This window comes from Papio anubis, chromosome 20 (assembly GCF_008728515.1).
Source record: "Papio anubis isolate 15944 chromosome 20, Panubis1.0, whole genome shotgun sequence".
NCBI classification, from domain to species: Eukaryota; Metazoa; Chordata; class Mammalia; order Primates; family Cercopithecidae; genus Papio; species Papio anubis.
The window spans coordinates 42,571,141-42,714,971 of NC_044995.1; the positions used below are offsets into that span (position 1 = coordinate 42,571,141).

At 44.8% G+C, this 143,831-nt stretch overlaps 6 protein-coding genes and 2 pseudogenes across 8 annotated transcripts; all 8 read right to left on the reverse strand.

Annotated features, from left to right (window-relative positions):
• The window catches only part of LOC108583236, a 3,639-nt pseudogene extending 2,395 nt beyond the window's left edge, over nt 1-1,244 (reverse strand).
• An 11,770-nt stretch (nt 1,245-13,014) lies between these two features.
• On the reverse strand, nt 13,015-14,744 carry LOC101005243 (olfactory receptor 7E24-like). The gene has a single exon (XM_009193408.4). The coding sequence runs from the start codon at nt 14,040-14,042 to the stop codon at nt 13,032-13,034; it is 1,011 nt and encodes a 336-aa protein (XP_009191672.4). The 5' UTR covers nt 14,043-14,744; the 3' UTR covers nt 13,015-13,031.
• A 9,594-nt stretch (nt 14,745-24,338) lies between these two features.
• On the reverse strand, nt 24,339-25,674 carry LOC101004889 (olfactory receptor 7E24-like). The gene has a single exon (XM_021930642.2). The coding sequence runs from the start codon at nt 25,466-25,468 to the stop codon at nt 24,413-24,415; it is 1,056 nt and encodes a 351-aa protein (XP_021786334.2). The 5' UTR covers nt 25,469-25,674; the 3' UTR covers nt 24,339-24,412.
• Nucleotides 25,675-33,353: 7,679 nt separating this feature from the next.
• LOC101004540 (olfactory receptor 18-like) lies at nt 33,354-35,981 on the reverse strand. Its single transcript, XM_017952168.3, has one exon. The coding sequence runs from the start codon at nt 35,253-35,255 to the stop codon at nt 34,425-34,427; it is 831 nt and encodes a 276-aa protein (XP_017807657.2). The 5' UTR covers nt 35,256-35,981; the 3' UTR covers nt 33,354-34,424.
• A 5,052-nt stretch (nt 35,982-41,033) lies between these two features.
• On the reverse strand, nt 41,034-41,860 carry LOC101004189 (annotated as a pseudogene).
• Nucleotides 41,861-45,283: 3,423 nt separating this feature from the next.
• Nucleotides 45,284-48,267, reverse strand: LOC101003838 (olfactory receptor 7D2). 2 transcript variants are annotated; one of them, XM_003914828.5, is made up of 2 exons: nt 47,863-48,267; nt 45,284-46,340 (listed from the first exon to the last, which is right to left on the reverse strand). In XM_003914828.5, exons 1-2 carry the CDS (start codon nt 48,003-48,005, stop codon nt 45,389-45,391), a joined length of 1,095 nt encoding a protein of 364 aa, XP_003914877.4. In that variant the 5' UTR covers nt 48,006-48,267; the 3' UTR covers nt 45,284-45,388. The 2 variants fall into 2 exon arrangements, with proteins under 2 accessions (XP_003914877.4, XP_031515841.1); XM_031659981.1 differs by lacking the exon at nt 47,863-48,267 and having other exon boundaries at nt 45,284-46,509.
• A 21,627-nt stretch (nt 48,268-69,894) lies between these two features.
• On the reverse strand, nt 69,895-94,346 carry ZNF317 (zinc finger protein 317). 2 transcript variants are annotated; one of them, XM_003914822.5, is made up of 7 exons: nt 94,128-94,346; nt 77,607-77,723; nt 76,900-77,036; nt 76,252-76,378; nt 75,569-75,664; nt 74,712-74,794; nt 69,895-73,200 (listed from the first exon to the last, which is right to left on the reverse strand). In XM_003914822.5, the coding sequence occupies exons 2-7, from the start codon at nt 77,629-77,631 to the stop codon at nt 71,881-71,883; spliced, it is 1,788 nt and encodes a 595-aa protein (XP_003914871.1). In that variant the 5' UTR covers nt 77,632-77,723; nt 94,128-94,346; the 3' UTR covers nt 69,895-71,880. The 2 variants fall into 2 exon arrangements, with proteins under 2 accessions (XP_003914871.1, XP_003914872.1); XM_003914823.5 differs by lacking the exon at nt 75,569-75,664.
• A 9,986-nt stretch (nt 94,347-104,332) lies between these two features.
• Nucleotides 104,333-105,916, reverse strand: LOC101000480 (olfactory receptor 1M1). The gene has a single exon (XM_003914821.4). The coding sequence runs from the start codon at nt 105,693-105,695 to the stop codon at nt 104,754-104,756; it is 942 nt and encodes a 313-aa protein (XP_003914870.2). The 5' UTR covers nt 105,696-105,916; the 3' UTR covers nt 104,333-104,753.
• Nucleotides 105,917-143,831: the final 37,915 nt, after the last annotated feature.

The following is a 143,831-nucleotide window of genomic DNA, read 5'->3' on the forward strand; positions in this document are numbered from 1 at the left end:
ACAATTTTATAGTAAAAGAAAAGGATCCCTGAGAGAGGAAGAAAACCAAATATGGTACCAATAAAATATACGACTATGTTATGTGTCAGAGCAGGCTAGGATTGAGAAGTTGAGAAGGGTCACAGAAAAATTTAGAGATTTCCACATCATTGAAGCAGGTAAGTTGTAACACAATCAAATTGTGTAGCTGGGAATCCAACAGGCTAAGAAGAAAAGACACCAAAACTAAAAAGCCACAAAGGCGTGGGTTCATGATGACTGGGTAGTGTAGGGGGTGACAGATGGCCACAAACCGGTCATAGGCCATCACAGCCAGGAGCAGACTTTCCATACATGCGAAAAGGATCGAAAAAGACATCTGAATCAGGCAGCCCACATAACAGATGAGTCTGCTGTGAGCCTGGATGTTCATCAGCATCTTGGGGACTGTAATGGAGGCAAAACCGATGTCAGCCAAAGACAGGTTGGAGAGGAAGAAGTACATGGGGGTGTGGAGGTGGGAGTCAGCCGACGGCCAGGATGATGAGCAGGTTTCCCAGCACCGTGACCAGGTACATGGACAGGAACAGCTCAGCGAGGATGGGCTGCAATTCTAGATCATCCGGGAGTCCCAGAAGCAGGAATTCTAAGACACCTGTTAGATTCTCTGGCTCTGTGTATCTTGGACACAATTGAGAAGAAAAGAATTGGAAGGAAGGAAAGAACAAAATCAGCACCCAGCACTGGGTCTATATTTTGGATACAAGAAATTTACAATTAATGTTTTCACATTTGAGGATCATATACCCTTAGCCATATTTCTCAGTTTTGAAAACCCTAATTTTCTTTTTCTATTTTTAGACTCACAGAATACATATGCAGGTTTGCTACATGAGTAAATAGTGCGTTGGTAAAGGCTTGGTGCAGCGATGATCCCAACACTAAGGTAGTGGGCTTAGTACTGGAAAGATAGCTTTCCACCCCATGCACCTCCACCCTCCCCCATCAAGCAGTCCCCACTGTCTGTTTTTTCCCATCTTTGTGTTCATAAAACCTAATTTTCTACAAATCCTTTTAGGATTGATCGGTGTGTTAGTCACCTGATTCTGTAGGCCCTTACCTTAGAGACGCTCAACTGAACAAAGTGAGAAGAGCAAGAACATTTGAGAAAATTCATGATCACATTAAAATGCAGCATACTCTTTTCAATAAAAATACAAAATGAAGAAATATTGACCAGGCATAGTGGCTCATGCCTGTCATTCCAGCACTCTGGGAAGCCAAGGAGGTTGGATCACTTAAGCTCAGGAGTTTGAGACCAGCCTGGACAACATGGCAAAACCCTGTCTCTACTAAAAATACAACACTTAGCCAGGCATGGTGGCGTGCACCTGTGATCTCAACTACTTGGGAGGCTGAGGTAGGAGGATCACTTCAGCCCAGAGGTGGAGGTTACAGTGAGCCAAGTTCCCACCATTGCACTCCAGCCTGAATGAGAGTGAAACTGTCTTACACACACACACAAAAAGTAAAGAAATATCTTTCCTCATTTAAGGAAAGAAATCTTTGTAATTAAAAGAAACCAAGAGACATTCAAATATACCTTATTTCATCCTAGTTCAACGCTACAAATTCCTTTGATTTACAATATTTAGAAATATTCTGTAATACCTAGGACCACGTTACTTCAAAGGTAAATTAAAGTTGACAGTTCATAAGCAGACAACATTTTCACATGCCTGTTCTGTTCTAGTATTTTCATTGTCCTCGTGTTCTCTGACTTCGCTTTCCTACGGAAGTAAAGGCTCCCTCAAATATGTGGGTTTTCTTTTGAAATTCATTTAATATTCAACTCCTGTCCTTGCTTAGGTAGACTCACAGTTTTGATAAGTAAAGTTCAGTTAAATGCTCATAATCAAAGCCATCAGTGACTACAAGTTGTCTGTAGTGAGCAAAGCACCTGTGGATGTTTGAGCATTAATAATTTTTTTTTTTTCTTGAGATGGAGTCTTGTTCTGTCACCCAGGCCGGAGTGCAGTGGCATAATCTTGGCTCACTGCAACCTCCGCCTCCCAGGTTCAAGAGATTCTCCTGCCTCAGCCTCCTGAGTAGTTCGGACTACAGGCACATGCCACCATGCCCAGCTAATTTCTGTGATTTTAGTAGAGATGGGGTTTCATGTTGGTCAGGCTGATCTCGAACTCCTGACCTCGTGGATCTGCCTGCCTCGGCCTCCCAAAGTGCTGGGATTACAGGCATGAATGAAATTTTAAGAACACTTTTGCATTACTTTCTGTGAAGCTAGAAATACGTGAAAGTCTAAAATGTGTTTATGTCTAAGCAATAATGTTTACCTTCCCCTCTTCTTTCCGTCTTTCTCTTTTTTTTCAATATTTAACAAAAATCTGTGCCATGGCTTTTGAATAACTGAATGTTTGTAGAGGCTATTATTCAGTTGGTGCAAAAGTAATTGCGGTTTTTGCAAAAAAAAAAAAAAAAAAAAAAGGTGAAAACCGCAATTACTTTTGCACCAACATAATACATGGAATTCTAGGGCCCATGTGTTCATGACACAGACAAAATAGTGCTATTTTAGGTTGTCTGTTTCCATGCCATGGCATGTTCCTGAAAGGGATGAACAAACGGACAGGAAATCATGTGCGTTGAAGCCTCACTGATCAGAGCCATTTTTTTTTTTTTTTTTTTTTGGTGAACCAAGGAAGAATCTGTTCAGTATTTACAGAGATTTTTGGCTTTATTTATTTTATTCTGTGTATATAACTTTGTGTGAAACGCTCTAAGAAATCAAAGGAATGTACATAACATATATGTACTTTTAAAATAAAAGAATGATAATGAAATACCCAAGTACCGATCCCACAATTTAACAAATGGAATAAAACCAATCTTTGGCCCGGGCGCGGTGGCTCATGCCTGTAATCCAAGCACTTTGGGAGGCCGAGGCGGCAGGATCACTTGAGGTCAGGAGTTTGAGTCCAGACTGACAAACATGGTGATACCCCGTCTCTAATACAAAAACTAGCCTGGTGCAGTAGTGCCTGCCTGTAATCCCAGCTACCTGGGAGGCTGAGGCAAGAGAATCGGGAGGTGGAGGCTGCGGTGAGCCAAGATTGCGCCTCTGAACTCCAGCCTGGATGACAGAGCAAGACTCCATCTCAAAGAACCCAGAAAAACAAAAACCAGTATTTAAGCCAGGCTTGGTGGCTCATACCTGTAATCCCAGCATTTTGGGAGACCGAGGTAGGCTCATCACTTGAGGTCAGGAGCTCGAGACCAGCCTGGCCAACATGGTGAAACCCCACCTCTACTAAAAAACAAAGATTAGCTGGGCATGGTGGCACACACCTGTAATCTCAGCTACTCGGGAGGATGAGGCACGAGAATCATTTGAACTCAGGAGGCGGGGGTTGCAGTGAGCCAAGATTGCACACTGCACTTCTGGGTGACAGAGCAAGACTCAGTCTCAAAAAACAAACAAAACCAAAACAAACAAGAAAAAAAACCACAATCTTTGAAGCCGTGCATCCTTTATGGTTCCAGGCACCCCAATCCTACTGCACAGGTAACCTCCAATGTGAAATTTGAGTTAATCTCTTCTTTATACTCTACTCATATACGTATCCTTAAGTAATGAATCATTTAATTTTGCCTTCCTTTCTTAAATTTTATGTCAATGAAAGTATAGAGCAGGTAATGCTCTGTAACTTGCTTTTTCATTCAGCATTATATATATAATTATACATCATTTTCTTTTTAAAAAATATAGGTACATAACAGGTATATATATTTATGAAGGACATGAGCTATTTTGACACAGGCTTACAAGGCACAATAATCACACCAGGATAAATGAGGTATCCTTCACTTCACGCATTTATCCCTTCCTTGTACCAAACAATCCAATTACTGTTAGCTTTTCAATGTTCAATAAATTATTCTTCATTAGTCACCTAATATTGGATCTCATTGTCTCTAACTATACTTTTATGTTGCTTAACCATCCCCACTTCCCCCCCCACCCCCGCTCCCCAGCCTCTGGTGATCATCCTTCTACTCTCTATCTGCATGATTTCCATTGTTTTAATTTTTAGATCCCACAAATAAGTGAGAACATGTGAAGTTTATCTTTCTGTGCCTGGCCTATTTCATTTAAATTGATGGCCTCCAGTTCCATCCAAGTTGTTGCAAACAGGATCTCTTCCTTTTTTATGGCTGCATAATACTCTATTGTGCATATGTACACAATTTCTTTCATTCATCTGTTGAATGGATGGTGAATGCTTAGCTGCTTCCAAATCATGGCTATTGTGACTAGTGCTGTATTAAACATGGGAGTACAGGTATCTCTTCAATATACTCATTTCCTTATCCGGGGGGGGGGGGGGGGATATACTTAGCAATGGAATTGCTGTATCTTTTTTTTGAGACAGAGTCTTGCTCTGTTGTCCAGGCTGGAGTGCAGTGGTGCAATCTCAGCTCACTGCAAGCTCTGCCTCCTGGGTTCAAGCAATTCTTCTGCCTCAGCCTCCTGAGTAGCTGGTACTACAGGCACCCACCACCATGCCCGGCTAATTTTTTGTATTTTTAGTAGCGATGGGGTTTCACCATGTTAGCCAGGCTGGTCTCGATCTCCTGACCTCATGATCCACTCGCCTCGGCCTCCCAAAGTGCTGGGAATACAGGCATGAGCTACCATGCCCGGCCCGGAATTGCTGTATCTTATGGTAGCTCCATTTGTAGTATTTTGAGGTAACTCCAACTTGTTCTCCATAGTGTTTGTACTAACTTGCACTCCCACCAACAGTGTACAATTGTTCCCCTTTCTCCACATCCCTGCATTTGTTATTGCCTTTTTGATAAAAGCCATTCTAAATGGGGTGAGATGATATCTCCTTGTAGTTTCGATTTGCTTTTTTTTTGAGACAGAGCCTTGCTCTATTTTCAAGGCTGGAATGCAGTGGGGCGATCTCAGTTCACTGCAACCTCTGCCTCCCAGGTTCAAGTGATTCCCCTGCCTTGGCCTCCTGAATAGCTGGGATTACAGGTGCCTGCCACCATGCCCGGTTACTTTTGTATTTTTAGTAGAGATGGAGTTTCACCATATTGGCCAGGCTAGTCTCAAACTCCTGACCTCAAGTGATCCACCTGCCTCAGCCTCCCAAATTGCTGGGATTACAGGTGTGAGCCACCACGCCTGGCCTGCATTTCTCTTAAAAGACTTATTTTTGATGCCTCCTGTGTGTCAAGCAGGATAGAGACTCTAGGGAATTAGAAATGAAAGTGACTCAGTAGTTCCTGCCACAATAATCACTACTTATTTATATAAGGACAAAAATAAAATATCCTGTGGCAAGTAGAGACACGGTAACTTCAGGTCACGAAATATTTCGGTTGTATGATACAAAGATTAATCTTAAAATATTAACAATTTCTAGAATACACGTTGCCTTTATGCATCCATCCCATATAGATCCTGCAGAAGCCCCCATGATCTGATTAATCAATACTGAATGTATCTGTGTCAACTAGAAATCAACCCAGGTGGCAATGTTGAGTCTCAAAACACTAACATCTTGCCCCCACACAGATAAGTGGAATGAACAGGTCTTTAAAAAAAATTATAGGTTGATGCAAAAGCAACTGCGGTTTTTGCTGTTACTTTGCCACCAACCTAATAAATGATCAGTCTCTGAGTCTCAGACACGAACCTTTATGTTTCCCAGCTATCAGAAAGTTGTAAGCAGAGGTCAGAGGTCTTAACCACAGGCACATCGGAGGTGCGTTTTCAAACTGTTTCCAGCTTCCTGAGTAGGAATGAGGCCAAAACCCTGATTTTATTTCTCCTTTGAGGAGGTGGATTGCTGCAAGGAAAGCCAGGAACAGGGGCAAGGGACAGATGTGCACCCTGAGCGATCCTGTGCCAGCTCTTTCTGGGATCTTTGATGTGATCTCAGCTGCCCTTTCTATACTTGATACAGTGAACATAGCACCCACTGGTCTAGCTGTGGTCTACCAGGAACGCCCCCCAAAGAGAAGGGCACAGTGAGCAGGGGCATGGATCCAGAGTGACAGGGATTTGGGAGGGCAGGTTGGATGCAAGAAGAGGCCTGGCCAAATGCCACATGCAAGGATTTAGATGGCCTGATTCGAACATGGCTTTACTCCTCTCTACTTCATGAAATACTACAAGTTATATAAAAATGCATAGCTCCTTTCCTCGTGCAAAATAATAATGTGTACACTTATAGATTGCAGAAGGCTATGCAGCTAAAATGAAACAAACCACACAGAACTGCGAACCTGGCATTCAGGAAGCCCTCAGGAAAAGTTCATGATGTCATGGCGACTGTCCTCTTCTTCATCACCTTCATAATCCTTTTACAGTGTTTATGGAATGCCTTAGAGGGACCTATTTTTTTTCCTAGCTTCAGTGAGATGTTTATAGCAAGTAGAACCAGCGTAGGGAGAAAGAAAAACTTTGAGATTTCGGAGTCCCCACCACAACCCAGAACATAAACTCCACAGTCCTCTGAGCTGATATTTTGCACATTGGTGTCCTCCCCTCTACCACCCCACTGTTCTGTCTTGAGGATGAGGAAACAAGGCTCTTGACCGTCCCTCAGCACTCACTGAGATGCGCTTCCCCTCTGCTGGGCCATGACCCACGGAGAGCAGGTCCGCTGTCCTCCCTGCCTGGTGCACGATGGAGGCGCAGGCTCCGTCCTCAGGACTGGCAGGATGACAGGGTCAGACATGAGCCTTCTGATGCAGACAACAGGTTGGAGCCCACTGGACTGGAAGCTCACACTGCAGGGCTGGAGGCACAGGCTGAGTATTTACTATGCTATGGATGTGGGGGCTCAAGGCACAGAGCTCCTCATTAGCCAAATTCATTGAAGTTCCCCAGTCTCTTAAGGACTGCCTCATATTAATGCAGGATGAACTAGAAAAAAATGAGTGTCCATAGAAGCTTTTGGGCTCTTCCGCTAACCAGGAGAAAGCTTGTATTATTCGCTTTTTTCTCTACTACTACTCTAGATATTTGATATCAGTAGAATCATACCGTGTTTATCTTTTTTTTTTTTTTGAAACAGTCTTATTCTGTCACTCAGGCTGGAGTGCAGTGGCGCGATCTCGGCTCACTGCAACCTCCACCTCCCGGGTTCAAGCGATTCTCCTATCTGTCTCCCGAGCAGCTGGGATTACAGGTATGCGCTACCACACCTGGCTAATTTTTGTATTTTTAGTAGAGACGAGCTTTCGCCATGTTGGCCAGGCTGGTCTCAAACGCCTGACCTCGAATGATCTGCCTGCCTCGGCTTCCCAAAGTGCTGGGATTACAAGTGTGAACCACTGAGCCCAGTTGTATTTATCCTTCTGTGATTTATTTACTTCACTGATGAGAATGTCTTCAAGATATATACTTTTGTATAAAAACCAAAGAGTTGGCTGGGAGCGGTGGCTCATGCCTGTAACCCCAGCACTTTGAAATGCCAAGATGGACAGATCACGAGGTCAGCAGTTCAAGACCAGCCTGGCCAATATGGTGACACCCTGTCTCTACTAAAACTACAAGAATTAGCCAGTCGCGGTGGCACGCACCTGTAGTCCCAGCTACTCAGGAGGCTGAGGCAGGAGAATCGCTTGAACCTGGGAGGCAGAGGTTGCAGTGAGCCAAGATTGCGCCAGTGCACTCCAGCCTAGGTGACAGAGACTCCATCTCAACAAAAACAACAAAAAAGTTATGTTTGTGCAGTGGAATGAATCATTTTCTTTCAGCTTTTCCCAATTTCCCCTCATATGAGTCCCCTTAATGGAAACAAGAGAATACTATTTTCTGAGTTTTTTAAATGTGCAACTGAAAAACGTCTATCTATTAACCTTATTTGTAGAATCTTTCAAAATCTTTCCTTTCTTATGTGATTCTTTATCTGTAAATGCTGTTAAAGAAATCTAGATCCCATTCAACGGTTCTGATCAAACACTAACAAACCATATATTTTGTTTCCAAGGAGTTCTCTGTATAAGAGGAACAGGGCTTCAGTGAGGAAAGAAAATACGGCATGTGCAGATGTCAAATTGCCTTCACTCTCATATGTCAGTGAACAACTACTTTATTGTTATATAAAGGAGAGCTGTCCTGTGTAAGGTTTTGAGTATATTAATGATATCCATTCTCTGCCCTTGTGTAAACATAAAAAAGATGCAGTCCATCAGTCATCCAGGATAAAGCACAACAGTTCAAATAATTCACTTGAAATGTATCCATCTAAGGACAGATGATGACAATGATATCTACATTTACTAATTTCTTATTGGGTAAATACATTATCTGTTTAATTCTAGAGTTCCTCAAGCTGAACATCATAAAAAATGATGAATTAAGAGAATGTGGAGTTAATAAATATACTCCAGTCCAGTCAGCAAATGACTTAGATGAGCTAATGTTGAAAATCAAACTTTAATCCTTAAAACCCATATGTTGAACAATACACTAATCAATAATACACTGATTATGAGTTTGGCCATACTGTTCCATTATTACCTATTAAATAGTTATCTAATTAGAGATATATTTCATTACATATTCTCAGCCAGTCTCTCAGATCGTTATCACATTAAATAGTGTAATAGAAATGTTTTATATTGCATACAAGGTTACAGTTTGCAATAATAGTTTGCCTACGAATTCTGCAATAGCAGTTTGCTTATGAATTCTGGAAATTTTCATAAAATTGACTTCTTTTATGTAATAATATGGGCTACTATTTGATAGAAAACTACCTTTACTGGTTCATGATACTATCATGTATGATCATTGCATGATCTTGGAAGAAAAAAAAAATGATTGGACTTAATTTACTACTGAGGAATCTTGAGGTTCAGTCAAGACCTGTGAGCTGCCAAAGGTCCCAAATTCAAGAGCCAATATATGGTTGATGAAGTAGCTACAAATCTGCCATTTTTTCTATTATCTGTAATTTCCATCCAAATCAAAGATTGTCATACTAATTTTAGATGACTATTCTGAAGCATCCAAACTTCTGCCATGTAAGGTATTAGTTCATCATGGCACTCCTTCTAAATCTTGACATAAAGAGCAAATGACAGAGCATTACCTATGAGGAGCGTCTACAATGTGACTTTAACAGGCAATATTAATGTGCCACTTATGTTCGATGACTATTAGATGACAAATGAGCTCACTTTTGTTGGTGAACATACGTTTAATATCAGGATAAAGTTATAGAACATGACCAAATTAATTATGATGAAATTGGTGGCTCAATAATCCTCAGACATCAGTAGAGCCACATAGCAACTGGAAATAGAAAACCAGCATTTAAACCTCAGATGCCCTTCACAAAGATGTATGTTTTAAAACCAGCTTTATTTCTTGAGCACATTTTAAAATACTCCAATTGTAGAGAACTACAACAGATCTTTGTTCCCAAATCAAAGCTCAGGAATTGAAGTCAATGTAGTTATTTTAACGAAGAGAACTGAATATAGGGAGTGGGTTCAATCGTTACTGTAGTCCAAAGGCAAAAGGAAACAATGTAGTAACAGAAACAGTAACTGAAGCGTAGCCTCTAAACTCTGAGGCTTCCGGGAGGGAAGGTGTTAGTGAAGTACATTGAACTTTCAGTGTGATGAGCCTTAGTGACCAGGAGTGGAATTACGTAATAAAACTACATGGGCCAGGTGCGGTGACTCACGCCTGCAATACCAACACTTTGGGAGGCCAAGGTGGATGGTTGACTTGAGGTCAGGAGGTTGAGATCAGTCCGGTCAACATGGTTAAGCCCCGTTTCTACAAAAATACAAAAATTAGCTGGGCGTGGCAGCCTGTGCCTGTTATCCCAGCTACCCGAGAGGCTGAGGCAGAACAGCTTAAACTCAGGCGACAGAGGTTGCAGTGAGCTGAGATCATGCCACTGCACTCCAGCCTGGGCAATAGAGAGACTCCGTCTCAAAAAACAAAAACAAAAAACCTACGTGGGAAATAGAATAGGGTGTCGAGTACCAATCTGGCAAAAGATGAGTACAGAAGATCGATCAGAACAGAAATGCTATGAACACCAGCATGAGAAACAAGTCTTATCTCTCTACTATTTTGAAATATTCCATATTATTGTTAATTTTATCTGATGACTATTAAATACTCGAACTTAATTATTCTGCATGGACTTTTGGACCCATATACCAACTTCTCTTCAACCCCCTCCCCATTTTTACCATGCTCTGGTAGCCAATATTCTACTCTCTGCCTTCATGATATTAACGGTTCAGCTCCTACGTATGGATGAGAACACGCAGTATTTGCATTTTTGTGCCTTCCCTATTTCACTTAGCCCAATGACCTACAGTCCCATCAAAGTTGTTGCAAATGACAAGATGCCATTTGTTTTACAGCTGAATCATCTCATTGTAAATGCATACACATTTTGTTCACCAGAAAGTAAAAACACAATTTTTGAAGAACCAGGCTCTGAATGGGAAGTCTAGGAATATTGTTACCATATTATTTCCTATTTCTCTTTTTATGTATGCACAAGAAAATATGAAAATCTGTATGTATATAAATATACAGTTGCAGTAGATAAAATGAAAATTCTAAGTGGTGAAAATAACCCAACATAATGACAGTCGGTTCACTGTTGAAGGCAATGCATTTGAAATCACATTGCCTGGTGGTATAACTTACATTTTCGACCTTAATTCCTGCGGGAGCTTCACCAGCTGAACTCTATCTGATGCTTTTTAACATCCTCATACTCACACAGGTCTAAGTAAATCAGCATCTCTGGTAATGAGACCCAGGCCTCAGCATTTATAAGCTCTCTGGGTGATTTCAATCTAACTCACACTTAACCAGTGACATGCATCCTCACATATAATCTGCCTAAATAGACTTTATAGATGCGAAGCGTAAATAAATTACAAATGAACAGTGAAAAGAAACGTAAACGTGAAGTACAGTAAATTTCCATTTAAGGTCTCTAGTGATTTTGGAAACTGCAACAAGAAAAATAATGTATAATGAAACCAGATTGTTTTTCACAACGTTATAGCTAAACAATATTAAATGACATCATTTGAGGACCTCCTATAATTATTTTCTTAAAGTCAGTTTCCAATAACCTATCAACATTATGTGAGAACTTAACTGCATACAAGAGCAATGTGGCCAGGTGTGGTGGCTCACGCCCCTCAACCCAGCACTTTGGAAGGCCGAGGCGGGCAGACCACAAGGTCAGGAGTATCAAGACCCACCTAGCCAACACGGTGAAACCCCATCTCTACTAAAACTACATAAATTTAGCTGAGCACGATGGTGAGCACCTGCAGTCCCAGTACTCGGGAAGCCAACACAGGAGAATCCCCTGAACCATGGAAATGGAGGTTGCACTTATGCCCGAAGTTGATGGGTTCTTGGTCTCACTGACCTCAAGAATGAAGCTGCACACTCCAGCAGTGAGTGTTATTGAAAATGACGTGTCCAGAGTGTGTTCCTTCAGACGTTCAGGTGTGTCTGGAGCTTCTTCATTCTGGTGGGTTCGTGATCTCGCTGTCAGGAGTGAAGCTGCAGACCTTCACAACGAGTGTTACAGCTTTTAAAGATGGCACAGACCCAAAAATCGAGCAACAACAAGATTCATTGCAAACACGGAAAAACCACAGCCCTCACACTGCGACAAAAAAACCCAAGAAAGTTGCTACTAGCTGTGGCAGCCTGCTTTTATTCCCTTATCTGGCTCCACCCACATCCTGCTGATTGGTCCATTTTACAGAGCAGCTGATTTGTCCATTTTACAGAGAGCTGATTGGTCCGTTTTGACAGAGTGCTGATTGGTGCGTTTACAAACCTTGAGCTAGACACAGAGTGCTGATTGGTGCGTTTACAATCCTTCAGCTAGACACCAGTGCTAGACAGAAAAGTTCTCCAAGTCCCTATTAGGTCAGATACTAACTAATCAGAGTACTGATTGGTGTATTTACTAAACCCTGAGCTAGACATAGAGTGCTGATTGGTGTAGCTACAATCCCTCAGCCAGACATAAAAGCTCTCTGAGTCCCCACCACACTCAGGAGCCCAGCCGGCTTCACCCAGTAGACACCGCTCCGGGACACAGGCAGAGCTGCCCGCCAGTCCCGCACAGTGCATCTGCACTCCTCAGCCCCTGTGCGGTCGACGGGACCGAGCACCTCGGAGCAGGGGGCGGCGCTCGTCGGGGAGGCTGGGGCCACACGGGAGCCCACCGCGGGCCGGGGATGGGTTTGGCGATAGGCGGGCTGCAGATCCCGAGCCCTGCCCCGCGGGGAGGCAGCTTGAGTCCCTGCGAGAATTCGATCGCAGCGCCGGCGGGCCCGTACTGCTGGGGGACCCGGCGCACCCTCTGCAGCTGCTGGCCCGGGTGCTAAGCCCCTCACCGCCTGAGGCCAGCGGCGCCGGCCGGCCGCTCCGTGTGCGGGACCCGCCGCGCCCGCGCCAGCCGGAACTCGCGCTGGCCTGTGAGCGCCGCGCGCAGCCCGGGTTCCCGCCCGCGCCTCTCCCTCCACACCTCCCCACAAGCAGAGGGAGCTGGCTCCGGCCTCGGCCAGCCTAGAGAGGAGCTCCCACAGTGCGGTGGCGGGCTGAAGGGCTCCCCAAGCACGGCCAGAGTGGGCCCTGAGGCCGAGGAGGTGCCGAGAGCGAGGGCTGCTAGCATGTTGTCACCTCCCACAGTGAGCTGAGATCGCACCACTGCACTCCAGCCTGGACAAAAGAGCGAGAATCCTTAAAAAAAAAAGAAGAAGAGAGATGTAATTTCATCTGGATACCAGGGTCATTGCCCAGAAACTAAAAGAGTCTGTCTAGGTATATTGGATTCAATCCTGATGTTTATTAAGAACAAAGAATATCAGAATACTCAGCAATTCCAATTAGAGACATAATGAAGGAAGCAATATTCTTTGCAGGTCTAGATATTTGACCGTGCTGCCTTTTCCAACCCACGCTAAAGAATAGAACAGATAAGATAATGAGATTAGAGTATTCTGCCTCGCAGCTGCCGCAGGGCACTTTGAATGTCCCTGTTTCTCAGACTGTAGATGAAGGGGTTCAGCATGGGGGTGACAACCGTGTACATCACTGAGGCCACTGCACCCTTTCTGGGATAAGAGGACACGTCTGAACTGAGGTACCCTCCAACGCCTGTTCCATAAAATAAGCAAACAACTGACAGGTGAGAGCCACAGGTGGACAAGGCTTTATACCTCCCACCTGATGATGGAACCCGCAGAATGGAGGAAACAATTTTATAATAAGAGAAAAGGATCCCCAAGATGGGAAGAAAACCAAATATGGCAGCAAGGAAATACATGACTATGTTATTGGTGAAGGTGTCACAACAGGCAAGGTGGGGGAGTTGAGAGGGGTCACAGAAGAAATTGGGAATTTCCGCATCTTTGAAGCAGGTAATTTGTAAGGCAATGCAGTTGTGCAGCTGGGAGTCTAAAAGACTGAGAAAAAAAGACAACAAAACTAGGAAGCCACAAAAACATGGGTTCATGATGACTGGATAATACAGAGGGTAACAAATGGCCACAAACCGGTCATAAGCCATCACACTCAGGAGCATGTCTTCCATGCCTCCAAAAACGGCAAAAAGCGACATCTGAGTCAGGCAGCCCACATAGGAGATGACTCTGCTGTGAGTTTGGATGTCCACAATCACCTTGGGGACGGTGGTGGAGGTGAAACCGATGTCAGCCAAGGACAGGTTGGAGAGGAAGAAGTACATGGGGGTGTGGAGGTGGGAGTCAGAGCTGACGGCCAGGATGATGAGGAGGTTCCCCAGCACGGTGACCAGGTACATGGACAGGAACAGCCCAGCGAGGACAGGTTGCAGTTCTGGATCCTCTGAGAGTTCCAGGAGGAGGAATTCTGAGACATCTGTTAGATTCCGTGGATCTGCACGGTTTGGACAACTTTTGAGTAGAAAAGAGGGTTGAAAAAAAGGAAACAAGTAAACCAACACCCAGCACTGTGTCTGCATTTTGGATATAAACAATTCACAAGTAATGTTTCCAGATTTCAGAGCAAGGCACACTAAGCAGTATTTTGCAGTTGTGACAAACCCAATTTTCTTATAATTATTTCAGCATTGATTTTTGTGTTATTCACTTCTTGCTATACACACCTGCCCTAGAGACACTAGATTCAAGAATATTCCAAGAACCAGATCATTATATATAACAAATTCATAATTGCTAGAAAATACAGCTTATCTTTTCAGAAGAAAAATAGGTAATAAAAACATTGACTTCACTTTAAGCAAACGTTTATCCTAATTAAAGGAAATTAAGAACTCAAACATATTATTTTATTCTAATAGATTGCCACAAATTCCCTTGATTTAGAACATTTCTAAACACTGTATAACAGCTGAGACCATGTCATCTGGAAATGAAATTAAAGTTGATGGTTCATAATCAGAAGATATTTCCACATGCCAGTTATGTTCTAGTGATTTCATCATTATGTTTTCTGACTTTTCTCCTTCAAAAAAGTAATTGCTTACTGAAATAGGTGGACCTTGTTTTAAAATTCAAGATATAACTCCTGTTCTTGGCTTAGGTGGATTTAGAGTTTCCATAAGAAAGTTTGGCCGGACGCAGTGGCTCACGACTGTAATCCCAGCACTTTGGGAGGCCGAGGCAGGAGGTTCACGAGGTCAGGAGATCAAGACCATCCTGGCCAACATCATGAAACTCCGTCTCTATTAAAAATACAAAAAGTTAGCCCGGCATGGCAGGGCACCTGTTGTCCCAGCTACTCGGGAGGCTGAGGCAGGAGAATCGCTTGAACCCAGGAGGCAGAGGTTGCAGTGAGCCGAGATTGCATGACTGCACTCCAGCCCGGGCAACAGAGTAAGATGCTGTCTCAAAACAAAAAAAAATTTTTTTAGTTAAATGCAGTAACCATAGGCAGCACTGACCACACCAATGTCCATAGTGTGCAACAGAGCTGTCGATGGTTAAACGATAATGAAGTTCTAAGAACACTTTTGGATTACTTTCTTGGACTCTGGAATAATGTGAAAGTCTAAAATGTGTCTCAGTCCAAGCAATCAGGTTTACCTGCCCACGTTTCTTTCAGCCTCTGTTTCTTTTTGTGATACTTATGAAACGCTCTGCCTTGGTTTTCGAATAATCGAATGCTGTGAATACTAACCAATAGAATCAGAGGGCCCACGTGTCATGACATAGACACAAATGAGTGTTATTTTATCATCTCTAGTTCTTTTTCTTGTTTGTTTGTTTGTTTTTTTTTTTTAGACGGAATCTCGCTGTGTCACCAGGCTGGAGTGCAGTGGCACAATCTCGGCTCACTGCAACCTCTGCCTCCTGAGATCAAGCAATTCCTCTGCCTCAGTCTCCTGAGTGGCTGGGACTACAAGCGCCCACCACCATGCCCGGCTAGTTTTTTGTATTTTAGTACAGATGGGGTTTCACCATGTTGGCCAGGATGGTCTCGATCTCCTGACCTCATGATCCACCCACCTCGGCCTCCCAAAGTGCTGGGATTACAGGCGTGAGCCATTGTGCCTGGCCTGTCGTCTCTGGTTCTATGGTACATTCCTGAAAGGGATGAAAGAACAGGCAGCAAAGAATCAAGTATGTCGAAGTCACGCTGATCACAGCCAATTTTTGTGAACCAAGGAAGGGTCAATTCAATAATTAACATAGGTTTTTACTTTTGCTATCTCCTGTGTGCCAAGCAAGATACAGACTCTGGGAAATCAGAAGCAAAAGAGACTCGCTTGTTCCTCTCACAATACTCAGTACTTACTGAGATGAGGACAACATAAAATGTCCTGTCTGGAATTCAGGGACACCAGAAATTCAGGTCAGGGGATATTTCAGTTGAATTGTATGGAGATTAAGCTTAAAATATTAAGGAATGTATCTAAATTTCAGTTTGCCTTTACTTTACGCATCCATCACATAGAGATCACGCAGGGGACCCCCACGATCTGTTGAATCATTGCCCACTTCAGTTGGATCAACTAGAAATCAATTCAGATGACAGTGCTGAGTCCCAGAGGACGGACGTCTCGCCCCTTGCCATGCAGAGAACTAGAAAGGGTGGTATTCAACATTAATGGCCAGTCTCTAAGACCCAGGCACTAAAAACTTCGTGGTCTTCCGGTTCTCAAGAAGTTTTAAGCAGAGGTCAGAGGTCTTAATCACAGGCACATCTGAGGTGCATTTTCAAACTGTTTCCAGCTTCCTCAATAGGAATGGAAGCCAAACCCTGAATTGATGACTCCTTTGTGGAAGTCGAGAGCTACAAGGAAAGCCAGGAACAGGGGCAAGGGAGAGATGTGCCCTGAATGATCCTGTACCAATTCTTTCTGGGGTCTCTGGTGTGATCTCAGCTACCCTTTATTTATTTATTTATTTATTTATTTTATTTATTTATTTTTTTGAGACGGAGTCTCGCTCTGTTGCCCAGGCTGAAGTGCAGTGGCCAGATCTCAGCTCACTGCAAGCTTCGCCTCCTGGGTTTACGCCATTCTCCTGCCTCAGCCTCCCGAGTAGCTGGGACTACAGGCGCCCGCCACCTCGCCCGGCTAGTTTTTTTTTGTATTTTTTAGTAGAGATAGGGTTTCACCGTGTTAGCCAGGATGGTCTCGATCTCCTGACCTCGTGATCCGCCCGTCTCAGCCTCCCAAAGTGCTGGGATTACAGGCTTGAGCCACCGCGCCCGGCCCTCAGCTCCCCTTTCTATACTTGCTACAGTGAGCGTGGCACCCACTGGTCTAGCTGTGGTCTACCAGGAACCCCCAAAGAGAACGACAGAGTAAGCGGGGGCATCTTCCCAAGTGACAAGGACTTGAGAGGGCAGGTTGGATACAGGGAGAGGCCTGGCCAAATGCCATGTGTCTAGACTTAGACTGCCTGGTTCAAATGGGATGTCACCCTTCTCTACTATAAAAATGCATTGCTCCTTTTCGAGTCTGTAAAATAATAATGAAATGTGCACTAATAACTTGGAGAAGGCGATGCAGATGAAATGAAACAAGCTGCAGAGACCACAGAGCTCAGAGCCTGGCATTTAGGAAGCCCTCAGTAAGGGTTCATGATGCCATGGTGTTTGTCATCTTCCTCTTTATCCTCATCATCACCTTCATCATCCTTTTGTTGGGCTTAGGGGATAGTTTAGAGAGACTCATTTTCTGCTATTGTGCATGAGATGTCTATGAAAAGGACAACCAGTGTGGGAGGAAAGCAAAATTTTGAATGAGATTTCTGAGTCCCCACTACAACCAAGAACGTAAACTCCACAGTAATGTGAGCTGATATTTTGCACATTGATGTCCTCCCATCTGCCACCCCACTGTCCTGTTTGTCCTGAGGATGAGGAAACAAGGCTCCTGACCATCCCTCAGCACTCACTGAGCCACGCTTTGCCTCTGCGGGGCCATGACCACGGAGAGCAGGTCCGCTGTCTTCCCTGCCTGGTGCGCGATGGAGGCTCAGGCTCCGTCCTCAGGACTGGCAGGAAGACAGGGTCAGACATGAGCCTCCTGATGCAGACGACAGGTTGGAGCCCACTGGACTGGAAGCTCACACTGCAGGGCTGGAGGCACAGGCTGCGTATTTACTATGCTATGGCCTCAGGGGCTCAATGCACAGAGCTCCTCATTAGCCAAACTGGCCCAAGTTCCCCAGTCTCTAAGGATTTCCTCACATTAATGCGGGATGAAGAAGAGAAAAATGAGTGTCCATGGAAGCTTTTGGGCTCTTCCTTTAATCAAGGGAAAGCTTGTGTGTATTATTCGTGTCTTTCTTTTCTTTTTAAAGATCCACATGCTTTAATTTTCATCTTTTATTATGGTAAAATATACCATGTATAAATATTAAAAATTATACATATATATTATTTCATATAGAAGGGTCAATAAAAGTGTTTACAATTTCCACTATTTTTAAGTTTACAGTTTAATGACATTAAGTACATTCACATTGTTTGGCAACCATCACCACCATCGTCTCCAGAACATTTTTATCTTTCAAAATGGAAACTGCGCACGTGAAACAAACCCTCCATTCCTCTCTCTCTCGCCTACCCCTGGGGGCCGCCATTTTATTTTCCAACTCTATGAATTTAACTACTCTAAATACTTGATATCAGTGGAATCATACTGTGTTTATCTTTTTTTTTGAGACAGAGTCTCATTCTGTCACTCAGGATGGAGTACAGTGGCACGATCTGGGCTCACTGCAACCTGCACCTCCCAGGTTCAAGCGATTCTCGTGCCTCAGCCTCCCGAGTAGCTGGGATTACAGGCATGAGCCACCGCGCCCAGCTAATTTTTGTATTTTTAGTAGAGACGAGCTTTCGTCATGTTGGCCAGGCTGGTTTCAAACTCCTGACTTCAAGTGATCCGCCCGCCTCGGCCTCCGGGAGTGCTGGGATTACAGGCATGAGCCACTCAGCCCCGTTGTGTTTACCCTTTTGTGATATATTTATTTCACTGACGATAATGTCTTCAAGATTCATCCATGTTGCAGCCTGTGTCAGAAGTGCCTCCCCTTTTGTTGTTGTTGTTGTTAGATGAAGTCTCACTCTGTCACCCAGGCTGGAGTGCAATGGCACAATCTGGGCTCACTGCAACCTCCACTTCCTGGATTCAAGCAATTCTCGTGCCTCAACCTCCCGAGTAGTTGTCTTTACAGGCACATGCCACCATGCCCAGCTAATGTATTTTTAGTAGACGCAGGGTTTCACCATGTTGGCCAGGCTGGTGTTGAACTCCTGACCTCAGATGATCCGCCCACCTCAGCCTCCCAAAATGCTGGGATTACAGGCATGAGTCACTGTGCTGGCCAGAAGTGCCTGCCTTTTTCAGGCTGAGTAGTCTTCCGTTGTATGAATGAACTGCATTGCACGTATTCATTCATCTGTCCATGGAGCTTTGGGTTGCTTCTACATATTTGGCTGTTGTGAATAATGCTGCTATGAATATGGGTTTACAAATACCTCTTCCACTCCTGGCTTCTAATTCTTTCCGCTAGGTATGCACAAATACAATTGCAGGATCATCTGATAATTCTGTTTTTAATTTTTCAAGTACTCTCTATACTGTTTTCCCTGTTCCTGCACTATTTTACATTCCCTCCAATGCTTGTTGTTTTTTGCTTGTTTGTTTATCATATCCATCCTACTGGCTGATATCACAGTTTTGGTTTGATTTACACTTCCCTACGATTAGTGATTTGGAACATCATTTTATATGCTTACTGGCCATTGGTATATCTTCTTTAGGGACATGTCTACTCAAGTCTTCTGACCATTGTTAATGGGATGCCTTGGGTTTCTTGTTGTTTAGTTCTAGCTGTTCTTAATCTACTATGGATATTAGCCTCTTTTCAGATATATGATTTGCAAATATATTTTTCCTAATCCTTGGGTTATCTTTTCACTTCATTCAGTTTTTTGATGCACAAAAGTGTTTTTCATTTAGATGTAATCTAAGGAATCTAATTTTTTTTGTTGTTGCTTCTGTGTTTGGTGTCATATCCCAGAAACCATTGCCCACTCCGATGCCATAAAGGTTTTGCCAGCGTTTTCTTTTAGACATATTATAGTTTCAGCTCTTGGGCTTAGGTCTTTGATCCAGTGTGTGTTAATTTTTGCATCTGGTGTGACATAGGGTCCACCTTCATTCTTCTGCATGTGGAAATCAAGTTTCTCCAACACCGTTTGTTGAAAAGCCTGCTTTTCCACCAGTGAACTTTCTTGGCATTCATGTTAAACATCATTTGAACATATATGTGAGAAGTTATTTCTGGGCTCTGCATCCTCTTCCATTGGTCACTTTGGGTGACTTTATGTAGAATAACAGTGTTTTGATTACTGGATCTTTATAGTCAGTTTAGATGCCAGGAAGAGTGACATTTTTAACTTTAAAAAAATGAATTTCAACATATTTTCATTTTTCTAACAATTGTACATTGAGTGAGATGGCAGAACCAAATCCTTACAGTAGTTGGAGAGTAAGTTCCCCAGGGTTTTTCACATACCTTGTGCACACTGTCTCATGTGAGCCTCAGTAGTGCTGATCAAATAAAGACAGAGAGACTACCTGTTTTGCAGGCGAGAAACAGGGTCTGGAGGGGTTGGTGAATCCCAACACCGTGGTCACTGGTGGGTCTAGTCCTGGAATTGGGGCCTGTGGCCACCAGGCTGTGGGAGCTTTTCCAGAAAGCAGGCTCCCACACGGGGACTGGGACTTAGGGAGGGACTGTCCAGGGAGGAGGCAGGCCTGGTGGGAAGGCTGCCAGCAGAAGTCTCAGGCCTTTAAAGCCTCCTTCTATTTCCCTGGTCTCTGCAGCTGAAGTTGCATCAGGAAGAGGTGGCTTCCAACCGCTTCAGGCAACTTCTTAGATGAGCCCCCGAAAGAGTCCCTGAATTTTTACCACCTGCCCTTTCGAAGGATGTTGCAAGGAACAGTACACCCTTTTAGAATTGAGTCATCTGAGACCTTCAACTTTTGTCTGCTTCCAGATTATTTTGGCTCTTCAGAGTTCCCTGAGATTCTATATGAATTACAGGATGGATTTTTCTGTTGCAAAATTGTTATTGGTGTTTTGTTAGGGATTGCATGGAATCTGCAGATCACTTGGGTACTACTAACATCATACCAATGCTAAGTCCTTTAATCTGTGAACACATGACGTCTTCCTTTTTTTGTGTGTCTTTAACATCTTTCACCAATATCTTGCTTTTTCAGTGTGTATTCCTCACTTCTGATACCAAGTTGCAAGAATAAGAAACTTAGTGCAAAATTTAAGAGGGGAGGATTGGTGTATTAGTCTGTTCTCTTGCTGCTCTAAGGACATACCTGAGACTAGATAATTTATAAGGGAAAGAAGTTTAATTGACTCACAGTTCCGCGGGGCTGGGGAAGGGAAGCAAACGTGCCCTTCTTCACATGGCAGCAGCAAGGAGAAGTGCAGAGTAAAGGGGGGAGGGGAACCCTTTATAAAACATCAGATCTCATGAGAACTCACTATCATGAGAGCAGCATGGTGGTAACTGCTCTCATGATTCAATTACCTCCCACCAAGTCCCTCCCACGAAACATGCTGCTTCTGGATGTGGATTCCAAAGTAGCTGCATTATGTGGCTGAATTTAGCCATTGTTGTACCCAGAGGATTATGGGAACTACAGTTCAAGATGAGATTTAGGTGGGGACACACCCAAACCATATCAATTGGCAATGAAATAACTCATGTGAATTTCTATCTGTGGATCTATTGTATTAATCACATACTGTAGAGAAAATTAGCTCTATTATAGTAAGAATCTGATACTATTTCCATGTTCTCAGTTAATATTTGTTTTTCAGGAGAACTTCTTAATTAGTTGCTATTACATTGGCTTTTTATGTGCCAGAGACTTACGTTTTATGCTTATTTGAATTAGTCCTCAGGACTCAGTTTTTATTTTTTGTAATTGAGTCACACTGGTATATTCCAATATTATTGATTATTACATAGTTATTTGATAACTGATACTTCACTAACATACTTCAAGAAGTCCTCAGAAAGTTGTAGTCAACCTTCTGGCCACAGCCACAGTCATCTCCAGGATAAATTGGCAGAAGATCCACTTCCAAGCTCACTCACATGGTGGGTGCCAGGGTGAAGTTGCTCACAAACATTGGCCAGAAAACTCCCTCTATTTCTTGTGATAAAGGTCTCTCCACCCAAGAGTTGACAATGTAGCCATTGGCATCCATCAATGCAACCAAGCCAAAGACCAAGATGAGGCAGGTAAAAAGAAAGTTGGAGTCTCTCACCATGTTCCCAGAAGTGACATCGTATCACTTCTCTTCCACCTTCTCTTTGTTAGGAAATGAGTCACTTGGTCTATACTATTCATCAGAGCAGATTACACAAAGGCATGAAAACCAGGAGTTGGGGTGTCCTTGGGAACATCTCAGATGCTGCTCATCCCATAGGTCTCATCCTCAGTCAAGACTTTGGGCTTTTAGGACATCAAGACCCGGCTGAGTTTCCTCTGACTTCCAGCAGAGTCTCTGATTCGCCACACTATCAAATCCCAACAAATATACCTCGGAGACAAACTTGCGAATGGGAGAGCTTCACCTGCACTGGGGACTTCTATAGACCTCATCATGCTGCTTCCGGATGTGGATTCCAAAGTAGCACCATTATGTGGCTGAATTTAGCCATTGTCCCCAGAGGGTTGGATTTCTACTCACTGAAAAGGCTAACATTGCTTCAGAATATATTTTCTTTTGATTTCTTTGAGTTCTCAGTACTTAGTAAAAAGTGTTTTCTGGTTTTTGAGTTCTCAGCGCTTAGTAAAAAGTGGTTTTTGGTTTTGAGTGTTTTCTGGTTGCCGTAAGCTGAGATCGCGCCATTGTACTCCAGCCAGGGCAACAAGAGCGAAACTCCGTCTCAAAACAAACAAACAAACAAAACAAAACAACGAAAAAAAAATCAGTATGATTTCAAGAGTTCCAATCTAGCCTCAAAAAGAAGAGTATTGAAGGGTATGATTGGAGCAGAAAGAGAATAGCTTAAACACCAGCATAATGAGAAAGTTAGGAAGCTTCTTTCCAAGTCATCTGGAAATGTGCAATAAATTCTTGTGAACTAAAATTTCTGTACTGTACTATCAAACACTAGAACTCGTTTATTCCATCTTTCTGTATTTTTGTACCCAATTATCAACTTCTCCTCATTCCCCAACTAACTCCTTTTCTTCCTAGCCTCTGCTAGCCACCTTTCTACTCTCCACCCCTTCATGAGATTCCTTTTGTGTGTATGTGTGGGATGGAATCTCACTCTGTTGCCCAGGTTGGAGTACAGAGGCACGATCTTGGCTCACTGCAACCTCTGCCTCATAGATTCAAGTGATTCTCCTGCCTCAGCCTCCCAAGTAGCTGGGATTACAGGCATGCACCACCACGCCTGACTAATTTTTGTATTTTTAGTAGAGATGGGGTTTCACCATGCCAGGGTGGTCTTGAACTCCTGGCCTCAAGTGATCCATCCGACTCCGCCACCGAAAGTGCTGGGACTACAGGCATGAGCCACCATGCCTGGCCAAGATTTTCTTTTTTTGTTCCTACATATAAGTGAGGACATGTAATATTTGTCATTCTGCACCTGGCTTATTTCACTTAATATAATGACCTGCAATCTCATCTTATTTTTGCTGCAGTGGAGAGGATTTTGTTATTTTTTAGGTTGAATAATACTTCATCTTGTGTGTATACTACACTTTCTTAATTGAGACAACTTTTTAAAAAAATAAATATTTTTTAAAAAGTCTTGAAATGTGAAGCTTTAGAGATATGGTGACCATTTAATTCTTTTCTATTTCCCATTTTATGTGCATGCACAAGTGTGAAATAAAACAGCAATCGATGTGTGTATAAATCTGTAACTTCAGCAAATGTAAAATGAAAATGCTAAGTGGTAAGAAAAAACACCATGATAAAAATTTGTACGGTGTTGAAGGACAATGCATTTGAAGATCATACTTGAAGAAATCATATTACAATTAACTTCTGTTCTTCCTCATCGGAGCTTGATCCCTCTAGGAACTTCATCATTGGAACCATCTCTGATGCCTAAAACAAACAAACAAACAAAAATCCGCATACCCACACAGATGCAAGTAAATCAGAATCTCAGGTAATGAGACCCAGGCCTCAGCATTTGTAAGCTCCCCAGGTGATTTCAATCAAAGCCAAGACGGAGGACCAGTGACACGGATCTCTACACATAACCTGCCTGAATCGATTCCCTAGAAGCAGTTTATAAAGAAATTCCACATGAACTGTGGAAACGGGTGAATGTGATGTACAGTATGTCCTCACTTAGCATCTTTGATAGTCTCTTGGAAACTGCATCTTTAAGCAAAATTATGTAGAGTGAAACCAATTTATCCCTCATCAACATTCTAACTAAACAACTTCGAACCAAACAATGGTGTTGGAGGACCTGCTGTATACTGTTTCCATAAAGTCAATTTTCAGAGAATTAGAAAACGAAGTGAGGACTTCCTGTATATAAAAAGATGGTTGTGATTTCACCTGGACAACAGGGTCATTGCTCAGAAACTGAAGGAGTCTGCCTAGCTATAGAAGATTCAGTCACGATGTTTACGCTAAACAAAGGATCCCAGAATACTCACCCATTCCAGTTAAAGGCTTAACAAAGAAAGCAATATTCACATAGGAAATGTGGAAAGGAGTAAAACCCATCAAGCAACAAAAATAATGTGACCAAGGGGGCAGGATTTGCAGATGTAGAGATTTAATGTGGTTGCCCTTTCTAACCCACACGAGAAAAAGGATGGAACAGACAATGGGATTAGACTGTTCTGCTGTGCAGCCTCCACAGGGCACTTTGAATGTCCCTGTTTCTCAGGCTGTAGATGAAGGGGTTCAGCATGGGGATGACCACAGCATACATCACTGATGCCACCACAGCATTCCTGGGAGACGGTGACACAGCTGACGTCAGGTACACGCCAACACCCATTCCATAAAATAAGCAAACAACTGCCAGGTGAGAGCCACAGGTGGAGAAGGCTTTATACCTCCCATCTGATGATGGAATTCTTAGAATGGAGGAGAGAATTTTATAGTAAGACAAAAGGATCCCTGAAGTGGGAAGAAAACCAAATATGGTACTATCTAAATATACGAATATGTTATTGATGACGCTGTCAGAGCAGGCAAGGTTGAGAAGTTGAGATGGGTCACAGAAAAAATTAGGGATTTCCACATTCTTGAAGCAGGTGAATTGTAACACAATCAAGTTGTGCAACTGGGAATGCAACAGGCTAAGGAAAAAAGATGCCAAAACTAGGAAGACACAGAGGTGAGGAGTCATGATGACTGGGTAGAGTAGGGGGTGACAGATGGCTACAAACCGGTCATAGGCCATCACAGTGAGAAGCATGTCTTCCATACATGCAAAAAGGACAAAGGAAGACATCTGAGTCAGGCAGCCCGCATAGGAGATGACTGTGCTATGAGATTGGATGTCCACAATCATCTTGGGGACCGTAGTGGAGGTGAAACCAATGTCAGCCAAGGACAGGTTGGAGAGGAAGAAGTACATGGGGGTGTGGAGGTGGGAGTCAGAGCCGATGGCCAGGATGATGAGCAGGTTCCCCAGCACCGTGATCAGGTACATAGACAGGAACAGCGCAGTGAAGATGGGCTGCAGTTCTGGATCCTCTGAGAGTCCCAGGAGGAGGAATTCTGAGACACCTGTGAGATTCTGTGGCTCTGTGTAACTTGGACACCTTGAGAAGAAAAGAGGGTTGGAAAATAAAAGACATAAATCGCACTTAATGCTGTGTGTATATTTTGGATACAAGCAAGTCACAAGGAACATATTCACACTTGAGGACCACATACCCTCAGCAATATTTCTCAGTTGTGACAATCCCAAAAATCTCAGAATTGCTACATGACTTACTTTTGTGCTATTCAACTCTTCCTGTACATACTACTTTAGAGAAAATAAATTGAAGAATGTTAGAAGACCAAGGACTTAATATATTCAAAATCCATGATCGCAGTAAAACATGGCCTACTCTTTTCAGAAACAAAACAAAACGTTCTTGTCTCTTTAAGAAAAAAATAGTGAATTTAATTAAAAGAAATTAAGAAGCAGTGAAATACACTTTATTTTATTCTGACACTGTGCTACAAATTCCTTTGATGTAGAATATTTACAAACATTATACAAGAGCTACGACTGCATTATCTGAAAGCTAAATCAAACCTGATAGTTCATAATCAGAAGATCTTTCTACATGCCAATTACTTTTCATATTTTTTATCATTCTTAGGTTTTCTGACATCATTTCTTCACACAAGTAAATGCCCACTCAAATATACGAGCTAGGTTTCCAAATTTATTTAATATACAGCTCTCGTCCTTGGCTTATGTTTTCTTTGGGTTTTGATAAGAAAGTTTTGTTGCACATAATTGTAGGCCTTCAGCGACCACACAGATATCAATAATGTGTAATGCATGCGTCATGACTAAATAATAATGAAGTTTAATAACATTTTCTCTTTATTTTCTTTTAGTCTGGAATGATGTGAAACTCAAAATTGTGTCTAAGCGCAAGTATCAGGTTTACCTGCCCTCTTCTCTTTGTGCGTTTTTTCTTTCTGATATACCTAAGAAAATCTCTGCCGTGGTATTTAGGTACTTGAACATTGCAGATGCTACTAAATGGAATTCTAAGGCCCCTGTATCTGTGACATAGACATAAACAGGTGTTATCTTGTATCTCATTTTATTAGACATTCCTAAAGGGATGAAAGGACAGACGAGAAACCACTAACTGTGTTGAGGTCACACTGATCACAGCCAATTTTTTTCTGATCCAAGGAAGGGCCTATTCAATATTTAACGGGGAACTTTTTTTTTGATGCCTCCTTTGAGACAGGCAAGAGATAGGTTCTGGGGGATCAGAAATGAAAGAGACCCAAACATTCCTCTCACAATGCTCGGCACTTACTTAGATAGGGACGAATGTCAAATGTCCTGTCAGGAATGTAGGGGCCTGTAACTTCAGACCAGAGGACATTGCAGTTCAACTGTATGAAGATTAAGCTTAAAACAATAATAATAATAATAATATAAAAATGGACTTTGCCTTTATGCATCCATCACATAGAGATCACGCAGGGAGCACTCACGATCTGTTTAATCATCGCTCACTGCAGTTGGATTAACTAGAAATCAGCTCAGATGACAATGCTGAGTCTCAGAGGCACAGACATTCCGCCTCATGTCACACAGTTCAGTGAAGTGGGCAGATTCAAAACCAAGCGGTCAGTCTCTGAGGCCTTGGTAATGAAGTAGGCACTACCCTTCTTCATTACTTTCCCGCTCTCAGAAAGTTGTAAGCAGAGGTTGGAGCTCTTAATTACAGGCACATTTGGAGTGCATTCAGAAACAGGTTCCAGCTTCCTGATTAGGAATGGAGCCACGACCCTGATTTTATGTCTCCTTTGAGGAGATGGAGAGCTGCAAGGAAAGCCAGGAACAGGGGCAAGGGAGATCCTGTGCTAGTTCTTTCTGGGATCTTTGATGTAATCTTGGCTGCCCTTTCTATACTTGATACTGTGAACGTGGCACCCTCTGGTCTAGCTGTGGTCTACCAGGAACCCCCAAAAGGAGAATGCAGTTAACAGGGGCATCTGCCAGGACAGACAGGGATTCGAGAGGGCAGGTTGGACTCAGGGAGAGGCCTGGCCAAATGCCGCGTGTCTGGACTTGGAGGGCTCCTTTCCTATTCTATAATTAAGAATAATGTGGCAGGTATAACTCAGGGAAGACTACACTGATGAAAGGAAACTGGCTACATAAAACATGAAGCCGAGAGCCTGGCATTCAGGAAGCCCTCCATAAAAGTTCTTGATGTCGTGATGACTGTCATCGTCCTCCTCATCCTCATCACCTTCATAATCTCCTTGGCATGTTTTGGGAACACGCTCTTGTGGGTGAGATGTCTTTGGGAAGTTGAACCAGTGTGGAAGAAAAGTTAAACTTTGAATGAGATTTCTGAGACCAATCACAACCCCGAACATAAACCCACAGTCGTCTGAGCTGACATCGTGCACATTGGTGTCCTCCCATCTGCCTCCCCACTGTCCTGTTTGTGCTGAGGATAAAGAAACAAGGCTCCCGACCGTCCCTCAGCACTCACTGAGCTGCGCTTCCCCTCTGCTGGGCCATGGCCACGGAGAGCAGGTTTGCTGTCCTCCCCGCCTGGTGCATGATGGAGGCTCAGGCTCTGTCCTCAGAACTGGCAGGAAGACAGGGTCAGACATGAGCCTCCTGATGCAGACGACAGGTGTGGAGCCCACTGGCCTGGAAGCTCACACTGCAGGGCTGGAGGCACAGGCTGAGTATTTACCATTCGACAGCCTCGGGGGCTCAATGCACAGAGCTCCTCATTAGCCAAACAAGCCCAAGTTCCCCAGTCTCCAAGGACTGCCTCATTAATGCAAGATAAAGAAGAAAAAATGAACGTCCACAGGAACTTCCGGGCTCTTCCTCTAATCAGGAGAAAGCTTGTGTTCGTCGTTCACTTCTTTCATTTCTTTTTCTTTTTCAAGGATGCATCTTTTTAAAATTTTCGTATTCTTATCATGGCAAAATATACCACATTTAATATAAAAATTATAAATGCAGTCTTATACAAAATGGTAAGTAACATTTTACCATTTATCTTCTTCAAAATGGTAACCAATACCATTTTAACCACTTTTCGATGTACAGTTTACTGGCCTTAAGTACATCTACAGGGTTGTGCAGCCACCGCCATCATGGATCTGCTCAATGATTTTGTCTTTCAGAACAGAAACTCAGGTTCTGTTATGAAACTCCCCATTGCTCTGTCTCACCAATCCCTGGCAACCACCAGTCTACTGTCGCTGTGAATTTAACTGCCCGAGATACTTGATATAAGTGGAATCATACTGTGTTTGCCTTTAGTGATTGATTCCTTTCTCTTAGCATAATATCTCTAGATTCATTCATGTGGTCGCATGTGTCAGAACTGCCTTTCTTTTTAAAGCCGAAAAATGGCTGGGTGTGGTGCCTCACGCCTGTAATTCCAGCACTTTGAGAGGCCGAGGTGGTTGGATCACGAGGTCAGGAGATAGAGACCATCCTGGCCAACATGGTGAAACCCCATCTCTACGAAAAATACAAAAATTAGCCAGGTGTGGTGATGGGCACCTGTAATCCCAGCTACTCGGGAGGCTGAGGCAGGAGAATTGCTTGAACCCAGGAGACGGAGGTTGCAGTGAGCCGAGATCGCGCCACTGCACTCAGCCTGGTGACAGAGCAAGACTCCGTCTTTAAAAACAAACAAACAAAAAAAGCTGAATGATATTCCATTGTATAGATGTATGGATGGACCACGTTGTGTTCATCCACTCATCTAACAAGGGACTCCTGAGTTGCTTCCACATTTTCATCTATTGTTAATAACACTGCTATAAATATGGTGTGCGAATATCTACTTGAGTCCCTTCTTTGATTCTTTTGAGTGATTACCCCAAAGTGAAATTGCAGAATCATCTGGTAATGCTATTTTCAATTTCTGAGGAAGCACCATACTGTTTTTCTTATTACTGCCCCATTGTACATTCCCATCTGCCATGTACAAACCTTCCTACTTCTCCACATGTTCATGAACGCTTGTTATTTTCTGTTTGTTTATAATAGCCATCCTAATGAGTGGTATCTCACGCTGGTTTTGATTTGCACTTTGCTGAGGATTAGTGATATTGAGCATCATTTTGTATGCTTATTGTCTATTTGTATATCTTCTTTAGAGAAAGGTCTACTCTAGTTCTCTTGATGGAACAGTTAACTTCCACTGATATCAAGCAACAGATAGCTCCACACTTTATCATGCAAAAATGAATAATATTTTTTGGGGGAGTGTGGGCACAAGAGACTGAAGGCACAAACTGTTTCAGTATAATAAAGAAAATAGACTAAGAATAGACATCATATAAATTAGATATAGAGAGGATCATGGACAATTATCAACCAGTATTTCAAACATTATTAATCATTAGCTTTTAATACTACTCTTTGTTGCATTACTAATATAACATAGGAATAATCGGCGGGTATAGGGTCAGGTGCTGAAGGGACATTGTGAGAAGTGACCTAGAAGGCAAGAGGTGAGCCCTCTGTCATGCCCGCGTAAGGGCCGCTTGAGGGCTCCTTGGTCAAGCAGTAACGCCAGTGTCTGGGAAGGCACCCGTTACTTAGCAGACCGCGAAAGGGAGTCTCCTTTCCTTGGAGGAGTCAGGGAACACTCTGCTCCACCAGCTTCTTGTGGAAGGCTGGATATTATCCAGGCCTGCCTGCAGGCATCCAGAGGCCTAAACCCCCAACTGTGGTTCTGTGCTTCAGTGGTCACGCTCCTTGTCTACTTTCGTGCTCCTCCCGTACTCTTGGTTCCTCTTTGAAGTTCATGGTAGATAGCGGTAGAAGAAACAGTGAAAGTCTTAAAGTCTTTGATCTTTCTTATAAGTGCAGAGAAGAAAACGCTGACGTATGCTGCCTTCTCTCTCTGCTTCGGCTACCTAAGAGGGAAGGGCCCTATCCGGTAATCACATGACTTGCTTCACCTTGTCAATCACTTAGAAGATTCACCCTCTTTACCTTGCCCCCTTGTCTTGTATGCAATAAATATCAGCGAGCCCAGCCGTTTGGGGCCACTATCGGTTTCTGCATCTTGATGGTAGTGGTCCCCCAGACCTAGCTGTCTTTTCTTCTATGTCTTTGTCTTGTGTCTTTATTTATTACAATCTCTCATCTCCACACACGGGGAGTGATGTTCCCCGCCCTGTGTCTATGTGTTCTCATTGTTCAACTCCCACTTATGAGTGAGAACATGCAGTGTTTGGTTTTCTGTTCCTGTGTTAGTTTGCTGACAATGATGGTTTCCAGCTTCATCCATATCCCTGCAAAGGACATGAACTCATCCTTTTTTATGGTTGCATAGTATTCCATGGCGTATATGTGCCACATTTTCTTTATCCAGTCTGTCATTGATGGGCATTTAGGTTGGTTCCAAGTCTTTGCTATTGTGAACAGTAATAAACTGCTGCAATAAACGTACGTGTGCGTGTATTTTTATAGTAGAATGATTTATAATCCTTTGGGTATCTACCCAGTAATGGGATTGTTGGGTCAAATGGTATTTCTAGTTCTAAATCCTTGAGGAATCTCCACACTGTCTTCCATAATGGTTAAACTAATTTACACTTTCACCAACAGTGTAAAAGCATTCCTATTTCTCCACACCCTCTCCAGCATCTGTTGTTTCCTGACTTTTTAATGATCGCCACTGTAACTGGTGTGAGATGGTATGTCATTGTGGTTTTGATTTGCATTTCTCTAATGACCAGTGATGATGAGCTTTTTTTCATATGTTTGTTGGCTGCATCAACATACATGTCTGTTCATATCCTTCCTCCACTTTTTAATGGTGTTTTTTTCTTATAAATTTGTTTAAGTTCTTTGTAGATTCTGGATATTAACCCTTTGTCAGATGGATAAATTGCAAAAATTTTCTCCCATTCTGTAGGTTGCCTGTTCACTCTGATGATAGTTTCTTTTGCTGTGCAGAAGCTCTTTAGTTTAATTAGATCCCATTTGTCTGTTTTGGCTTTTATTGTCACTCTTTTTTGGTGTTTTAATCATAAAGTCTTTGCCCACGCCTATGAGCTGAATGGCATTGCCTAGTTTTTCTTCTAGAGCATTTATGGCTTTAGGTCTTACATTTAAGTCTTTAATCCATCTTGAGTTAATTTTGTAGAAGGTGTAAGGAAGAGATCCAGCTTCAATTTTCTGCATATGGCTAGCCAGTTTTCCCAGCACCATTTACTAAATAGGGAATCCTTTCCCCATTGCTTGTTTTTGTCAGGTTTGTTGAAGATCAGATGATTGTAGATGTGTGACATTATTTCTGAGGCCTCTGTTCTGTTTCCTTGGTCTATATATCTGGTTTTGTGTTACTGCATGTAACCATGCTGTTTTGGTTACTGCAGCCTTGTAGTATAGTTTGAAGTCAGGTAGTGTGATGCCTCCAGGTTGTTCTTTTTGCTTAGGATTATCTTGGCTGTATGGGCTGTTTTTTGGTTACATGAAATTTAAAGTAGTTTTTTCTAATTCTATGAAGAAAGTCAATAGTAGCTTGATGGGGATAGCATTAAAGACTTAAACATAAAACCTAAAACTATAAAAACTCTGGAAGAACACCTAGGCAATACTATTCAGGACATAGGCATGGGCAAAGACTTCATGACTAAAACACCAAAAGCAATGGCAACAAAAGCCAAGATTGACAAATGGAATCTAATTAAACTAAAGAGCTTCTGCACAGCAAAAGAAACTATCATCAGAGTGAACAGGCAACCTACAGAATGGGAGAAAATTTTTGCAATTTATCCATCTGACAAAGGGTTAATATCCAGAATCTACAAAGAACTTAAACAAATTTACAAGAAAAAAAACCCATCAAAAAGTGGAGGAAGGATATGAACAGACATGTATGTTAATGCAGTCAACAAACATATGAAAAAAAGCTCATCATCACTGGTCATTAGAGAAATGCAAATCAAAACCACAATGACATACCATCTCACACCAGTTACAGTGGCGATCATTAAAAAGTCAGGAAACAACAGATGCTGGAGAGGATGTGGAGAAATAGGAATGCTTTTACACTGTTGGTGAAAGTGTAAATTAGTTTAACCATTGTGGAAGACAGTGTGGTGATTCTTCAAGGATTTAGAACTAGAAATACCATTTGACCCAGCAATCTCATTACTGGGTATATACCGAAAGGATTATAAATCGTTCTACAATAAAAACACATGCACACGTATGTTTATTGTGGTACTGTTCACAATAACAAAGACTTGGAACCAACCCAAATGCCCATCAATGATAGACTGGATAAAGAAAATGTGGCATATATACACCATGGAATACTATGCAACCGTAAAAAAGGATGAGTTCATGTCCTTTGCAGGGATATGGATGAAGCTGGAAACCATCGTCAGCAAACTAACACAGGAACAGAAAACCAAACACATGTTCTCACTCATAAGTGGGATAAGTTCACTCACTGAACAATGAGAACACATAGACACAGGGAGGCAAACATCGCACACCAAGCCTATTGTGGGGTAGGGGGCTAGGGGAGGGATAGCATTAGGAGAAATACCTAATGTAGATGATGGATTGATGGGTGCAGCACACCACCATGGCACATGTATACTTATATAACAAACCTGCATGTTCTGTACATGTATCCCAGAACTTAAAGTATAATTTCAAAAAAAGAAAATGGTGAGATTAGAACAGAAAGACAATAGCTTAAACAACAGCATAAAACAATGCAAATCTGTTCTCTCAGCTATTTTGAAATATGCAATAAATTATTGTTAACTATAATTTTCCTACTGAATTATCAAGGACTAGAACTTATTTCTCCTATCTACCTGTATTTTGTACTCCTTAAACAACTTCTCTTCACTCCACTCCCCCTGGACTTCCCAGCCTTGGCAATCACCATTCACCCCTCTGCCTACATGGGATTTACATTTTGGTTCCTACATATGAGTGAGAACAAGCAATATTTGTCTTTTTGTGCCTGGTTTCTTTCACTTAACATAGTGTCCTCCAGTCCCTCCCATGTTTCTGCAAATGATAGGATTTCATTGTTTATAATGGCACAATAATATTCCATTTTCTATGTACCACATTATCGTTATTTTAAAAATTTAAAAGTAAATTTCAAATGAAAAAGAATTAGTCTCTGAATGTGAAGTTTCAGGGATACCGTTACCATGTTTGTATGTATGCACAAGAGTCAAATATCATTAAAAATCTGTAAGGGTATAAATCTACACTTTCAGCAAATGTAACATGAAAATTCTAAGTAGTAAAAATTCTAAGTAGAAAAAAAGGAGATAATTTGTATAGTGTTGAAGAACAATGCATTCAAAGAAAATATTCGAGGAATACCACTTGACCTGGTGCTACCAGAAGCTCTTATATTAACCACCAATTAGAGTGTGATCCCATTAGACCCTCCACCAACCGAATCATCTTTGGTGCTTTAAAAAATTCTCATACCCAGAGAAGTCCAAGGAAATCAGAATTTCTGGTAATGTGACCCAGTCAGCCTTTGTAAGCTCCCCAGGTCATTTCAATGAAAGTCAAGTTTGAGAACCACTGGTAGGGATCCTCACACACAACCTGCCTAAAGAGATTCCATAGATGCTATTTGTAAATTACAGATGAATTGTGGAAGGAGATGGAAATTTGGAATATAGTAAGTCTTCCCTTAACCACTTGACAGGTTCTTGGAAACTCTGATTTTAAGAAAAATTATGCATAACAAACCAATCTTTTTCTTCACCAATATTATAACTAAATAATATTGAATGAAACGACATTAATCAAGGACCTGCTGCACATTGTATCCTTCATGTCACAGTTTCCAAGAACCTCTCCACGATGTGAAGTGAGGACTTCCTCTGTATAAAAAGAGAGTTGTGATTTTAGCTGGATACCAGCGTCATTCCTCAGAAACTAAAGGAGGCTGTCCAGGTGTATTGGATTCAGTCATGATGTTTGTGATGAACAAAGGATACCAGAATATTCACTTATTCCAATTAAAGATATAACAAAGAAAGCACTATTCACATAGGAAATGTGGGCAGGGGCCATGATTTGCAGGTTCAGATAATTAATGTTGCTGCCTTTTCTAACTCACACAAGAAAAACAATAGGATGCATAATGAGACTAGACTGTCCTGTTTTGCAGCTTCCACAGGGCCTTTTTAATGTCCCCGTTTCTCAGGCTGTAGATGAAGGGGTTCAGCATGGGGGTGACTACAGTGTACATCACTGAGGCCACCGCACCCTTCCTGGGAGAAAGTGACACAGCTGAACTGAGGTACACGCCAAGGCCTGTTCCATAAAATAAGCAAACAACTGTCAGGTGAGAGCCACAGGTGGAGAAGACTTTGTATCTCCCACCTAATGATGCAACTCTCAAAATGGAGGAAATAATTTTATAATAGGAGTAGAGGACCCCAGAAATAGGAAGAAACCCAAATATGGAAGCACCGAAATACATGACTATGTTATTGAGGAAGGTGTCAGAACAGGCAAGGCTGAGGAGTTGAGAAGGGTCACAGAAGAAAGAAGAGATGTCCACATCCTTGAAGCAGGTGAATTGTAACACAGTGAAATTGTGCAGCTGGGATTCCACCAGGCTAAGAAGAAAAGACACCAAAACTAAGAAGCCACAGAGGCGTGGGTTCATGATAACTGGGTAGTGCAGGGGGTGACAGATGGCTACGAACCGGTCATAAGCCATCACAGCCAGAAGCATGTCTTCCATGCATCCAAAAAGGGTAAAAAGAGACATCTGTGTCAGGCAGCCCACATAGGAGATGACGCTGCTGTGAGTTTGGATGTCCACAATTGTCTTGGGGATGGTGGTGGAGGTGAAACCGATGTCAGCCAAGGACAGGTTGGAGAGGAAGAAGTACATGGGGTTGTGGAGGTGGGAGTCAGAGCCGACGGCCAGGATGATGAGCAGGTTCCCCAGCACCGTGACCAGGTACATGGACAGGAACAGCCCAGCGAGGACGGGCTGCAGTTCAGGATCATCTGAGAGTTCCACGAGGAGGAATTCTGAGACACCTGTTAGATTTTGTGGTTCTGTGTAGCTTGGAAACCTTTTAATAAGAAAAGGGAGGTTGAAAATGTGAAACAAGTAAACCAGCACGCAGCACTGTGTCTATACTTTAGATATAAACAATTCACAAGTACAGTTTTCACATCTGAAGATCATACACCCTCAGCCATGACAAACCCAATTTTCTAAGAACTCTTTTCTGGTTGATTTTTGTGCTATTCAATACTTTGTGTATGTACGTACTTTTGAGACAATGGGTGAAGAACATTAGAAGAATAAATATAAGAACGTAGTATATTTTTTAAAATTCATGAATACAGTAAAATATAGACTATCCTTTAAAAACATCTAAATAAAAAATATTCTCCTCCCTTGGAGAAAAGAATCTTAAGCTAATTAAAGGAAGTTAAGGAACCATGAAATATATTTTATTTTATTCCAATACAGGGCTACACATTCTACCAATTTAGAATATTTATAAACAGTCTATAAGAGTTAGGGCCACATTATCTAGAAACTAAATCAAACTTGATAGTTCATAATTGTAAAATATTTTCTGTGTCTGTTTTCTTTCAGAGTTTTTATTATTCGAACAATTTTTTGACATTCTTTCTTCAAGGAAGTAAGTGTTCAATCAACCCACAGCCAATATCATACTGAATGGGCAAAAACTGGAAGCATTTCCTTTGAAAACTGGCACAAGGATGCCCTCTCTCACCACTCTTATTCAACATGGTATTGCAAATTCTGGCCAGGGCAATTAGGCAAGAGAAAGAAATAAAGGGTATTCAAATAGGAAAAGAGAAAGTCAAATTGTCTCTGCTTGCAGATGGTGTGATTGTATGTTTAGAAAACCCCATCGTCTTAGCCCAAAATCCCCTTAAACTGATAAGCAACTTCAGCAAAGTCTCAGGATCCAAAATCAATGTGCAAAAATCGCACGCGTTCCTATACACCAGTAAGAGACAATCAGAGAGCCAAATCATGGGTGAACTCCCGTTCACAATTGCCACTAAGAGAATAAAATACCTAGGAATACAGCTGACAAGGGACGTGAAGGACCTCTTCATGGAGAACTTCAAACCACTGCTCAAGGAAATAAGAGAGGACATAAACAAATGGAAAAACATTCCATGTGCATGGATAGGAAGAATCAATATTGTCAAATAGATAGGCTTGCATTTATTTATTTATTATTGAGACGGAGTTTTGCTCTTGTTGCCCAGGCTGGAGTGCAACGGCACGATCTCAGCTCACTGCAACCTCCGCCTCCTAGGTTCAAGCGATTCTCCTGCCTCAGCCTCCGGAGTAGCTGGGATTACAGGCATGTGCCACCACGCCCAGCTAATTGTTATGTATTTTTAGCAGAGACGGGGTTTCTCCATGTTGGTCAGGCTGGTCACGAACTCCTGACCTCAGGTGATCCACCCGCCTCAGCCTCCCAAAGTGCTGGGATTACAGGCGTGAACCACCGCACCCGGCCTAGGCTTTCTTTTAAAATCCATTTAATATAAAACTCCTGTCTTTGGCTTATGCGGACATTGCGTTTTGGTAAGAAAGGTTTAGCTAAATGCACCTAATCATAGGCCTACAGCAGCTGCACAGATGGTAACACTGCCATGCACTTGTCAGTGATTAAACAATAATGGAATGTTAATAAGCCTTTTGCATTATCTTCTCTGAGCCTGAAAGAATGTGAAACTAAAATGTGTCTAAGCCCAGGCAAAAATGTTCATCTGTCTTCTTCTCTTTCTGCCTTTATCCTTTTGTTGTACCTAAAAAAATCTCTGACATGGCCTTTAAAAAATTGAATGTTGTAGATGTTATTAAATGGAATTATAAGGATCAAACAAGGGCTATTTTGCCTTGTCTCGAGTTCTATGGCACGTTCCTGAAAGAGATGAAAGAACAGACAGGAAAACATCATGTGTGTTGAAGCCACACTGATTACGGTCAATTTTTGTGAATCAAGGAAGGCTCTATTCAATATTTTTCTGCAATTTTTACTTTAGATGCCTCCACTGTGCCAAGCGAGATATAGGCTCTGGCGAATCAGAAATGAAAGGGGCTGACAGTCCTTCCTCTCACAGCACTCAGTATTTACTTATATGAGGACAAATATTGTCCTGTCAGGATATAGGGAAACTTAACTCAGGTCACAGAATATTTTAATTGAATGGTGTAGAGATTAACCTTACAATGCTAATGACAATATCTAAAAGCCTCTTTGCCTTTATGCATCCATCACATAGCGATCATGCAGGAGCACCCATGATCTGTTTAATTATTGCTCACTGACATTGGATCAACCAGAAATCAGCTCAGATGACAGTGCTGAGTCTCAGAGACATGAACGTCTCGCCCCTCATCACACAGATCAGTGGAACAGGCAGAATTTAGCATTAAACGGTTGGTCTCTGTTTCCCAGGCATCAAAATTCCACATTGTCTTCCAGCTATCAGGAAGTTTTAAGCAGAGGTCAGAGGTCTTAACCACAGGTATACCTCAGGTGCATTTTGAAACTCTTTCCAGCTCCCTGAATAGGAGTGGAGTCTAAGACCCTGATTTGATGTCTCCTCTAAGGAAGTGGAGAGCTGAAAGGAAAGCCAGGAACAGGGGCAAGGGAGGGATGCGCCCTGAGTTTTTGTGTTCTGACTATTTCTGTGATCTTTCATGTGATCCCAGCTGCACTTCCTTTTTCTTTTCTTTCTTTCTTTTTTTTTTTTTTTTAAGAGATGGGCTTTTGCTCTGTCACCCAGGCTGGAGTTCCGTGGTGCAGTCCTTCGGCTGCAGTGAACATGGCATTCACTGGTCTGACTGAGGTCTACTAGAAACTCCTGAAGTGGAGAGTACAATTAGCAGAAGGCAGCTGCAAGAAATGACAGGGATTTGAGAGGACAGTTTGGGTGCGCCAGAGAGGAATGCCCAAATTCCATGTGCCTGGACTTTAGACCTCCTGGTTCAATCTTGGCTTCACTCCTTTCTACTTCATGATATGGTACAAGTTATATAAAAATGCATTGCTCTTTTCCTCTTTTGTAAAATAATAATAATGTGTGCACGTATAACATAGAGAAGACCATGCAGATGAAATGAAATAAGCTACATAGAACACAGAGCTCAAAACTCGGCATTTAGGAAGCCCTGTGTAAGAGTTCATGATGTCATGGTGACTGCCATCTTCCTCCTCATCCTCACCTTCATAATCCTTCCAGAGTGCTTAGGGAACAGTTTCCGGGGACCCATTTTCTCCTGTCTTCAGTGAGATGTTTATAGCTAGTAGAATCAGTTTAGAGAGAAAGTAAAACTTCGAATGACATTTCTGACACCAATCACAACCCAGAACATAAACTCCACAGTCGTCTGAGCTAATATTTTGCACATTGGTGTCCTCCCATCTGCCACCCCACTGTCCCGTTTGTCCTGAGGATCAGGAAACAAGGCTCCCGATTGTCCCTCAGCACTCACTGAGCTGCGCTTCCCCTCTGCTGGGCCATGACCACGGAGAGCAGGTCCGCTGTCCTCCCTGCGTGGTGCGTGATGGAGGCTCAGGCTCCGTCCTCAGGACTGGCAGGAAGACAGGGTCAGACGTGAGCCTCCTGATGCAGATGACAGGTGTGGAGCCCACTGGACTGGAAGCTCACACTGCAGGGCTGGAGGCACAGGCTGAGTATTTACTATGCTATGGCCATGGGGGCTCAAGGCACAGAGCTCCTCATTAGCCAAATTGGCCCAAGTTCCCCAGTCTCTAAGGTCTTCCTCACAGTCATGGATGAAGAAGAGAAAATGAATGTCCACAGAAGCATTTGGGCTCTTCCTCTACTCAGGAGAAATCCGTGTGTATAGTTCATTTCATTTCTTTTTCTTCCAAGGATCCATCTTTTTTAATTTCTGTATTTTTATTGTGGTAAAATATACTGCACTTAAATACGAAAGTTATAAATATAAGTGGTTTATATAAAACGGGAAATATGAAAATCTTTTCATTGTAACCACTTTTAAATGTAGTTCATTGGCCTTATGCACATTCATATTGTTGTTCAACCTCCACCATCATCCCTCTCCTGAACTTTGCCTTCCAGAAGAGGTGCTCAGTGCCCACGGACAAACCACCCATTTCTTCATTTCGCCAACCCCTAGCAACCACCATTCTACTTTCTGTCTCTATGAATTTAAGTATGCAAGATACTTGTAACGAATGGAATCATACTGTGTTTGTCTTTTGTGACTGGTTTGTTTCACTGAGCATAATGTTTCTAGGTTCATCCATGTTGTAGCACATGTTAGAATTGTCTTCCTTTATAAGGCTTAATAAAAGTTCATTTTGGCCGGGCACAGTGGCTCACGCCTGTAATCCCAGCACTTTGGGAGGCTGAGGCAGGCGGATCACAAGGTCAGGAGATCAAGACCATCCTGGCTAACACAGTGAAACCCCATCTCTACTAAAAACACACAAAATTAGCCGGGTGTAGTGGCGGATGCCTATAGTCCCAGCTAGTCGGGAGGCTGAGGCAGGAGAATGGTATGAACCTGGGAGGCAGAGCTTGTAGTGAGCCAAGATCATGCCACTGCAACTCCAGCCTGGGCCACAGAGCGAGATTCCTTTAAAAAAAAAAAAAAAAAAAAAGTTCATTTAATAGATGGACCACGTTGCGTTTTATCCATTCATCTGTCCATGGACACTTGAGCTGCTTCCACATTTTTGCCTATTATTTATAATATGGCAACATATACAGCATACTAATATCTATTCAAATCTCTTTGTTGATTCTTTCTGTTATATACAGGGTATAAGTGCAGGTGCATCTGGAATTCTATTTTTAATTTTGTGAGGAACCACCATGCTTTTTTTTTCATATTTCTGCAACATTTTACCCTTCCACCAGCCATGTACAAGCCTTCTGACTTCTCTCCATTTTCCAGTGCATCTCCTTTTCTGTTAGTTTGTAATATTTATCCTCACATGTGTTATCTTATTGTGGTTTTGATTTGCACATCATTTGTATGTTTATTGAAATTGACTTTTCTCTGAGACGGATCTCATTTGTCACCAGGCTGGAGTGCAGGGCTGGATCTCTGCTCACTGTGCCTCCCAGGTTCATGCCATCCTCCTGCCTCAGCCTCCCAGGGGCTGGGACAGGTGCCCACCACCTCGGGCTGGGGTTTTTTTGTATTTTTGCAGAGATTTGGGCTCGTACCTGTGTTAGCCAGGATTGTCTGGATCTCCTGACCTCAGATCCACCTGTCTCGGCCTCCTCCCAAAGTGCTGGGATTACAGGCGTGGAGGCCCCTGCCTTGGCCTCCTTTTTTTTTTTTTTTTTTTATATTTTGAGTCTGTTTCTGTTGCCCAGGCTGGAGTGCAGTTGCAATCTCTCACTGTGTGCCTCCACCTCCCCAGATTCAAGCTTATCTCTCCTGCCCCAGCCTCCCAAGTAGTTTCATGACACATAGGCTCCCTACTTCACCATGTCCTGATACTCTTTTCTACATTTTAGGTAGACACTGTGGGTTTCACCTTACAGCCAGGATGGTCTCGATCTCCTAACCTTGTGGTCTGCTCCTGCCTTGGCCCTCCCAAAGTGCTGGATTACAGGGGTGTTGCTCGCCATGCCCGGCCTCCACAGAGCACTTTTTATCGTCCTGTTTCATTGTGGTGACGAATGTCCAGCATGTAGGGGCGGGACTACAGTGCACGCCACTGAAGCATCAGTATCTTCTGAGGGAAGAGAACACACCTGAACTGAGGTACACGCCAAGGAATGTTCCATAAAATAAGCAAACAACTCCTAGGTGAGACTGGTATAGGCGGCTTCATTCCCACCTAAAGATGGAACTCTCAAAGTAGAGGAGACAATTTTATAGTAAGAGAAAACAATACCTGAGATAGGAAAAAAATCCAAATATTACAACAAAAATATACATAATGATGTTATTGATGAAGGAGTCAGAACAGGCCAGGGTGAGGAGTTCAGAGGGATCACAGAAGAAATTGGAAATTTCCACATCCTCAAAGCAGGTAATTTGTAAGGCAATCAAATTGTGCATCTGGGAGTCCAACAGGCTAAGAAAAAAAGACACCAATATTAAGAAGCCACAGAGGCATGGGTTCATGATGACTGGGTAGTGCGGGGGGTGACAGATGGCCACAAACCAGTCATAGACAATCATGGTCAGCAGCATGTCATCCATACACCCAAAAATTATAAAGAAAGACATCTGTTTCAGGCAGCCTGCATAGCAGAGAACTGCTGTGAGCCTGGATGTCCACAATCATCTTGGGAATGATGGTGGGGGTGAAACCAATGTCAGCCAAGGACAGGTTGGAGAGGAAAAAGTATGTGGGAGTGTGGAGGTGGGAGTCAGAGCTGATGGCCAGGATGACGAGAAGGTTCCTCAGCATCATGACCAGGTACATGAACAGGAACAGCCCAGTGAGGATGGGCTGCAGTTCCTTTTTTTTTTTTTTGAGACGGAGTCTCGCGCTGTGTCACCCAGGCTGGAGTGCAGTGGCGCGATCTCGGCTCACTGCAAGCTCTGCCTCCCAGGTTCACGCCATTCTCCTGCCTCAGCCTCCGAGTAGCTGGGACTACAGGCGCCCGCCACCACGCCCGGCTAGTTTTTTGTATTTTTAGTAGAGACGGGGTTTCACCATGTTAGCCAGGATGGTCTCGATCTCCTGACCTCGTGATCCACCCGCCTCAGCCTCCCAAAGTGCTGGGATTACAGACTTGAGCCACCGCGCCCGGCCTAGCTGCAGTTCTTAATCATGCCTTTTTGCATGCAGTGGCTGCCCTCCACCAGCGAGGAGAGCAAAAGGCCAATTTGACAGGCTTTTGTATCCGCGCTCGTGGCTCCTGAGAACTTTTCCAGCATCTAGGAAAAATGAGCTTGCATGAACGAATTGAAGGATGTTAAATGTGGGAGGGATTTTATGGCTGATCAAAGTGGCTCTCAGGTAAGGGAAGCTGAAAAGCAGATGGGGCAGGTAGATAATGAAGTCCAGCCATCTCCTGCCGAATTCTTCTCTGAAGTTACACCATCAAGCTGTCCTTCTGAGGTCAAAGCTGCTTCTCTCTGATGTCCAGCCATAGTTTCATCTACTGGCTGAGTCTGGGGTTTTTATAGGCATAGGATGGGGTGGGGCAGGGCCATGGGTGGTTTAGGAAATGGTAATATTCAAGCAGGAAAATAGGGATATAAGTTCTCACTTTGGGCTGCAGTTTCAGAGTTTTTGGCTTGAAGATGGGGTTTTGCCTGGGAACTGCCCTTTTCTGCCTAGAATTTCTCCACCCTCTGTCCCTATCACCCTCAAGGCCCCACTCTTCCTGGGGTAATAGGGCCTGGTTATTTCTACACAATATGAGGATTCTCCAAAGAGCAGACCTAGCTTTAGAGCTCCCCATAGAGTTGGCAGAAACTTTCTCAGATCTGCATAAACATCTCTTGTGGTCTAAATTGCACCCCCCAAAGTTAATATAGTGAAGTCCTCACCCCCAATGTGATGACTGTCTTTGGATACAGGGTCCTTAGGGAGGTAATTAAAGTTTAACGAAATCATAAGGGTCAGGTCTTGATCTAATAGGACTGATATTCTTAGAAGAAGAAGAGACACCAGAGATATAAAACCAGCTATATTTAAATGTGTATTTTAATCACACTTCATCCAGTAGGAAAACAAATAAACACTGTTGATCTGTTCATGATCCAACACACAAACAACAAAAACCCACATGCAAACACACAGAAATAAAGTTAGTGAACAATCAATAGCTTAAGAACTCTGGGCCAGGTGCGGTGGTTTACGCCTGTAATCCCAGCACTTTGGGAGGCCGAGGTGGGCGGATCACGAGGTCAGGAGACCGAGACCATCCTGGCTAACATGGTGAAACCCCCTCTGTACTAAAAATACAAAAAAAAAGTCAGCAGGGCGTGGTGGCGGGCGCCTGTAGTCCCAGCTACTTGGGAGGCTGAGGCAGGAGAATGGCGTGAACCTGGGAGGCAGAGCTTGCACTGAGCCGAGATCGCGTCACTGCACTCCAGCCTGGGCGACAGAGCGAGACTCCGTCTCAAAAAAAAAAAAAAAAAAAGAACTCTGTGCCACCACTTGAGATACAAAGCTATAGCAAATGCTTCAAATCCAAGTTCAGAACTTACTAATAGAGAATTAAGAATGTTGACCAAGGACACAATTTTTGAACAGTACCTAGGACAGAAGCGCCATCAAGGAAATTACTTGGAGATTAATTGTTAACCTACACCCCCATGTTTATCACAGTACTATTCACATTAGCAAAGATATGGAATCAACCTATGTGTCCATCAATGGAGGATTGGATTTTTTACAAAGTGGTACCTTAAAGAACTAGAAGGCTGGGCACAGTGGGTCACGCCTGTAATCCCAGCACTTTGAGAGGCCGAGGTGGGTGGATCACCTGAGGTCAGGAGTTCAAGACCAGCCTGGCCAACATGGTGAAACCCCCGTCTCTACTAAAAATAAAAAATTAGCCGGGCATGGTGATGGGCACCTGTAATCCCAGCTACTCAGAGGCTGAGGCCAGAGAATCACTTGAACGCAGGAAGCAGAGGTTGCAGTGAGATGAGATCGTGCCACTGCACTCCAGCCTGGGCAACAGAGCAAGACTCTGTCTCAAAAAAAAAAAAAAAAGAACTGAAAGTAGAACTACCTTTCAGTCCAGCAGTTCCACTACTGGGTATCTACCCACAGGAAACAAAGTCATTATGTGAAAAAGACACATACACGTGCATGTTTATAGCAACACAATTTGCAATTACAAAGGTATGGAACCAACCTAAGTGCTCATCAACCAATGATAAAGAAATGTGGTATATATACACCATGGAATACTACTCAGCCATAAAAAGGAACCAAATAATGTCTTTTGTAGCAACTTGGATGGAACTGGAGGCCATTACTCTAGGTGAAGTAACTTAGGAATGAAAAACCTGGGTTTCTCTGTATGGTCAACCAACATACATAAGATCCATATGAACATATCATATGTTCTCAGTTATAAGTGGGAGCTAAGCTGTGAGGACACAAAGGCATATGAACAATATAATTAACTTTGGGGACTTGAAGGGGTAAAAGTTGGGGGGGGGAATGAGGAATAAGAGACTACATATTGGGTCCAGTGTACACTGCTTGGGTGATGGGTACACTAAAAAGTCAGAAGTCACCACTAAAGAACTTATCCATGTAACAAAAAACCACGTGTACCCCAAAAACTATTGACATAAAAATAAATTTTTTTAAAAAAGAAAACATGGTATATATCTATATCGATATCTATGTAGATATCTATATATACACAATGGAATACTACTCAGTCATGAAAAAGAATGAAATCATGTCTTTCACAGCAACATCAATGGGACTGGAAGCCATTCTTTTAAATAAGGTAGTAAAGAAAGAGAAAGTCAAATGCTGCATGATCTCACTTATAATTAGGAGCTAAACAATGTATATGCATGGGCATTATAACGGTATAATGGACACTGGAGACTGCAAAAGGTGAGAGGGGAGTGAGAGTTTAAAAATTGCCTTGGCCGGGCATGGCGGCTCACGCCTGTAATCCCAGCACTTTGGGAGGCCAAGGTGGGTGGATCACAATGTTAGGAGTTCGAGACCAGCCGGGCTAATATGGTGAAACTCCATCTCTACTAAAAGGCATGTGGTGGCGGGCGCCTGTAATCCCAGTTACTCGGGAGGCTGAGGCAGGAGAATCACTTGAACCCGTGAGGCAGAGGTTGCAGTGAGCCAAGATCACTCCGCTGCACTCCAGACTGGGCGACAGAGCGAGACTCTGTCTCAAAAAAAAAAAAAAAAGAAAAAAAAATTGCCTTGTGTTCACTATTTGGGTAATCAGTACCCCAAAAGCTCAGACTTCACCCTTATGCAAATGCATGCTAAGAAATCTGCATTTGTATCCTCAAAGTATAAAAAAAATTATTTTTTAATTTTAAAGAGTGAGAATTTCAAAATAAAACCCTTTTGCCATTGGTGCTCACAAAACTAGTTAGTCCTGGGGCCGAGGGATCCATCACAGACAAGGAGTTGCCCTGCTGAGGAGTCTCCCCAGGGCCCCCTTCACATCCTTGTTCCTCAGGCTGTAGATGAAGGGGTTCAACATGGGGGTAACCACCGTGTACATCACCGAGGCCACGGAGATGTTCTGGGAAGAATGAGTCACCGCAGAAGTGAAGTGGACCCCAATGCCTGTCCCATAAAATAAAGAAACGACGGAGAGGTGAGAGCCACAGGTAGAAAGTGCTTTCTCTTTTCCCCCAGATGAGGACATCTTCCTTATGGATGAAGCGATTCGTGAATAAGAGAAAATGATCCCAAGGAGGGGAAAAACGCCCAGCACACCCGTCATAACATATATCAACGTGCTGTTCAGGAAGGTATCAGAGCAGGCCAGCTGGAGGATATGTGTCAGTTCGCAGAAAAAATGTGGAATTTCAAAATCTTTACAGAAGGTTAGATGTGTCATCAGAGAAATATGGAGGAGGGATGTCATGACACCAATGAGCCACGTGACAAAAACCAGGAGGCCACAGAGGCGGGGGTTCATGATGGTTATATAGTGCAGGGGGTGGCAGACGGCCACAAACCGGTCATAGGCCATCACGGTCAGGAGTAGTGTGTCCAGAATAGGAAAAAACATGGAGAAGTAGACCTGGGTGAGGCAGTCCATGTAAGAGATGGTTTTGTTCTTGGTCTGGATGTTCACCAGCATCTTGGGGACGATGCAGGTGCTGAAACAGATGTCAACCCAGGACAGGTTGGAGAGGAAGAAGTACATGGGGGTGTGGAGGTGGGAGTCAGAGCTGATGGCCAGGATGATGAGCAGGTTTCCCAGCACCGTGATCAGGTACATGGACAGGAACAGCCCAAATATGAACGGCTGCAGTTCTGGATCCTCAGAGAGTCCGAGAAGGATAAACTCTAAAAATCCTGTTTGGTTTTCTGCTTCCATGTAGCTGATGTATCTACAAAAGAAGAGGTAATTAGTCAGGCGTGGTGGTGGACACCTGTAGTCCCAGCTACTCGGGAGGCTGAGATGGGAGGATCACTTGAGCCCAGGAATTTGCAGCTGCACAGAACTATGTTTGCACCACTGCACTCCAGCCTGGGCGATAGAAGGAGACCTGTCTCAAAAAATAAAAATAAAAAATAAAATAAAAATAAAACTATGTATATATGTATTTAAAATACATATTTATTTTAAAATATATATATTTATTTATTTAAAAGGAAGCAGTAACAGAAACATCAGTTAGCATCCAACAGGTGTCCTTCATATAATAGAAATGTTGTCCATACTATTGTGATTTATGGACTCATTTTGTCTGATCTTTCATACATAAGTGGAATTCTAAAAAATGAAGTCTCTCATCCCAACCACCCACATATTTAATTATTTAAAAATTAATTATATTCTGTATACTCAACATACACAATATAATACATGTTATGAGATACATACAGATAGTAAAATGGTTACTGTAGTGAAAGAAATAAACATATCCATCATCTCACATAGTTACCCATTTTCTTTATAGCAAGAACAGCTACAAGCTACTCATGTAGCATAAATCCCGAATACAACACACTGTTATTGATTATAATTCTCATGGGGTACACTGGATCTCTAGACTTGTTTATCCTATATATCTGCTACTTTGTATCCATTATTCTACATCTTTCTCATTTCCTCCCCCAGCCCCACCCCTCCTCTGGTAATCACTGTTTTATTCTCTCTTTATATTTGACTTAAAAAATATTCCACGTAGAAGTGAAAAAATGCAATATTTTTCTTTCTGCATCTGACTTATTTCACTTAACATAATGGCCTCCAGATTCATCCACGTTGTGGCAAATGGAAAGATCTATTCCTATTTTATTATTCAGTGGAATAATATTCCATTGTGTAAAAATATATGTGTACATATACACACACACACACATATATACACACACACACACATACATATATACACACACAATGGAATATATATACACACACAAATATATATGTACATATGTATCACATATTCTTTATCCATTTGTCCATCAGTAGACACTGAGGCTGTTTCCATATCTTGACTTTTGCAAGTAATGCTGCAATGAACATGAGCATGCAGATATCTTTACGAGTGGCAATTTCACTTTCTTTGGATACACACCCAGAGGAGGGATTACTGGATCATATTTAATTTCTAGTTATTTTGAATTTATTTTTAATTTCTTATTTTTGATGTCTTTTTTATTTTTATTTTTTGAGAAAGAGTCTCAACATTTTAATTTCTTTTTTCTTTTTATTTTTTGAGACAGATTATCTGTTGCCCAGGCTGGAGTGCAGTGGTGCGACCTTGGCTCACTGCAACCTCCGCCTCCCAAGTTTAAGTGATTCTTGTGCCTCAGCCTCCCGAGCAGCAGGGATTACAGGTATGTGCCACCACGCCTGGCTAATTTTTTTTTTTTTTTCTTTTTGTAGAGACAGGGTTTCACCTTGTTGACCAGGCTGGTCTTGAACTCATAGCCTCAAGTGATCCAACGGCCATGGCCTCCCGAAGTGCTGGGATTACAGGCGTGAGCCACCACACCCGGCCTCTATGTTTAATTCCTTCAGGAACCCCCACACTATTTCCCATAATGGCTGCTCCAATCTACATTACCACCAACAGGGCACCAGGGGTTCCCTTTTCTCCGCACCCTTGCCAACTCTTGTCTTTTTAATAATAGTGAATAGTTAGTTAATAGTTAGCTAATAATAGAGCCAATTGTTAGCTAATAGGTAGTAATCGTTAATAATTCTAAGATCAGGCATGGTGGCTCACACCTGTAATACCGGCACTTTGGGAGGCTGAGGTGAAAAGACTGCTTGAGGCCAGGAGTTCAAGACCAGCCCGGGCAGCACAGTAAGACTTGCTCTCTACAAAAAAATAAACAAAAGGAGCTGGGCATGGTGGCATGTGCCTCTTGTCCCAGCCATTCAGGAGACTGAGGCGGGAGGATCGCTTTGAGCCGCAGTGTTCGAGGCTGCAGTGAGCTGAGATTGTGCCACTGTAGTCGAGACTAGGTGACAGGGCGAGACCCTGTCTTTAAAAAAAAAAAAAAAAAACACACACACACACACACAGAAAAAACAAAAAAAATCATGGATCTCCCGTGAGTCACAGAAAGCAGCTCTGACCCAGCGGAAGTAATTCTTCCCACTGCCCCGGAAGCCACCCACGGGAGCAGGCAGCTGGGTTGTGGGGGCGGCCCTGGAATAGGGGACCCAGCTGCGCTGGATGCGGGGCTGACGAGAAACGACTAAAGTTCCTTGGGAAGCAAAGTAGAATTTCGTAAGAACAAAATGGATGAAGAGAAGAAAACCTACGGTGGCTGAGAAGGCCCTGATGCCGTGTATGTCAAACTGGTATCACCTGAGGGCCATGAATTTACTGTAAAGAAAGAACATGCATTAACATCAGGCACGATAAAAGCCATGTTGAGTGGCCCAGGTCAAATTGCTGCGAGTGAAACGAGGAGGTCCATTTTAGAGAGATCCCTTCACATGTGCTATCAAAAGTATATGCATGTGGCCGGGCGCGGTGGCTCACGCCTGTAATCCCAGCACTTTGGGAGGCCGAGGCGGGAGGATCACCAGGTCAGGAGATTGAGACCATCCCGGCTCACACAGTGAAACCCCGTCTCTACTAAAAAAAAAAAAAAAAAAAAAAAAAAAATTAGCTGGGCTACTCAGAGGCTGAGGCAGGAGAATGGCGTGAACTCGGGAGGCGGAGCTTGCAGTGAGCAGAGATTGCGCCACTGTACTCCAGCCTGGGCAACAGAAAGACTCCATCTCAAAAAAAAAAAAAAAAAAAAAAGAAGTACAAGGTTCACTAACAGCTCCACCGAGATTCCCGAATTCCCAATTGCACCTGAACTTGCACTAGAACTGCTGATGGCTGTGAACTTCCTAGATTGTTAAATAAAATAAATTATAATAAACTGTTAACTCTTTTCATTTAATACCTGCAGTTCAGTTAGTAATTTTTCATATGTAGCGTGTTGCCTGTATGCAGTTGAACTGTATAAAGTTCATTGCGAAGCAGATTATCTTCTGGTTTTGCATAGCAATCAAAGTTGAAATTTGTTTGCTACCTCAACAAATTAAGGACATTTTCACAAACTGAGAAATAAACAAATATGCCAATTCGCAGGTAAAATAATAATAATAATAATTCTAACAGGTGTGAGGAAATATCTCATAGCTAACCACCCATATTAAATATCCATTTTATAACATCCCAAGCGAAATAGATTTCTAGAAAATGGACTCTCTAATACCGACCATCTATTTTAACACTGATTTTATAGCACCCCATTAGATGGTCAAGGAGATTCTTAATGGGACATGATAAACATGTGCTTTCTGATAGGATTCACTGGAAACAGCAAAACATCACTTCTGTGGGATTCCTGCCAAAGATGCAGAACTTTAAAGAGTAGGGAACATCACACAAACTGAGCTTGAGGGGCACAATATCTCACTTGTGCTCTTCAAAATGTCGGTTCCACAAAATACAAAGAAATGCCAGGCATGGTGGTTTACACTTGTGATCCCAGCACTTTGAGAGGCTGTGGGAGGATCGTTTGAGCTTAGGAGTTTGAGGCCAGCCTAGGAAACATAGTGAAACCACTTCTCTACAAAAAATACAAAAATTAGCTGGGCATAGTGGCACATGCCCGTTGTCCCAGCTACTTGGGAGGCTGAGGCAGGAGAATTGCCTGAACCCAGGAGGTTGAGGCTACAATGAGCTATGATTGCACCACTGCACTCCAGCCTGGGTGACAGAGCAAGAGCCCATCTCAAAAAAAAAAAAAAAAAAAAAAAAAAAGTCTAGGAAATGTTCCAGATTAAAGGAGGTAAAAAAGACATGTCAATCAAATGTAATGAATGACTTGAGTCTTTCTTTTGCTATAGATGACATTATTGGGATAATTAAAATATAAATAAGAAGAAATAGAAAAATATATAAATGAGCTCTGTAAATTTTATAGTATTATATTAATGCTATATACTAATTACTATATTAATAATACAGTATATAGCAAATAGTATATTATATACCTATAATACTATACATAATAGAGTATTAATGCCAATTTCCTGATTGTGATCATTGCACTGTAGTAATGTGAAACAATTTTTTTTTTTTGACAGGGTCTGGGTCTGTCGCCCAGGCTGAAGTGCAGTGGCACAATCATAGCTCACTACAACCTCCACCTCCTGGGCTGAAGCAATCTTCCCACCTCAGCCTCCTGAGTAGCTGTGACTACAGGTGCTCACCACCACACCTGGCTAATTTTTGTATTTTTAACAGAGATGGGGTTTCATTATGTTAGCCAGGCTAGTCTCAAACTCCTGACCTCAGGCTCCTAAAGTGCTGGGATTACAGGCGTGAGTCACTGTGCCCGGCCAGCATTATTTTTTACTTAAATATTTAGACAAATACACCATGAAGCCTGATGAACCTGAAGTTTCTTTGTGGTAAGTCCAGATCACATTCTAGAAAATTTTACTTTATCCTGATATTCCCTAAGGCTTTGTACTCATCATGGAAAGCTGAATGAAGGTTAAAAAAAAAAATCACATGTAAGACCAACAAGAAATCTGCAAATTAATCTCATGTTGACAACAGATGCAAAAGCCTGAAAGGGGAGTGAAATGAAGTTATATTTTGGACAAAATAACACACTCCATTACTAATTAATGTTTATCCTAAGAGTGCAAAAAAATTTAATATCGACAAGTCAGATAACAAAGTATATGCATGAATAGAGCAATGCAGAAAAAGAAACCACAGTTTTAACATAAGCTAAAATTAATTTAATAAAATGTAACAGCCTGGCTGGGTTCTGTGACTCCTGCCTGTAATCCCAGCACTTTGAGAGGCTGAGGCAGGAGAAATTCTTGAGGCCAGGAGTTTGAGACCAGCCTGGATAATAAAACGAGACCCTTGCCTCTACAAAAATAGATTTTTAAAAAATTAGCTACTTGGGAGGACGAGGCAGGAGGATTGCTTGAGCCCAGCAAGACCCTGTCGCGCAAAAAAAAAAAAAAAAAGTCAGTTTAAACACAATTACAACTAATCAGTGTCATCAGCTTTCTTATGTATCTGCAAACAGCCATGAGAAAAGATAAGAGAATAAAAAGTCCACTCACAATTGCAATGACAATAATATGTAACATCTGGTGCAGAGTGAACATTTAGTACATACTTGTTTTGTTTTGCTTTGCTTTGTTGATTTTTTTTTTTGAGATGGAGTTTTGTTCTTGTTGCCCAGGCTGAAGTGCAATGGTGCAATCTCAGCTCACTGCAACCTCCACTTCCCAGGTTCAAGAAATTCCCCTGCCTCAGCCTCCCACATGGCTGGGACTACAGGCACACACCACCATGCCTGGCTAATTTTGTATTTTTAGTGGAGATGGGCTTTCACCATGTTGGCCAGGATGGTCCTGATCTCTTGACCTCGTGATCTGCCCGCCTCGGCCTCCCAAAGTTCTGGGATTACAGGCTTGAGCCACTGTGCCCAGCTTATATACTACAGAAGAACAAGGGAGGTGTTAGCAGGTGGACTGAAAGAATGTGCTCAAGGAAGTGGCAGTTCCTACTGACATTGAGAAAGTCACTAGTTTCCAGAATGAAAGGCCATCAGAGGTGGAGGTGACAGAAACAGTTGCAATAGAATCTTTTTTTTTTTTCCTTTTTTTGAGACAGCGTCTCACTCACTCTGTCACCCAGGCTGGAGTGCAGTGGTGTGATCTTGGCTCACGGCAACCACTGTCTCCTGGGTTCAAGCCATTCTCCTGCCTCAGGCTCCCTAGTAGCTGGGATTACAGGCATCCGTCACCATGCCCAGCTAATTTTTGTATTTTTAGATAATATGGGGTGTCACCAAGTTGGCCAGGCTGGTCTTGGACTCCTGGCCTCAAGGGATCCACCTGCCTCAGCCTCCCAAAAGTTGCAATGTCTTAGAAGACATATATAACCAGGTAAGGGAACTCTAGAGACATTTTAAAAAATCATCATGAGACTTTATCAACCCTTTTACCTCCATCTCTTCCTTCCTGCACTACTTTTTAAATCCTTTTCACACACAGTACTCACAAGGATAGCGTGAGTCACTCAACTGACCATTGCTTGGAAAAAAAAAATGTTGGTATGACGTCTTCCTCCCCTGACTGTTGAATGCTGAAGACAGAATCTAGCAGGGAAAGATGGGCAGAAGGAACTTGTCATGAAGTCATCCTGACTCTCCTCTCCAAGGTGCACGAGTGTGGCGTCAGGAAACTGTCCAGGTGAGGGGTTCTAGGGAAGTATTTATGGTTTCTCAAGCCCCAGGGAGCTGATGTCTCATCGTTCCTCATTAAACTCACTCTTACAGTGATGTTCTACTCTCCAAGCCATTCGGCTCCCTTGGGATCAAGAGCAAATGGCAGAAAGCCATGATGTGCTCTAATTCTGTTTCCAAGAAGGCAGATCTGAAGCCAGGTGAGTCTCTCTGCACCTCCCACCCCTTGGGGCCTCTTTAGTCTTGGAAGAGCTTTCATCACTATTGGTTTGGCTTTGAGATAAAGAGGTTCACAAAGACCTGTCTCTCTGCAATCCCAGCGCCTAAGGGTCTCAAAGTAACACAGAATAAAATAGAGATGCAACTATTTCAGTGAATCCTTTGTGATCGCATTGGCTACAGGGTGTTAAACAGCCTGTGGATATGTAGTTAAGTCCTGTTGAGAAAGAGAGAGTCAACCATTGTGAGATATAGCAAGCTTTCTCTTCAAACAGCCTGTTCAGCTTCTTATTCTCTAATTCCAGGTACCCCCCCCCGCCCCCCGCCACACACACTTTCTTCTCCTTTTCTTCTCTCTGATTTTGCTACGTGCCCAGACATGCCACAACCCCAGCTCGCATTTCTTTCCTTGTTTAAGAATAGGCTAGCTGTCTAGTTCTCTGTAGATGACCCCTTCCTCCTCTCCCCTCTCTCCCATTACACGTCCACCTTATCTAAGACAGTTTAAATGTGTGGCCAATCAAGTCTAGTTTAGATTGTGCCGTCCGATCCCAGCCAATGGGGAAAGGACACAAAGTCAAGAGTCGCCTTAAGAATAAAAGCTTCTACTCTCCTTTGTTCGGGGTGCTCTGGTAGCAGCCAGCCCTACAAGAAGCACCCTTCTGCGTAGAAGTAAATTTGCTTTGCTGAGAAATTCTTTGAGTGCTCCTTTTTCTTTACGACTCCAAGCTTTATTTCTAACAACCACGTAAAATGATGCTATAGGGCCAAGCAAAATAAAGGCTGAAGAATATCCATCACATTTAATGGCATGGAAAACATTGGAAACAGTGTTCTGGGTAGAGTGATAGGGAAAATTGCATTAAGGGCAGGTTTGGAAGGAACTCAACAATAAGAAAAAAGTTCTTTTCAATTTTTAAAATGATAGTAAAATATGCATAACATTCAATTTACCATCTTAACCATTTTAAGTGTACTGTTCAGTGGCATTAAGTATATTCACAACGTTAAGCAGCCATCACCATCCTCCATATTCAGAATCTTCTCATCTTCCCAAACTGAAACTCTGTTCCATAACACTCGTCCCCCATTCACCCTCCCTAGCCCCTAATGAACCACCATGCTACTTCCCGTCTCTATAAATCTGACTGCGGTACCTACCTCATGGACGGAGGTATGCAGTGTTCGTCTTCTTGTGACTGACTTATTTCACTTAAGTAAAATATTGCCAAGGTTCATCTATGCAGTACATGTGTCCGAATGTTCTTTCTCTCTCTCTCTCTTTTTTTTTTTTTAGTGAGAGTCTTGCTCTGTCACCCAGGCTGCAGTGCAGTGACACAATCATAGCTCATTACAGTCCCAAAGACTTGAGATCAAGCAGTCCTCCCATATCAGTCTCCCAATTAGCTAATTTATTTTTAATTTTTTATTTTTCTATTTATTATTATTATTTTATTATTATTTTTTATATTATTATTCTGAGATGAAGCCTCACTCTTTTCACCCAGGCTGGAGTACAATGGCCCGATCTCAGCTCACTGCAACTTCCACCTCTGGGGTTCAAGCGATTCTCCTGCCTCAGCCTCCCAAGTAGCTGGGATTACAGGTGTGCGCCACCATGTCCGGCTAATTTTTGTATTTTTAGTAGAGATGGGGTTTCACCATGTTGGCCAGGCTGGTCTCCTATTCCTGGCCTTGAGTGATCCTCCCGCCTCAGCCTCCCAAAGTGTTGGGATTACAGGCGTGAGGCACCATGCTCAGGAGAAGGTTCTTTGTGAAGGCCACAAAATATTCCATCATATTGTATGTATATATACACATTCTGTTTATCCATTCATCTGTCAATGGCCGGCAGATCTTTTAAAATTAAAATTAAACATAAGAAAATCTGTGTGGTTTGCAGGAATAAATTTCGATTACTTCAAACATACAACAAAATGTGGTAGGCCGGGTGTAGTGGCTCACGCCTGTAATCCCAGCACTTTGGGAGGCTGAGGTAGGTGTATCACCTGAGATCAGGAGTTCGAGACTAGCCTGGCCAACATGGTGAAACCCTGTCCCTGCTAAAAATACAAAAAAAGAAATTAGCTGGTCATGGTTGTGGGCGTCTGTAATCCCAGCTACTCGGGAGGCTGAGGTTAGAGAATCGCTTGAACCCAAGAGATAGAGGTTGCAGTGAGCCGAGATTGCACCATTGCACTCCAGCCTGAGTAACAAGAGCGAATCTCTGTCTCAAAAAAAAAAGTGGTAAATATTTTTCTGAAATATAATATTTTAATGTAAAATTATTAATACATTATTTCATTTTTTTCATTTGTTTGTTTTGGCACAGTCTCACTCTGTCACCCAGGCTGGAGTGAGTGGTGCAATCTCAGCTCACTGTAACCTCTGCCTCCTGGGTTCAAACTATTCTCCCACCTCAGCCTCCTGAGGCGTAGTAGCTGTGATTACGGGCATATGCGCCATCACACCCAGATAATTTTTGTATTTTTAGTAGAGATGGGGTTTCACCATATTGGCCAGGCTAGTCTCAAACTCCTGGCCTCAAGTGATCCACCCACCTTGGCCTCCCAAAGGGCTGGGATTATAGGCACAAGCCACCATGGCTGGCCATTTGGGGATAATCTTTTTAACTGAACAGAAGTAATTGAAGTAATTTGCAACTCTACTGGACAAAAATCATTTGCAATGGATTAATTCCCTGTGGGTTGGCAATAACTTCACAGAGTCCGGGTCTCAAGCAAACAAACGAACATTGTCTTGAGAAGGAAAGAACTAGCTAGGCCTATCAGACAATGCTTCAGCATGATACTGAACAGAAATGTGGTCATCCTTTTGCCTCATTTAAAAGGTTTAGGTAATTTGCTTCTTAATACAAAGGATGGATTAGAAGACAAGAGGGTGATGGAACAAGAGATGGAGCTGGAGCAAAAAACAGGAGCCAGATCACAGAGGACACTGGAGTTTAGGTTTCCTTCTGGAGGAATATAAGAGCACTGAGTGTTTTTTTAAAAGAAAACAAATGTGTACCATGATGTCCCCTGCAGAATGGGCAGGAAGGGTGCCAGGCTATCTACAGCCCAGATGACAGATCATGTGGACTTGAATCAAAGCAGCATTGGTGGATATTCTAAAAACATAAAATCTATTAAAATGGCATCTAATTCTTGCTATATATATATGTATACATAATTAAAAATATATATAAAAATACACATTTTTTTTTGAGATGGAGTCTCGCTCTGTCGCCCAGGCTAGTATGCAGTGGCACAATCTCTGCTCACTGCAACGTCCACCTCCTGGGTTCAAGCAATTCTCCTGCCTCAGCCTCCCAAGTAGCTGGGACTACAGGTGCCCACCACCACGCCTGGCTAAGGAATTTTTTTTTAATTTTTTTTTTTTTTTTTTACATAATTTGCCTTTTATGACTTGACTTGTGATATGTCTGTATTATGAACTAAATTCTCATATTGATGTTGGTGAAAAGAATCAAAGTCTGTAAAATATTTGAAGAGATTTATTCTGAACCAATATGAGTGACCGATGGCCCATAACACAGCCCCAGGAGATCCTGAGAACATGTGCCCCCAAAGTGGTCAGGCTACAGCTTGGTCTTATACATTTTAGGGAAACATCAATCAATACATATAAGATGTACATTGGTTCAGCCAGGTGCAGTGGCTCATGCCTGTAATCCCAGCACTTTGGGAGGCTGAGGCGGGTGGATCAGGAGATTGAAACCATCCTGGCTAACATGGTGAAACCCCATCTCTACTGACAAAAAATACAAAAAATAAGCCGGGCATGGTGGCAGGTACCTGTAGTCTCAGATACTCAGGAGGCTGAGGCAGGAGAATGGCGTGAACCCGGAAGGTGGAGCTTGCAGTGAGCCAAGATGTGCCACTGCACTCTAGCCTGGGCGACAGGGCTATACTCTATTTCAAAAATGAAAAACAAAAAACAAAACAAAAATAAAAAAAATAAAAAAACAAGCCTCTGTAATCCCAGCACTTTGGAGGCTGAGGCCGGAGGATCACTTAAGGCCAGTAATTCGAGACCAGCCTGGCCAACATGGCGAAACCCTGTCTCTACTAAAAATACAAAAATTAGCCGGGTGTGGTGGCATGCACCTGTAATCCCAACTACCTGGGAGGCTGAGGCAGGAGAATGGCGTGAACCTGGGAGGTGGAGCTTGCAGTGAGCCAAGATGCGCCACTGCACTCCAGCCTGGGCAACAGAGCAATACTCCGTCTCAAAAAAAAAAAAAAAAAAAAAAAGATGTACATTGGTTCAGTCCAGAAAGGTGGGACAACTGGAAGCAGGGCTTCCAGGTCATATGCAGATTCAAAGTTTTTCCAATTGGCAGTTGGTTGAAAGAGTTTTTCTATCAGACCTGGAATCAGGCCAGTCGCAGTGGCTCATGCATGTAATCCCGGCACTTTGGGAGGCCAAGATGGGAGGATCGCTTGAGTTCAGGAGTTCGATACCAGACAGGGTAACATGGCAAAACCCCATCTCTACAAACAACAGAAAAATTAGTCAGGCATGGTGGCACGTGTCTTGTAGTCCCAGCTACTCAGGAAACTGAAGCAGGAGAATCACTTGAGCCTGAGAGGTTGAGGCTGCAGTGAGCCATGATCATGCCACTGCACTCCAGCCTGGGCAACAAGGTGAGACTCTGTCTCAAGAAAAAAAAAGTTTCCAGGGAAAGTATTATGATAGGACAGAGAGAAGGGAATTGATTAGGTTGTATGCTTTAAATATGTGAATTTCCCAACATGTTCATCACATCTCAATAAAGCTGTTCCCCTTACTTAGATTCTTGCAATAATACACTGGCCTTGTGGCCAACTGCAGAAAAGAATGACCACTGTGTCTTTTCTTTCCTATATCCAAGCCCCTTCTGTGTAACTGAGTGCCCTTCCACCTTGGGCTCACCCATGATTGCACTGGCTGATGGGGTGCAGGCACACCCAATACAAGCTCTGGAAGACTCCAGCAATGTGTGAACAGGCCTTACCCGGACGGCTTGGGGGATGAGACATTGAGCGAAGAACAATAAACATTTCTGCCCCATCTAGAAAATGACTGCAGAAGCCAGTCAAGAGAACTCTCAGGCCAAGCACAGCCCAAACTGTCAAACAACAAATGCTAAATAAATGGTGGTGGGATGGTGGTGGTGTTTGAGAGACGGGGTTTCACCATGTTGCCCGGGCTGGTCTTGAACTCCTGGACTCAAGTAATCCTCCTACCTGGCCCCCAGAATGCTGGGATTATGAGCCACTGAGCCCAGCCTGGTCATTGTCTTAAACCACCATGTTTTGGGGGGCTATGAAACAAAAGCTCATAGAAACAGGACCCTTCATTGAATTCCACAATTGGGAACCAGGTACCTTGCTCAACTGCAAACTTCATCAAATATCAATTGGTTTCCATCAATTTCCAACTAACATCTACATTGAAACTGATAGACTAACAGATAGATATATATGTTTGAGTCAGGTGCAGTGGCTCATGACTGTAATCCCAGCACTTTGGTAGGCTGAGGCAGGAGGATTGCTTGAGCCCAGGAGTTTGAGACTAGCTTGGGCAACGTAACAAGACAGCGTCTCTACAAAAATAAAAAATTGAATTAGTCAGGCATGGTAGTGTGTGCCTATAGTCCGGGTGCTTAAGAGGCTGAGGTTGGCGGATGGTTTAAACCCAGGAGGTTGAGGCTGCAGAGAGCTATGATCATGCCACCGCACTCCAATCTGGGCAACAGAATGAGACCGAGTCTTTAAAAAAAAAAAGAGAGAAAAAAGGAAATGTGTGTGTTCTACAAATCTGTCCCATAGTACCTTTCAAGTCTGCCTCCTACTCCAAAGATTGTCTTTTATCTACAGAATGTAATATACTGTCATTTTTTTGGTGCCTTTGCACTCAGGATTAGCATGCTTATTTGTGTTTCTGAACTCTTAATAATCCTACACGGCAGGCCTCGGTGGCTCACGCCTGTAATCCTAGCACTTTGGGAGGTCGAGGTGGGTGGATTGCCAGAGCTCAGGAGTTCGAGACAGGCCTGGGAACACAGTGAAACCCTGTCTCTACTAAAATACAAAAAAATTAGCCGGGCATGGCAGCGTGTGCCTGTAGTCCCTGCTACTTGGGAGGCTGAGGCAGGAGCACCTCTTGAACCTGGGAGACGGAAGTTGCAGTGAGCTGAGATTGTGCCACTGCACTCCAGCCTGGGCAACAGAGCGAGATTCCATCTCCAAATAATAATCATCATCATAATCATCGTCCTTCTACGCTGAGCTTGCATCATCTCTTCTACTTTGATTTTCTTGATGGGCCCAAGTTCAACATCTTCCTCATTTGGGGTCTCCCAAATGGATTCACCCACCATACTAGGTATCTTTATTTACTGTTGATCTCTCTCTTCTCCTAGACCTTTACTCCCTTAAAGGCAATACTTTGTCTTATTGATCTTTCTTCCCAAAACCTGGTTAAAAGTGTAAGGCACTTAGCTAATATTCGTTGGGTGTATACAGTAGGTTCCCGAGCAGGGAAGAATTCCTGAGTGGATTGGATGTTACCCAAAGGTTACACAAGACAGAGACAGTCCTTGCTGGAGAGCGTCCAAGAACTGAAAATAAGACTCAGACAAGCAGACTGTGTTCCTGTAATTAGAAGTTCCCTCCAGAGACTGTGTGACACTTTCTTTCTGAGAATTGGCAGGGAAGTGCAACGAGAAGCAACTGTCATGGGCCACTGAGGTTGTCCATGGAATTCATTATTGGGATGGAGAAATTGGGCACAGAGGGACCAGTTATGCCGGTTCCCAAGGCTCATTTTAAAAATGGCCGATTTTACTCAATGCTGAGAGAAAGTACTCTCTTCCCCTTGGGCCCAGCCTCTAGGGTACACATTCTTTTTCTCAGCCCTGACAATAGCTAGCGAGTCATTGCTATTTCTTCACTAATGAGCCTTGGAAAACTTCTGACCAAGGCTTGCTGAACATTCAGCATTTTCACTCAGGGATGTAAACTGCCCTGACTACCCACCCAAAGTCCTGTGTGGAAGCACTGCAAGGGGGAAATGAAGGGATTTCAGGAAGCCCAATGGAACACCACGAGCCCCTATGTCATGAACTATGAGCCCAACAGATTCACTGGTTGATGAAGGCATGAAAGGGGTCAAAAGGTGAAGCAAGAGTTGAATGGTAGAGTAAGCACTTGATACTGATCCCAGTTTCCAGCTGGTGAGTTGACTCTTTGCATCTGTCTCTTTCTCTGCAGAAAGTAAATGACTTTTCAGTGTTGCTGGGAAGACTGGTCGATCTATGTAAAAAGAGCTCCAATCCGCCATCTTCTCGGGTGAGGGAGAGAAAAATTATCACCAATGTTAGGTCAAAATAACTGTCAAGGCCCAAGGCTGGTATAATCCCAGCACTTCGGGAGGCTGAGGTGGGTGGATCACCTGAAGTCAGGAGATCAAGACCAGCCTGGCCAACATGGCGAAACTCTGTCTCTACTAAAAACACAAAATTTCACCATGTGTGGTGGTAGCGGGCGCCTATAATCCCAGCTACTCCTAAGGCTGAGGCAGGAGAATCGCTTGAGCCCGGGAGGCAGAGGTCACAATGGAGAAATTGGAGCAAAGAGAGAGACAGAATTTTAAAAATCTAGAGAAATAAATATAAAGAAAGAGAGAAAGAGAGATGGAAAGGGAAGAAAGTAAAACCACTTAGCTAAGGAAGCTCAAAAATGAAAATGTGGATCTTGCTACTGTACTCCAGCCTGGGTGACAGAGCAATACTCTGTCTCAAACTAACAATAACAATAAGCAACAATAATAATAATAATCGCCTGTAATCCCACCACTCTGGGGGGAGTGGCAGGGGGCTAAAGATAAATCAAGGAACTCATGTTGCTTAAATGTAAGGGCTTTTCTTGGGCAAAAGATTAAGACCTTGGAGGCCAAACCAGAGAGAAATGAATGGACTGGAAGAAAATGCAGATCAAACTGCCCTTGAAAACAGAAATAACCGTCGGGTTTTGACAAGCGTTTTTCAAATCTTGCAACCTGAAAACCAAATACAGCGAGAGAAGCAGGGTCTCATGAAGCACACTGGAATTGCTCTTGTCATGACAGAAAGAAATGCTTGGATGATTCCTCAGGAAGCATTCCCAGCCCTCTTGTGTTTTAGGAGAAACTGAAATGTACAGGAAAGCTGCCTCTTGAGGATTTCTGTGTTGATTGTTTCCTAAAAAGATAAAGTGGCCAAAAATGACTATACACTCCCGTCTCTACTAAAATATTAAAAAATTAGCCGGGCGTGGTGGCGGGGGCCTGTAGTCGCAGCTACTCGGGAGGCTGAGACAGGCGAACCGCGTGAACCCGGAAGGCGGAGCTTGCAGTGAGCAGAGATCGCGCCACTGCACTCCTGGGAGGCTGAGACAGGCGAACCGCGTGAACCCGGGAGGCGGAGCTTGCAGTGAGCAGAGATCGCGCCACTGCACTTCAGCCTGGCGACAGAGTGAGACTCCATCTCAAAAAAAAAAAAGAGTCTATGCTGTACACTGCACAGGTTGAATGCGTCAATCCCATCTGTCTATTCCCCTCCTCCACTTTACTCTTCCTCATAGCATTTATTCTTCTCCGCATTTACTTTTCTTCCTAGTGTTTATATATTTGCTTGTACTCTGGCTCCAAAGTTTAACATCAAGATTACTATGAATGGGACCAGTTTTGTGTACAGCTGCCTTGCCAAAGCCTATGAATACCCAGACGAGAAAGTCAGCAGTGAACTCCCAGTGTTTATGAGAATGTAGTATGACATTGCTGGCATTTTAATGTAGCTGATAAAAGTCATTTGTTTTGTAAGTGACGGAGGTAAAATGGGTTACCCATTCTGACAAGGTCCCTAAGTACAACATACTCTGCCACCAAACTGATGGCAACTCTTAGACCTTCTCAAGAAACACAAATACCCTCACACTCACTGCTCCAAAGGGACTAGGGATCTCTGGTCTAAAAAAAAACCCAAATTCAAGCCAAGACACACACTTAACAGTCTCCCAAGGGCTTTTACAAAGAAGAAAGTTAGCACAATACATTTTTTATATATATACTTTTTTTTTTTTTTTTGAGACAGAGTCTTGCTGTGTCACCAAGGCTGGAGTGCAGTGGCGCAATCTCGGCTCACTGCAACCTCCACCTCCCTGGTTCAAGCAATTCTCCTGCCTCAGCCTCCTGAGTAGCTGGGAATACAGGCATGCGCCACCATGCCCAGCTAATTTTTTTGTATTTTTAGTAGAGACGGGATTTCACCATGTTATCCAGGCCGGTCTTGAACTCCTGACCTCATGGGATTCCCCCTCCTCGGCCTCCCAAAGTGCTGGGATTACAGGCATGAGCCACTGTGTCTGGCCGATACATAAATATTTTGCAAGTAACCTGCCTGACTGCAAAACCTTGGCCTCTCTACTCCAAACTCCAAACCCAGGTCTCCCAGGACACAAATATTAGGAATGCATGGATGTGTTCACTCAGGTGAGGAACGATGCCCGCAATGGCCAATGTGTGCAAAATAAGAATGTAAGGCCGGGCACGGTAGCTCACGCCTATAATCCCAGCACTTTGGGAAGCCAAAATGGGAGAGGATCACTTGAGGTCAGGAGTTCGAGGTCACTCTGGCCAACATGGTGAAGCCCCGTCTCTACTAAAAATACAAAAATTACCTGGGTGTGGTGGTGTGTGCCTGTAATCCCAGCTACTTTGGAAAGTGAATCCCTTGAACCTGGGAAGTGGAGGCTGCAGTGAGCTGACATCGTGCCATTGCACTCTGGCCTGGGCAACAGAGTCAGGCCCTGTCTCAAAAAAAAAAAAAAAAAAAAAAAGGAGGGAAATGGAGAAATTGGAGAAAAGAGAGAGACAGAATTTTAAAAATCTAGAGAAAGAAATATAAAGAAAGACGGATGGAAAGGGAAGAAAGTAAAACCACTTAGCTAAGGAAGTTCAAAAATGAAAATATGGAAATGGGAGAGGGTAGAAGGCTGTTGGAGAGGGAGTCTGAGGCCCTCAGAACCAAGCATATAAGGAACAAATCTGTCCCTAAAGTCAAAGTCAGAGTCCACTCGTAGGCTCCCACCCTGGAAACACACTAGATCTTCTGTTGTGCTGATGGCAGTAGCTGCTTCTCCGCATGGCAGAAAGAGGGCTGAGCAGACCTTGTGAGGGCACGAACACCATCTCCAGCAACACAAGAGTCCAGGGTCTTCATAGCCATGAGGTCCCCGCCGGCCCTCCAGGCTCAATCTCAATCTCGCCATTTTCCTTCCTGGTACCTAAAAACAATGGCCAAAGCTCCATCGTGGAGCTTGGATTCCTATGCGATTGGGTTCTGCTTGCAGCAGCAGGTGGTTTGAAAACAACCTTTTAATGGCATCAGACCCCCTTGTTATCACTGCAAGGCTGCTGATGGGTACCTGAGGCATCCTCTTTGTAGGATTTCCTTGTTCCTTAGGCAGGGTTTCTAATGAAATAACAGGATGTGGAGGGGAGGGCACGTGTGGGGATGTCAGTTACTGCATCTTGAAGAAATCAGGCTTGGGGATGGGAGCAGAGAAACACATCGCCCTTTCCAGTTGTTACACAAAGCTGTGCACAGCAAGGTTTATTACCACTACACCCATCTCTCCCTTCATTCCTCCCTGGGTGGCCAGGGCAGGCCAGGAGGCAGTTGTGTTACTGGCTGAGGGGACCGCCACATTCAGAGCAAATTCAAGCTACATTGGGCAGAAGCACCTGTTTTCCTAAGAACCTCAGACATCTGGATTTTAAGGAGTCACTAAATGGATGTGACAGATGAAGAGGACAGAAGAGTTAGTGAACTTTAAGATATATCAGTAGAAGTCATACAAACTGGAAAAGAAACACATTAGAAAAATGAAACAGGAACTTCACAGTCCTGTGGCACAGCTGGAGTTTCAAAAGGAGAAAATGAGGAAGAAAACAACTTAGGAAAATTCCTGAGAATTGAAAACAGGAACTCAGACAGACACTTACAAACCAATGTCCATACTGCAGGGGCAACAAGATTTCACCTACGTCATCTTAGGATCCTTGCTGGGCCCATCAATTACACTGACATATGAATAAGTTAACAAGATAAAAGCATACACATGTATTTGTTTAATGAAAGTTTTACGTGGCATGAGGATCCTCATAAGGAAATAAACCAGAAAAGCAGTTAAGAGCCAAACACTTATATACTGAATTGGACAGACAAGAAAACTGCGCTAATGGGATAAAGCCAAGGGTGTGGGCTAGGGTGGTTAATCAAGTAGAGAAATGGCTAAGAAGTCTCAGTGTAATGAGGTTGCTTTGGATAGATCTCCTGTGCCTCAACTTTGCATCCTTGATGCTAAGAATGCTGTCTTCAGGCTGGACGCAGTGGCTCACGCCTGTAATCTCAACACTTTGGGAGGCTGAGGTGGGCATATCACCTGAGGTCAGGAGTTCAAGACCAGCCTGACAAAGATGGTGAAACCCTGTTTCTACTAAAAATACAAGAAGTAGCCGGGCATGGTGGCAGGCTACTCGGCGAGTACCCAGCTACTCGGGAGGCTGAGGCAGGAGAACTGCTTGAACCCAGGAGGCGGAGGTTGCAGTGAGCCCAGATCGCGCCACTGCACTCCAGCCTAGGTGACAGAGCGAGACTCCATTTCAAGAAAAAAGAAAATCATCAATATCAGTATGATTCACAATAGCCAAGAGGTAGAAACAGCCCAAATATTCATCAATAGATGAATGAATAAAACGTAACACATACATGCAATAGAATATTATTAAGCCATAAAAGGGAATGAAATTCTGATATATGCTACAACATGGATAAGCCTTGAAAACATTACTTTTAATGAAATAAGGCAGATGCACACGAAACAACATTTTTTTTATTCTACTTCTGACAAAATTCATGGACATTACCTACAAGTTACCAGGGGCTGAAGGTAGAAGTGTTGAGGAGTGATTGCTTAATGGCTACAGAATTTTTTGGAATGAAGAGAAAGATCTGAAAATGGATAGTGGTGGTAGCCAATATTGTCAGTGTACTTAATGCCACTGAACAGTACACCTAAAAAATGATTAAAATGGGGCCAGGCACGGTGGCTCTACACATGTAATCCCAGCACTTTGAGAGGCCGAGGCGGGTGGATCACGAGGTCAAGAGATTGAGATCATCCTGGCCGACATGGTGAAACTCTGTTTCTACTAAAAATACAAAAATTAGCTGGGCATGGTGGTGCAAACCTGTAGTCCCAGCTACTCAGGAGGCTGAGGCAGGAGAATCGCTTGAACCCAGGACGCGGAGGTTGCAGTGAGCCAAGATTGTGCCACTGCACTCTAGCCTGGGTGACAGAACGAGACTCCATCTCAAAAAACAAAAACAAACAAAAAAAAATAAAAACGGTGAATCTCATGTTATGTTTATTTTACCACAATTAAATTATGAAGAAATAATGGCCAAATACCTCCTTGTGAAAGACAGTGGTTCACAGATTTAAGAATCTCAAGGATCCCCAGGCAAAGCAAATGCACAGGAAACTGCAAGACACAGAGTCAAACTGTTGAAAACCCAAGATAATTATCTGAAAAGGAGCCAGTGACAAGCAACACATTACACACAGGGGAGTAATGTTAAGAATAACACTAACTTTTAGTCAGGAACAGTGGAGGCCAGAAGACAAAGAAATGACCTCTTTAAACATATCCAGGCCAGGCGTGGCAGCTCACACCTGTAATCTCAACATTTTGGGAGGCCGAGGCCCGGGCAGATCACCTGAGGTCAGGAGTTCAAGACCAGCCTGGCTAACATGGTGGAATCCTGACTTTACTAAAAATACAAAAATTAGCTGGGCATGGTGGTGCAAACCTGTAACCCCAGCTACTCAGGTGGCTAAGGCACAAGAATCATTTGAACCTGGGAGGTGGAGGTTGCAGTGAGCTGAGATCATGCCACTGCACTCCAGCCTGGGCAACAGAGACTCTGTCTCAAGAAATAAACTAAACTAAACTAAACTAAAATAAATACAATAAAAAATAAAAAATAAAATAAAATAAAATAAAAAATAAAATATCCAGCCAAAGTATCTCCAAAAACTTACGTGAGGAGGCTTCCAGGTAACTAAAACCAATGGCCAGTGAGTTGTAAGCAACCTCCCCAAATCTCCTCTCAAATGCTATGAAGTAACTCCACAATTACGAATCTTCTACACAAAGCTATACCTGCAACACTGCCTTTAAGACATAGAGAATGCCAAAATTGCAACATAACTATGAGTACAATGAGAAAAAGCATTAAATCTTAGCACCATGGTTCCACACATGCCCACCCCAAGGCTCTGTTAGGTAAACTGCAAGAAAGAGGGACAGCTGGTGGGGGGGTCTGAGACAGAGCTAGAGCAAGACCCTCAGACTCATCTACTCTTAATTTGAAAATGCAAAAAAAAAAAAAAAAAAAATCAAAACCCTGGCCACTCATAGGAAAGCTGCAGGAAACAGACTTAAAATTATGTGTCACTTACGGGCCGCAGCAACTGTGTCTCATGTTGCTAATAAAGACATACCGGAGACTGGGTAATTCATCAAGAGGTTTAATGGACTCCCAGTTCCACATGGCTGGGGAGGCCTCACAATCATGGCGGAAGGTGAATGAGGAGTGCTGTCTGAATAGCCCACCCCTTAATTTGCATGTAATTAAAACTGGGTATAAATACTGCTAGCCAATGGCCTACGTGCTGCTACTCTGGGCATACTGCCTGAGTCAGCCCTGCTCCACAAGGGGCAGCCACTCTGCCGTGCCCTGCTGCTTCAATAAACCCAGTTTCTTTTACCACCGGCTGGCTCTTGAATTCTTTCCTGAACAAAGCCAAGAGCCCTCCTGGGCTCACCCCCAATTTGGGGGCTCATCTGCCCTGCATCGTCAGCAGAAAAATGGAAACTCAAAGAATCAGAAGGAAAGAGCAGAAATCAAAGCCACCATAAAGAAATGGAAGAATGCCTTTGATAGGCTAATCAGTCATCTGAACATGGCCAAAGAATCAGTAACATGAAGAGGCACACCACAGAGCGGGAGAAAATATCTCCAAAACACAGGTCCAAAGGGCTCCCATGCAGAGTATACAAATCAGTCGGACAAGGAAGGCAATGTGAGTATCCTCTTGTCTAACTCCACACAATTTGTTCGAATATAAACTGTCGAAAACTGGCAGCATCCGCTGAAAATGAACAAATGCATCTCATGCGACCCAGCCATGTCTGTCCAGGGTATGCACTCAAGAGAAATACAGGTACTGTGCACGACCAGAAATATTCAAATGTGCTGATAGCAGTATTCATCACAATAACCCCAAACTGCAAAGTCCAACGGTCATCAATACAAGATGCTGGGATGAATTGTGGAATATTCAAACAAAGGAACAGAATAAAATGTACTAGAGACACAGAAAACAATATGTATCATCTCATAAAAATATTGGGCAAATTAAAACAGATAAAAGGAAAAAATAAAGAATGCATACTCTATGGTTGCTTTTGCACAGGGCTCAAAAACAGAAAGCCAAGCCATACTGTCAGAGTCAGACTACTGGTTACCTACAGAGCAGAGTGTGTAATTTGGAGGGAAAAACGAGGAGGTATCTGGAATACTGGTAATACTGTCTTGACCTGGTGATTACGTGGAAGTGTTCAGGTGAGTGTTCATGTGGTAACTGGTTTGTACAATTTTGAATTAAGCACATTTCTCGCTTTTTTTTTTTTTTTTTTTTTTGTAATGGAGTCTCACTCTGTCGCCCAGGCTGGAGTGCAGTGGCACGATCCCACCTTACTGCAACCTCCACCTCCCAGTTTCAAGTGATTCTCCTGCCTCAGCCTCCTGAGTAGCTGGGATTACAGATGCCCACCACCATGCCCGGCTAATTTTTGTATTTTTAGTCTCTACTAAAAACAGTAGAGTAGAATTTAAATATAAATTCAGTGTTGGACAGGCTGGTCTCGAACTCCTGACCTTGTGATCCTCTAGCCTCGGCCTCCCAAAGTGCTGGGATTACAGACGTGAGCCACCACGCCTGGCCGAATTAAGCACATTTCTATATGTATGTTACATTTCAATAAAAATCTGTTTTAAAACACACACACAGGATTATTATACAACCACTGTAGAAATGACTTTGGCGTTATACTGATAGGATACACATGCAGAGACCATACAACCCACAACCTCACACTCCTGGAAAAACTTACGAGTGCTCCAGAAGGCACGTACACCTTACAGCAGCACTGCTCATCATCAGGAAAAATGGGAAAATCCGACTGTTCATTAGCAGTTCAAAGCAGAATAGTGGGATGACAATAAAAGGATCAGTCTGGAAGTGAAAATGAAACTACGATTATATTCATCAGTGTGACTCTCTCCCACACCACTCCTCCTCCTATTTAACCTGGCTGCCATTACATTTCACTTGAATTCTGCAATGGCCTTCCAACTGGCTTCTGTTCATATCTCCTCCCTCTTTAGCCTCTCCATCCAGAAGCCACTGTGATCCTTCTGAAAATTGAAATTGGATAGTTGGCCGGGCGCAGTGGCTCAAGCCTGCAATCCCAGCACTTCGAGAGGCTGAGACGGGCGGATCACGAGGTCAGGAGATCGAGACCATGTTGGCTAACACGGTGAAACCCCGTCTCTACTAAAAAGTACAAAAAACTAGCCGGGCGACGTGGCAGGCGCCTGTAGTCCCAGCTACTCGGGAGGCTGAGGCAGGAGAATGGCGGGAACCCGGGAGGCGGAGCTTGCAGTGAGCTGAGATCTGGCCACTGCACTCCAGCCTGGGCGACAGAGCGAGATTCCGTCTCAAAAAAAAAAAAAAAGAAAGAAATTGGATAGTTGTCACTCTTCTGTTCAAGATCTAGTTAACTAGCCAGACACACCTGTGAACCGAGTCTCTGATACAGCTCTGACCTCATCGTCCACGATGCCCGAACTTGCCTCACTCCACCACACCTGCCCCTCTGCTGCTGCATGGCTGCCCCAAGCACAATTCTTTTTTGTGGCCTTTGAGCTGCCAAGGGTGCTCTTCCCCAGATTAAGGGTGCGTGCTTCCAGTTCCCTGACATCTCTGCTTCAATCCAAGGCTTTCCCTACCCACCCAATAGCTTCCTTCAACCCACATGCTGCCTCTCATCACCACAGTTGTTTCCACTGCATTTACCACCATCTGATACACAATATGTTTACTGGTTCATCACATGCCCCACCCCAAATAGAAAGTAAGCACCACCAGGGCAAAAATCTGGAATCACTGCTATAGACCCTGGAGACCACAAAACTGTGCCTGCACCGGGCATAAAGGAGGTATAAGCTCCGGAGGCAGACAACAGGGGTCAAAGGCAAACACTGCCACCAGCTAACAGGCTGACCTCAGACAAGTACACCCCAACTTTCTTGCCTCAGATTCCCCATATGCAAAACAGAGATGCTGACAGTACCTGTCACCTTGAGCTTTTGTGAAAACTAATATATCTCTAAGTCAAGAAAATATAAACAAAGAGTTGAAATACAATGTGAAAGATCGGTGTAACCAGATGAAAAAACCGATATCCTACAATTAAAAATATACATATTCCACCCACATGTTTAGGTACTAGTTATACAACTCACCAATGGGCCGGGCGTGGTGGCTCATGCCTGTAATTCCAGCACTTTGGGAGGCCAAGGTGGGAGGATCACGAGGTCAAGAGATCGAGACCATCCTGGCCAACACGGTGAAACCCTGTGTCTACTAAAAATATAAAAACTAGCTGGGTGTGGTGGCATGTGCCTGTAGTCCTAGCTACTCGAGAGCCTGAGGCAGGAGAATCACTTGAAGGCAACATAGGGAGACCCCATCTCAAAATAAATAAATTTAAAAGAAGAACAATGAAATAGCCATAGCAGCTTAAACCAATAATCAGTTTTATTTTTTCTGATGTGAGAGAAGTCTGGAAGTCCAGGGCTGGTGCAGACACTCAAAGACGCCACGGGGAAGGCCAGGGTCACTGTGAGCTTTCTGCAGTCACTTCCTTAGACTGTGGCTTTCATCCGCACGGTCGTAAGGTGGATCTTCCAATACTAGGTACTGGATCTCTTTGCAAGGTGAAAAGTAGGGGGTAAAGCAAAGAACAAAACATACGGGGAGGAATTCAGGTTTAAGAATGACCCCTGTTCAAGAGCTTTCTCAGAAGCCCACGTGGGGACATCTGCTGATCTGTCAGTGGCCAGGGCTGTGGGACATGGATGGTACTAGCTGCAAGAAAACCTGTAAGAGATTTTTTAAAATTTAGATTAGCACACTTTACTAATCTGACAGAACCTGGATTCTCTTGATAATGGAAAAAGATAAGAGTGGATACCAGGGAAGCCACTAGAAGTATCTGTCACTCTTGGCTGGACAGCAGGCTGCAAACATGCCACCACTTCATGGAGGCATCGTGCTCTGGTCACAATCCGTGTGCATCAGGTACCAGTAACAAACCGGTACTGAGAAGTAGCCCCATGTCACACAGATCTAAATATGCCATTGGTCAAGGGCATTGTCCAAAAGGAAATTAGGATGTTATCAAGGATGAAGCTATAGTAAAAATACTATATACAAACCTTTCTTGATGAGGCTTAAGGGTTATTTAGAGGAGTGTAACCTTAAAAATAAAGACGAAAAATTTATGAGCAGGACTCCGTTTTCATGATGAGAGAGTACGCGCAATCCCGTATTCATCAGAAAATCTCGCTGGGGCTTCTCTCGGGGCTCGGTTTCCATGACGAAAGAGTAAGTGCAATCCCGTATTCACTGGAAAATCTCGCTGGGGCTTCTCTCCCAGTGAGAATGTTCACATGCACCAGTGAGGGGACCATGGCTGGAATCATTTCCACATAGGAATTATCAGCGCTAATTGTATTTTAAAAGTTTTGTAAAAGAATTTCTCCTAGCGTAAGTGCTCACAAGATTCATAAAAACAGAGGGGTTGCTGCAGGCAGTAATTGAGGAATGACTGCATGATTATTTTCAAGCTCAGCAACAGTGACGTTCGGGGGCACGAATTCTTCGTTGTGGGGGGCTCCTGTGCGCTGAAGGGGACTTAGCAGCATCCTGATGTCTTCTTACTACAAGTCAGGAGTATCTTCCCCCGGTTCTAACCACCAAAAATGTCTCTAGACATTGCCAAATGACGCCTGGACAGCCAAATCGCCGCCCGGCTGAGAACCCATGCTGTAGACCAAGGGTCGGCCAGGTTTTTCTGGAAAGGGGCAGATGACAGGAAGTAGTTCAGACTTCACTGGTCACAAATGTTCTCTGTCACACATTCTTCCTCCTTAAAGGTGGAACCACTATTGTTAGCTGGCAAACCATACGGAGACAGGCAGCTGGCCGTGGTTTGCGGCCCGTTCATGACCTTCCCACGTTCCTTACTTGACTGATTTCTCTCTTCAGTGTGATTTCCGTCATGAGGACTCCAGTGAGACTAGGAAGGGGTTCCCCAGCCACTGCATTTACAGAGATGCTCCTAGTGTGCTTATTATTACTCATGGACCCAGAAGGCTAGAAGTGGTCTGAAGTCATTTTGACATTAAATGCCAAGCTGGGATTTTGACATTAAATGCCAAGCTGCCATTAAGTCCTCCCGTGTTTGTTAAGAGCCGAATGTACCCTGAGGGCTTCTCCTTGCTACAGACGTACATTTTCACCCCCAGCGTGAGTTCTCACAAACCTCTTATGGGATGAGAACGCCTCGTCTTCCCACAGTTTTTACAGGAATCGGACTTCTCCCAAGTTCCGTGGATTCTTTTGCACCCAGTAAGGTGCGAGCTCACAGAGGCTTCCTCTTGCACCCACGAGGTCTGTTTCTGGTCTGAGTCATCCTGTGTCTTTAAAGCAGGCGCGCTCACTGGAGCCTTTTCCACACGGACGACACAAAGAGCTTCTCTCCCCGGTGAGTCTTCACGTGGCTCCTGAGGGATGAGTGGTCGCTGAAGGCTTTCCCGCAGACAAGGCATTCGTAGGGCTTCTCCCCAGTGTGGATCCGCCTGTGCACGTTCAGGTTGGAGCCTATGCTGAAGGCCTTCCCACAGTGATCGCATTCGTACGGTTTCTCCCCCGTGTGGCTTCGCATGTGCGTCTTCAGCGTTGACTGGTTCCTGAAGGCCTTGCCACACTGCCTACACTCAACGCGTTTCTTCACCAGGTGAATGCTCATGTGCCTCCGCCGGGATAAATAGTCACCGAAGACTTTCCCGCAGGCGGCGCATTCGTAGCGTCTCTCCTGCGTGTGTATCTTCCTGTGTGCGGTGAGGTTGGAACTCGCGCTGAAGGCTTTCCCGCAGAGATCGCACCCGTATGGTTTCTCTCCAGTGTGAGAGTTCATGTGAGTCTTAAGGATGGACTGGTTTCGGAAGGTCTTCCCGCACTGCCGACATTCCACGGGTTTCTTGACGATGTGAGTTCTCATGTGTTTCCTCCGGGACACGAGGTCGCCAAAGGATTTCCCGCATTCTTTACATTCGTAGGTCTTCTCCACCATGTGGTTCTTCTTGTGCAAATTAAAGTTCGACTTCCAGCGGAAGGCTTTGCCGCACTGCGTGCACGCGTAGGGCTTCTCCCCCGTGTGATTCCGCACGTGCTCTTTGAGGTGGGAGGGATGCTGGAAAGCCTTCCCACAGTCGTGACACTCGTAGGGCCTCTCTCCGGTGTGGGTTCTCTTGTGTGCAATGAGGTGGCAGCTCCGGCCGTACGCCTTCCCGCACTGATCGCACTTGTAAGGCCTCTCGCCAGTGTGGACTCTCATGTGGATTTTCAGGGCCGAGAGGGTCCGGAATGCATTTCCACACTGACTGCAGTCAAAGGGCTTCTCTTTGAGGTGAGTTCTTGCGTGGCTTCTAAGGGCTGAAGGGTCGTTGAAGGCTTTCCCGCAGTCGCTGCACTCGTAAGGCTTCTCCCCCGTGTGGATTCTCCTGTGCCGTGTGAGGGACGCGCTCGTGGTGAAGGCTTTTTGGCACTGATGACATTCGTGCATTTTTCTCCCGTCGTACATGCTCACGTGCTGAGTGAGGTGCGGCCTGCCCTTGAACGCTACCCCGTAGTCGCGGCGGTGATAGGGCCTCTTGCCAGCGTGCCTTCCCATTGGCTGAGTGAGATGAGGGCCCATGCCGAAGACTTCCAACAAGTGAGCGTATTCGGTGGACTTCTCTGCAAGACCGGCTCTTTCCTGTTGGTTAAGACGTGAGTGTTAAGGCAATTCTCATATTCATTATAACCCTAAGCGTCATCCCCACATACACTGCTGTGAACAGATAGAAGCGCATTACTATGACTAGAGCTGTCACCATCTGCCGGGCGGACATGTTGTCCCTACCCCGTTTGAGCTCCATCAAAGACAACAGGTGAATGCCAGGCCACAAGGCACCACGTATGTTACTTTTTGTTCTGTTTTTTGTTTGTTTGTTTGTTTTGAGATGGAGTCTCGCTCTGTCGCCCAGGCTGGAGTGCAGTGGCGCAATCTTGGCTCACTGCAGCTCCGCCTCCCGGGTTCACGCCATTCTCCTGTCTCCTGAGTATCTGGGACTACAGGGGCCCACCACCGCGCCCAGCTAATTTTTTGTATTGTTAGTGGAGACGGGGTTTCACTGTGTTAGCCAGGATGGTCTCACTCTCCTGACCTCGTGATCCACCCGCCTCAGCCTCCCAAAGTGCTGGGATTACAGGCGTAAGCCACCGCGCCCGGCCCACGTATGTTACTTTTTCAAAGCTTTTGGCGTATGGCATTTCTTCACTGTTTAAGATTGAATTGACCCTGGGTGCGGTGGCTCCAGCCTGGCATCCCAGCACTTTGGAAGGCTAAGGCAGGTGGACCACCTGGGGTCAGGAGTTCAAGACCAGCCTGGGTAACATGGTGAAACCCCATCTCTACTAAAAATACAAAAATTAGCCAGGCATGGTGGTGCGCACCTGTAATCCCAGCTACTCGGGAGGGTGGCACAGGAGAATCACTTGAGCCTGAAAGGTAGAGATTGCAGTGAGCTGAGATGGTGCCATTGCACTCCAGCCTGGGTGACAAGAGCAAGACTCTGTCTCAAAAAACAAACAAACAAGAAAAACACACTGAATTGAGGCTGCGTGTGGTGGCTCAAGTCTATAATCCCAGCACTTTGGGAGACCAACGCAGGTAGATCGCTTGAGGCCAGGAGTTCAAGACCAGCCTGGGCAACATGGTGAAATCCTATCTCTGCGAAAGATAGAAAAATTAGCCAAGTGTGGTGGCACACACCTATAGTCCCAGCTGCTCAGGAGGCTGAGGTGGGAGGATGGCTTGAGCCTGGGGGGCAGAGGTTGCAGTGAGCCAAGATGGTGCCACTGTACTCCAGCCTGGGCAACAAGAGCGAGACTCTTTCTGCCCCCCCAAAAATAAATAAACACCACCAAAACTGAATTGATATGTAAGTGTACAACATAAATATAAAATAAAACAAAAACTGCATTGAGCCCCAACACTCAATATCTGAGACATAGCTATAAAAATCTTTGCTCAGAGGCACTTTAGGTGAAGTAGTCTGTTAGGTTTAGGGTTGTCCCCAACTTGGTAATACCCAATGTCTCCGAAACACAGTTTCCTCTGAGGAAAGCTGCTTGCCCTGGTGTTTGAACTGCTTTTCTAACCTAGGCTGCCCCAGTCTCCTCAGATGTGGAAGGAAGATCCAGATGATCCCAAGGAAATCTTACCATTGTCACACCACTGGGCGTTTCCTTCCCAAAAATATCTTCCATAAGAAGTGACCACTTGGTTTTAGATGGAGTCTCCCAATCTGAAACAAATTGGAAAAGTATTAATTTGTTGGAAAAGGAAAATGGTGGGATGACGGTACAATGACACATGGATTTCTTGGCAGATCCTAGGGCTATGTAAGGAAAAGTGATGCAAAAGCAATTGTTAAAAAATCTGGTCATATGAGATACTTGGCAATGCCAGGGGTAGAAATTTAAGTCAATTCAGGCCTGGCGCGATGGCTCATGCCTGTAATCCCAGAACTTTGGGAGGATGAGGCGGGTGGATCACCTGAGGTCAGGTTTTCGAGACCAGCCTGGCCAACGTGGTGAAACCCCATCTCTACTAATAATACTAAAATTATCTGGGCATGGTGGCGTCATGCCTGTAGTCCCAGCTACTCTGGAGGCTGAGGCACGAGAATCACTTGAACCTAGGAGGCAGAGATTGCAGTGAGCTGAGATCACGCCACTGCACTCCAGCCTGGCAACAGAGTGAGACTCTGTCTCAAAAAAAAAAAAAAAAAAAAAAAGAAATTTAAGGCAATTCAGATAGATGTTGATAATGACAGAAAGAGGATGATCAGGAACATCAAATATGAAAGAATGGGACAAAGAGCCCCATGATGGGAATGTGCAAGTCAAAGATGAAGGAGTGTGTGGACCAAAAGATTTGTCAGAGAATGGATGGGCAAAAAGAGGGAAAGAACCTCTCTCAGCTTCCCTGGATGACACTCCCTAACCTACCTCCCTCCACCCCAGTCACTGAATAGAGGTAGAGTCACAGCACCGCTGTTCGCCTGGGGCTCGCTCACCTGCACAAGCGCCCTGGTGAGTGCCCCTCTCCTCTGTCCTCGGCTCCTCCTCCTGCTCCAAGTGTGAGATGAGGCTGGGTTTGCCGACCTGATACCCTGCACTCACGGGAAAGACACAGGTTGAGGGAGGGCCGTGCAGAGGACAACCACTTCCATTAGCCTGGGCTCAACACTTGGGTCTTCGGTGTTCTGAGGGTGGACAAGTCTGACTTAGGAGCAGCAAAGTGGTGGTGCCAAAATTTCTAAGGGATACAGTAAAAGGTTTTGATTGATAGAAAACAAAACCGCAGGCTAGGCATGGTGGCTCGTGCCTGTAGCCAGGAGTTCAAGATCAGTCTGGGCAACACAGTGAGACTCCTTCATCACCAAAAATTAAAAAAAAAAAAAAAAAAAAAATGAAATAGGAAATAAGATCACAAATACCCACACACTGATCCTCTAAAAGAGTGGGGATTTCGTATCTCAGAAGCCCATGCCCAAGCTCAGACACGCACCGAGAACCCCCAAGGTCCCTGCGATGGACGGGCCTCAATACCCAGGAGAGGACCCATGAGCATGGGTGCTGGGGCTGCTTGTTCACGGCTGTGTTCTGAACCCCTGCATTGTTCCTGGGTCCCAGAACATACTCAAACAAAAACATCTAATTCATGAATGAATACGTGGAGAAATGGCACTGGCCTTACCCAGTGAAGTGAGGTTGCTGTAGTTCTCCAGCATTACATCTTTGTACAGTTTTCTCTGAGAAGAATCCAGCAAGGGCCACTCCTTCTCGGTGAAGTCCACGGCGACATCTTGGAAAGTCACCGATTCCTGAAACGCCACACAAACTTGGGGTCAGCAAGGAACCAGCCTAATGGTGTTCGTGGTAAGATGGCTGAGGCTGAAGACCGGGCATGAGAGACCCAACACAGAATTTCCCAGATGGCCTGCTACGGGGCTCAACATTTCCTCCAGGCGACAGTCCTCAGACATCCTCTCTCCCTGATGAGGCCGTCTCGTCCTGTCCCGTCGCTTCAAATGCAACCCTGACAAGGGACTCATCTCCCTCCGCTTCTAACCCACTCCGAGAGCTTTTCGCTTTATTTCCCCCTGTCTCTGGGGTTGAGCATGGGCCTGAGCATTTTGCAAGCAGGAGGGAGACAGGTGCTACATAAATCACTTCCCCTGACTTCCCCAACACCAAGACAGCCCCAGTATTCGTTGGCTCTCTCTTGGGCCCCGTTCTGGCATCCATCGCCTGAGACGAAGCTCTGAAAGAATTCCAGCGTGCACTGGTGGGGTGTTTTAGGAAGTGCCTCTCCTGCTCTAGGGACCCAGAGATCTTAGTGCACCTGAGAACCAACACTGGGCGTGTGAGGCTCCAGACCACTGCACGCAAACAGGTCCAAATTCTGGGGACAGGAACGGTCTTTTGAAGAAAGAGGAAATTCTGACTCCTGGAGACAGGTGGAGTCCTGGGTGGACGTGGCTGGAGGAGAAAAGAGGGTTCATGAGAATCAGAGCCCGCCCTGCCTCATAATACAACACTTGCAAACCAGGAAACTGCTCCACACTGACTCTGAGTGTTTATATCCTCAATCCTCTCTCTCTCTTCCTCCCCCCACCTCTCTTGCACACATCAGTTTCATAACAAGTCAGAGCAGCCCTGTTCCACCAAAAACAGAAAGAGGGTGGTGGGCTACGTACTCCTAAGAAGTGACACAGTCCCAGCCCAGGAGTGAAGAAATAGGCAAGCTCTGAGAGCTAGTTGTGACCTTGCTGAAGTTGATCAAAATAATAAATGGGATAACGCAGGGTTACCCATTACCTGCATCCTCGTCACGCATCAATGACACAGACACTCCCCCGCCCCCAGACCCACCAAGACCCTCAGCAGACACAGTCACCGGGGTGGTTGCTGGGGCTCTGTTCCCACCCCTTTTCCACTCGCCCATCCTCTCCCAGAAGCCCTCTATGGTGCACGTATCTTGCACCCCATCAAGTGGCAGGGGCCTCTTACGTTCACTTTCTCAGGGCATGCACTGACCCAAGAACTTACCAAATGTGGGGGACAGAGCTGCCATCCTCAGAGAATGGCGGTCAATTTGCCTGAGCAGGGCACCGGGACAACCAGGAAGCTACTCTCTTGCTCTCACGTGACTCTCCAAGCTGGCATCTGTAGCAAATGAAAGAACACTGCGAGTAGTCAAAGGCTATCTGTCTCTCCTGCTCACCGAAGAAAACTCCCAGTTTTGTTTTTTGGCATTTCCTCTTTTGAGCAGCAAGAGCTGCCTGATCCTGGACTTTTATCTTACTTGGGTAAACTTTCCCAGCAATGTGGTGGGGGGACAGCCCCTGATCTGCTGTAAGTGGGTTCAGAATTACTCTTCCTAAGTGATTTGCCACCAGGCACGACTCTGTGAAACCCCCTTGCTCGTTAAACACTCTGGTCCTAGACTTCTGCTCTTCCTTTACCTTCAAGGCCTGCGATCACTTAGGACGGCTCTATCCATGAAGATGGTCCACCCAGGACCAACCATGAGTTCCAAACTCCAATGCCCTTTGCACCCACATTCCACACCAATATATACATCCTTGGGCCACGGCCTGGACGGCATCATCACTAGAGTCAGCCTCACCTCACAGGCAATGGTTTGGAAATCTGCTCTCTGGGCAAAGTCTCCCATGCAACCTTCTTCTCACATCAACTCTCTCGCTTCAGAGATTCGCGGCCACCTATGCTTCTGCCAACTTGCTCCCTAATGTCCACCTCCTCCACTCACTGAATCTGAATTTAAAAATCTTTTGAGATGAATCAGACACTTATAAATTCATACAGAACATTTTCAGTGAGCTATGATCATGTACTCCAGCCTGGGCAATAGAGTGAGATTCTGTCTCTAAAAACAGAAAAAATAAAAAGAAAAAATAAAAACAAAAAAAAGAAAAAAGAAAAATGAACAGTGAACAGTGAACCACGGATTGGGAAAAAATATCTGCAATGCATACACCTGAAAAAGAATTCATGTTCAGATTAAAGAACTCCTACACAGGAGTGCAAAAGGCTTATTGGAAAAAATAAAAAGAACTCCTTCAAAACAGCAAGAAAAAAAGAACATCGACCCAACAAAAGGGGCAAACGACTTTAATTCATAAACAGACATTTCACAAAACCAGTAAGAATCACATCCAAGGGTGCTGAACCTCACAGTAATTAGAGAAATGCACATTAAAACTAGAGCGGCCAAAATAAAAAAGACAACCAATACGAAATGCTGCTGAGTTTGGGACACACTGGTAACTCTCATATCCCGATGGTGGGACTGTGAAATAGTTCAACTGCTTTGGAAAACACTTTGGCAGTTTTTTTTTCTTCTTCTGAGACGGAGTCTTGCTCAGTCGCCCAGGCTGGAGTGCAGTGGTGTGATCTCGGCTCACTGCAAGCTCCGCCTGCCGGGTTCACACCATTCTCCTGCCTCAGCCTCCCGAGTAGCTGGGACTACAGGTGCCTGCCACCACACCCGACTAATTTTTTTTGTATTTTTAGTAGAGACGGGGTTTCACCGTGTTAGCCAGGATGGTCTCGATCTCCTGACCTCGTGATCCACCCGCCTCAGCCTCCCAAAGTGCTGGGATTACAGGTGTGAGCCACCGCACCCGGCCCACTTTGGCAGTTTTTAACAAGCACACCATCTGTCTGACCCACCAATTCTGCTCCTAGATATTTATGTAAGAGAAATTTCAAACAATTTATATCCACAAAGACTCATACAAAAATGTCTGTGTTAGTCTGATTCCTAACAGCCAAACACCGTAAACGATCTAAACATCTATCAACCAGATAATGGAAATACAAATTGCAATATGTTTACAGAATGGAATACTACTCAGCAATAAAAAGAAACTATGCAGACACACAACATGGAGAAATCCCTACGATGCTGGCCCAAAGAAGCTGAACACACAAGAAATGCTCTGATTGCAATAATATGATGTCCATGATGGCAAAACGTATTTAAGTTGATAGGATTGAAAAAAACAAAACAAAAACAAGACTGCTTCATTGGAGGATCACAAGACAGGGATAGACTGAAAGAAGCAAAGGGAACTTTCTAGGGTGATAAAATGTTATTTATTTTCAGATATACAGTGTACACAATTGTCAAAAATCCAAACTGATCACCTAAGACAGACCAGTGCATTTTCTTGAACATATATTAAACGCTGCTTAAAAAAAAGAAAAAAAAAATGAGGCTTTCTTACCTTCTTGCTTCTAGTTATTTAAATATTCTTCTCACAACTGATCTATGACCTCCTCCTTTCCTTCTATGACAGACAAACAGATGTCTGCCCTCCCTTCTTGAGGCAATTCTTTCAAATCTGCTCCAGGCCCATCCCCTTCTCTGGACCCTCGCACTACCTGGCTCTCCTTTACTTTCAGCCTCATTTCTCTCCTGCTAGACAATTTCCCATGCATGGACACGTGCTCAAGTCTATCCCATCTTGAAACCAAGGCCTGCCCTGTCTCCCCTTAGTGCCCCCTTCCAAGCAAAAACTTAGGAGCAGTTTATATTCACCATCTCCCAATTCAGTACACCTAGCATCTACTACCATCATCCCCATCCTCACAGAAAATACAATTTATTCCTGTGTCAGTGAATCCAGTAAATGCACTTCAGTCTTAGATTCTCACCAAAATTTGGTATCTATTTACTTTGAGAATAATTCTCTATTCTCGGCTCCTTTACAACTGTCTCCTGGTTCTTTCCCTGCTTCTCTGGATCATCTGACCAGAGGTCCTCTTTCACCACTAAAGGCTGATTCCACTCAAGAGCCACCATTCCTCTGCATGCCTCATGCTTTGCCCAGGTAATCACACCCACTCATTTAACTTGAATCCCCATCTCTAACACTTAAGTTCCAGCAGGAACTTGACATTGTATTCCCTTTGCCTAGGAAAAGCCACCAGTAAGACATCTCATACAATAACCAGTTCCAGTCAGGTGCAGTGGCTCCCGCCTGTAATCCCAGCACTTTGGGAGGCCGAGGTGGGTGGATCACCTGAGGTCAAGAGTTCGAGACCAGTCTGACCAACATAGAGAAACCCCGTCTCTACTAAAAATGCAAAAAATTAGTTGGGCATGGTGGCACATGACTGTAATCCCAGCTACTTGGGAGGCTAGGGCAGGAGAATCACTTGAAACAGGGAGGTGGAGGTTGAGGTGAGCCGAGATCACACCATTGCACTCTAGCCTGGGCAACAAAGCGAGACTCTGTCTCAAAAACAAAACAAAACAAAAACAAACAAACAAAAAACCAACAACAAAAAAAACACACACAAAAAAACTACCTTGATACACTAAAACTAGGGAAAGCAAAAGTAAAGACATAAAGATTAAAGCAGAGATAAATGAAATAGAGAACAGATGGAGAATTAATGAAAACAAAAGTTGGTTCTTTCAAAAAGATCAACAAAAGTGACAAAACTACAGCTAGAATTACTAACAAAAAAAGATGCAAGTAACTAAAATCATCAGTGGAAGTGGGACATTACTACCGACCTTACAGAAATTGAAAGGGTTGTAAGAGAATGCCATGAACAATTATGCACCAACACATTAGATTATCTACACTAGCAGTGTGCACTTTATTTCCATTATTATTACATTGTAATATATGGTAAAATAATTATACAACTCACCATAATGTAGAATCAGTGAAAGCCCTGAGTGTGTTTTCCTGAAACTAGATGGTCCCATCTGGAGGTGATGGGAGACACTGACAGATCATCAGGCATTAGATTTTCATAAGCAGTGTGTAATCTAGATCCCTCACATGTGCAGTGCACAATAGGGTTTGCACTCCTATGAGAATCTAATGCTGCTGCCGATCTGACAGGAGGTGGAGTTCAGGTGGTAATGTGAGCAATGGGGAGCTGCTGTAAATACAGATGAAGCTTCACTCACTTGCCCTCCGTTCACCTCCTGCTGCAGGGCCTGGTTCTTAAAAGGCCAGGGACCGGTACCCATCTGTGGCCCAGGGCTTGGGGACCACTGCTCTAGATGTATCAAATTCCTTGAAACATACCCAAACAAGCTCTAGAAGAAAAAGAAAATTGAGAGACCTATAACAAGAGACTGAGTCAGTCATCAAAAGCCATTAAATAAAAAGTCCAGGACCACCAGGCGCGGTGGCTCACACCTGTAATCCAGCACTTTGGGAGGCCCAGACGGGCAGATCACCTGAGGTCAGGAGTTCGAGACCAGCTGGGCCAACATGGTGAAACCCCGTCTCTACTAAAAATACAAAAATTAGCTGGGCGTGGTGCCAGGCGCCTGTAAGCCCAGCTACTCAGGAGGCTGAGGCAGAAGAATCACTTGAACCTGAGAGGTGGAGGTTGCAGTGTGCTGAGATCACACCATTGTACTCCAGCCTGGGGGACAAGAACAAGACTTCTCTCAGAGAAAAAAAAAAAAAAAAAAAAAAAAAAAGTCCAGGACCAAGTGGCTTCACTGGCAAACCCTACCAAACATTTAGAATTAACGTCAAGAACATTATCAAGAAAGTGAATGAGACACAGAATGGTAGAAAATATTTGGAAATCATGTATGTGATAGGGATTTAGTACCATTATAAACTCAACAACAAAGATAATCCAATAAAAAAGTGTGCAGGGGACTGGAACAGAACAGACATTTCTTCAAATATATACAAATGAACTGTAAACACATGAAAAGACGATTAACAGCATCAGTCATTAAGGATATAACATCAAAACCACAATAAATTGGCGAGTTATGGTGGCCCACACCTCGGGAGGGGTTTTAATTTGCTTTGTATGAGCTTGTCTCCTCTGTGCGGTTTCCGCTGCGACTCGCATAACTGCACTGAGGTAAGAACCCTGATGCTACTACTTTAACATCTGACTCAGGTCAATAATCAATATCTCTACTTTGAAACATTACCAGGGTTATAACAATCTTTCTCGACATCAATGAATACTTCTGCTATTGGAATTGTTTTAGATACTCAGAAACATTTCAAAACAATAATATATGAAGTGTGTTTTAATGTACAAACTCTGCTTTGGGGATTCATTATTCAACACCAAATTTGAGTTTGGGCCAACTCGAAGATGCATGACGCTTTCTTTCTTTTTACAAAGCCCTTTCCCGGTCATTGTGCCTTTAGGTTCCAACACTGAATCACTGCTGAGGAGGGGGAGAGAGGGTGACAGAGGCTCAGTCACTGAGGCACAGTATCTCCATCCTCACCTCCCATTCATTCATTCATGCTCAACTAACAAGCTTCTGCAGGTCCCATTCCACCTCTCCCCACCAACATTAATGCCAATTCTACAGATAACAACATGTGTAGTGTTTACGGCGTACAAGGTACGAGACATTCTCCTGAGTCTTTCCAGGGCCACTCCTATTTAATCCTCGCAACCTCCCAGAATTATTCTCAAGTACCCAGAGAATAAGGCACCAAGGGACCGAGTCACTTGGTTAAGGTCATAGGTGGAAGTTGTGAACCCGGCAGATGCGACTGCAGAGCCACATCTTGTTGCCTCTCAAAATGACCTATGTCACCTATACAGTCCCCTACGTGGGAACCCTTGACAGCACATCTTGACCCTTCCTCTGCCTGACCTCCTGACACACGACCTTGCTCACTATGAATCTATCTCCCTCTTTCTGGGATGCCACTGCTCTTGCAGCTGTGGGTCCCAGGCTGTCCTCACATCTCCGGTTGCTCTTTTGAAGACTCTGGCTTGAGATCCCTCCTCTGCCTAGCCCCTAAAGGTCAGGGTTCCCCTGGGCCCCTTCTCCCCGATCTCCCACGGGTCCATATTGTGAAACACCCCCCAACCTTTGGGGGTGCTGACACCAAGGTTCTGATTGAGCTTCTGTGAAGGTCTACTTGTCCCTGAGGCCTCAGGTGACTCCCCTTTGATGCAAGCCCACAGTTCTGCCCCTTCCCCTCTAAGAGTGGGTTCATCAAAACTCAGTTTTCTCGGCTGGGCGCAGTGGCTCATGCCTGTAATCCCAACACTTTGGGAGGCTGAGGCAGGCGAATCACCTGAGGTCAGGAATTCGAGGCCAGCCTGTCCAGCACGGCAAAACCCCGTCTCTATTAAAAATACAAAACTTAGCTGGGCATGGTGGTGGGTGCCTGTAATCCCAGCTACTCGGGAGGCTGAGGCAGGAGAATCGCTTGAACCCAGGAGGCAGAGGCTGCAGTGAACTGAGATCGCGCCATTGCACTCCAGCCTGGGTGACAGAGTGAGACTCTGTCTCAAAACAAAACAAAACAAAACAAAACACTCAGTTTTCTCAACTGGAAACTGAAGACTTCAATATAGGGCTATGTATGGAACTCTATGGGGCTCAGTAAACAAACATTCACTCTAAAATGCCATCATCATTACAATAAAATGACCACTGATGATTTCACAATTACTTAACAGAATTGTTCATTTGCAGCGGGTGCCACTCTCCGCTCCTTGACACCTGCCCCACCCAGAATGACTCAGAGTGAGTGGCAGCCAGGTGGCTACTTAGTATCCCTACTACAACAGTCAACAGGACCCCACACTAAACACCTACAACTGTGCTGTCGCCAGCCTCCCCACATTGATGGCAGCTCCAGCCTCCCAGGGGCTCAAGTCAAAAGCCTTGCTCGTCATCACCTTCGACTTTCCTCTTTCTTTTCTGTACTCCACATCTGCATTGCCAGTAAATCCTGCCAGCTTTATCTTTAAAACTTAATCCAAAAATCTGGTTGCTTCTCACCACCTACACTGCTACTGCCTTGGCATAAGGCATTGCTTCTCTTCTAGAACATTCCAGCCACTTCCTAACTGGTCTCCTGGCTGCTGTCCCTGACTTCCCTTAGCTTCCATGGCAGTCGTAACTTTATGGGTAAAATGTAGATCACATCGCTCCTCTGTTCAAGATCCTCTGACGGTGTCCCATCTCACTCAGACCAAGGGCCCAGGTCCCTGCCGCCTCACTCACAACTCCCTCTGCCACCGGACCCTCACCCAAGCCACGCAAGCCTCACTGCTGTGCATCAGTGCACAGCCATTCCCCCGCCAGCCATGCTCCCACCTCAGGGTCTTTGCACCTGCTGCTTCACTGCTTGAAACGTTTCCCGCACATTCTCAGTGTGCCGGGCCGCCTCCCATCCTTCAGATCTTTATTCAACTTTCCCGGTCCTGATCTGGCATTCACTGACCACTCTTTTCTTTTTTAAGAGATGGAGTCTCGCTCTGTCGCCCAGGCTGGAGGGCAGTGGTGCAATCTCAGCTCACTGCAACCTGCACCTCCTGGGTTCAAGTGATTCTCCCACCTTAGCCTCCCAAGTAGCTGGGACTACAGGTGTGCTCCACTGTGTCCGGCTAATTTTTGTACTTTTAGTAGAGACAGGGTTTCACCATGTTGGCCAGGCTGGTCCTGAACTCCTGACCTCAAATGATCCACCCGCTTTGGCGCCTTGGCCACTCTTTAAAATGCAAATCCCTTCTTTCAATCCCAGCTCTCCACTCCTTTTCCTTTTCCCCAAAGCACTAATCTCCAAGTAATATTCTGTGTAAGATTAGGCTCTATTTTTTACTGCAAAAACAGACAAGCCCAAATCTCAAGGACTCAATACAATGGAAAGTTTATGCCTTGCTCATGTCACTTGTTCAACCCAGGCTGGTGTCAAAAGTTTTCCTGCTGCTCAAGGATGCCACTTGTCTCTGAACCAGCTGACACCCTTAGCCATCTTGGTCACAGATGATGAGCAGGAAGCTGGACAACTATGCATTCTGTCGTCTATATTTTGACCCTGAAGCACTCGCAGCCCACTGGCCAGAACTAGTCACATGCCCCTGCCAGCTCCAAGGATCCTGGGAAATGTAGGACAGCATACAGAACACTGGGTAAGCATTATTATCCCTCTGCTGTCTCCTCCATGCACACTACGTAGTTTACTTGTTTTGATTTCCTGTGTGCCCAACTAAAAAATACATTCCAGGTAAGTAGGGACTTTTTACTTTGCTGCTATTTTGTTCACCATTCCAGTGCCTGATATAAATAAGACAATAAGTAGGGAATGAAAGAATGAATGGATGATGAGCAAGCTGATCTACATTTGCCTTCATACTGAGACAGCCACCCAGGGGATGCCACCTTGGGAGGACCATAAAGGAGGGGCCTATGGAATGTAGGGGGTCTGGGATCTCCTCAGAAGGTCCTGTGAAATTAAACAGTAACCCAGGTACTAGGACACAGTCCTATGGCTTAGCCCAACACCCTGGGGCCAACATCCACCACCATCCTCCAGGAGGGACAAGGTGCCCAGAGGGCTGGAGCTTAGAGAGTGCACCCACATCAATTAAAAGCCTGTGGAACCTTGTCGATATTTTGCAATGATGCAAACCAGAGCTCAGAGTGGAGCTTCTGGCCAATTTCTCACCTGGGTGATTCTATCACTTTCAGGGGTTGTCAGTGCTGGGTGATGGTGTATTAGTCCATTCTTGCACTGCGATAAAGAAATACTTGAGACTGGGTAATTTATAAGAAAAGAGGTTTAATTGGCTCACAGTTCTACAGGCTCTACAGGAAGCATAGTGGTATCTGCTTCTGGGGAGGTCTCAGGAAGCTTCCAATCATAGAAGGCAAAAGGGAAGCAGGAAAGGCACATGGTGAAGCAGGAGCAAGAGAGCAAGGGGCAGGGGCGGGAAGGTGCCACACACTTTTAAATGACCGGATCTCAGGAGAACTCATTCACTATCATGAGGACAGTACCAAGGGGGATGGTGCCAAACCATTCATGAGAAATCCACCCCCATAATCCAAATCGCCTCCCACCAAGCCCCACCTCCAACACTGGGAATTACATTTCCATATGAGATTTGGGTGGGGATACACATCCAAACTGTATCAGAGTCTCAAAGAACTGGTGGCCCTGAATACAAAGGAAGCAGGAAGATTTCAGCATCTAGGTGACCCCAGCAGGATGTGGAGCAGGGAGTCTAGAACAGCTGTAGGATCTATGAACTCAGAGACGTTGTGCCCCGTTTCTACATGATAAATGAAACAAAACCAGGATCATCAGAATGCTGTCACCATGGATAAGTTAGAATGGACAGGTTAATTTTTCAGAGCTGTTGGGGTTGCTTAATTTCTCCTTTGATTTTCTTTACAGCATGGTAAAGCAGTTCTATTTTTCTATTTCTACACATCTTACTCTATTCTCATTGGCATCTGTTTTTCTCAGCAGAGCCAGGACTGGGATGAGGCAACCAAGGCTGCTAGACAAGAGTGTGGTATTTAAGGAGGTATTTCCAGTGTCAGACAAACACCACGTTGGCTCAGAGCGAGTGGCTCCCTATCTCTGCACTCACAAACCTCACCTTGCTCCAGCCCTACTCCTCCGTTTTAGAAGATCTGCCTCTTCCATCAAGTTTGTGGTCCAAAACAAACGTTGCCCAAAACTGTTCCATTATGAGCTCTCTCGTGACCATAATTCTCCCAATATTTGATTTTATCCCCATATTCGACTTAATCCCAGTATCCCAGGATATTCAGAATTTGCAGATGTAAATATTGTAGAGAGAATAATTCTTTTGTTACTTTTACTGACTGATATTTCTGCCCTTGCTAGAACTATTTCTACCACTGCTATTCATGTAAATATAGGCCCAGAGCGGTGGCTCATGCCTGTAATCTCAGCACTTTGGGAGGCTGAGGCGGGCAGATCATTTGAAGTCAGGAGTTCAAGACCGGCCTGGCCAACATGGTGAAACTCCATTTCTACTAAAAATACAAAAAAATTAGCCGGGCATGGTGGCACACGCCTGTAGTCCCAGTTACTTGGGAGGCTGAGGTGGAAGGATCGCTTGAACCTTACAGGTGGAGGTTGCAGTGAGCCAAGATCATGCCACTGCATTTCCAGCCTGGGTGACAGACATGAGACTCTGTCTTAAAATATATATATATATATATACACACACACACACACACAAAAATACATATATATTTTTATGTATATATTTTATACATATATATATATAGAGAGAGAGAAGGCAACAAAGGTTGTGAGAACATCATATGCCATTTTCTTGGTCCAGAAATGCGTTACAGTAGTAAATCAACATACCCTCCTTTCAACCAGCTAGATGAGATGTCCCAGGGGGTGGGGAGCAGGGTAGGAATTCTGTTTCCAACAAGCAACCTAGGAGCCCCAATTAAACCTTCCACGCATAACTATTTCAAATGCAACACAAAGTACAGACAGATGATATGTTTCAAATTCATGTGCTGGCAAGAAATTAACATTCAGAAAATTAAAAATTTATGATTTCTAAAGGGCAATTACAATCGCTAAAATAAAAGCAAAATGGAAACCTACAACAAAAGCCCTAAGTAAATGGCTTTTAGTTTACACACAGACACTAATAATAATAATAATAATAATCATAATAATTTGTTTCTTAAATATTGGCTGCTGCATAAGCGTCCCCTGGAGCACTTTAAGTAACTCTGACACCCAGATCATATCTCAGTTCAATTAAGTAAGTCTCTTTGGGCCGGGCGCGGTGGCTCAAGCCTGTAATCCCAGCACTTTGGGAGGCCGAGACGGGCGGATCACGAGGTCAGGAGATCGAGACCATCCTGGCTAACATGGTGAAACCCCGTCTCTATTAAGAAATACAAAAAACTAGCCGGGCGAGGTGGTGGCGCCTGTAGTCCCAGCTACTCGGGAGGCTGAGGCTGGAGAATGGCGTGAACCCGGGAGGCGGAGCTTGCAGTGAGCTGAGATCCGGCCACTGCACTCCAGCCCAGGCGACAGAGCGAGACTCCATCTCAAAAAAAAAAAAAAAAAAAAAAAAGTAAGTCTCTTTGGGGGTGGGCTGATGTATTAGTACTTTAGCAAACTCTAAATAAAATTTTTACGAAAGCTGAAGTTTAAAAGCTAGTTGTAGCAATAAATGCAAGGGAAGCACAGAAAAAGAGTTGAGGAACACAAATACAGCTAAGAACCATGCAGGGGCAGAAGATAAAGAATTGAACCATTTCTAACTGGAGTTACAGATGAGAGACAGGGAAGGAGCCTAGGCAATTACTGAAAAATATAGTGGCTGTAGAGTTTTCATTTTGGAAGGAAAATATAAACAGATTGAAGAGAGATAAAATCTTAGGCACAATGAACCAGATAATGGTAAAAAGAATATCTTAACAGCAGCCAGAGGAAAAAAAGGCAAGTTACCTTTTAAGCAATAATTCTCAAACTTTAAGTTACATCAGAGTCACCTGGAGGTCTTCTTAAAACACTGTAAATATCTCTCTATTAAGAAACAAAGCAAGCCTGGGCATGGTGGCTCACACCTGTAATCCCAGCACGCTGGGAGGCCAAGGCAGGTGGATCACTTGCACACAGGAGTTCAAGACCAGCCTGGGCAATGTAGCAAGACCCTATCTCAAAACAAAACAAAACAAAAAACTCACAATTCTAGGCCCCATCCCCAGGTTTCTGATTCAAAAGATCTGGGGTGTAGGGTCAATGAGTATGTATTTCTTTTTTTTTTTTGAGACGGAGTCTTGCTCTGTCACCCAGGCTGGAGTGCAGTGGCGCGATCTCGGCTCACTGCAACCTCCACCTCCCGGGTTCACGCCATTCTCCTGCCTCAGCCTCCTGAGTAACTGGGACTACAGGCACCCACCACCGCGCTCGGCTAATTTTTTGTATTTTTAGTAGAGACAGGGTTTCACCGTGTTAGCCAGGATGGTCTCGATCTCCTGACCTCATGATCCACCTGCCTTGGCCTCCCAAAGTGGTGGGATTACAGGCGTGAGCCACCGCACCCGGCCTATGAGTATGTATTTCTAACAAGTTCCCAGGTGATGCTGATGCTGCCGGTAAGGAGACTACCCCCGCAAGAAACACAGCTTGGCCAACATGGTGAAACCCTGTCTTTACTAAAAATACAAAAATTAGCTGGGTGTGGTGGCGTGCGCCTATAATACCAGCGACTTCGGTAGGCTGAGGCAGAAGCATTGCTGGAACCCAAGAGGCAGAGGCTGCAGTGAGACAAGATCACGCCATTGCACTCCAGCCTGGGCAATAAGAGCGAGACTCTGTCTTGTGGGCCGGGGGGAGGGGGGAAGAAAAAGAAACATTAGACTGACAGCTGACTTCTCATCATTAACAGTGGAAGCCAGAAGATTATGGAACATCTTCATAGTTCTGAAATAAAATATAAAATTCTATTACCACCAAAAATGTCCATTGAGAAAGAAGGAAAAACATGGAGAAAGAGGAAAAGAGGTGTTTTCTGAGCACCAAAAAACAAAGTTCCTAAGGAACAAAGTTCCTGCGGGCTTGCAACCCACAGAAAAGAGACATCATAAAGACATATGTCAGGGAGAAAGAAGTAATTAAAGAATGAAAGCAAAGAGTGGAAGAATTACACCAAAACGTGCAAGAACCAAGTAAAGTGCTCAAAGTGACAAAAGTGTGAGTATAATGTAACAAGAAATGATGGTATGCAATAGCAATAATAATTTCTTCCGAGGTTTAAAAAAAGAACTCAATATGTGCAACTATGATATATCAATAAAAAAAGAAAGAAAATGCATAAGAAAACCATGTAAATCAGGAGAGTAAGATATATGCGAATCTAGATTTAATGAACAAGCATGGGTAACAACTGTTTAGAACAACCACTGAAAAAATAGAGTAAATTAAAAATGTACAGAAAATAAAAAAGGAGAATGACAAAAATACACAAAGGAAGCTAGAGAAAAGAAAAAATAGAAGACAAACGTAAAATACAGAAGATGTTAATGGAATAAATGCTTTAACTAAAATACTAATATTCACAGAATAGATTAATCCAATTATATGCTATGTACAAGAGACATCTAAAATATAAGAATACAATAAGAGCCGGGTGCGGTGGCTGTAATCCCAGTGCTTTGGGAGGCCAAGGCAGGTGGATCACCTGAGGTCAGGAGTTTGAGACCAGCCTGACCAATGTGATGAAACCCCATCTCTACTGAAAATACAAAGATTAGCTGGGCGTAGTGCCATGTGCCTGTAATTCCAGCTACTCGGGAGGCTGAGACAGGAGAATCACTTGAACCCAGGAGGTGGAGGTTGCAATGAGCTGAGATCATGCCATTGCACTCCAGCCTGGGCAACAAGAGCAAAACTCCACCTCAAAAAAGAAGAAGAAGAAGAAAAAAAGAACATAATAAGAATGGAAATAAATGGATATATAAGGCAAGTTAAAAAAAAAAATGCTGGTTTGAATGTCAGTATCAGACAGAATAGATTAAGGCAAAAGGGCTCATAGAGAAAAATGAAGTATTACATAATAAAAAGTTATAAATCCAGAAAGAGGTGTGTCTGTGTGTGTGTGTGTGTGTGTACAAAACACAGCCTCAAAAAAATGAAAACACGAAAATTAAAAAAGAAAAAGGGGAACAGAACTCTAAGGAGAAATGGATGAAGCCACCACCAGAGCTCTCACAAATCCAGTTCAAGCAGGCAATTCAATAAGTACATGAAGATTGAACATGATGAAACAGCATTTCCTAACTATAAAATCCAACCACTCATGGGGCCATGTTTGTCTCAGAAAATGCTTGACCACAGAGCAATGCAGATGGCAAACAATGACCAAAAGATAACCAGAAAAAAAGTCACAAATGAAAAGTAAAAGAAAAAATTCTAAATCCGCATGCCAAAGAAGCCATATTTCATATTTAGAATTAAAATACAATAAAGTATGATACTGCAATTCTTTGGGATGTGACAGGCATTCAACATAAGAAACTAGAAAGAAACATCCCAAAAAGGAAGCAAACGATAACAATCAGAAAGTTATAAAATAGAAAACATATATATCATAAAGTGGTTCAATCAAGCCAGAAGTTCTTTAAGAAGGAAACTGACAACATTCTGACGGAATTTATTTTTGTAAAGAGCAACATATAATTATTACAAATAAAAAAGTGGATAACATTACAAATGTAGCAAGCAGTAAAAATATGAGTATGTTATGAACAACTTTGACTATACAATTTAAACCTCAGATGGAATAAATAAATTCCTAAAGAAATTTTACTCATCATAACACCACAAAAAACCTGAATGCCCCACAACCTTTAAAAGAACAGAAACAATAGCTTTAAAACTTTCCACCAAGAAAACTCCAGACCCAAATGGTTTTTCCAGGTACTACTCCCGTTCTAAGTAACAAATGATTCTATCCTTATGCAAAACATTCCAGAGTTTAGAAAACAGAACACTCCTCATTTTATGAGGCTGGCATAAATCCGAAACAGAAAAGGAAAATTTCACTCAAGCATAGATCCAAAAACACCAAAGTATTAGCAAACCGAAGCCAAAAGTAACAAATAGTAACATGTCCTTTCCAAATTATTTACCAATACAAATTCAATGTCACAAGAGAAAATCAATTGGTTTAATTTGCCACACTATAGGATAAAAAACAAAATTATATTATTCACTCATTCATTCATGACACATCAGGACTGAGTGCCATCATTCAAGGTACTCGAAATGTATCAATAAACAGATACAAAAGTATCAATACAGATTTTGTATCAAACAGGTACAAAATGTATCAATAAACATCAAAAAACAGATACATAATGGCAAAAAACAAAACAAAACAAAAAAAAACGTTAAAACCCTGCAGCAATTCACAAGAAAAACTCAAGTAGGAAAAGGGAGCTTCCTTTGCCTAATAAAAACTCTTCCAAAGAAAAGCCTTCGCAGACACAAATGACAATTCCCTTTTAGATCAGAAAAAACCCAGGTCGCCTAGAGTGTGCCATCCAGACTCCAGTCAATGATAATGGAAGTCCCCCCAAAAAATAAAAAAAGACAATTTATCTTCCGTATAAGTATTTATATTTTCGTTTTGAATTGTACAGTTTCCTTGTCTACGAAGAACATCCAACAAACTACACAGAAGTTATTTTCTGAGCACCAAAAAACAAAGTTCTTAAGAATAAATAACAAAAACAACCTAAATCCTTTTTGCAGGTACTTATAAAACTTTACTGAGCCGGACATGGTGGCTCTCTCCTGTAATACAGCACTTTGGGAGGCCGAGGCGGGTGGATCACCTGAGATTAGGAGATCGAGACCATCCTGACCAACAGGTTGAAACCCCATCTCTACTAAAAATACAAAAATTAGCTGGGCGTGGTGGCGGGCGCCTGTAATCCCAGCTACTCGGGAGGCTGAGGCAGGAGAACCGCTTGAACCAGGGAGACAGAGGTTGCAGTGAGCCGAGATTGTCATTGCACTCCAGTCTGGGCTACAAGGGTGAGACTCCGTCTCAAACAGAAAGAAAAAAAAAAAAACTTTATTGAAAGGCATGTAAATTAATGATGTAAATCAATTAACTGCAGCTCAATGGCATAAAAATGACAATATTATCAAAGTTCAAATATAGATTCACCACAACTTGAAAACAAAGGCCCAGTATATGGGAATTTGGTGAACTGACTAGAATTTAAGCCATGACACTCCTGAGAAAGAATGGCTAGGTGTAAGTACTTCATCCACAAGATATTTAGAAATCTCTAAATTACAAAGTTGTGCTTGCATCAATATGGAAAAACATTGTTTCCAAAAATACTGAAGCGGCTGAGTTCATTCACAAATAATTACCAAAATTAGGAAATATATTTTCTGGAAAAGATGTATAAGCAGTCAAATCCACGGAGAAAGTATTGGTGGGAGAGGAGGATGCAGTTTAGCAGAAGCACACAGCTTTCTGAGATTTAATAATCTCTTTCTTGGCCTGGTTTGTAGATTCGCTTTACTGTTGGCCTTTTAAGTGTGTGTAAGAGTGTGTGTGTGTGTAATCGTACTTTTTTTGCATGTATGTCCTATTTTCCAGTGTTAAAATATTTGCACAGGAAAGGACACACCACAAAACAAGACGGTAAAATTCAATGGAGAATATTAATAATCACGATAAGTATAACTGGACTAACTCTCAAGTTAATTAACAAAATGTTGAACTGAATAGTAAATCTACGAATAGGCTATTTGCAAGAGAGTCCACTAAAATTAAAATAAATAAAAAAGTCCAACCGGAAGGACTTAAAAATACAAAAGGTACTCAAGGTAAGTGCTCAAAAGAACACCTGTGTGCTGACATTCACGAGATAAAATCGACTACAGCGCAGAAAGAAGGTGATTTCTCCTCGCGATGTCCAAATCCTGACGCCCCCCAATCTTCTGAACTGCCCCTAAACTCTTGAACTCACTTTAGCCGGGCTTTTCCGCCCCCACCAGAGACTCAGGGCTTTTCTGGATCAGGTGACCAATGCCTGTCTCATCACTAGCTGCAGTGGTCCAATTTCATCTTTCGCGTCCCCAGCGTTTCATATCGCTGATCGCGAGATCTAAACGCACCCCTCGTCTGGCTGCCGAGCTCCTTAGCCCCCGACCCTCGTACCCCCTTAGTCCTCACCGCCAGATAGGCCTCCCGTGACCCCAGGAACTGAGGGGGAAAAAGGTTAAGGAAAGCAGGGCTTACACGACTGGGAGTAGGATCGGGGGAGCAGAGGTGACGGAAGCTGCCGCCGATGCGAAGAGAAGTTCATACGGCAGGTCCAGTCTGGCGCGGGGACGCGAGAGGTCCCCAACAGGCCGAAATAATTCGCCGCGGACCCCTCCTTGGCCCATGTGTCTTGGGGCAATCGACTCCACAGAGTAATGGCTTCCGCTTCACTGCCGCCTTCCAACTCTCGCGGGACTTCATTGGCTGCGTCTAATACGGAAGCAGGGGCGGAGAGGATGCTGGGAATTGTAGTTCCGAAGCTTGGATTGGCATGGCAGTCGTACCCGGGTGGAATCTGACGGTCCAGCATATTTCTCCAATTTCTACTCAAGACTCAAATTCTCAGCCACAACCCACAGCATTTTGTAGCCATCATAGTGGTAAAAGTTGAATCAGGCACGAATTGTCATCTACATGACACAACTGCGGGACATTTGCATGATGAGCAGAATATTTGCATTGCCTTAAATGCCTCTCTATAAACTGCTCATATGCTGGAGTGGAGAAAAAGTAATAGAAATTGCACAGCGAAGAAATTGGACAACATCTGGACCAGGTGATCAAATCAATATCACCAGTGAGGGTCAGATGGAGACCACGTGCCTCTGAATGACACCTTGGGAAGGGCGTAAAATCACCATCACCTGTGTGGTGTTCATCTTACGTATCTGCTATTTTGTATTTTTTGCCCCACATCTCCCCATTTCTTCCCCAAGTCTCATACCTGTGATAACCACTGTCTCATTCTTTATATCTGTGTATTTGAGCTGTCTCTCTTGATTAAAAAAGGTTCTTCATATAAGCGACATCATGTAATATTTTTTGTGTGTGTCTGGCTTATTTCACTTAGCATAATGTCCTCCAGGTTCACTCATCTTGTGATAAATGTCAGGATCTCCTTTTATTTCAAGGCTGAATAATATTCTGTTATATATATGTTTTACATAATGGAATATGTATAATATATTTATTATATTATAATTATGTATTATCTGTACTGTTAATGTATATTATATAATAGATGCTAAAATAATATATATGTATGCATGTTATGTATATTATGGAATATATATTGTATATAACATATATTATTTTAGCAGGAGGAGTCTGCATATACAAAGTTCCAGAATCAGGCTGGGTACAGTGGCTCACACCTGTAATCTCAACACTTTAGAAAACCAAGGCTTCCCATGTAACGAGTTGGGGCAGAATTACGTAGGCAGGAGAGACAGATGGTTAGTATTATTCAGGGCAGGTATTATAATAGACAGAGAGAAGGAAATTTGATGTTTTGGAAAATATATTATTGAGGGATGGACCATGGCGCACATACATATATGTATGTATAAAGTATGTATGGAATATATGGACATAAAATATTCATATATAATATACAATCTATATTCCAGATTACATAATGTAATATATATTTCATAACATATAATACATACACCATAATATATAGCATACATACATATAACAATATATAATATGTATAGCATATATTATGATGTATGTGCCACCTGTGGAGACACTTTCAGTTTTACCACTACCTGGGTTACTACTGACATCTAGTGGTTAGAGTATAGAATGCCCTACTCCCTCTAACAGGAATATATTATATGATATACATTATATGATATACATTATGTATTATATGATATACATATATTACATGATATATTATGTATATTACATATAATGGGAATATCTATTCCGTAAAAGGTATATATTTACATACAACGTATATAAATATATTAATATTTAATATAATGTAAAATATATAATAGTAATATTATATGATATTAATGTTGACATCATCTATAAATATAAAATAGATATAATAGAATATTCAGACTACATAGCTGCTATTTTGTATTTTGTATTCATGTGAGCATCAATGGACATTCAAGTTGTTTCCGTATCTTGGATATTGTAAATAACGCTGCAGTGAAAATGGGAATGCAGACATCGTTATGAGGTGATTATTTCATCTCTTTTAGGCATATATTCAAAAGAGGAATTGCTGGGTCATATGGTAGTTCTGTTGTAGATTTCTTTAAGAGCCTGAATACTGTTTTCCACAAAGGTTGTATCAATCAACATTCCCACCAACAGTGTACTATGGTTCACTTTCCTCCATGCCTTCGCCAATATTCATCTCACATCTTTTTTTTTCCTTATTTAAGATGGAGTTTCGCACTTGTTGCCCAGGCTGGAGTGCAACAGCGGGATCTCAGTTCACCGCAACCTCTGCCTCCCAGGTTCAAGCGATTCTCCTGCCTCAGCCTCCCCCGTAGCTGGGATTCCACGCGCGTGCCACCGTGCCCGGCTAATTTTTGTATTTTTAATAGAGACGGGGGTTTCTCCATGTTGGTCAGGCTGGTTTCGAACTCCTGACCTCGTGATCCGCCCGCCTTGGCTTCCCAAAGTGCTGAGATTACAGGCGTGAGCCACCGCGCCCGGCCTCTCCTACCTTTTTGATAATAGCTCTCCTTAAGGATGTGAGGTGATCTCTCATAGTGGTTTTAATTTGCATTTACCTGATGATTAGTGATGTAGAGCACCTTTTCATATACCCGTTGGCCTTTTTTATGCCTTCTTTGGAAAAAACGTCTGTTCAGACCCTTTGCCCACTTTAAAATCAGGTTATTTGTTTTTCTGCCATTGATTTGTAAGAGTCCTTTATAAATTTTGGATATTAACCCCTTATCAGACATGTGGTTTGCAAATATTTTTTCCCAGTCCATGGATTGCCGATTCATTCTGTTGATTGTTTCCTTTGCTATGCAGAAGCTTTTTAGTTTGATGCAGTCCCATTTATTTACTAATTTTTGCTTTTGTAATCTGATCGTTTGGTGTAAAAAAAAAAAAAAAAAAAAAAAAAAAAATCTTTGCCAAGACCAGTATTGAGGAGCTTTCCCCCAATGTTATCTTCTAGGAGTTTTATGGGTTCAGGTCTTACATTTAGGTCTTTTATCCATTTTGAGTTAATTTTTGTGTATGGTGTAAGATAAGAGTCAAATTTCATTCTTTTGCGTGTGGAAATCCAGTTTCCCCAGCATTTACAGAAGAGGCTATCCTCTTCCTATTTTGTCCTCTTAGTGCCCTTAGTGAAAATTAGTTCATCGTGTATGTTTGGATTGATTCCCAGGCTCTCTGTTCTGTTCCTTTAGTCTATGTTTCTGTTTTTACGCCAGTATCATGCTGGGTTTTTTTTTTTTTTCTTTTTTCTTTTTTTTTTTTTTCTTGGGACAAGGTCTTGCTCTGTCACCCAAGCTGGAGTGCACGACTCACTGCAGCCTCGATCTCCCGGGCTCAAGTGATCTTCCCGCCTCAGTCCCCCAAGTAGCTGGTACTACAGGTGCATGCCACCGCGCCCAGCTAATTTTTGTATTTTTAGTAAAGACGGGGTTTCACCATCTTGGCCAGGCTGGTCTCGGACTCCCGACCTCGTGATTCACCCGCCTCAGACTCCCAAAGTGCTGGGATTACAGGCGTGAGTCTCCGCTCCCGGCCCCGTTTTGATTCTTAACAGGGACAATTGTGCCACCTGTGGAGACACTGTCCGTTTTACCACTACATGGGTTACTACTGACATCTAGTGGTTAGAGTATAGAATGCCCTACTCCCTCTAACAGGAATAACAGGCCCTGAATGTCAGTCGTGCCAATGATGAGAAACGCTTGCACAGAAAGTAGGAGATGGCCTCCAGCGCTGTGGCTCACGCCTGTAATCCCAGCACTTTGGCCGAGGTCAGGAGTTCGAGACCAGCCTGGCCAACATAATGAAACCCCGTCTCAACTAAAAGTACAAAAATTAGCCAGGCGTGGTGGTGCGTTCCTGTAGTCCCAGCTACTCAGGAGGCTGAGGCAGGAGAATCTCTTGAAACCAAGAGTTAGAGGTTGCAGTGACTGGAGATCGTGCCACTGCACTCCAGCCTTGGTGACAGAGACTCCGTCTCAAAGAAAAAAAAAAAGAGATACTGGCTTTAGAGAAGAAGGCAGACATCTCATTGCTTGCAGAGTGAAAGAAGAAAGAACTGGTGATGTTGTTATTGGACTACTTTTGCACTAGTGTCAAGAAGGTGAGAAATCTCTCAAATCTAGGACAAGAGAAAAAATAAAGAAGGTGAGAAATCTTTCTCATCGTCGTTACTATTTCTGTCTGCAGTAAGTTGTAAAATCATTTGTTATTAAAGAGGGAAGTTGTGGCCGGGCGCGGTGGCTCACGCCTGTAATCCCAGCACTTTAGGAAGCCGAGGCGGGTGGATCACGAGGTCAGGAGATGAAGACCATGCTGGCCAACATAGTGAAATCTCGTCTGTACTTAAAAAGTACAAAAATTAGCTGAGCGTAGTGGCTCGTGCCTGTAATCCCAGCTACATGGGAAGCTGAGGCAGGAGAATAACTTGAACCAGGGAGTTGGAGGTTTCAGTGAGCTGAGATGGTGCCACTGCACTGCAGCCTGGGGACAGAGCGAGACTGTCTCAAAAATAAAAAGACGGAAGATGAGACGGTGTGAATTCAAAATCCTGGAGAAATCGTGAAAAGATCTTTGCCCACTGGAAATTTCCTGAAGTGTCGAAGTCCCCTTTAGAGTAGGTGACCTCAAATTTTTAGCACTACTTGGGAGGCTAAAGCAGGAGAATAACTTGAACCTGGGAGGCGGAGGTTGCAGTGAGCCGAGATCATGCCATTGCACTCCAGCCTGGGCTACAGAGCAAGATTTTGTCTCAAAAGTAAAGATAAATAAATAAATAAATAAATAGCAACATAGTTGAAGAATAGATGGCTTGGGGGTCTCTATGAGTTAGGAGAGGAGATGCAGTAAGGCCGAAAGGGTGAAGAAGTTGGTGCGGGGCGCGGTGGCTCATGCCTATAATCCCAGCACTTTGGGAGGCAGGCAGATCACTTGAGGTCAGGAGTTCAAGACCAGTCTGGCTAACATGATGAAACACTGCCCCTACGAAAAATACAAAAATTAGCTGGGTGTGGTGGCACACACCTGTAATCCCAGCTACTCAGGGAGGCTGAGGCAGGAGAATCGCTTAAACCCAGGAGGTAGAGATTGCAGTGAGCTGAGATTGTACCACTGCACTCCAGCCTGGGTGATGGAGCAAAACTCTGTCTCAAAAATAAAATGAAAGAAAAGAAATTATCCTGAATCACGGCATAGCTGGGTGTTTAGAGAACAGGAGTCAGGTGCCAGTGACTTGAATGCGTTAGGTCTCTGTGTTGGTGCCAATTCAGATGAGAAGCCAGAGATGTGACAGGGCACGAGGGGATTTTTGATAAGTGGTGAGCAATGCAGTTCGGTAATGTGGGCATACATTAGGGATAGAGCAGGTAAAAAACATTCACCATATTACTTTGAGGTTGTACATGCCATGCAAAATCAAACCGAAGATCAAAAACACCTTGAATCCAGAAGGAGAAGATACTGGATGGGCCATGATGGAACTGCCCTCAGTGCAACAGAAAAACAGAAAACTTGTGAATTCTCTTGTTCATATGTCTTGATTTTAGGCTGGACATGGTGGCTACACAGTGGTTATCCCAGCTATTTAGGAATCTGAGGTGGAAGGATCAAGTGTTTGAGACCAGCCTGGGCAATATAGTGAGACCCCATTTTTGCACACACACAAAAATAGCTGGATGTGGTGGTGCCTATCTGTAGTCCCAGTTACTTGGGCGGCTGAGGCAGGAGGATTCTTTGAGTCCAGGAATGTAAGGCTGCAGTGAGCTATGATGGCACCACTGTACTCTTGCCTGGAAGACAGAGCAAGTCCCTGTCTCTAAAAAAAAAAAAAAAAAAAAAGAAAAGAAAAAAGAAAAACATAAGGGGAAAGCAGAGAACATTTGCTACGAGTTTCCTCATATAACTTCAGCTTTCCCTACCTTTCACTTTTTACCTATCATTTCCTACTTACCTAGGATCTTAAAGACCTGTCTTCCTTTTTTTTTTTTTTTTTGAGATGGAGTCTTGTGGGGAAAAGAAAGAGAGATCAGACTGTTACTATGTCTATGTAGAAAGAAGTAGACATAAGAGATTCCATTTTGTTCTGTACTAAGAAAAATTCTTCTGCCTTGAGATGCTGTTAATCTATAACCCTAGCCCCAACCCTGTGTTCACAGAAAGATGTGCTGTGTTGACTCAAGGTTTAATGGATTTAGGGCTATGCAGAATGTGCTTTGTTTAAAAAGTGCTCGAAGGCAGTATGCTTGTTAAAAGTCATCACCATTCTCTCATTTCAAGTACCCAGGGACACAATACACTGTGGAAGGCCACAGGGACCTCTGCCTAGGAAAATCAGGTATTGTCCAAGGTTTCTCCCCATGTGATAGCCTCAGATATGGCCTCATGGGAAGGGAAAGACCTGACCATCCCCCAGCTCAACAGCTCGACACCAGTAAAGGGTCTGTGCTGAGGAGGATTAGTAAAAGAGGAAGGCCTCTTTGCAGTTGTGATAAGAGGAAGGCATCTGTCTCCTGCTCATCCCTGGGCAATGGAATGTCTCGGTGTAAAACTCGATTGTATGTTCTATTTACTGTGAGACATGCTAGCGGCAATACTGCTCTTTACTGCACTGAGATGTTTGTATATGTGCATATCAAGGCACAGCACCTTTCCTTAAACTTGTTTATGACACAGAGACCTCTGTTTACAAGTTTTCCTGCTGACTATTATTACCATTATTCTTCCCATTATTACCCTATTGTCCTGCCACATCCCCTACTCCAAGATGGTAGAGATAATGATCAATAAATACTGAGGGAACTCAGAGACCAGTACCAGTGCTGAGCGCTGGTCCCCTGGGCCCACTTTTCTTTCTCTATACTTTGTCTCTGTGTCTTATTTCTTTTCTCAGTCTCTCTCCCTACCTGACGAGAAATGCCCACAGGTGTGGAGGGGCAGGCCACCCCTTCAGAGTCTCACTCTGACACCCAGAGTGTCACATCCTCTACAAGTCGAACTTGAATCTGAGCTTATATGACAAAAGGGTGAATGTGACTTATTTGGGAAAAGGGTCTTTGCAGAGAAGTAGCTTACCCTGGATTACCTGGGCAGGCTCTAAATGTAACCACATGTTTTCTTATAAGATAGGCAGAGGCGGAGGCCAGGCTCAGTGGTTCATCCCTGTAATTCCAACACGTTAGGAGGCTGAGGCAAGAGAATTGCCTGAGGCCAGGAGTTTGAAACCAGCTGGGCAACAAAGTCAGACCCTGTTACAAAACATTTTAAAAAATCAGGCTGGCAGGTGGTGTGTACCTGTAGTCCCAATTACTCCGGAGGCTGAAATGGGAGGATCACTTGAGCCCAGGAGTTGCAGACTGCAGTGAGCTATGACTGCACCACTGTACTCCAGCCTGGGCAACAGAGTGAGACTCGGTCTCAAAGAAAAAAAGAAAAAACAAAGACAGAAGTAGAGAAAACACAAAGCAAAGGAAGAAGTAATATAACCATGGAGACAGGAATTTTATTGATGCTGTTAGTATTTGATTGACAGTCTTGTACATTTTTGTCCTACAAATCTGTCCTTTTAATATGCATGTTGTTTGTAGCCCTATACAATTTATTAAACAAATTTTATTGTTTTTGACATTGTTAAAGTTGAAACTTCGTGAATGAATTTTGTGTCCTGATTGTTGTTTCCTTTTTTATTTTTTATTTTTGAGAAGGGTCTTACTCTCACCCAGGCTGGAGGGCAGGGATATGATCATAGCTCACTTCAACCTCAACCTCCTGGGCTCAAGTGCTCCTCCTGCCTCAGCCTCCCAAGTAGATGGGACTGTAGGTACACAATACTATTAGAAATTTTAAAAATTAGCTAGAGGCCGGGCATGGTGGCTCATGTATGTAATCCCAGCACTTTGAGAGGCTGAGGCAGGTGGATCACAAGGTCAGGAGATCTATACCATCCTGGCTAACACAGTGAAACCCCATCTCTACTAAAAATATTTTTTAAAAATTAGTCGGGTGTGGTGGTGGGCACCTGTAGTCCCAGCTACTCAGAAGGCTGAGGCAGGAGAATGGCATGAACCTGGGAGGTGGAGCTTGCAATGAGCCGAGATAGCACCACTGCACTCCAGCCTGGGCAACAGAGCGAAACTCCATCTAAATAAATAAATAAATAAATAGCTGGACTTGGTCCCAGCTACTTGGGAGGCTGAGGCAGGAGAATCGCTTGAGCCCAGGAGGCGGAAGTTGCAATGAGCTAAGATCACACCATTGCACTCCAGCCTGGGTGATACAGTAAGACTCCATCTTAAAAAAAAAAAAAAAGGCATCATACTTTTCATCATCTGGTGGCATTCTCAGAATGAAGGAGACCATTTGAATTGAATGTAAGAGAAAGTAATACCACATATTCTTATGCAGGAATATAAATTTTTTTTACAACACACGCACACATCCTTATGAATTAATTTTATTTTTAAGTTGAAATGTAGTATTAGTCTGTCTGATATTGTTTGTTAGAGTGAGGCTGCCTTTAACAGTATCTAGAGAAAGAGGTGTTGAATCCAGTACAGAAGGAAGATGAGGCCGGGCACTGTGGCTCATGCCTGAAATCCCAGCGCTTTGGGAGGCCGAGGCAGGTGGATCACCTGAGATCAGGAGTTCAAGACCAGCCTGGCCAACATGGTGAAACCCTGTCTCTATTAAAAATACAAAAATTAGCTGGGTGTGGTGGTGCGTGCCTGTAGTCCCAGCTACTCCAGAGGCTGAGGCAGGAGAATAATCGCTTGAACCCGGGAGGTGGAGGTTGCAGTGAGCTGAGATCTTGCCACTGCACTCCAGCCTGGTGACAGGCAAAACTTTGTCTCAAAATAAATAAATAAATAAGTAGATAAATAAATAAATAAAGGTGAGATAAAAAATAATAAATAAATAAATAAAATAAACAAATTTCCTACTAGGCAATTTTTTTTTTTTTTTTTTTTTTTTTAGCAGGATCTCACTCTGTTGCCCAGGCTGGAGTACAGTGGTGTGATCATGGCTCACTGCAGCCGCAACCACCCCAGGCTCAGGTGATGCATCCTCTCATCTCAGCCTCTGGAGTAGCTGGGACTACAGGTTCACACCACCACATCTGACTAATTTTTTTATTTTTTTGTAGAAAAGAGGTTTCACTATGTTGCCCAGGGAAGTCTCAAACTCCTGGGCTCATGCAATCCACCTACCTCAGCTTCCAAAGTGCTGGGATTACAAACATGAGCCACTGCACCCGGCCTTTTCTCCCCGTGGGTCTCACCGCTCAGAAACTCATTTCTACAGTGTCTTTATTCCACTAATATACCAGCTACTTTGGACTTTAAGCTGTGAAACGAATGGTCCAGAGAACCTGATTAAGGTCTTCGAATACAAGAGAAGATCATCATCGTTAAGGGTGAGAATTTGGAATCAGACCAAGTGGCTTTGAATCCCACCTGTGCTTTGTAAATAACTGTATGATTGTTGACAGTTTATTTCACTGCTCCAAGCTCTATTTACTGCTTTATAAAGTTAGCATCATTGGCCAGGCGCAGTGGCTCACACCTGTAATCCCAGCACTTTGGGAGGCCGAGGCGGGTGGATCACCTGAGGTCAGAGTTCGAGACCAGCCTGGGCAACATGGTGAAATGCCATCTCTACTAAAAATATAAAAAATTAGCCAGGCGTGGTGGTGGGCACCTATAATCCCAGCTACTTGGGAGGCTGAGGCAGGAGAATCACTTGAACCGGAGAAGTGGAGGTTGCAATGAGCCAAAATGGTGCCACTGCACTCCAGCCTGGGTGACACAGTGAAACTCCTTCTCAAAAAAAAAATTTTTTTAAGTTAGCATTATCATGTTTGTTTACATATTTAGGAAGACTTCTATATCAGTCTGTTTGTGTTGCTATAAGGAATACCTGAGTCTGGGTTATTTATCTATTTATTCATTTTTGAGACAGTTTTGCTATTGTCGCCCAGGCTGGAGTGCAGTGGTGCCGTCTCAGCTCACTGCAACCTCTGCCTCCTGGGTTCAAGCGATTCTCCTGCCTCAGCCTCTCCAGAAGCTGGGATTAGCTGGGAGTGCGCCACCATGCCTGGCTAATTTTTGTATTTTTGGTAGAGACAGGGTTTCACCATGTTGGCCAGGCTTCTCTCGAACTCCTGACCTCAAGTGATCTGCCTGCCACAGCCTCCCAAAGTGCTGGGATGACAGGAGTGAGCCACAAGGCCCAGCCTAGAGTCTGGGTAGTTTATAAAGAAAAGAGATTTGTTTCGCTCACAGTTCTGCAGACTTGTGCAAGAAGGGTGATGCCATCATCTACTTCTGGTGCAGACCTCAGGAAGCTTCCAATCACGGTGGAAGGGGAAAGGGAGCTGGCTTGTCAAATGATGAGAGAGGAAGAGAGAGAGGGGAGGAGTGCCAGGGTCTCTGTGAAGTAATAGAACAAGAACTTCCTCATTACTATGGGGAGGGCACTAACGTCTTCATGGTGAATAAATAAATAAGTAAATAATAATAATAAAATTCAAAGTGCCTAGTTTTCCAATACATGCAATTCCAGATGTTAGCCCAAGACCCCCAGATGTATACATTCTACCCCCTGGAAGTTCCTGAGTCCCGGCGCTCAGGAAGATGAGGTGATCTTTCTATTGACCAGCTTCCTGAGAGCGCCTTTCAGGTCTCTGTTCCTCAAGCTGTAGATGAAGGGGTTCAGCATGGGGGTGACTGCTGTGTACATCACGGCAGAAGCTTTCTCCTTCACAGCCGTGCGGACCGAGGAGGGACACAGATAGACACCAATGGTGGTCCCATAGAAGAGAGCAACCACAGACAGGTGGGAGCTGCAGGTGGAGAAGGCTTTCTTCCTGCCGCCTGCAGAGGGGACCTTCATGATGGCCGCAAGGATGCGAGCATAGGAAGCCAGGATGCAGATGAAGGGCGTGGCTATCACCATCCCTGCCACAATGAGGATGAAGATCCTGTTCACTGATGTGTCTGTGCACGAAAGTCGGAGGATGGGAGTGAGGTCGCAGAAGTAGTGAGGCACCTCGTGGCTGCCGCAGAAAACGAGGCGGGCCATCAGGAGGATGTGGGTGAGAGAGATGAAGCAGGAAAACGCCCAGGGGACGCCGACCAGCAGACCACAGAGGCGTGGGCTCATGATCGTGGCGTAGTGCAACGGGTGGCAGATGGCCACGAACCGGTCATAAGCCATCATGGCGATTATGATGCTGTCCACGATGCCGAAGAAATGGAAGAAGTACATCTGGGTCAGGCAGCAGGGATAAGAGATGGCCTTGCTCCTGGTTTGAAGGCTCACCAGCATCTTGGGGATGGTGTTGGTGGCCAGACAGAAATCAACCAGGGACAGGTTGGCCAGGAAGAAGTACATGGGGGTGTGGAGGTGAGAGTCTACGCTGATGGCCAGGATGATGAGCAGGTTCCCCACGACAGTGGCCAGGTACACACAGAGGAACAGAGAAAAGAGAAGCGTCTCCTGCTCCGGCTTTTCTGAGAGTCCCAGGAGGATGAATGGACATGCACTGGTTTGGTTTCTTGGCTCCATGGGTGTGAGTCCTCTGGAAGTGTGGAAAGGGGAGGTTATAGGAATGCCAGGGAGATGGTTTTGGAAGGTTAGATGAGATCACATCCCAGTTTTTATCTGGGCTAATTATGACACTGTGTGTGTGTGTGTGTGTATGTGTGTGTGTGTATATATATATATATGGAATACATGTAAATATATTCCACAGATGTATGGTGTTGTAACCATATTATTGTATGTATTATATGTATTTTATATTTTATATATATAATATATGAGACAGAGTCTTGCTCTGTTGCCCAGGTTGGAGTGCAGTGGTGCAATCTCTGCTCACTGCAACCTCTGCCTCTCGGGCTCAAGTGATTCTCCTGCCTCAGCCTCCTGTGTAGCTGGGTCTACAAGTGCCCACCACCACGCCCAGTTAATTTTTTATACTTTTAGTAGAAACGGGGTTTCACCATATTGGCCAGGCTGGTCTCGAACTCCTGACCTCGTGATCCACCCACTTCAGCCTCCCAAAGTGCTGGGCTTACAGGCATGAGCCACCGCTCCAGGCTAAACATATCAGTTTAAATTTAGAGACAGGGTATTGCTCTGTCACCCAGGGTGGAGTGCAGTGGTGCAATCATAGCTCATTGCAACCTTGAACTCCCGGGCTCAAGCCATTCTCCTGCCACAGCCTCTCTAGTAGCAAGGTCTGCAGGCACACACCACCAAGCCTGGCTTATTTATCTTTTTGTGTGTGTGGTGGAGACAGGGTCTTGCTATGTTGTCCAGGCTGGTCTTGAATTCCTGAGCTCAACTGATCCTCCCATCTAGGCCTTCCAAAGCACTGCGATTGCAGGTGTGAGCCACCGCACTTGGCCTGAAAACAGCTTAAATCATGGATGAAGTGTTTATAGTAACTCTTCTTCTTTTTTTTTATTAATTAAAAAATGTTAGGGCCAGGCAGGATGGGTCCCATCTGTAATCCCAGCACTTTGGGAGGCAGAGGAGGGCAAATTGCTTGAATGCAGGAGTTCAAGAGCAGACTGAGTAACATGGCAAAACCCCATGTCTACCAAAAAAAAAAAAAAATAGCCAGGCATGATGGTGCACACCTATAGTCCCAAGTACTCGGGAGGCTAAGGTGGGAAGATTGCTTGACTTTTGGAGCAGAGGTTGCAGTCAGCCGAGATCACGCCACGGTACTCCAGCCTGGCGACAGAGCAAGACTCTGTCTCAATAATAATAATAATAATAATAATAATAATAAGGCTATATGAAGCATTCTTTCCCTCTTTTCTTTCTTCCTGACATGGTAAACTCAACATATAAAAAAATAAAGTCTATTTTCTCCCGGAACCACTACGTCCATGAATGGAATCACCATCCTTCCAGATGCCTGTGTTTGAAATTTTCAGTCTTCCTCCCTGTCTAGCTCCACCACCAAAGCCAATCCATCAATGAGTGTCACATCCTCTACAAGTCGAACTTCCTTCCTTTGTTTTTTGTTTTTTTTTTTTTTCCTTTGAGATGGGGTCTTGCTCTGTTGCCTAGGCTGGAGAGCAGTGGCACAATCTTGGCTCACTGTAACCTCTGCTTCCCAGGCTCAAACAATTCTCCTGCCTCACCCTCCCGAGGAGCTGGGATCTACAGGAGTGCGCCACTATGCCCAGCTCACTTTTGTATTTTTAGTAGAAATGGGATTTAACCTTGTTGGCCAGGCTGGTCTCTAACGCCTGACATCAGGTGATCCGCCCCCACTTGGCCTCCCAAAGTGCTGGGATTACGGGTGTAAGCCACTGCTCCTGGCCTGAACTTTCTATTTTTTATTTTATTTTATTTTATTTACTTATTTATTTATTTATTAATTTATTTATTTTTGAGATGGAGTCTCGCTTTGTCACCCAGGCTGGAGTGCAGTGGTGCGATCTCGGCTCACTGCAAGCTCTACCTCCCGGGTTCATGCCATTCTCCTGTCTCAGCCTTCCGAGTAGCTGGGACTACAGGTGCCCACCACCACACCCAGCTAATTTTTTGTATTTTTAAATAGAGACAGGGTTTCACTGTGTTAGCCAGGATGGTCTCGATCTCCTGACCTCATGATCCGCCCGCCTCGGCCTCCCAAAGTGCTGGGATTACAGGCGTGAGCCATTGCACCTGGCCTGAACTTTCTATTTTTATAGTCATTTCCAGTCATCTCCTCTTCCAGACACCCTAAATGAAAGGCTGTTACTACTTCTGAGTTGCCAAGTTCACTAATCTTTAGCTAGCCTCAGGCATCCAATTATCTTCCTTCAAAACTATCCTGAAGTTGGCCGAGCGCAATGGCTCACGCCTGTAATCCCAGCACTTTGGGAGGCTGAGGAGGGCAGATCACGAGGTCAGGAGATCGAGAACATCCTGGCTAACATGGTGAAACCCTGTCTCTACTAAAAATACAAAAAAATTAGCCAGGCGTGGTGGCGGGTGCCCGTGGTCCCAGCTACTCAGAAGGCTGAGGCAGGAGAATGGCGTGAACCCGGGAGGCAGAGCTTGCAGTGAGCTGAGACTGCACCACTGCTCTCCAGCCTGGGCAACAGAGCGAGACCCCGTCTCAAAAAAAGAAAAAAATATTATTGGTAATTGCAATATACAGTGGCAGGATCTGGGCTGAGTTGTGGGGACAAATATACAAAAATACACAGACCCTGTCCTCAAGACATTTGAAATCAGGAATTTTTTGTCTTTGTTTGTTTTTGTGATAGGTATCTTGTCTGGGATACAGAAGGCATAAACATAATTGTTCCATATATGCATGAATCAGTGATGATTATCCTGCATTGCCAGGCACTGATCGAAGGTCTCTGCTAATTTGCTATTCATGACAACTGAATGATGTTAGTGCTGTTTCATGCAGGAAGAAATGGAATCACAGTAAGATTAATAAAATCAAACAGAGTTTCCTAGACAGTGTATGGCAGAATTGGCCCATGCATTCTAAATCTAGAGCATGTACTCTTAATCTCTGTAATTCATGAAGCACACACGGATTCATGAATTCACAGTTTAGTGAGAGAGACGAACTCCAGGTAGCATTGATCAGATTATGAGGAGCTTGCATTAACAGAGAAACACAGCTCCCCACACACACCATTCCTGAGGATTGTAAGAGCACTCTGAAAACTGTTGAGTCAGGCAGTGATTTTTGGAAAATATGTCAGTTGATAGAATAGCCTTAGGCCAGGCACAGTGGCTTACACCTGTAATCCCAGCACTTTGGGAGGCTGAGGCAGGCGGATCGCCTGAGGTCAGGAGTTCGAGACCAGCCTGGCTGACATGGCGAAACCCCATTTCTACTAAAAATACAAAAAATTAGCCGGGCGTAGTGGTGGGCACCTGTAATCCCGGCTACTTGGGAGGCTGAGGCAGGAGAATCGCTTGAACCCAGGAGGCAGAGGTTGCAGTGAGCCGAGATTGTGCCATTGTACTCCAGCCGGGGTGATAAGAGCGAAACTCCATCTAAAAAAAAAAAAAAAAAAAAAAATGTGGTATAAATACACAATGGAAAACTATTCAGCCATAAAAATGAAGGAGATCTTGTCATTACAGCAGTATGGAAAGAACTGGAGCATATTATAAATGAAATAAGCCAGGAACAGAAAGTTAAACACTGCATGTTCTCACTCATATGTGAAAGCAAAAAGGAAAAAAATGATCTCATAGAAGTAAAAAAGAACAGAGGATACTAGAGTCTGGGAAGGGTAGAGGGAGGAGCAGAGAGGAAGAGATTTGTTACAGCATACAGAATTACAGGCAAATAGGAAGAGTAAGTTCTAGTGTTCTACATCCCTGTAGCATGAATACAGTTAACAATAATATGCTATATAGCTAAACAGCTAGAAGGAGAATATTGAATATTCCCAACACAGAGAAATGATAAATGTTTGCGATAATAGATGTGCTAATTACCCAGATCTGATCACTGTACATTACATATATGGAAACTTTAGTATGTACCTCATAAATATATACAATTAAAACATTTTAAAAAGAGTCAGAGTATTTTTTTTTTTCCCGAGACGGAGTTTCCCTCTTGTTGCCCAGGCGGGAGTGCAATGGTGTGATCTCAGCTCACTGCAACCTCCACCTCCCGGGTAAGTGATTCTCCGGCCTCAACCTCCGGAGTAGCTGGGATTACAGGCATGTGCCACCACACCTGGCTAATTTTTTGTATTTTTAGTGGAGAAGAGGTTTCATCATGTGGACCAGGCTGGTCTCGAACTCCTGACCACAGGTGATCCACCCGCCTCGGCCTCCCAAAGGGCTGGGATTACAGGTGTGAGCCATTGCGCCCGCCCGAGTCAGAGTATTTTTCTGTCTCAAGACAAGCCAGTGAACGCTCTGTGATTAAATTACTAATGGAATCCACGGACTGATCTCAGACATCCTCCTGCCCTGACACCTATGCTTTCACTGAATTACTCTATTGCTCCTCATTCTTCCACAGTTCTTGGGAAAAATTTAAGTATCAGGAACCGGAAGATTCATCTCTTAAGCTTCTTGATGAGCCTCTCTCCAAGGAAGCACCAGTCCTATCCCATCTGGACCTCCGCATTCTGTGTCTAAGGTCTCTCAGCCTGGAATACTTGGGAATCTCCAAGGGCTTCCAAGACCCAACGTGGGGAATAACACAAACTTCTGCCTACAGAAGTATTGCGGGGGAAGCCATCTGTTCCTTCAGGCACTCAAGTGGGCTTGGAAAAGAAAGTCCAGGCTGGGCACAGTGGCTCACGCTTGTAATACTAGAACTTTGGGAGGCCGAGGTGGGTAGATCACCTGAGGTCAGGAGTTGGACACCAGCATGGCCATTACGGTGAAACCCCAGCTCTACTAAAACTACAAAAATTAGCTGGGTGTGGTGGTGGGCATCTGTAATTCCAGCTACCTGGGAGGCTGAGGCAGGAGAATCGGTTGAGCCAGAGAGGCGGAGGTTGCAGTGAGCTGAGATCGTGCCACTCTACTCCAGCCTGGGTGACAGAGTGAGACTCCATCTCAAAAAAAAAAAAAAAAAAAAAAAGAAAGTGTAGTTACGGAGAAAAGCAGTGCTACAAATAATCATGGTTTTTAGGTAAAGGACTGGTAGCATCACAACTAAAGCAGGCTGAGCTAGTTTGGTAAGAAGAGCCACTGGATTCTGGGCTGAGAAGTGGGTGCTGATTGACCAGGCAGAATCTTCCAGTGTCGGCTGAGCACAGTGAATCCCAGTACTTTGGGAGGCCGAGGTGGGTGGATCACCTGAGATCAGGAGTTCGAGACCAGCCTGACCAATATGGTGAAACCCCGTCTCTACTAAAAATACAAAATTCGCAAGGCATGGTGGTGCATGCCTGTAATCCCAGCTACTCGGGAGGCTGAGGTAGGAGAATTGCTTGAATCTGGGAGTCAGAGGTTGCAGTGAGCTGAGATCTCACCATTACACTCCAGCCTGGGCAACAAGAGCAAAACTCCGTCTCGGGGGAAAAAAAAGTTCAAAAAATCAGCCAGGTGTGGTGGCACATGCCTGTAGTCCCAGCTACTCCAGAGGCTGAGGCAGGAGGATTGCTTAAGCCCAGGAGGTAGAAGCTGCAGTGAGCTGTGATTGTGCCACTGCACTCCAGCCTGGATGACAGAGCAAGGTTCTGTCTCTAAAATAAACAAATCAGTAAATCAATAAATAATAAAAAAGAATCTTCCAGTGTATCTGAGATCATTGAGCTTGGCCTTCATTAATTTTATCAACATTCGTTCAGTCTCTCTCTCTCTCTCAACTCACTTACTGGGCTGTCTTTCCTCTTCTTGACACCATCACCCAGGCATGAGTTAAACTGGCTCAGTGTCCTCCCAGCAGGTACTAGATGATGAAGTTAGATGCTCAGGTCAGCAGATGCTACATAGAAGCACTGGGAAGTTGTTCTCCCGGTCCAAAGAAGAAAAGCTAGGGTGGGAGATAACTTGTAGGAACCGAGGGAATATTTACAATTTCTGGGCCAATAAGAAGTCAATTCCCCAAGCTCCTTGTTACACAAATTGTCCAATTTCATCTCTGGTCCCTGAATAGTTCTGTTTCCTATGGGGGCTGGGACATGACAGTAAGAACCATTTTACATCTTCATGAGGCAACTTAGGGGTAAGTTGCATGATTCCTAACTTTCTCTGTACCCTCTCCTCCAGGAACAAACTCTCCTTGTCTTCTAAACTCAGTCTTTCCAATGCCTAGGGCTTCTTATATCAGAAGTTTCCATTCTTATTGAAAGCCAATGTTCCTCATCGCTTAGAGAACTAAGAAATGGCCGAGTGCGGTGGCTCACGCCTGTAATCCCAGCACTTTGGGAGGCTGAGACGGGTGGATCACGAGGTCGAGATCGAGATCATCCAGGCCAACATGGTGAGACCCCGTCTCTACTAAAAATACAAAAATTAGCTTGGCATGGTGGTGTGCACCTGTAGTCCCAGCTACTCGGGAGGCTGAGGCAGGAGAATCGCTTGAACCAGGGAGGTGGAGGTTGCGGTGAGCCGAGATTGCACCATTGTACTCCAGCCTGGGCAACAAGAGCGAACCTCCCTCTAAAAAAAAAAAGAACTAAGAAACCATCCAAACATTTTCCCATGTCCACCCAGTGATCTGTCACCAAGACCCAGGGCTACCTGCTTTCATCCCTTAACCTCAACAGGGCAGCTCTCTGTAAAGGCATCATAGCTTTTGTTCAGTTCTGCAAAAGGAGAAACTAGAATCTACCCTAATGGGTGTACAGGTGTACACGGAGAGAGTGGTTGGCTGACTAAGTCTGCAGCCAGATTCTCACTGAGTATTGAGATCATGGTGGCATGACCAGGAATTTTCAGGAATTTGGTTTTATAAGGTCATGCCCGGATTATTGGGTTGTGTGTCTACTCAATAAATACTCATGAAACTGATGGGTACATGAAGGTTCGGTTTTTCTTTTTCTTTTTTTTTTTGAGACAGAGTCTTGCTCTGTTGCCCAGGCTGGAGTGCAGTGGCGTGATCTCTGCTCACTGCAAGCTCCGCCTCCCAGGTTCACGCCATTCTCCTGCCTCAGTCTCCTGAGTAGCTGGGACTACAGGTGCCTGCCATCATGCCCGGCTAATTTTTTGTGTTTTTAGTAGAGACGGAGTTTCACCTTGTTGGTCAGGATGGTCTCGATCTCCTGACCTCGTAATCTGCCCGCCTTGGCCTCCCAAAGTGCTGGGATTACAGGCGTGAGCCACCGCACCCGGCCAAAGGCTCGGTTTTTCAAAGCCATTAGCTATGTAAATACCCCAATACAGACAAGGTAAAGAGCATAGTACTAGGTTGAGCCATATGCAATTGCCAATATTCTACTATCTTTGATCAACAAAACTGGCTTTTTTTTTTTTTTGGTGTGCCTCAGCTTCGTATAATGAAATCCACTCAGCTTCCACAAGGATCAAGTCAAGCCTCTGTTGAATTTGTGTCCTACCTACTTTGACCTCTCTCTTCCCAGAGATAATTTCAGAGCGAATTCCATATATATAATGATTTTGGTATGTCTTCAAAACACAAAAATCTCGTTTTGAAAGCATAACCACAATACCATTATTATTATTATTTTGAGATGGAGTCTTGCTCTGTCACCCAGACTGGAGTGGAGTGGTGCAATCTTGGCTCACCGCAACCTCCGCTTCCCAGGTTCAAGCGATTCTCCTGCTTCAGCCTCCCGAGTAGGGAGGCTCCCAAGTTGTATTTTTAGTAGAGACAGGATTTCACCATGTTGGCCAGGCTAGTCTTGGACTCCTGACCTCAAGCAATCCACCCACCTCAGCCTCCCAAAGTGCTGGGATTACAGATGTGAGCCACTAAGCCGGGCAATTATTTTGATTCAAAATATTAATATTAATTATTATATAACATTTTCAAATATACAATCATTATTCAAATTACCCAAAGTGCCTCATACATTTTTAGTTTTTCACATCAGAATTCATATGATGTCCATAGATTGCAATTGGTTGATTACTATCTTAAGTCCTTTTTAATCTATAGGTTTTTCTGTTTTCCTTTCTTTTTCTTTGAACAGGGTCTCATTCTGTCACTTAGGTTGGAGTGCAGTGGTCTGATCATAGCTCCCAGCAGCCTCCAATTCCTGGGCTTAAGTAACCCTCCTGCTTCAGCCTCCTGAGTAGCTGGGACTACAGGTGTGTGCCATCAATCCTGGCTAATTTTTAAAAATTTGTGATGTTTTATAGAGATGAGGTCTCGCTATGTTTCCTAGGCTGGTCTCCAACTCTTGGCCTCAAGGGATTCTCCTGCCTCAGCCTCCTAAATTTTTAGAAATTTGGTTTTATGAGACCATGCCCAGATTATTGGGTAATGTGCTTACTCAGTAAACACTCATGAAATAAAAACCTTTCACAATAGAAATTCTAAAGTGCTGGAATTACAGGTGTCAGTCACCACACCCAGCCAAAAGCTCTTGTTTCTCTTTTATCTATTACTTCTTTAATACTCTTCCTTTGTTTGTGTAGATCTGAGTTTCTGACCTATATTATATTTCTTCTCTAACTTCTTTTAACATTTTTTTTTTTTTTTTTGCTTTGAGATAGAGTTTTGCTCTTGTCTCCCAGGCTGGAGTGCAATGGCACAATCTTGGCTCACTGCAACCTCTGCCTCCTGGGTTCAAGCAATTCACGTGCCTCAGCCTCCTAGGTAGCTAGGATTACCTGTGTATGCCACCACACCCAGCTAATTTTTTGTATTTTTAGTAGAGATAGGATTTCACTATGTTGGAGAGTCTGGTCTTGAACTACCTGGCCTCTAGTGATTCGCCCATCTACCGTAGTGCTGGGGTCACAGGCATGAGCCACCACACCCAGCCCTGAAGTAGATTTTCAGGTTAACTTTAGAATGCCTTTGGCCAAGAGGAGGCGTCCATTCAGATGGATGGGGGTGGTTAGCGTTTTGTTTTTGGCTTACAAGCACTTGCTGGGTTTGTTTGGAGAGTCAACAGTTGACAGTAGCATCAATATTAATGGTTATATTACACTTTTTTTTTTTTGAAATGTAGTTTCACTCTTGTTGCCCACGCTGGAGTGCAATGGCATGATCTCAGCTCAGGGCAACCTCTGCCTCCTGGGTTCAAGCGATTATCCTGCTTCAGCCTCCAGAGTAGCTGGGATTACAGGCGCCTGCCACCATGCCCAGCTAATTTTTTGTGTTTTCAGTAGAGACGGGGTTTCATCATGTTGTCCAGGCTGGTCTCAAACTCCTGACCTCAGTTGATCCACTCACCTTGGCCTCCCAAAGTGCTGGGATTACAGGTGCGAGCCACTGCGCCCAGCCAGTAGCATTAATATTAATGATTATATTACACCTTTTTTTTTTTTTCTTTTCTTTTTTGAGACGGAGTTTCACTCTTGCTGCCCAGGCTTGAGTGCAATGGTGCAATCTTGGCTCACTGCAACCTCTGCCTCCTGGGTTCAAGCGATTCTCCTTCCTCAGCCTCCTGAGTAGCTGGGATTACAGGCATGCGCCACCATGCCTGGCTAATTTTGTATTTTTAGTAGAGACAGGGTTTCTCCATGTTGGTCAGACTGATCTCGAACTCCTGACCTCAGGTGATCTGCCTGCCTCGCCTTCTCAAAGTGCTGGGATTACAGGCACGAACCACCTCGCCTGGTCTGGTTATATTACACTTTTAAAGTCCATTTTGTTCAATAAGACTTCTTTCTTTCTTTCCTTCTTTCCTTCTTGCTTTCTTTCCTTTCTTTCCTCCCTTTCTTTCCTTTCTTTTCTTTCTTCCTTTCTTTCCTTTTCCCTCCCTTCCTTCCTTCCTTCCTTCTGACGGGGTTTCGCTCTTGTTGCCCAGGCTGGAGTGCAAAGGTGTGACCTCAGCTAATTGCAACCTCCACCTCTCAAGTTCAAGTGACTCTTCTGCCTAAGCCTCCAGAGTAGCTGGGATTACATGCGCCCACCATCACGCCAGCTAATTTTTTGTATTTTCAGTAGAGATGGGGTTTCATCATGTTGGCCAGGCTGGTCTTGAACTCCTGACCTCAGGTGATCCACCCACTTCAGTCTCCCAAAGTGCTAGGATTACAGGCATGAGCCACCATGCCTGGCCTCAATGAGATTTCTTATAAATTGTAAAGTTAAAAAATCTCAGGACCTCAGACTCACTATGGAAAAGGGAAGGTTCAGCCTGGAAGTTGTCATGCAACACCCTCTTCCAAAATGAATAGCTGTTACTAGCATTATGCACTAGCCAAATCCCCATATAAAAGTAATAAGCCTCAGGCAGTTAGGAAGGACAGCCCCCATACCTCATTCAAAAGTAAATTCTGCCAGGCATGGTGGCTCACACCTGTAATCATAGCACTTTGGGAGGCCGAGGCTGATACTCTGTTCTGTTTTTCCCAGTCTCTCAGGCTGGGATTACAGGCACCCACCACCATGCTCGGCCAATTTTTTGTATTTTTAGTAGAGATGGGGTTTCACCATATTGGCCAGGCTGGTCTTGAACTCCTGACCTCAGGTGATCCACCCACCTTGATCTCCCAAAGCACTGGGATTATAGGTGTGCGCCACCATGCCTGGCCCAAGTCTAGATTCTAAAACTAAAGTCTGCTTGATTCCAACAGTGATAATGCTGATTACAAGCTTATCTTTCAAGATTGAGAATAAAGACAAGATGGAGAGTAGTCACTCCTCCACCTTCCCACAGGCATCTGCATAACTGATTCTTCCTTTTTTCTCTTCAAACATTCACCTTATCTTACATAAAATGTAGATTTACTGGGCACTAAAGTCTCCCTCCTCACACCACTTAAGGAAATATGTAAATACTGAACATCCTGAAAAACCTCTTGAGAAAAGCAGATGTGTCTGTGGCTTGTGTTTTTTTCAGATGCACTCTAAAGCTCTGGCTCAATAAATCTAAATTGGGCAGTGGTTCACAGCTGTAATCCCAGCCCTTTGGGAGGCCAAGGCAGGAGAATCACTTGAGCCCAGGAGTTTGAGATCAACCTGGATAATGTAGTGTGAAAAGTAAAAAGTTCCTCTACAAAGTTCCCCTTCTTGTTAAAGAATAAATCAGAAGTGTTAGAAATAATAGTTTCTTTTAAAGACTAACTTTCTTCAAGCCTGCTTGCTTTGTGCTAATAACTCTTTGTTAACCCCTATCCGATGTAATTGTTGGATATGCTCACAGACATGTTCCAGCTCACAGCCTATGCCCCTTCCTTATTTGGAAATGTTATTGCTTCCTTAAACCTTTTGTAAGCAACTTCTTTGTTCTTCCTTGCACTTACCTATTTAGGAAAGTTTTAGGCTATTAGCAAATCAGGTATCAGTTTAAGATTGTGAGGTCTTGCTCTAGGCAATGGATGCAGGACACAGCAGTCAGGACAACCCAAATGTGTAAGGGATAAATATGTCTGCTTTTCCTTTGTTCAAGTGTGCTGTCACCATTGTTCCATCTGCAATTGAGCACCTTTTCTGCAGAAAGTGAAGATGGCCTTGCTGAGAGATCTTTTGTCTCTGTGCTGACTTTTCTTCATGGCACCGATTATCTATTTCTAACAATTTTGATATTTCTAACAATAAGTGTCAGAAATAATATTTTCTTTTAAAAAATAACTTCCTTCTGTTGGGAGAAAAGCTGAGTGTTGGGAGAAGCTGAGGCAGGGCTTGCATGTCTGACATAATGTAAAAGAGTCTTGGAACATGTCCAGGGTCCAGGGTCTAAAACCCCTTGTGGCCTTTGGAACACCATGCTCTGTGCTAAAGGGTGGAAGTCTACCCTGATCCACCATAATCTAAGCCCAGGGCACAAAACCCCTTGTGCCTTGGATAGAATCCAGGGCTCATAGCCTCTGGAATGTGTCTAGACTTGCTGGCTCCTTGCTCTCCCAGGATCAATTGTAACTTGAGTTAAAAGAACCTGCTCTCCATGACCTCAAGTAGCAGAGGATATGTTAAACTGTCACAGCTGTAAATCATGTGCTTAATGCAACGTTCCCTTTCAACCGCACATTCTCACCACCTATTTCTTTGATCTCCCATAAATAGTCTGGGCTTCTGGAACTCAGGGCCTTCACAGCCTCCACACTCGCATTGGCCCCCTGGACCCACTTTCTCTCTCAAACTCTTTTCTCATTCCTTTGACTCCACTGGACTTCGTCACCCCCACGACCTGGTGTTGGGTCTGATCACCTCAACACCTTCAAGCTTCCTTGCTTTTTGCTAATAACACTTTGTTAAGCCCTATGTAGCTGTTAAATACTGTAAAAGAATAAATACATTCTATGTCCTTGTACTTTAACCAAGTTATTTGTTCTGGCCCATTGCCTGCTCAGACAAGTCTGAACACACACAGGCATTTCCTGGCTTACAGTCTATGCCCCTTCTTTATTTGGAAATGTTATTATTCTCCTAGTTTCCTGTAAACAACCCCCTTCTTTTCTTTGTTCACTATTGAGCATTTACTTATTTAGGAAAGTTTTAAGTTTTTAGCCGATCAGGACCTGTCTAGATTGTGCAGTCCAGCTCCAGCCGATGAAGATAGGACACAGCAGTAAGGACCTAATGCGTTAGGGACAAAAACCTCTGCTTTTCTTTGTTCAGAATTCTCTTGTGGCAATCAGACTTCCGAGAAGCACCCTTTCTGCAGAAAGTAAAATTGCCTTGCTGAGAAAATTCTTTAAGTGCTAGTTCTTCTTTTTGGCACCAAGGAACAAGCATTTGTTTCTAACACTAGGTGTGGACAAATTTGAGAGTTAAAAATTCCAGGGAGGGCTGGGCATGGTGGTTCACGTCTGTAATCCCAGCACTTTGGGAGGCTGAAGCAGGCAGATCACTTGAGGTCAGGAGTTCGAGACCAGCCTGGCTAACATGGTGAAACCCTGTCTCTACAAACAACATAAAAAATTAGCCAGGCATGGTGGCAAACACCTATAATCCCAGCTATTCAGGAGGCTGAGGCATGAGACTTGTTACAACCCAGGAGGCAGAGGTTGCAGTGAGCCAGGATTATATCACTGCACTCCAGCCTGTGCAACAGAGCAAGATTGTCAAAAAAAAAAAAAAAAAATTTCCAGGGATCCAGGAAGGAGATCAATTATAGTAGGGCTTCCATGCTTTTATGAGCTTTACCTCCTCTAGGAACTCAGCTGTATTCTCAGGTAAATACTGGAGAAACATCCCTTCATCCTTCCAGCAAGGGGAGAAAAAAAGAACCATTTTGAAATATGCCAGAGCATTTTGTTCTTAACAAGGTCTGCCCTCTGGAGAAATTAGTTAATCAGAGCCTAACCTGCTGGAGTTTTATCAGTATCTAAATGACCAGGAGGAAGGGAAATACCCAACTTCAGCACACTCCAGCTGTACTGTCCCAACTAAGGGGAGGGGAAAGTAATTAATAAATACTTGTAGGCTGGGCGTGGTGGCTCACACCTGTAATCCCAGCACTTTGGGAGGCCGAGCCGGGTGGATCACCTGAGGTTGGGAGTTCACAAGCAGTCTGACCAACATGGAGAAACCCCATCAGTACTAAAAATACAAAATTAGCCGGGCATGGTGGTGCATACCTGTAATCCCAGCTACTTGAGAAGCTGAGGCAGGAGAATTGCTTGAACCCAGAAGGCAGAGGTTGCAGTGAGCCAAGATCATGCCATTGCACTCCAGCCTGGGCAACAAGAGTGAAACTCCGTCTCAAAAAAAAAAATAAATAAATAAACAAATACTTGTGAAATTCACAGTCCAGAGGCATAGACTCATTAAAAGATTGAGATCTAATCATAGGACTATATAACGCTTTTCACCCTCTCACACACACACACACACACACACACACCCAGTAATACATTACTAAAGGCTTATTTACAACAGTTTCTTTCACCAAGTAAATCAGGTTTGGCTATCAAGAAAAAGTTACAGGGGATATTACAAAGCAAAAACACAGTCTGGAGAGAAAGAGCAAGCATCAGAACCAGACATAGTGGAAATGCTGGAATTATCAGGCAGAGAATTTAAAATTAATATGCTAAGGGCTGTAATGGATAAAGAAGACAGCATGCAAGAACAGATGGGCAACATAAGCAGAGAAGGAAATTCTAAGAAAGAACCAAAATGAAATGCTGAAGATAAAAATACTGTAACAGAAATGAAGACTGCCTTTGATTGGCTTATTAGAAGATTTAATGCACTGGTCTCTTTTGCAATACTGGGTAATCTATAAAGAAAAGAGGTTTTATTGGCTCACAGTTCTGCAGACTGTACCAGTATGGCTCCAGCATTTGCTTCCGGTGCAGGCCTCAGGAACCTTGCAATCATGGCAGAAGGTGAAGGGAAGCCAGCATGCCACATGGTGGGAGGGCCAACATGGTAAAACCACATCTCTACTAAAATACAAAAATTAACTGGGTGTGGTGGCAGACATCTGTAATCCCAGCTACTTGGGAGGTTGAGGCAAGAGAATCACTTGAACCCGGGAGTTGAAGGCTGCAGTGAGCTGAGATGGTGCCACTGCACTCCAGCTTGGGTGACAGAGCACGACTCTGGAAAAAAAAAAAAAAAAAAAAAAGAATGGCCAGGTGGCACGGTGGCTAACACCTGTAATCCTAGCACTTTGGGAGGCACAGGCAGTCGGATCACCTGAGATCAGGAGTTTCAGACCGGCCTGGCCAACGTGGCAAAACCCAGTCTCTACTAAAAATACAAAAATTAGCCAGGCAGGGTGGCGTGCACCTATGATCACAGTTACTTGGGAAGCCAGGAGAATCACTTGAACCCAGGAGGCGGAGGTTGCAGGGAGCCAAGATCCCACCACTGCACTCCAGCCTAGGCTACAGAGAGAGACTCCATCTCAAAAATAAAACCAAAAACGAAAACAGAATTTAAGATAACTGGAAGGTGGGAGGATTGCTTGAGCCCAAGTTCAGGGCTGTAGTATACAATGATCATGTTTGCGATTAATCACTGTGCTCCAGGCTGGGCAACATAGCAAGACCCTTATCTCGAAAAAAAAGATTAAACTAAAAAAATAAAATAAGGCCAGGCACGGTAGCTCACTCCCGTAATCCCAGCACTTTGGGAGGCCAGGGCAGCTGGATCACAAGGTCAAGAGTTCAAGACCAGCCTGTCCAAGATGGTGAAATCCCATCTCTACTAAAAATACAAAAAAATTAGCCAGACATGGTGGCACGCACCTGTAGTCCCAGCTACTTGGGAGGCTGAGGCAGGAGAATCGCTTGAACCTAGGAGTTAGAGGTTGTAGTGAGCCGAGATCACGTCACTGCACTCCAGCCTGGGCAATAGAGCGAGACTCCATCTCAATAAAAAAAAAAAAAAAAAAAAAAAAAAAAAACATAAAAAAATAAAATAGGCTGGGCGCAGTGGCTCACGCCTGTAATCTCAGCACTTTGGGCGGCCGAGGCAGGTGGATCACCCGAGGTTGGGAGTTTGAGAGCAGAAATGACCAACATGGGGAAACCCCGTCTCTACTAAAAACACAAAATTAACCGGGCGTGATGGTGGGCGCCTGTAATCCCAGCTACTCCGGAGGCTGAGGCAGGAGAATCGCTTGAACCCAGGAGGTGGAGGTTGCAGTGAGCCGAGATCGCACCACTGCACTCCAGCCTGGGTGACAGAGCGAGACTCCGTCTCAAAAAACAACAAAACCTGGACTGGGGTTGCTGCAGTTCCCAATGGAGACACACGGGGGCAGAAGAAGCACGCAGTGAGGATGTCTCAAGCGCCCCAGTCCTTCCGGCACTTTTCACACACAGCATCTACCTCCTGGCACAAATATTTTGCTTAATCCTTGTGCGTTTCCCCCACCTGACCTCAGTGCCTTTTGCCACTGGGGAGCCAGAAGCCTACAGCCCAGGGGCTTCCCAAGTGAAGGCACACTGGGAAAGGGTTGAAGGTGGCCTTAATGTTTTCCAAATTTCCCACCCCAGCCCCTGGGCTCCGTGAATCTCTTCCCACCTAACCCAGGACTGGGGTGGGGCCATCTGGTTTCTGTTGTCCACAGAGAGATACTGAAGTTATGCAAGAAAAAGAGAGAGAGAGCCAGACGCGGTGGCTCACGCCTGTAATCCCAGCACTTTGGGAGGCCGAGGCAGGTGGATCACAAGGTCAGGATATCGAGACCATCCTGTCTAACACGTTGAAATCCCGTCTCAACTAAAAATACAAAAAAATTAGCCAGGCGTGGTGGCGGGCACCTGTAGTCCGAGCTACTCAGGAGGCCGAGGCAGGAGAATGGTATGAACCCAGGAGACAGAGTTTGCCGTGAACTGAGATTGCGCCACTGCACTCCAGCCTGGGTGACAGAGCGAGACTCTGTCTCGAAAAAGAAAAAAAAAAGAAGAAGAAAAAAGAAAAAGAGAGAAGACCAGACCCAGTGGCTCATGCCTGCAATCCCAACACTTTGAGATTTCGAGGCCGGTGGATCACCTGAAGTCAGGCGTTCAAGACCAGCCTGGCCAACATGACGAAACCCCGTCTTTACTAAAAATACAAAAATTAGTCTGGGCGTGGTGGCACACACCTGTAATCCCAGCACCTTGGGAGCCCAAGGTGGGCAGATCACGAGGTCAGGAGTTCGAGACCAGCCTGACCAACATGGTGAAACCCTGTCCCTACTAAAAATACAAAAATCAGCCGGGCATGGTGGTGCACGCCTGTAATCCCAGCTAATCAGCAGGCTGAGGCAGGAGAATCGCTTGAACCTGGAAGGCAGAGGTTTCAGTGAGCCGAGATCACGCCACTGCACTAGAGCCTGGACGACAGAGCAAGACTCTGTCTCAAAAAAAAACAAAACAAGGCCGGGCTTGGTGGCTCACGCCTGTAATCCCAGCACTTTGGGAGGCTGAGGCGGGGGGATCACGAGGTCAGGAGATCGAGACCAGCCTCAACATGGAGAGAGATAGGGGTTGCAGTGAGCCAAGGTCGCGCCACTGTACTCCAGACTGGGTGATAGAGCAAGACTCCATCTCAAACAAAAACAAAAACAAAAAAATTAAAAATTAAACTACAGGCTGGGTGCAGTGGCTCGCACCTGTAATCCCAGCCTTTTGGCAGGCCGAGGCAGGGGGATCACCTGAGGTCAGGAGTTTGATACCAGCCTGGCCAACATGGTGAAACCCCGTATCTATTAAAAATACAATAGCCGGGTGTGGTGGTGCACGCCTACATAATCCCAGTTACTGGGGAGGTTGAGGCAGGAGAATCGCTTGAACCCGGGAGGCAGAGGTTGCAGTGAGCCAAGATGGTGCCACTGCACTCCAGCCTGGGTGACAGAGTGAGACTCTGCCTCAAAAATAAATAAAACTACAGTAGCCACAAGCACTGATGGAGTCAAGTCTCAGGCACCCACAGGACAAGGTGGGACACAATATCTACTCATCTCCTGAATGGGGACCAGGACAGGATTGGGAGAAGAGAGCCAGGGTAAGGGGGAAGAAACAATATTGACAGAATAATTCTGAAAGATTCTCCCCAAGGCCTGAAAACTCGGGGGGATAAACCTGGGGGGATGAATAACTCCTCCCTTCTCAGGCCCAGTCCCAAGGTGCAAGGTTACTTGCCCTAGCAGCGTGCGCCAGCAAGACAGCAGGAGCAGGAAGAGAGATGGCCGGAAGACAGGTACCCTGGCCGGAAGACATCTACCCCTGAAGATCGAGAGAGAAGCCATCTGGGTATCACGTAGCAATTACGTCAGACTGGGACACTGACTATAAAACCCCTGCCCCTTCCTCACTTGGGACTGATGCCATTTTAGGCCTCAGTTGTCTGCACCCAGGTGCACATTAAACCAGCATGTTGCTCCATGGCTCATGTTGTTCGTTGGCGTGTTCTCGGGGTTCGAACCGACCCAAGAGCCTTACAAATTCCATGCTTGGTTCACTCAGCATTCCCTTAACAGATGTTCATTCGGTACCTGTGTGCTTGACAAGCCGCAGGCCTGAGAATACACTGGATTAATGAATGAACCAACAGGCAAAAATCCCCGACATTCTAGTGTTAAGAGTCTACAGGTATAATAAATAAGTAAATTTAAAAAGATGTTAGATCCCTTTTCTTTTTGAGACAGGGTCTTGCTGTGTTGACCAGGGCTGGAGTGCAGGAGCACAATCATAGTAAGGGAGGAGACCACCTTTCATATTGTCTTATGCCCAATTTCTGCCTCCAAAGAAAGAAGAAATAAAAACTAAAAGGCAGAAATGAAATCCACAGGCAGACAGCCCGGCGCCGCACCCTGGGCCTGGTAGTTAACCCGTCGACCCCTGAGCTAACTGGTTATGTTATCTACAGATTCCAGGCATTGTATGGAAAAGCATTGTGAAAATCCCTGGCCTGTTCTGTTCCCTTCTGATTACCGGTGCATGTAGCCCCCAGTACGTACCCCCTGCTTGCTCAATCGATCACGACTCTCTCACGGGGACCCCCTTAGAGTTGTGAGCCCTTAAAAGGGACAGGAATTGCTCACTCGGGGAGCTCGGGTGTTGGAGACGTGAGTCTTGCCAAAGCTCCCGGCTGAATAAAGCACTTCCTTCTTTAACTTGGTGTCTGAGGCGTTTTGTCTGCGGCTTGTCCTGCTACAATAGCTCACTACAACTTTGAACTTCAGGGTTCAAGCTACCCTCCTGCCTCAGCCTCCCCAGTAGCTGGGACCACAAGCACACGCCATTAAGCCCTGTTAGTTTTTTTTAAATTTTTTATTTTTTATTTCTCATAGAGATGAGGTCTTACTATGTTGCCCAGGCTGGTCTCAAATTCCTGGGCTCAAGTGATCCTCCCTCCTCAGTCTCCCAAAGTTCTGGTATTACAGGCATGAGTCACGGCACTTGGCCTGTTTTCTTTCTTTCTTATTTATTTATTTTTTAAGACAGAGTCTTGCTCTGTTGCCCAGGCTGGAGTACAATGGCACAATCTTGGCTCACTGCAGCCTCCACCTCCCAGGTTCAAGTGATTATTCTGCCTTAGCTTCCCGAGTAGCTGGGACTACAGGTGTGAGCCACCATGCCCTGCTAATTTTTGTACTTTTAGTAGAGATGGGGTTTCATCATGTTGGCCAGGCTGGTCTTGAACTCCTGATCTCATGCTCCACCCACCTCGGCCTCCCAAAATGCTGGGATTACAGGCGTGAGCCACCGTGCCAGGCCTCTACTTTTTGGCTGTTATAAATAATGCCCCTATGAACATTTGTGTGCGTTTTTATGCAGACAAGATTACACTTTTAAATAGGGAGGTTAAGGGACGCCTCAAGGAAAAGGTAATATTTGATTCAAGACCTTCAAAATGAGGCCAGGTGTGGTGGCTCATGACTGTAATCTCAGCACTTTGGGAGGCCAATGCAGGAAGTTCACTTGAGGCCAGGAGTTTGAGACCAGCCTGGGCAACAAAGCAAGAACCTGTCTCTTTTGAGTTCTTTTTGTTTGTTTGCTTGTTTTGTTTTTGAGATGGAGTTTTGTTCTTGTCGCCCAGGCTTGAGTGCAATGGAATAATTTTGGTTCATTGCAACCTCCGCCTCCTGGGTTCAAGCAATTCTCCTGCATCAGTCTCCTGAGTAGCTGGGACTACAAGCGTGCACCACTATGCCCGGCTAATTTTTTTTGTATTTTTAATAGAGACGGGGTTTCACCATTTTGGCCAGACTGGTCTGGAGCTCCTGACCTCAGGTGATCTACCCACCTCGGCCTCCTAAAGTACTAGGATTACAAGCGTGAGCCACCACACCCAGCCAAGACCCTGTCTCTGAAAATAATTTTTAAAAATTAGCCAGGCGCCTATAGTCTCAGCTACTCAGGAGGCCAAGGTTGGAGGATCGACTGAGCCCAGGAGTTGGAGGCTACAGTGAACTATGATCGCATCGCTGCACTTCACCTGGGGGACAGAGCGAGACCCTGTCTCAAAGAAGAAAGACCTTCAAATATGAAACAGGGAACCAAAGGAGGGCAAGGTGGCAGCCAGGGCAAAGTCCCTGCGATGAGGGCATGAGGCTATGTGCAAGGAATTGCTCTGAGAATAAAGATGGGGACATTCTAGCCCAGCTGAAGAATGATCCATTTGCTTATCCTTGTAAGAAAATTGGAGCAGTTCCCAGAGATGACTAAGACCTAGGCCTGCAAAGCGTGAAGCCTGCAGAGAGGCGGGGGAAGGGAGGGGAAGAACAAAGAACGCACGGGGGGCCAAGTGAGTCATGGGCAGTGGGAACGGCGGTGCGGTGCGGTGCATGGCTGGTTGCAGGTGTCACCCTCGGGTAGCAGCCAGGCCCAGGTGGGGAGGGTGTCAGCAGGAAACAGAGACCTCCCTGCGCTTCAAAAAGTGAAACTCATGCTGCCCCGGCCTGGAACTTCCCCCGGGGAGTTGGAATCCTGCCCATCCCCTCCCCTCTTCCTCCAGTCTTTTCTTCCAGCTCAGGCCTGAGCTTTAAAAATCTTGTTTCCCAGACACGGCCAAGACACGTCCCCGCCTCCCCCAGCAGAATGCAGGTTTCAGGTGTCATTCATGAACTATTTAAGGATTTCTGGAGTGTCAGATTTGCCCGCTAATCTGGGAGTCTCGGAGGGGGAGACCAGCTGCCACACGTCCTGCCCATGGCTGTGATTGGAGCACCCAGCAAGCTTAGGAGACAGTGTTCATGTGGACAGACTTTCTCTCCGAATGCCTTTGTCAGAGGTGTTTGAACCAGAGCGACTCCATCTTGAGTAGGGGCTGGGTAAAACAAGGCCAAGACCTGCTGGGCTGCGTTCCCAAACGATTAAGGCATTCTAAGTCACAGGATGAGAGGGGAGGTCAGCACAAGATACAGGTCATAAAGACCTCGCTGATAAAACAGGTTGCAAAAGAAGTTCGTCAAAACCCACCAAAACCAAGATGGCCCCGATAGTGACCTCTGGTGGTCCTCACTGCTACACTCCCATCAGTGTCATCGAGGCGGGAAAATAGGGTCTGGAGGTCAAGAACATAAGGCCGACTCACACTTCAGCTATGACAGAAAATACACTCTCCATAAGGCGGAAGCCAAGTCAATGACGTTGTAACCTTACTTCATCCTCTCCATTTACATAGGGCGTGCCCCAAGCAGAGGGTATTCAAACTCCGAAAAATTCTGTAACGGGGGCTTTGAGCCCCTAAGCTCCAGCCCACTCCCACACTGTGGAGTGTACTTTCATTCTCAACAAATCCCTGCTTCTGGCCAGGGCGCGGTGGCTCACACCTGTAATCCCAGCACTTTGGGAGGCCGAGGCGGGCGGATCACCTGAGGTTGGGAGTTCGAGACCAGCCTAACCAACATGGAGAAACCCCGACTCTGCTAAAAAAAAAAAAAATACAAAATTAGCCAGGCGTGGTGGTACATGCCTGTAATCCCAGCTGCTCGGGAGGCTGAGGCAGGAGAATTGCTTGAACCCGGGAGGCGGAGGTTGCGGTGAGCCATAATTGCGCAATTGTACTCCAGCCTGGGCAGCAAGAGTGAAACTCCATGTCAAAAAAAAGAAAAAAAAAAAGGCCGGGTGTGATGGCTCACGCCTGTGAATCTCAGCACTTTGGGAGGCCGAGGCAGGCGGATCGCGAGGTCAGGAGTTTCAGACGAGCCTGACAAACATGGTGAAACCCCGTCTCTACTAAAAATACAAAAATTAGCCAGCCATGGTGGCGGGCGCCTGTAATCCCAGCTACTCAGGAGGCTGAGGCAGGAGAATGCTTGAACCTGGGAGGCGGAAGTTGCAGTGAACCGAGATGTTGCCACTGCCCTCCAGCCTGGGTGACAGAGCGAGACTCCGTGTCAAAAACAACAACAACAACAACAACAACAACAAACCTGCTTCTGCCTTCCTTGCTTTGTTGGTGTGTTTTATCCGATTCTTCGTTTGAGACACCAAGAACCTGGACACCTTCTACCAGTAACACCATGACAGTTTACAGATGCCATGGCAACATCAGGAAGTTACCCTAGACGCTCTAAAAAAGGGAGGCATGAATATTCCACCCCTTGTTTAGCATATCTTCAAGAAATAACCATAAAAATGGGCAACCAGAAGCTCTTGGGGCTGCTCTGTCTAAGGAGTAGCCATTCTTTTATTCCTTTACTTCTTTAATAACTTGCTTTCACTTTACGGACTTGCGTGAGATCCAAGAGCCCTCTCTTGGGGTTTGGATTGGGACCTCTTTCCTGTAATACCTTGGGGTCAGGCACAGGGCTGCAGCTTCCCCACAGAGAGCCCAGGAATGTTTGCATTATCAGGAGAGAGTCAGGTTTCAGCGAGAATCTAAGGAAAATCCTCCAGAGAGTATCCATAACGAGGTGAGGAAAGGGGAAAAGGCATTTTCCTTTAGGACAGAACCTGAATTCCTTAGGATACAGCTGGTGAACAGTAACATCTGTAACTCCCTCCCAGGTTTTTCAAAGGGAAGGAAGGAAGGTAGAAGGCCCTCTTGAGAAATGACTTTTTTTTTTTTTTTTTTTTTTAAGAGACCGGGTCTCACTCTATTGCCCAGGCTGAAGTAGAGTGGCGCTATCTTAGCTGACTGCAGCCTCAAACTCCTGGGCTCAAGCAAATCCTCCCACTTCAGTCTCCCAAGTAGCTGGTACTACAGGCAAGTGATTCTCCTGCCTCAGCCTCTCAAGGAGCTGAGATTGCAAGCACCCGCCAAAAAGCCCAGCTAATTCTTGTATTTTTAGTAGAGATGAGGTTTCACCATATTGGCCAGGCTGGTCTCGAACTCCTGACTTCAAGTGATCCACCCTCCTTGGCCTCCCAAAGTGCTGGGATTCTCTCTTAACAAGCGTCTATGGGTAGGGCGTGGTGGCTCACACCTGTAATCCCAGCACTTTGGGAGGCTGAAATGGGAGGATCACTTGAACCCAGGAGTTCAAGTTCATCCTGGGGAACATATGTAGTGAGATTCAGTGTCTACAAAAAACATTTTTTTTTTTTTTAAACAAAGTCTTACTTTGTCACCCAGGCTGGAGTACAGTGGCACAATCTTGGCTCATTGCAATCTGTCTCCCAGGTTCAAGAGATTTTCCTGTCTCAGCCTCCCAAGTAGCTGGGGTTACAGGCGTGCACCACCACCCCCAGCTAATTTTTGTATTTTTAGTAGAGATGTAGTTTCACCATATTGGCCAGGCTGGTCTCAAACTACTGACCTCAAATGATCTACCTGGCTTGGCCTCCCAAAGTGCTGGGATTACAGGCATTTGCCACCACGCCTGGACTCTTACAAAAAATTTAAGCCAGGCGCGGTGGCTCACGCCTGTAATCCCAGCACTTTGGGAGGCCGAGACGGGCGGATCATGAGGTCAGGAGATTGAGACCATCCTGGCTAATATGGTGAAACCCAGTCTCTACTAAAAATACAAAAAAATTTAGCCGGGCGTGGTGGCGGGCGCCTGTAGTCCCAGCTACTCGGGAGGCTGAGGCAGGAGAATGGCGTGAACCAGGGAGGCGGAGCTTGCAGTGAGCCGAGATTGCACCACTGCACTCCAGCCTGGGTGACAGAGTGAGAATTCGTCTCAAAAGAAAAAAAAAAATTAAAAATTAGTCAAGAGTGATGGCGCATACCTATATAGTCCCAGCTACTCAGGAGGCTGAGGTGGGAGGATCGCTTGAACCCAGGAGGTAGAGGCTGCAGTGAGCCACTGCACTCCAGCCTGGGCGACAGAATGAGATCCCATCTCAAACATATAACCATAAACTTTGGATGTTAAGCATTTGCTCGAAAAAAAGAAAAAAGATAAATTAAACAAACAAAAAAACCTCATAAACTAAATGCCATGAAATTTAAATACAAATCAAGTAATTCTGATGAAAATTATGGCCAAGATATTTTACATTCTTTTTTTCATACTCAGCCTTCAAAATCTCATGTGTGTTTTGCATGCACCACACATCTTTTCTGGTATTTTTTTTTTTTTTTTGAGACAGAGTCTTGCTGTGTTGCCCAGGCTGGAGTGCAGTGGCACAATCTCAGCTCACTGCAACCTCCGCCTCCTGGGTTCAAGTGATTCTCCTGCCTCAGCCTCCCGAGTAGCTGGGATTACACACATATGCCACCACGCCCGGCTAATTTTTGTACTTATAGTAGGGATGGGGTTTTGCCATGTTGGTCAGGCTGGTCTCGAACTCTTGACCTCAGGTGATCCACTCACCTTGTCCTCCCAAAGTGCTGGGATTACAGGTATGAGCCATTGCACCCGGCCATAATAATCATTTTTTTTTTAAATTAAAAAAAAAAAAAAAAAAGAAGGCTGGGCACGGTGGCTCATGCCTGTAATCCCAGCACTTCGGGAAGCCAAGGCAGGCAAATCACGAGGTCAGGTGTTTGAGACCAGCCTGACCAACATGGAGAAACCCCATCTCTATTAAAAATACAAAAATTAGCCGAGTGTGGTGGCACGCATGTGTAATCCCAGCTACTCTGAGGCTGAGGCAGGAGAATCGCTTGAATCCAGGAGGTAGAGGTTGCAGTGAGCTGAGATCGCACCACTGCACTCCAGCCTGGGCAACAGAGCGAGACCCTGTCTCAAAATAAATAAATAAGAAAAAAGAAAGAAAACCAAGGCTCAGGGGTTAGGGGACTTCACCAAGGTCATACAGCAGGATGGAAACCCAGGCCTTCCTGTCCCTTGTCTACTCCCCTAGGCTTTGTGCCTCACTGGCTTCAGAGGAGGTGCCGATCATAAAACAGGTTCCTTGTGAGCCTGGTTGTCCATATTCAGCTCTGACCCGAGGCTGGATCTCTAGAGATCGGGTTGAGAAATGACTTTGCAATAGGCTGTGCCTTCCCTCGGGTATGTGGGAAATTAAATTGTTAAATAAATTCCCAGGAATGAGACAGGAAGGTGTAAGTTTCCTTCCTTCCTCCCCTCCCTCCCCTCCCCTCCTCCCTCCCTCCCTCCCACCTTCCTTCCTTCTTCCTTCCTTCCTTCCTTCCTTCCTTCCTTCCTTCCTTCCTTCCCTCCCTCCCTCCCTTCTTTCTCTCCCTTTCTTTTCCTTTGCTTGCTTTCTCTTCTTTCTTCTCTCTCTCTCTCTCTCTTTCCTTCTTTCTTTCTTTCCTTCTTTCTTTCTTTCTTTCTTTCTTTCTTTCTTTCTTTCTTTCTTTCTTTCTTTCTTTCTTTCTTTCTTCTTTCTTCTCTCTCTCTCTTTCTTTCTTTCTCTCTCTCTCTCTCTTTCTTTTTTTCTTTCTCTCTCTCTCTCTCTCTCTCTTTCTGTCTTTCTTTCTTTCTGGGGTTTCACTCTTGTTGCCTGAGCTGTGGAGTGCAATGGCGTGATCTTTGGTGGCCTGGTCTGATGGTCTGGGTGGTGTCAGCTAATCCATTGAGTGCAGGGTCTGTGAGCATCTCGGCTGATTTTAGGTTTTACAATAGTGGTGCTACCTCTGGGAGCAATTTGGGGTTCCAGACTAGCACGGGGCCAGAGGTTGCGGAAACCACAAACTGCAATGTCTTGTAGCTAATTTGTTAGTCCGCAAAAGAGGCAGGCGGTCCCAGACGGAAAGCGGGACGGCAGGAAAGGGCTGTTACGCCAGATTTTGGCTTCAGGGGTCAGAGGCTGGCGGACGGTTGTTTTGGTGAGCTGAGGTGTTTCAAGGACAACAAAGCTTGGCGTTTTAGAACTTTAAAGGGGCCAGGCGTGGTGGCTCCGCAGCGTGTAATCCAACCTCTGGGAGCCACAAGTGACCCGGATCACCTGAGGTGAGTTTGAGACCAGCCTGACCTTTAGAAACCCATCTGTACTAAAAGTACAAAATTATCTGGGTGTGGTGGCGCATGCCTGTAATCCCAGCTTCTTGGGAGGCTGAGGCAGAAGAATCACTTGAATCTGGGAGGTGGAGTTTGCAGTGAGCCGAGATAGTGCCATTGCACTCCAGCTTGGGACAGGAAAAAATCTGTCTCAAAAAAAAAAAAAAATTGGGAGAAGCCCGAGGTGTGGTGGCTCAAGCCTGTAATCCAGCACACTTTGGGATGCCAGGGCAGGTGGATCACCTGAGGTTAGGAGTTCAAGAGTAGCCTGGTCAACATGGTGAAACCCCATCTCTACTAAAATACAAAAATTAGCCAGGCATGGTTGGGGGTGCCTATAATCCCAGCTACTAGGGAGCTGAGGCAGAGAATCACTTGAACCTGGGAGGTGGAGGGTTGCAGTGAGCCCGAGATCATGCCACTTGCCTCAACCTGGGTAACAGGGTGCATTGTCTCAAAAATTACAAGGCAGTTTCAAACTCTGGCACCAGACTCCAGAAACTGTATGCTTAACCACTGGGCTTATTTGGGGATGGCCTATGATGTAGGTAGCAAATGCATTAGAATTTGAGACCACCCAAACCTGGGGAATCCATTTCCCTTTGGCCTGACCCTGGGGTCCCAGCTTATGGAACACAGAGCAGGCGTTTACTTTAGGAGGAGCTGAGCAGTTTCAGCACCCCTCCTCCTCCTCCATTCTGAGCACCTCTCTTCCACCCTCCGGGACCTTTTCCACGGTCACTGGGAGAAGACAATGGAATGGCAGCTTAGGGACAAAGGGACAGCTCAGTTGCTAATGCCACTTCTGGGCAGGGTTCCCGCACTCCTCAGGGTGGAAGGGAACAACCGCTGCTGGATTCCCCGTGGGTTCAAGGAGCTGGAGGACCCAGGAGCCTAAATCTCTGCTCAGATCCTCTGAGCTCTGAGTCTGGTTTTCCCAAAAATCTAGATGGTTTTCCTTAAAAAAAAAAAAACAAACAAATATTACCAGACACAAGTCAGTCACGCCCCCAGGAGCCGCCTTTGAAAAGAGGAACCTGGCCAGGCGCAGGGGCTCACGTCCGTAATCCCAGAACTTTGAGAGGCCAAGGTGGGCGGATCATGAGGTCAGGAGTTCCAGACCAGCCTGCCCAACATGGTGAAACTCCCTCTCTTTTAATACAAAAATTAGCGGCGCATGGTGGTGGGCAGCTATCATCCTAGCTACTCGGGAGGCTCAGGCAGGAGAATCGCTTGAACCCAGGAGACAGAGGTTGCAGTGAGCCGAGATCGTGCCACTGCACTCCAACCTGGGTGACAGAGCCAGACTCAGTCTCAAAAAAAAAAAAAAAAAAAGAAAAGAAAAGAAAAGAAGAAAAAAAGAAAAGAGGAGCCTGGTGGCCAAGGTGCTGTCTCAAGCTTTGTAATCCCAGCACTCTGGGAGGCTAAGGCGGGCAGATCACCTGAGCTCAGGAGTTCGAGACCAGCCTGACCAACATGGTGAAACCTTGTCTCTATCAGAAATACAAAAAAAATTAGCCAGGCGTGGTGGCGAGCACCTGTAGTCCCAGCTACTGAGGCTGAGGCACGAAAATTACTTGAACCTGGTAGGCGAAGGTTGCAGTGAGCCGAGATCACACCACTGCACTCCAACCTGGCTACCAGAGTAAGGCACGGTCCTCAAAAAAAAAAAAAGAAAAAGAAACAGCCCGGGCAACATATCCAGACCCAGTCTCTACAAAAAAAAAAAAAAAGTAAAACTCAGCTGGGCGCGGTGGTACATGCCTGTAGTCCCAGTTACTCAGGGTACTGAGGCAGGTGGATTGCTTGGGCCCAGGAGTTTGAGGCTGCAGAGAGCTATGATTGCATCACGGCACTCCAGCCTGAGGAACAGAGTGAGACACTGTCTCAAAAAAAAAAAAAAAAAAGAAAGAAAAAGAAAGAAGAACTCGGTGGGCAATTGCTTACTTTTAAACTTTCTTTTTTTTTTTTTCTTTTTTTTTGAGACGGAGTCTGTCGCCCAGGCTGGAGTGCAGTGGCCGGATCTCAGCTCACTGCAAGCTCCGCCTCCCGGGTTTAGGCCATTCTCCTGCCTCAGCCTCCCGAGTAGCTGGGACTACAGGCGCCCGCCACCGCGCCCGGCTAGTTTTTTGTATTTTTTAGTAGAGACGGGGTTTCACCACATTAGCCAGGATGGTCTCGATCTCCTGACCTCGTGATCCACCCACCTCGACTTCCCAAAGTGTTGGGATTAGAACTGTGAGCCACCACAGCTGGCCGGATGTTTGTTTCTTTTGTGTATTCGTTGCTGTGTCCTTTCTACCTAGAACAATTCTGCCTACCCGCCTGCCAACCAATCCAAACATGGACACACAGCAGGTGCTTAATTACATATATATATATATTTTGTTGTTGTTGTTTCTGAGATGGAGTCTCACTCTGTTGCCCAGGCTGGAGTGCAGTGGTGTGATCTTGGCTCACTGCAACCTCCGCCTCCTAGATTCAAGCGATTCTCATGTCTCAGCCTCCCGAGTAGCTGGGATTACAGGCGCCTGCTACCACGTCTGGCTAATTTTTGTATTTTTAGTAGAAACAGGGTTTGACCATGCTGGCAAACTCCTGCAGTCTCAAACTTCTGACCTCAGATGATCCACCCACCTCGGCCTCTCAAAGTGCTGGGATTACAGGTGTGAGCCACCATGCCCAGTTTATATATATATTTTTGAGACAAAGTCTCGCTCTGTCACCCAGGCTGTAGTACAGTACAGGTGCAATCACAGCTTACTGCAACCTCCGCCTCCTGGGCTCAAGTGATCCTCCCACTTCAGCCTTCCAAGTAGCTGGGACTACAGACAGGTGATAACTTTTTCTCTTTTTTTTTTTTTTTTGAGATGAAGCCTCGTTCTGTCACCCATGCTGGAGTGCTGATCTTGACTCACTGGCCTCTGAGTTCAAAACAGTCTGTTTCTCAAACTGCAGTGGCTGGGAATGGCCCTGCTGCATCAACTGATCTTTGTATTTTTAGTGAGACTGGGGTTTCATATGTTGGCCTAACTGATGCCAAACTTCATGACCTCAGGTGATCCTTTCCACCTCAGCCTCTAGTGCTTCAGGATTACAGGCATAACCACCCATAATAGGCGTGACTTTGTTTGTTTTCAATAAGAATGAACTTTTTTTTTTTTTTTTTTTTTTGAGTGGCGTCTCGGCTCTGTCACCAGGCTGGATCGGGTGGCTGGATGCTCACTGCAACTCTACCTCCCGGAGTTCGCTCGTCTCCTGCCTCCTTCCTCCAACAACTGGGATCTGGCATGGGCCTCGGCAACTGATTTTTGTATTTTTTAGTAGGGTGAGGTTTTCATGTTAGCCGGGATGTGATCTCTGTTTCTCGTCCACTTCCCGTCTCGACCTCCAAAGTGCTGGGTCAAACAGTGGCAGGCTCTTGCTCTGTTGTCCAGTCTGGTCTGCAAACTCCTGGCTCAGATGTCCTCCTGCGCTTGACTTTCCCAAAGTGCCAGGTTGCAGGTGTGTTTCCACTACACTGGGCTCCTCCCCTTTTATAGGGACAACAGTCCTGTCAAAGTTCTACCCTTACATGACCTTACTGAACCTTAAAATATCCTCAATATCCTCCTGAAAACTCTGTTTTTGGCCTAATGGCCTGATCTCTACTCACTGCAACCTCGCCTCCCGGGTTCAAAGCAATTCTCCTGCCTCAGCCTCCTGAGTGGCGGGGATTACAGGCATGCACCACCAGGCGGGAAATTTTTTCTTGACAGTAGAGATGGTGGGCCTACTAATGTTGGTCAGGTTGGTCTCGAACTCCTGACCTCAGATGGTCTGCCTGCCTCAACCTCCCAAAGTGCTGGGATTACAGATGAGAGCCACCGCGCCTAGCCTGAAAACTGTTTCTGAATGCAGTCACATCGGAAGTAAAGGCTTCAACTTGTGAATTTGAGGGGGATGCAATTCAGAGTGTCACAGAGAGGGAACATGAGGCTGCTATGGAATAGCAGAGACGACCTCTTGCAGCAGGACCAGAAGTGAGATATGCAGGGTCCAGTGCAAAGTGAAAACGGGGGCCCCTTCGCTCAAAAATTATTACAAAGTATAAGACACCCAATTTTTTATTTGCCAATCACTCCTCAATAAAGCTGGAGGCAAAAATGTAAGTATAGGCCAGGCGTGGTGGCTCACGCCTGTAATCTCGGCACTTCGTGAGGCCGAGGCTGCCAGATCACTTGAGATCAGGAGTTCGAGACCAGCCTGGCCAACATGGTGTAACCCTGTCTCTACAAAAAAAAATACAAAAATTAGCTGGGCATGGTGGTGCGTGCCTCTAGTCCTAGCTACTCAGGAGACTGAGGTACAAGAATCGCTTGAACTGGGAGGTGGAGGTTACTGTGAGCCAAGATGGCACCACTGCATTCCAGCCTGGGCAACATAATGGGACTTCGCTTTAAAAAAAAAACCGAAAACAATTTAATGGGTTAATTGCACAGGTGATTGTGGCCCACGAAAGTCGCAGTGCAGCTCTGGGTCTGGGGAACATTCTAGAGAGACTTTTCCTGACACCCACAGCTGAGCCTGGCAGCTGAAACTCCCGCTCCCCTCAATGTCCACGGAGCCCTGTCTTCCTGGGAGCCCAGGCAGGCTGAACCAAGGGCCCAGGGAGCCAATCAGGGCCTGGGAATAGGCGAGGGGATCCTTCCCAGCCCCGCCCGGCCTCGCAGGGATTAGGCCGACTGGGCACATTTGATACCCGCCAGATCTCAGCCACCTGGCCGCCCGGGGCTGCTGGACATGCCTCTGGGCTCGGCCGAGGGATTGGAACGAGGGCAAAGAGCAGCCCCCAAATCTTCCTGATGCTGTGAATGGCCGGCCCGCAGCAGGGTGCCCCTGGAGGCCGGCGGTGGGTCCTAGTGTTACTAATGCTGAGATACCTGGTGCCTACAGGTAAGGGGATCTCTTGATCCTTCTGGTCCTCTGGGGAGGAGGGAAATGAGTGTACAAGGTCCCAGGCCATCCTCAAATGGCCTTGCATGTCAACCCCCCCCCCCCCCCCCCCCCCCCCTTTCCTTCCTTTTTTTTTTTTTTTTTTGAGACAAGATCTTGCTCTGTTGCCCAGACTGGAGTATAGTGGCACGATCACGGCTCACTGCAGCCTAGACCTCCCAAACTCAAGTGATTCTCCCAATTCAGCCTCACAAGTAGCTGGGACCACAGACGTGCGCCACCTAACCCAGCGAATTGTTTTTAAATATTTTGTAGAGACAAGGTGTCTCTATGTTGGCCAGGCTGGTCTAGAACTCCCGGGCACAAGTGATCCTCTTGCCTTGGCCTCCCAAAGTGCTGGGATTACAGGCATGAGCCATTGCACCCAGCTTGCACTTTGTACCCCTTTCCACCTTGAGTCCCTACCCAATTACCCAATTGTCACCTCTTCCATGTCCCCAACCAACTTTTCCCTTTCTTTCTCCCACTGTACTTTCTTTTTTTTTTTTTTTTTGAGACGGAGTTTCGCTCTTGTCACCCAGGCTGGAGGGCAATGGCGCGATCTCAGCAATTCTCCTGCCTCAGCCTCCCGAGTAGCTGGGATTACAGGCGCTGATGTTTTTGTATTTTCAGTAGAGACGGGGCCTGCAGACTTGGTCTTTCTGAGCCTCACTTTCCCCCATCTGCAAAATGGGCATCATGATGATGATAACAGCACCTTGCTTGAGGGGCCTGTTGGGGGGGATGCAAAATGATTATTCAGCTCTTGCCTGGCACAGAGGAAGTTTCAATGAGCAAGTGACCTTTGCTTTTATGAAGTGGGAAGGTCACAGATGGCTTGAGGGACACAGAAGGGATCGTCTCTGTGTGGCACCCAAGAGTAACCTTATTTTTCATGCAAGCCTGGGGTAAACCAGGGCATGTAGGATTCACAATCTCATGGGGAACTTAGAGATACTGGTTGATGTTCTGACGGCCCCATTTTACAGAGGAGCAAACTGAGGTTCAAAGGGTTCAGGATTTTCCCAAGGTCCTGCAGCAAGAGACATGGGACCAGTTCCCAATCTCTTCTTATCTCTCTCTCTCTTTTTTTTTTTTTTAAGAATTTTATTGCCGGGCGCGGTGGCTCACGCCTGTAATCCCAGCACTTTGGGAGGCTGACGCGGGTGGATCACCTGAGGTCAGGAGTTCGAGACCAGCCTGGACAACATGGTGAAACCCCGTCTCTACTAAAAATACAAAAAATAGCTGGGTGTAGTGGCAGGTGCCTGTAATCCCAGTTACTCGGGAGGCTGAGGCAGGAGAATCACTTGAACCCGGGAGGAGGAGGTTGCAGTGAGCCGAGATCACGCCATCGCACTCCAGCCTGGGGGACAAGAGCAAGACTTCGTCTCCAAAAAAATAAAAAATAAAAATAAATAAAAATAGAGAAAAAGGGTCTCCCTATGTTGCCCAGGCTGGTCTTGAACTCCTGGAATCAAGCAATCCTCCCACCTCATCTTCCCAAAGTGCTGGGATTACAGGCATGAGCCACCGTGCCCAAGCCCAGTCTCTCTTCTTCTTTAACTTGGTCGTGTTTCTCCTGCCTCCCCTGGGAGGATCATGTAGTCAGTCAATGGGCATTTGTACATTGAGCCCCTGCTATGTGCCCCTGCAGGCTTTGAGGACTTAACAGGAAACACTGAAGAAAAAGTAGACAGACACGTAGAGGAAGCGATGAGGGATTTGGAGGTTGCATTAGTTTTCTGAGGTTGCCATAACCAAGTACTACAGATTGGAGGTTTCAACAACAGAAACGTATCATCTCTCTGTTCTGGAGGCTGGAAGTTGGAGATCAAGGTGTCTGCAGGTTACCATGGTGGTTACCAGAGGCTGGGAAGGTTGTTGGGGAAGAGGGATGAAGAGAGGTGGTGAAAGGATACATAATTACAGTTATATGGGAGGAAAAATTTCAAGACATCTATTGTATAGCAGGGTAATGATAGTTAATGACAGTTTATTGTACTCTTGAAAAATGCAGGCCGGGCTAGGTGGTTCATGCCTGTAATCCCAGTACTTTGGGAGGTCGAGGTGGGCAGATCACCTGAGGTCAGGAGTTCGAGACCAGCCTGGCCAACATGGTGAAACCCCATCTGTATTAAAAATACAAAAAAATTTTTGCCAGGCGTGGTGGCTTGCGCCTATAGTCCCAGCTACCTGGGAGGCGGAGGTTGCAGTGAGCCAAGATCACGCCACTGCACTCCATCCTGGGCAACAGAGTGAGACTTTATCTCAGAAAAGAGAAGAGACAGAGAGACAGAGAGAGAGAGAGAGAGAGAGGAAAGAAAGGAAGAAAAGAAAAATGCAAAGAGAGGCCGGGCGCAGTGGTTCTTGCCTGTAATCCCAGGACTTTGGGATGCTGAGGTGGGAGAATCGCTTGAGCCCAGGAGTTCAGGACGAGCCTGGACAACATTATGAGACCCCCATCTCTGCAAAAAAAAATTTTATTTAATTAGCCAGGCCTGCAGTCCCAACATTTTGGGAGGCCAAGATGGGAGGATCACTTGAGCTCAGTAGTTTGAGAACAGCCTGGGCAATACAGCGAAACCTTCTCTACTAAAAATAAAATAAAAATTAGCCAGGCATGATGTTGCATGCCTGTAGTCCCAGCTACTCAGGAGGCTGAGGTCGGAGGATCACTTGAGTCCAGGAGATCGAGGCTACAGTGAGCTATGACTGTTCTGCTGCATTCCAGCTTGGGTGACAGATTGAGACTCTGTCTCAAAGCAAAAAAAAAAAAAGGACAGAAAGAAAGAAAGTAAAGGCAGACAGTCAGGCGCAGTGACTCACGCCTGTAATTCCACACTTTGGGAGGCCAGGGCAGGCAGATCACTTTAGCTCAAGAGTTCAAGACTAGCCTGGCCAATGTGGCAAAACCCTGTCTCTACAAAAAATACAAAAATTAGCCAGATGTGGTGTCACACCCCTGTAGTCCCAGCTACTCGGGAGGCTGAGGTGGGAGGTTGACTTGAGCCTGGGAGACAGAGGTTGCAGTGAGCTGAGATCATGCCATTGCACTTCGGCCTGGGTGACAGAGCCAGATCCTACCTCTAAAACATTTAAAAAACCAAAAAGGAATTAGCCCAGTGCCTGCCACATGGCCAACACTATTATGTTAGCTTTTGTTGCAAAGATAGGCATCATTTCATTGTTACTAAGATAGGAGCTTGGTATGGTGCTGGCCCAGTGAGTGTCACCTATCCTAAAAGCAAGGTGGTTATTACTATTAACTAAAATTGTTTGATCTGGGCTAGGATCTGTGTTAAGCTCTTTGTCACCATTAGTCCTGGCAATGACTCTCCAAAACAGATGCTGTCAGAGGTAACCCTAATTTACTAGAGAGGAAACTTAGGCAGAGTTTGAGTGGCCTACCCTGGGCCACACAGGATTTGAACCCAGGACTGATGATAGAGTCCACTGTGTTTCTCTAAAATTATAGCAACAGGCCGGGCGCAGTGGCTCACGTCTATAATCCCAGCACTTTGGGAGGCCGAGGCGGGCAGATCAACTCAGGTCGAGAGTTCGAGACCAGCCTGGCCAACATGGTGAAACCGTGTCTCTACTAAAAATACAAAAAATTAGCTGGGTGTGGTGGTCAGTGCCTGTAATCCGAGCTCTTCAGGAGGCTGAGGCATGAGAATTGCTTGAATCCAGGAGGCGGAGGTTGCAGTGAGCGGAGATCACCGTCACTGCACTCCAGCCTGGGCAACAGAGTGAGACTCTGTCTCTAAGTAAATACAGAATAGCAACAAACTAGGGCCTCTCTGGCTTCCTGAAACTCAGGCTGACTGGGCAGATGAAAAGAAATGTAGGACGTGCTGATGTTGTGGAAATACAACTAAATGCAAGAATCTTCTTCCAACTCAGAAAACCTCTCCACAAAAGTAGAAGGGAAAGGAAAAAAATACCCCTCAATTTTATCATTGAATAAGCATTCATCCAGAATGTGGTGCACATCGTAGATAAGGCCTAGGACATTGCAAAGGCAGAAAGAAATCTCGCCCTTTTTCATCTATTTTATTTATTTTTTTGAGACAGAGTCTTGCTCTGTTGCCCAAGCTGGAGTGCAGTCCAGTGATCTCAGCTCACTGTAAGGTCTGCCTCCTGGGCTCAAGCGATTCTCACGCCTCAGCCTCCTGAGTAGCTAGGATTACAGGCAGGAGACACCATACCCAGCTAATTTTTTGTTTTGTTTTTGAGACGGAGTCTCGCTTTGTCGCCTAGGATGGAGTACAGTGGTGCGACCTTGGCTCACTGCAACCTCCCCCTTCCCAGTTCAAAAGATCCTTTCACCTCAGCCTCCCGAGTAGCTGGGATTACAGGCGCCTGCCACCACGTCCGGCTAATTTTTAAATTTTTGGTAGAGACGGGATTTTGCCATGTTGGCCAGGCTGGTCTCAAACTCCTGACCTCAAGTGATCTGCCCACCTCCGCCTCCCAATGTGCTGGGATTACAGGTGTTTGAGCCACCATGCCCGGCCCGCATTTTTGTATTTTTAGTAGAGACGAGGTCTCACCATGGCTGGTCTCAAACCCCTGGCCTCAAGTGATCCACTTGCCTCAGCCTCCCAAAGGGCTGGGATTACAGACGTGAGCCACCGTGTCCAGCCTACATCTCACCCTTTTTCTATAGCCAAGCAGATACAACCCGTCACCTTCACGCCTCATGATAAACAATCATTAGTTCTCCAGTAACAGAACTTGACAGCACCATTTATCAAACGCATAGTTCATCTGGGAGCCACCTAGTCATTGTGACGACTGTGTGAGCTAACTGGCTGTATCCCAGGGGAGAAGCACATCTTTCATCATGACAGGAGGGAGTTTTGCAATTTGGAGCAAGGCATCCACTGAAGTTATACTTTGACCCTCCCCCGAAACCAGAATACAGGAAGGATTAAGCCTCTTGTTTCTCGTTTTTCTTTGTCTTTACACAGACAAGTCCAGGATGTAAAGTCAAAGGGGAGGTGCTTAAATATACAGCAGAGGGGAAAGAGTTGGGGTAATCTGCCTCGTTGTTGTCATTCAGGGGCAGCAAAGACGTCACAGAATTAGATCTTGCAGGACAGGGGTGATAAACATCCTAGAGGTAGAGCAGCTGGGACGTGAAGCTTTTACCAACCCCACCCTTGCAGTGCTTGAAAAACGGTCTCCCTGGTCCCAGCTGTGCTCCTAGAATCCTGTCCTACTGGGGATAAAACCCAAACCAGCCTGGGCAACATAGCAAGACCCTGCCCCTACAAACAATACAAATATTAGCGGCCACGCGTGGTGGTTCATGCCTGTAATCTCAGCACTTTGGCAGGCCGAGGTGGGCGGATCACCTGAGGTCAGGAGTTTGAGACCAGCCTGGCCAACATGGCGAAACCTCGTCTCTACTAAAAATACAAAAAATTAGCCAGGCGTGGTGGCAGGCGCCTGTAATCCCAGCTAGTCGGGAAGTGGAGGCAAGATAATCCCTTGAACTCGGGAGGCGGAGGTTGCAGTGAGCCAAGATCAGGCCATTGAACTCCAGCATGGACAACAAGAGCGAAACTCCATCTCAAAAAAGAAAAAGAAAAAAAAATTAAAGCTGGGTGCAGTGGCTTAAGCCTGTAATCCCAGCACTTTGGGAGGCTGAGGCGGGTGGATCACCTGAGGTTGAGAGTTCAAGATCAGCCTGACCTACATGGAGAAACCCTGTCTCTACTAAAAATACAAAATTAGCCAGGCATGGTGGCACATGCCTGTAATCCCAGCTACTCAGGAGGCTGAGGCAGGAGAATTGCTTGAACCCCGGAGGCAGAGGTTGCAGTGAGCCGAGATCACATCATTGCACTCTAGCCTGGGCAACAAAAGCAAAACTCTGTCTCAAAAAAAAAAAAAAAAAATTTAGCCAGGAGTGATGGCATATGCCTGTAATCCCCGCTACTTGGGAGGCTGAGGTAGGAGGATGGTTTGACCTGGGAGGTGAAGATAGGCAGTGAGCTGAAATTGTACCCTGCACTCCAGCCCGGGAAACAGACCCAGACCCTGTCTCAAAAAAGAAACGATGAAACCGGAACTTCCCCTGTGGCCTGAAATCATCATATCCTGCCCTGTTGCCTCTTGTTTCTTCCTTCCTGCTACTCTGACCTCTGCTGCCTCTATACCTTTTTTTTTTTTTTTTTTTTTGAGACGGAGTCTTGCTCTGTCGCCCAGGCTGGAGTGAAGTGGCGCAATCTCGGCTCACTGCAAGCTCCGCCTCCCGGGTTCACGCCATTCTCCTGCCTCAGCCTCCTGAGTAGCTGGGACTACAGGCGCCCGCCACTGCGCCCGGCTAATTTTTTCTATTTTTAGTAGAGACGGAGTTTCACCATGGTCTCGATCTCCTGACCTTGTGATCCGCCCGCCTCAGCCTCCCAAAGTGCTGGGATTACAGGCGTGAGCCACCGCGCCCGGCCGCCTCTATACCTTTTTAAGTGGTTTGGACCACAGGGCCTTTGCACTTGCTTTTTACTCTGGGCGTTCTCTCTGCAGCTCTTCGGAAGGTTGGCTCCTCCTTATCCTTCTGGGATGAGCAGGAAAATAATACTGGAAATAATCTGATATAGAATCTTTAGAGCATGTAAATATCCGAATTACCTTGTTTGTATAATTATTATGTGTACTGCACTAGACTGTATGTTTTTCATGAGTGGCAAGCTGCAAGGTGGTGAAAAGCACCCATCATTGTGGGTTCAAATCCCAGCTCAGCCATATGACTTGGGGGCCTCTCTGAGCCTCTGTATCCTCCTCTATAAAATGGGAGATGTAGACAGGTATTTATTTATTTATTTATTTATTTCTGAGGCAGGGTCTTGCTGTGTCACCCAGGCTGGAATGCAATGGCAAGGTGATCTCAGCTCACTGCAGCCTCAACCTCCTGGGTTCAAGCAATGCTCTCACCTCAGCCTCCCAAGTAGCTGGAACCATGGAGGTGCATCACTGTGCTCGACTAATTTTTTGATTTTTTTTTTTTCTTGTAGAGATAGGGTCTTGCTACATTGCCCAGCCTGGCCTCAAACTCCTGGGTCCAGGCGATTCTCCTGCCTCAGCCTCTCAAAGTGTTGGGATTACAGGTGTGAGCCACCATATCTGGTTTGAAAAGTTTCTAGAAGGACTAATAAACAACTCCTAGAATACCTAGTAGGTGGGTACAGAATAGGGGCTATGTGTCTCCCAAAGTACTGGGATTACAGGCATGAGCTACCATGTCTGGCCAGCAAACACTTAAATAGTCCCTATTCTGTGCCCACTACGTATTCTAGGAGTAGCAGCAGATAGGAGAGAGAGATGGAGCTGGGCACAGTGGCTCGTGCCTGTAATCCCAGCACTTTGGGAGGCTGAAGCAGGAGGATCACTTGAGGCCAGGAGTTCGAGACCAGCCTGGAAAACACAGTGAAACCATGTC

Bases quoted from the DNA above. Each gene is read 5' to 3' on its own strand.
- LOC101004889 (XM_021930642.2), bottom strand. From the start codon at position 25,468: ATGTGGTCCTCAAGTGTGAATATGTTCCTTGTGACTTGCTTGTATCCA.
- LOC101005243 (XM_009193408.4), bottom strand. From the start codon at position 14,042: ATGCAGACACAGTGCTGGGTGTTGGTTTACTTGTTTCCTTTTTTTCAA.
- LOC101000480 (XM_003914821.4), bottom strand. From the start codon at position 105,695: ATGGAGCCAAGAAACCAAACCAGTGCATGTCCATTCATCCTCCTGGGA.
- ZNF317 (XM_003914822.5), bottom strand. From the start codon at position 77,631: ATGGCAGCTCTGTCCCCCACATTTG. The intron at 76,379-76,899 runs GTGCACTAAGAT...GTGGCGTTTCAG, and splicing joins CGCCCAGTGTTGGTTCTCAG to GAATCGGTGACTTTCCAAGA. The intron at 73,201-74,711 runs GTAAGATTTCCT...CTTAACCAACAG, and splicing joins CGCCCAGTGGTGTGACAATG to GAAAGAGCCGGTCTTGCAGA.
- LOC101003838 (XM_003914828.5), bottom strand. From the start codon at position 48,005: ATGGGAAATAGTGTGGGGGTTCCTGAAGGAATTAAACATAGAGGCCGG. The intron at 46,341-47,862 runs GTGAAACCCTGT...CTTCTTTTGTAG, and splicing joins AGACCAGCCTGGTCAACAAG to ATACATCAGCTACATGGAAG.
- LOC101004540 (XM_017952168.3), bottom strand. From the start codon at position 35,255: ATGTACCTGGTCACGGTGCTGGGGAACCTGCTCATCATCCTGGCCGTC.